Below are 144,179 nucleotides of genomic sequence, written 5' to 3' on the forward strand. Positions count from 1 at the left end.
GACGTATTCAAGGTATTTGGGTACGTATGTTACAAGAGAATCAATAGCTTCTCATGTTTACAGCTCAAGGATTTCATCAATGCAAATCTCCATGTGTAGCTCTTCTGCGTATGGCACTTTGTAATCTTTCTCCTTTCATACTTCTGCTCTTATAGTATTCCTCTCTAAAAATAGCTTACCGTGTCAGAGGTAGGTTCATTCATGTTTTTAATAATCAATTAATACATACACTTGTTTCAATTTCATGTCCCCTACTTTGCTGTATTGGAAAAGGGTGAGGTGTTAAATTATGGGATTTTTATCTATGTTGCGTTTTTGCTCAAGAACTACTTTAGTTTTATTCAATTTTGGCAATGGCAAAACAGTTCGTTTAAAAACAGAGTCACACGCAAGTTAAAAAAAAAAAAAAAGGTAAAAGAATGGAAAGCGTTATAGGGTCAACGGAACAAAATTGGACATACCTTTCCCTATAAGGCCCGTATTTTCGCCAACAAATCAATTGCTGTTAATTAAATGTTCATTTATTATCCAGTGCTGTTGCTTTTACAAAATAGCCAACCACTGAAATGGAGCTAAACAAAAAGAGATTGATTTCCATCGGTAAGAATTCAGCTTAACACAAATTTTACCTGTCGCTTGTGACGTAACCAGAAATATATTCTGTGGCAGTAAAAAAACTTGTACAGGTTCTTCGAACTTTTCGAATCGACCCTGCTTGAAGATAAAAAGGGGAAATCTGGAATCTATCTAGTAAATTATTTTCATCAATGGCACTTGTAGGTCCGATGGCCGACAAGATCGGTGCTTCAAACGCTCCACTTAACTCTCTGCCATCTAGTACCCGGCAAACGTGGCTGAACAGACGCTCGCCAGGGTCTCATTGCCCAGGTTTTGGTTACCAATGCTCGAGGTTATTAAAACGTTTAGCTATACATTTATAAAACGATGAAATAAGAGATCGCATCATAAGGTAATGGAGGGGATTATTGAAACGTACGTTGATTACCCAATGTCTGGAATTCAACATGCTCTTGCTTTTGATTGCGTCAGCGTGCAACGGGATGTTTTTTTTTCCCACCACATTAAAGTACCGCCAAAAGGCGTAGCTAAGAGGAGCCTGATTCCCAGCCAAAAAGGGATTCGTTATTTAGTCGCAATCATGAAATAAGAATGGAAAAAAACCCTATAGGATGAACTGATCATGCAGCCGAAATACAGCCACGTTGTGCGCCATTCGTGTTTATTTCCTGGATATTTCTGATTGATTAGCTGTTTACTTTTCCTTTTCTCCCCCGAATAAAATTGCAAATAACGCAATGTCGTTATGTACAGGGTTGTTCTACCATACAATTTCTAAGAAATGGCAAGGTTTATTTCACGCCAGATATTAATTGCATTGGCGCAGAATAAACATAAAGTCGCATCCAATTAGGAAGCAAAATTTGCATGAAGTTACCATAGATTACAGCTCTACATATTCTTTGATTATTTTCTTGTTTCTAAGAAAATAGCGCTTTCTTTTCTTTGTGCCCCAAGTCCGCATAAGATTTTTGCGCAATTTTAACCGGCTACTATCGAATCGGAATAATCGATTGGCGTTCCTATATGATGATCGAAGTTGTTCCGTTCTATAGTTTCGTTTCTTCTTCTTATTATTATTGTTTTTATTGTATTTTTTTTTAAATCAGAGATTTTGTTTTTTAAATCCCAGACTTTCCTCAAAGCGTACTTCATGGTAATATTTTTGTTTCCCATCCAATTGGCAAGTAAACACAAACAAAGGGGAAGGAAGTTTAGTTTACAATAACAATCTTGTTGGCTTTTTCTTGCGAGACACAGACCTAAACTTGCGGGTAAAGAAGGGTTGACTAAGCACGCCACAAAAACATGATACAGCGTGTTGAACGAACCAGTATGAAAGAGCGATTCAATACCTTAATTCTGTGCAACAAACCCGCTGTTATAGTCTGCAGCTTATATCTGGCTTTTTAGCCTAGCGCCCACTCACCGTGAAAATGAAACTATATTAAGAGATGACACTTACGGTGATTTGGAACTGCTTAGCTTTGACTCTTACAAGATCTAATGTATGCTTAATACATACCTTTTCTAAATCTATCGGTAATCAGCCGTAGGCAGTTAAGAATGGCTGCCAGCGGCAAACGTTTGGTGATGCGACGAATTCGATATAGAACTATTATGAAATACCTTCATTCCCATTGTATCCTTTTCTCCGTTTTGTCTGAAAGGTCTTCGATTTTCCTGTTGTGTTATACGTTATAGTTTCAATTGAAATTCATGAGCCAAGTAATTTACTTGGATAAATTTTCAAATATTCAAAGTGCATTTTTCTATTGTTCTTTTCAAATCATTCCTTAAAACTTACAAAAAAATAACATTTGTATAGGACTAGTGGTGAATAACCTTATTCCTGGATAAGGCGGCCATAATAAATTGGCGCCTTCTTCAGTTAAAGTTTCAAGCGTTTCTCGCATTGATTTTTTTCTTTTCTACAGGGACTGAAAAATAAAGTTTGAACGGATATAAGGCTACAGAGTGTATAGGCAATGCTATTCGGAGAAACTTTCAACCTTTGCTTGCTGGAAGTTGCAGAGCATGTATGGTTTTCTGAGACGTACAGTAACCTTATTATATATATTATAATACCGTCAAACGAACTGAAAACAAACCAAGAAAAATTAAAAAAAAAACTCATCGTAGCAGTAATGTCCCACAAGTGATCTCTATGTAACAGTCAATGTTGTCGAAGGGCTAACGAGAACGATCTGTTCTTTTCATATTGATTGCCTAGTTTTCATTCGCAACAGCCAACCAATAGGAAAAATATGAAGCGAAGCACAGCCGTCAGATCCAATAGCATTATGGTTCTCTGTCGTGGGTTCGGTATATATACACTGAAAGACATGGGTACCGGTAAATAATGCTAAAATATTTTCGTATAAACTGTACATTGCATAGACTTTGAAATAAACGCGAACACAGTGGCCCTTTTTCTTGCTAACTGTATAATCCTGATGCTTCTCCTACTGTAGGTAGACAGAGATTCGGTTTCTGACTTGCCTGTGTATAGTATTCGCGCGTTGTGTTGCAAAGCTGTAAGCCCTCAAAGATGTATTGGCATTTTTATGGCCGTCTAAACTCTTTGATCTCTGTAAAGGATTTCACCTCCAAAGAGTACTTTCCGCTTTCAGTTGAAACCACCCCGAAAATGTGAGACTGAGACACAGTCAAAAGCCCTTCAACTATTCACAATTTTCAGAGCGTATTACAACGATTCGTTGTACTTAACTGTTTTTTGTTTTTCCTCTTGATTTTGAAAGAAAAACAAAAATCTTAAGAGATCATAGCAAACTGCTAGGACAATAAGTTGCAGGCGATAGTGGTCATGCACGAGGGGAGGAGAAACAACAAACAACTTCAAAGCTTTGCTTACTGTAGTGCAAGTAGTAAGCGGCAACTCGCACTCGCTTTGTGATATATACACCTCCGATGAGCAAGATAGTCCACGTTTCGTTAGGACGAATGCTAAAAATGCTCGCGTGCTTGTGTGCGACGATTGACGGAATTCTAGCTTCGTCTCACCTACCCTAGCTCCCTGATCAATATCTTATTATACTCGCAAGTCCAGATCGTCTGCGGTTTGCATACGTGATTCGGTATTTTGTTGCCCGCCTACGATCTATTCTGTGTGCCCACACTGGGCTGCTGTTTCTAGTTAAGGGCACCACCACCTTGGCAAGAAGTTTCTTCTCAGTGGCTCAAAATGGTTAAACTATATGGTGAGCAAAAAAGAGAGAGAGAGAGAGAGAGAGAAAAAAAAAAAAAAAAAAAAAAACAAGGAAAAGAAAGAAAAGACGTGATGCAAAATGGCCCTGATCCAGACGTAAGACGTTAGGATGTGGCACGTGAGTTTATGGTACACCAACCTTATCGGATGTGCTGTACACGTTACAACCCATCAAACGTTTATTCTTTCTGTTTTGCTAGTGTCCCGGGAATAAAACTGAGAAGCCACATTATTTGCATACACGCCTTAGCACTTTAGGTTTGTTTCGCATCTGGGGGCCACTTTCTCGCTGCAGGTTTACGCATAGTCGGATGCAATTCCATCAGCGGGCGCAGGCGGTCGGCCACTGTTAGTTGTTTAGCCCATCAAAGTGTGTATACCACGGATCACGACTTTTTCTAAAAATTTTCTTCCCCTCCCCCCTCCCTTTTTAAAAAAAACACACCGTGTTGCTCCAAACTGTTTTTAATACTAACTTGCCACAACCAGTCCCCGAGACTTGAATGTTTGGGGATATCACTGGGAAACTTGAATTCCTCACAGATTACAAGGAGACGGTGTCCGGTGCAAACCTATATAGAGTGGTTAGCTCCAGCCTCTAAACATTGTTTTTCTTTAAAGTATTATAAATGTAGCCTAATTGATTGTCTTTTAAACGTTAAATGGAAAAACTGGCAAAAGAATAGCCAGCTCAAATTTTCCTGAAACTGGCGTATATACTGTATGTACTTTGATCAGAGTTTAGCTGCTGCCAGATAATAATGCAGCTCCTTACGTCATGCTAATAGAAAAGCAGATTAAATATTATTTTTGTCTTTTTGTCGAATGCCTATGAAAGTAAAACACGCGAACAAAAAAGGATCTGCAATGGACAAACGCTGATGCAATAAAGGTTATAAGCAGCTGATAGCGAAAAAAAAAAAGCTACAACCGGTCAGCCCGCTTTATGTATATATTACGCACTCGCATAACCAGGGCAGACTACCATAGCCAATGGACAATAATGCGGGACACACACGGCCGAATAGCGAAATAAAGAAGGTTAGGCGTTCAGTTCTGTTAGATAGAGAGATACATAAAAAAAAAAAAAGTCAAGTCCCGGGAGATAGCAGAATGATACGCTCTCGCCGTTGTACATCCAGCAAGTAGTAACGAAGAGTCGCTATATAGCGAACGGACTTAACGCTAGCGCAGCAACAAAAGAACTCTTCTTCTCTCTCTCTCTTCCACTATCTATCTCTCTTTCTCTTTTGAGAATAGTTAATCAAATTCCACGACTTGTAACCTATACTCTGTATGGCTGGCCTCGACGCAGAGATTTTGAGGATGATCGCCCGAAACTTTTCTCTGCCAACCTAAACTTGTTAATTGGATAGGGGTCCTATAGGCAGGCCTTTCACGTAGACTTGCCCGTCGCGGTATAAAGGGCCAGCGAATATGGCGTGATGGTTGGGCTGATGGAAATATGCGAGTCAAAGCAAAAGAAGGAGAGCATAAGAGAAGGAGGGACAATGACGAGAAAGGAAAAACCTATTCACTTTATAGTTGGTAACGTTATCTGCACTCATCATCCAGCCACACGTTACACGGATCAAAACCTGGATGGGCGACGCGGGTTTTTGCCATTCTATTTTTTTTTTTTTTTTTTTGGGGGGGGGGGGTCTTTACTCGTCGAACCATTATACCTCCGCCCACCCGTCTCTGACACACTTTGCAGCAGAGAAACAAACTTGGAAATATAAATATTGGAAGCCGGTGATGGTAAAAAAAAAAAAAAAGGAAAAAAAATTCAGAGTAGGACCGGGGAGACGCCGCGGTGTGCGATGCGGTGCCGCCTTCATATCAGCTGCCTTTCGGTTCATTGAACGCTAAAGTTTCCTATACAGCATCCCTCTTCGTCTTTTTCTCATTCGGGGCGTTCACTCCGGTTCGGAATGAATCTCCGAGAGTGATGTTTTCCCCATGGTGCGATCATGCGTCACTGCCTTTATATTTTCCTATATTTGCTATGTACTATACATACTATATATTTTTTCTCTTCTTCTTCTTTTTGGTTCTTGTCTCGGTCTTCTTATTCCTCTTTTCCTTTTCAGTCTTCTTCTTCTTCGTCTTCTAGTTTGTTTTTTTCCGTCGTTTCTTTTTAGCTCTTAGTTTTACCTTAACCCAACAGACGGGCCCACAGCACACGAGATATACCAAGCGAATATGACGATAACATTTCGACTACCTCTGGGACTCCTTAATGACGGCGCAGGGTTGAAGCATAGACCTACGCTTTCCCTTTACGCTCGCAAATTGCTATGTGCCATATCTTACGTCATACCAGCAGCAAGGCTTCTTTTTCCTTTCTTTAAAGCTCTCGGAATTTCGTGCACCTATTTAAGATTATTACACCAAGTTCGCCGTCATTGAGAGGATGCCCTACATTGCGTGTACGAGTCAATTCTCTTTACTTGGCAGAGATTTATGTTGACAAAGTTCTTAAACCGACCGCGGGCCAATCACTGCTGTTAGCAACACGAGAAATCTCTACTGGTAAAAGGCTGAAAAGAGAATCCAAATCATAATTCAGTGTTCATTGTTATGTGGCATTTAACGCGCTGCCTATTAACGACGAATCCAAAAATGAACAGAAAAACTTTAGAGGCTATTATTAGCTTGCTAATTCGCAGACACAAAAGCAAGTGCATTCTCATTACTCAAGGAGCACATTTCATTTCTTCAAACACCGTAAGACGTATATGCAGCGGTATACCAAAAAAGAAGTCAAACTTTTTAAGACAAAGAGACGGTGAATTGCATGTATGCGTCTGTCTAACATACTTTACCCCGTCTCCATTTCTCACACATTGGGACCCCATGAGAGCGTAACCCATTGCGCAATTCCATTTTCTTCTACGTCGACGACATCCTTACAACCGTGCAGGAATAGTCGCAAAACTACGGAGGAAAAACAGCTGATGCTTGCAAACAAAAATAGGAGGAAAGCTTTGAACGTCAAACCGCCTTCCATTCAGCTTTTTCCCTCAAAACGTCTAAATATGGCCTACGATGGCGCAAGCAACGTATTTAACATCATTGTTTCGAAGACGCCTCCTCCCTCTCGTTCCCACTCAATTCAAAGTGAAAAGTTTGTTTACCGTTTCTCGTCGTTTTCCTTTTTGGTAGATCGAGTAATAAAAAGAGCCCACGAAACAAGACATAAAATAATGATTGCCTTCAGGAATTCTGGCGCTGTAGGCGCAGCTCTCGTTCACCGGTGTTTAGATGTGACGGCCCGGCAAATCATTTGAAAATACACTGAAGAAAGGAAACAACGAGGGAATAAAGAATATGACAAAAATAATCAAAAGACAACACACGATCTGATCCGCCCTCACCTGAAAGCGTTCCTAATTGAAATTTCACGAAATTGGGGAAGCATGTCTCAACGGCCAATTCATGTAAACTCGTAGTATGCATATTGCTTGATCATAAATGTCTCGTGTAACCCGTCCTTTTTCTTCTCCCATATAAACTTCAGAATTGGCCGGCTGCTTTTTCATTTGCGTTTTCCATTTCGAGTCGAGACGTCGTAATTGAAACATCCATATAGCTATATACTGAAGGCCACTGCAATTTATTGTAATCGTCGTATTATGTAGTCAAGATAGTGCAAGACTTGCGGAAGAGCGCCTACGCCACTGAACATTGCCCAACGATAGGAGCCTTATCTACATCCTCTACCGTATTTTCCAATATTAAACACACACACACAAAAAAAAAAGAGAAAAAAAAAAAAAGAAAAAGAAAAAGAAGGAGAAAACCAGCAAATCGATATCGTTGCTGGGGACCCCTTCGGTAGCCGTTTACCGTTGTTGCATCAACTGAGTTCCGTAGTTTGACCTTCAAACGCCATCAATCAAGTGGACAATCGTCGTTCGGTGAATGGTAAACTTGGTACTTTTTATTAGTTGGTCTTGTTTTGTCGGTCTGTTATTCTTTGCTTCCTCATATTACATTGCCTGTTAGGCTTGCTTGTTTCCCAATACCAAGTACCAAGTACCAACTAGCGTTTCCACTTGGGTAACGATCTCCAAAAGTCAGCGCTTACATCTCTGCTACAAGTGACACAGTCCGAATGACGGTGCACAACTTTGCCAGTTGCGCTAATCGAATTCGCCGGTTTTGAATGAATGCGTTTCGTCCATCTGCCACTGTGTTCTGTTCTCTGCTAGCCGAAAGCTACGCACTTCTTTCTTTTGTGTGTGCGTGTGTGCCCTGCTTGTACGATTAGAGTTTTCATACTTTTCACGGATCACGGCATTCACGTTGTTAATTGTTCTCCTTCATGAACTAGCAGTCAACGACCAATGTGTGGCGTAAACATGACATTCGTGTCGTGTCGTTCATCACTTTTTCGTCCAGCTGATGACAATGTTATTGAAAATTGGATTTGGGATGAGCTGGAATTTCAATGACTTCCAACTGCAAGAACCTCCTCCCCTTCCCACTATGAGGAATCTTGATTCAATACTTGACTTTATTAACAAAGAACACGATATGTGCCAGCCTATAATTTGGCGGGATGTAACTCGTAAGCTTATTTGTCGAACGACGAGATGGGATATAAAAAGAAAAATGTTTAATAAGGCTTGTACAAAAAAATAGAAATAAAAAAAAAATGAATAAAAACCAAAATTGAACAAATACTTTCGAGATTACAAATTCCTCTAGCCCTTTCTACAGGTTCTAGCAACAAAAAACAAGCGGGAAAAAAAAAACAGCCGTAGAGAAGAGGATATTGCTGCACGCATGTTCGAAATGTCGGGAACGTTTACTTAAACTTTTTACCTTCTAAAATTTTTGGATTGTTTGGCTTTTTAAGTGATATCGTTTGTTTGATCTCGACTAAAGTGAAATTGTTTTCATCTGAATTGCGCTACTTGTGCGTTTACATCCATTGGGCGTTTTTACGGGTATATACACAGTTAACTTACCTTTAAACTGAATTTGCATACACGTTGGTGGCGTATATTTTTCATCCAGAAAGGAAACAGGCAGGTGAGTAGAGACAAAAAAAAAAAAACAAAAAAACAAAAACAAAAAACAAAAAAAAAGAAAAGAAAATTATCGATCTGACATGGAACCGGTGATCGGCGTTACAGAGAGCACGGAAATCATTTGGATTGGTTATCAACTAAAAACAAAAAAGCCCAATCAACAATGTAGTTTTGAAACGAAACACATTCGCTGGTATCATGTAAAATTATGCATGTATCTTATATATAATATATATATATATATATACTGTATATATACTTGTATTGTAAACTATATGTAATGTAATATACCCGTAGAAAAAGTGAAAGGTAGTATTGATTTGTTGTTGTTTTCTACTTTCATTGACAATGAATCATAGAGAGAGGGTAACCGCGGAATGCATTCACTAACAATTATGTGTAGCTACATGATCCAAAACATTTATACGATTGGGACGAATTGCACGGAAATCGTTCGTACACAACGAGGACATGGGCACGGTGACTGATCGTTCACGGTAGCTGCGGGATGTCCATACAGATATGGTTTCAACGTACTGTAATTAATGCACTGAACATACCCAAAGCATTGTGACATGTATAATTGTTCGCATTTTTTTTTTTTTTTATGCGTGTTTTTTGTTGTTTAGATACGTAGTAGATATTTACATTCAAATGATAAACGATTTGGTTCGGGAGCCCAATTGCTGCTGGCCTGCTGCCTAGTGAAAGGGTTCAAAATGTCGTCTCTTACTCGGATCTAAAGTCAGTGAAAGGCACCTATCGTACAGAATAATATTTTTCTAACGAAGCGGTAGATATGATGATAGTCTCAGAAGGGATGATATAAAGTATAACGGTCAATAGAGCATCTCTCATCTCGCCTCAAGTTGCCTCTCGACTTTGTTTCGTCATCTTTTTGTTTATACCATCTTCATAACTTTTGGTTTGTTTCAGGTTTCAGGAACCTGGGGATCTAGATATATATATATTTTTTTCTTTTTCGCTCGTGTGAGTTATGTGAGATGTTAAACTGGACGAAAACAAAAAAAAAGCTTTCATGGGTAAATGCTGAATTCTGAACTAAAGTTGACCGCTGGCTATGAGTGACGGTGGGATCACCGACAACTAAAGAACAATGTTTTCTGGAGGGGTGGCGGTGAAGGACCATTGAATATGACGCAGGTAAATACGGTATTTACAGAAAGACTAAGCATTCTTCGGTGTAAGGTGTAAGGGACAAAATCACTCGACTAGCGCGGATGACTGTTTCGCTAAACAATGACGGGTTTGTGTGTGCGGAAAGAACTTTAAACTGCGAGTTCCAGCAGATCGTATCGCCGTTGAATTGACGACAGAAATAGCGCAAAATACCAGGAATTCTTGATTGCATTCAAAGTGACGCATCACAACATAGGACGCATCACGGCATCACAATCATCCTGATAATTTGTCTTTGGAAAAGGAAATTCGTCTGGAATATATGTGGGATTCTTTAGGCTTGCGCGGTTTGAACAAGGGGAAAACGAACAATAATTCAGAATTGACACAACAGGAACAACATTGTTGATATTCATTCAGGCAGAGAATAAGGAAATGTCAGATCAATTGGATATGAAGACAAACAGTCATCATTGCAGAAAACCCATACAAGTAGCGTTGGAGAGAGGATGCATCAATTACGTCACGTCATTTCTATTGATTCCGGTAAATACACGGCGCAACACGTGCGCTCCTTGGCGGACTAATTTCACTTCCCTGCATTTTCAACTCTTGCTTCTTGTTTTCTTTGTTTGTTTTCTTTTTTCTTCTTCAGTTCTACACCCACTGTTTTTTTATAAATCAACTGCTTTTATCATGAGTGATGCCCGTGACACGGGCAAGACGAGGACGTGGGCGATGACGAAGAAGGAGATCCAAGAAAATGCAGCGTATCGCTTATCTTCCTCCGCGGGGACGCAGATAACGAAGAGCGCAACGTCAACGATGGCTGAACTTCAACAGAAGGATTGGTTCCTACGGAATCATCAATTAAATAAGTTTACAGCAGGCTGAGGCCAATAAGTCGATCATTCAAACAGTAAATTTAAATTATTTTTGGTGTGGCAACGAAAATCGCAAAAAGAAAATGGTCCTTCAAAAAGAGTTATTAATAAAGAATTGTCTGGTAGAAGTTAACATCCCAGTTGCCAGGAAACGTACTTTAAAAGTGTTTAAACTTTATCTTGATTTGATAGAGACGATGATTTTGAAATGTACCTGGAAAGCTTCGGCAAGGGCTAGTGAAAGAGAGCGATGATTTGCGTTGGCGGATCGGCATTGGACTAGTTGCTGCTGCGATGGCCGCTGCAGCTGGATTATTTGTCGCTATCAAACTGCGTCGCTTCGGGCTGCGGAACAGTTGACTACGGGAAGTAAGGGCCGAGCTTGATTCACCGCCAGCTCCAGCGGTCGCCAGCGCTCCGCTAAGCAACGCTGACTTGTCCCCTATCCAATGTGAAACAAGACAAATCCGTAAATCAGCACGTTGCATTACTTGTATTTTGAGCACGATCAGTGTGAGAACGACATGTCTATCCTAACTAAGGTTTTATAGCGCAATGCTACACACAAACGTGTAAATACGCTGCAACGTGGTCAGTGAATACAACTACAGTATTTGCCAACCTTGTCGGACCTGTAATGCAGGTTTCTATTCAGAGTTTTAGTTTACACTTGCTGGCATGGGTAGACGTTTTCGGGATTGTAGACATACTAAACAAGTTCGCCAAAACTTTTTTTTTTTAACTAATAAACTGTTACGAGACTCTTACTTGACCTAAAAATTTATTGACTAATATAAATAATTTGCTTTAAAAACTTATCAGAGAACAAGTTTCGTCAGAACAATTCTAGCAATGCCCGAATGATAGAAAACCTTGTTTATTGTGTATGAGTAAGTCGACTTGACTTCACGCACCCATTGCAAGGTTGTTGTTGTTGTGCAATTTAATTTTAAAACGACATTTTGAAAGTAAAGTTTGGAAAACATCGGACAACGATGACATTTCCGTCCGACCCTTTGTGTGGGCCTGACGGAAATAAGTTTGGGTGTTAGTTAGTTTGAGTGGGTGGTGATGGATGTAATAAGTGATGTACGCCAAGGAAAAGCTGCAAGAGTTAATCTTCTCCCTCTATTTCAGAAAGCCTTGCCAAAAAGCAAGTTATTTGCTGGAATCATATTATTGGCTCTGCGAACTAGACGCTACGGTTTGCAATCGACGACATGATATGATTTTGTTGTTTTTCAAGAGTTCAACATGTGGACAACGTGAGAGATGAATTTCTAGTAGGACATCTATGTTACAAGACGTTCGAGCGCGCATTGAGAGCTGACGAACATTATGCATGGCGCAGAATTTTTTTAAAAAGGGAATTGTTTATCAAAAGAAGACTTAACCTGAAAGACAGAGGACTTTTCTTGAGTTAATGAGTTAACTGTAAATTAGTATTAAGTTTTTGACCTCCAACTTGAAAGATTTATGTAGGGATTGAATTTCAATCAACTTGCCATAGGGATCAAATTCGATAAGAACAGCTCGATAAGAACGGCCTACCCTGATGACGAAATTCGGACGTATCGCAAGAACCCTGTTGATGGTGAAGCATACTCATGCTGGACAGACGACTGCAAGGCGATTGGCAACTTAGATCGCAAGAACAATCCATGGCAAGTAAACCACTTTCCAGGTTATCAACGTCTGAGTGACTGTTCAACTTCTTGCGGCGCCTGAACCTTGTTCTACCCGATCCGCTCTGGAATGCATCTGCAAAACAAAGGCGCAGTTATCATCAATGAGTCGAAAATTTAATTAGATTTATAAAAGAAAACATTATAAAATATTGATAGACAGAATGACAAACTCTTCAAAACCCTTATTTTTAAATTGTTTTTTTCTTCTCTATCTCATACAGATGCTCGCCGCCTCTAGGGTTTTGTCTGGTTTGTACGAAACGTTTCAGCATCCCACCCGTTATTGTATAGATAACGTAGCTTTTACATGTTATCACTTGCTTTGTGGTTTTTAAAATCAGGATATACAGCTGAAAATCAACAGGTAGGAAGAGAATGAAACAGGTGCAAAATTAAGGAGAACCAGACAAACTTAACGACTGCGTTTATGTAAGCCCACTGTATTTCTTATCTAATGCTTATCATGTTTAAAATAAGATTTTCTCTTTAGAATAAAAAAAAAAAAGATGTGTGATTGATATTGCTCATCTGCAGGGTTAAAGACGGTTTGTTTTTCAAAACATCCACAGTACCTGTGAAAGGACTTGTGATGAGGCTTTTGGGTCGGCACGTAACCGTCATGACGTCCTTGCACATCTTGTGAGCGGTGAGGCCGCATTCTTTGCATTTGTAGCCTTGACGCAATGGTCCCCATAACTGTAACACAAGAAAATACAGCACGTCACAGCAAAGTAATTAAGACTGATAGCAAGCCACTAGCGTGATTACCAATCCGTTACAATGAGCACAAGTACATGGTCTGAAGGAATTCGTTTCTTGAAAATCGTGTCGGGATTGGCGGTCAACGTCAGTCATCCCATTAGGCTGATGTTGTTGCTGCTGGGGCGGTTCTTCAGTTGTTCCCACGCAAGAAGCAATCGGATTCCCAGATGGAGGCGAACGCTGGATGAGTTTGAGCAGCTCATGTTTGGGTTGGCCAAAAACTGCGTCAACCATTTCGTTCATTCGTTCTTCGAGCGTTTTTTTCCGTTCCGCAGCGCCCAAACCGCCACCCAAGCCGTCCTGTTCGTTATCGCTACCAGTTGAACTCAGTCTTTGTGGCAGCGACTCAGCTGGTAGCGACAGTGACAACGAAATCGTGTGTGGTGAAGAAAGTGACGATGACCGTGATGCATCGTGCTGAAAACAAACAAATCAATACAAAAAATAGAGCTGATAACGAACACGGGCTCTTTTAGAGGATCGGGGCCGTTTTGCATGTATAGACACTTACTGGAACCAGATTGACGGCCGTGTTGGGTGTCAAAGATGTTTGTGTTGGATTTGCTTGTCCTGTCGTAGGCCAGTCGCCCAGGAGCGATGGCCGGGTAGGAGAAGACTGAGGCTGGTACATAATGAATAGTGCAAATGATAGCAATTCTTGGTTTGGTTCAAATTATGTAATGCAACACTTACCGACAACGAATCTCTGGGCTCCCTTGCCAATGACAATTCATAAATTTCATCCTCGGTATAGGCTAATTCCAGAGAAACCTGTCAATTGTGACCCAAGCGATTATGCTGATTTCGACGATTCAATCATAATTGACAAGGGTGTTACCCTTAAGGTGTTGACGAGATCTACATTGGCTCCCGTAGGGGGCGTAGCATTCTGCAATTCCTGGAGCTCTTGAAAAATGAGCGATAGTTGGGCCATTTTACGAAAGTTTATGAGGCCGCCTTCCAGTGAATCCGAGAGGGCAACATGGAGAGAGATCAGGTCCTTCATATGCACGCCTCTGCCGAAACGTGTAACAAATAATGAAGATTGAAAAAAATAAAATGAATAAATAAACGAGTGAATGATTATTTTGCGCTCCATCAACGACATTTCATCGTAGCAGTCGTGTCTACGAGAATGTTAAAGTATGTACGACATATAATTATTTAGGTCATCATTATTACAAAATGGGTATCTTGAAGCCTTTGCATTCTTGAAGTGCTCGTCTGTAATTAGAGAAGTTGGACGAAGAAGAAAGAAACTCGGTTAGTTCAGCGAGCGATCGTTGCGAGTCGGCTGGAACGCGAGACGATGTCCGACTTAGACGCGCTAAGGAGCTATGACTCAGTCCACCAACGACAGCCATCAGCGAGTTGAAGTTTCGAAGCTCCTTCAGTTTCTACATCAATAATGTGATACAATAGATAAACGTAAGCGGCATTGTCATGTCTCTCTTTCTTTTCCCTTACCTTGGTGACGTCAATGAGTTTAACAACGACTTCGGCTCGTTGCTGAGGTGTGCTCCGACTCAAGACCATACATTGAACCCATTGAGTGAGGCCATTGAACAAGTTGACCGACCGTTCTAAACGAGGGTTATCGCTTAGTGAACCCGTAACGGCGTACTGCTTGTAATCCTGAAACTGTTTCATTAAGTTGAAAGACAAATGAGTTTTTCCCCGTCGCGTTACACAAAATCCGTCCCCAACAGTATAGTAGCTGAAACAACAGAGTATTAGTCTACTAAAAGATATACTTAATGCTTCATTCTTATTCAACGAAGGTGTTCCCTTTCGAATATCTTAGTTTTGGTTATTGATATCTATTGAGATGGTCATGTCATTGTATCCCGTATGAGTTTCTTTGAAGTTTAGATGCCCACCACCGCACCCGCTTAACCCAATTGCGAATAAGGAAATGACGGCCAACCGTTTCCATCGACCCCCGCGGTAGTGTTGTTTTTCTTCCGTCTCAATTGAACAACAAAGGAAACAATTTCGGACTGGTCGATCACAGCGGATATAGAGGTGTGACCTCCAAGGAAAGGAAGGGATTTCCGCGTTTAAAGGTTCACGCCTCTACGCCCGTTAGTATTATACAGTGCATCGCACTGCACATGGACGTAGGCAGGCAAGGCGGAACCAACATATTGCGTCGCAAGCATAATTGCGACCCCCCTATATAATCACCGAGTCCTTGAAATGTTTTCGACTTGCAGCGCATCCCGTTTAATGGCCTAAGAGAAATTTAGTCTACAACTCAAAACTAGCCCAAGAATAGACTGTACTCACACTAATTCGCCTCATGATGCGATGCTCTAGATAGGTCAAATGTTTAGCTAGTTCAGAAGGCTCCAGATGGTTGAAGACTAGCGATACTTTGCGGCAATGTTTGACGCTGGGATCGCGAACGGAGATGTTGCGGATCCAGTCGTACGAAGGTAGGCAACCGAGATCAATCAGTGGGGCCAATTCAGCGCAATGAAACCGATCATCGGTGGTCAACCATCGCTGCCAATCCTTGACGAGAGACGACAGTTTGGCGTCCAGATCAAAATGAACAGGGAACTGTCGGATCCAAAAGCGAACAGCGTAGCAAACGGAACGCCGGAACTTGTAGATCTGACACAACGCCTGCTGGTCGTGCTTGCACTGGCTAAGCGCTGAACACTGATCACTCGACCGCGGGATGTCCATTTGATTTTTCTCCGACGAACTGGATTTGTCACTTAATTGGTTGGACATGTCGACGCCGTCGGCTGCCATGGCACTTAGCTTGCTATAATGATAGCTGAAATAGTTATCGTCATCGGCGCCAATGCACGCCGGCCGCGGGATTAGGACCGAATTAGAACGGCCGTTGGCTGCCCGCATCAGAGACGGACTTCTCAGGCCTAAATTCCCATTGTAATCGTCCTGTCAAAACATTGGATCGACAAAAGAGAGAAAATAAAGACTTCCATTTGCTCGATCAAGTCTCAAACGATTACCTGTTTTCGCGACAGTATAACGCTCGACGGACGAGAAGACGGGCCAGTTTCCTGGCTCCCGTTCGCGTCCGTTCTGGCACTCTGTTGAACTGTGGCGAGCAGACTCTGATAGTCCGCGTGATAGGACGGCTTTCCTGATTCAAATAAGCGCCATAAGTCGTTGGCCAGTGATTCGGATGTGGTGAACCACTTATGCATCAGGAAGAAGATGTTAGGATAGTTAGCGGCAGATTCCAGTACACCACCGTCGTCGTCTACTTTGTTCAATTAGTGATTAATGTCGTAATTTATGAGGGAGCAGTAGTCACGTATCAGGCCTTACCAAAACACGTAATGCAGAGTTCGATGAGGGACGGCAATGAAGCTGATCGGATCCTTAATGAAAGTCCAAACAGGGATGGTAAACTGGGCGACGTGCTGGAACGGTCCTCGGCATCCACGAGTATTCCGCTACTTCCTCCGACGCCAGCGAGACCGGAGCTGCTGTTTTCTGTGGAGGGCGTCGATGATACGGTGACTCCAGATGACATCTTAGACGTGTTACATTCTGAATTTTGTGTAAAAAGAGAAAGAATGAATTTAAAGGACAAAATGACCCAAGTTGAACTGTTTTCGGTACAAGTCTGTTTTAGCAGACACAAACAGGTGGCTTCTGCCTGGAAAAAAGAAACAAAGAATTCAATTGGATGATTAAAAAGGGGGGGGGGACTGAATTTTGCCAACGTCGTGCGTAACGGGGAAATGCTGATAAAATAACTGGGCCACACATTCGAGTGAAACCGTATCTGAGACATTTGAAACAGATACCTGACCACGCAGACCGTGACCATCACCCGAGCCGCTCAGAATCGTTTTAGAATTTCAAAACTGCTTAGAAATGTTTGCGGAAGTTAGATTTTAAATGATTACGCCAGGTAATACCTACGACGCGTTTGACGCAAAGGAAACGCGTTTAGCCGGACAGCAAATTACGTGCTTGATGCAGACAACGGCTTGCTGTAGCCCGTACAGTGTACTACTTCCTAATCTCACGTTGACTTGAATGCGCTTTTATGGGTTAGCCCTGCTTTTCCTTGTGCGTTTGAATGTTATTTGAATGTTGATGTATTTACTGTATACCTGTAGAACACCAACTGTTCTTTGTCCAGCCGCCCCACTGACGAAGGAATGGTAGTAACGGACGACGCAAGATGGTCAGCGATTTCTCTTGATGCTCCCGATTGACAACTGAGAACGCACTCGTTTTACTAATCAAGCGATTAACAAAGGCTAGCTTGTTAGGCCGCCGGTTGTTTCGATAAAAACCCATTAGCTGGAATTTTGTGTGATTTATTATCAGATATTTTTTTACAACGAAAATAATAAACTCGATTCGAATAACCCGGCCAATAAAAGGACAGGCCGAACACTACTACTTCTATAGTAAGTGACACTATGACAATGTTTTTTACACGGAGACACCGAAGATGTCTAGTCGCGTACGTCAGAACAGCGACTACTACCGTCGTAAGCGACCTCGTCGATCAAGTAACTCTCAAGGGCTTATGATCAAACAGAAAGGCTGCAGTATGACAAATCGGGCAGAATTGTGAATACGATCGGCATGAATAAATAATGTGCTATAGAAATCGAAAAGGACTAAAACAAAAAAACAAACAAACAAAGAGGGCAGGAGGTAGCCGCTCAAATGGAAGGCGGAGCCTGCCGGCCATGCGTGTGAGACAGAAAGCCTCACTGGGAAACATTTGATGTCCTACTACGCACGTTGACGAGGTTGCATGCAACACGTGTAATTCTGTTGGATGTAGTCCTACAATCCGACGTCTGCGCGACAAAAGGAACAGCTCGTAAACGCAATGGCATACGTTTGACCAGCATTTCTACCGCTCAGACATTTGGATCTTTCGACGAACTTGATAGTGGATATAGAAGCCATTACATTTGAAGCACTGCCCTATCGCAGTGACGAGGCAAATGCTTTTTGGAAAAAATCTCCAGTTATTGCTTTTGGTCGTTTCTCTTTGAAACGTAAACATTCCAGAGAGTTTCACAGCTTCAAGCGATTTACCAGGATGGACGGCAACTGATTCTAAAGCCGTACAGTCAGTCGAGAATCCGGTTGCATCTCAAAACAATCTGTGAATCTTGAACTACAATGATGTATCTCAGGCTAAATGAATGGATCTAAGAAAACTGGGATTTCGGGGCAGAGGCAAAACAATGGTTCTTTAGTGAAAATTCGAACCTGACTGTCAAATTTGGCATTCGTCACACTCTGTGCTTGGGTTGCCAACCCACCGGAAAACAAAACCAACAACCAAACATGCACTGACCTGATTTCCATAATATATACTGTATAATGACTTATTTAAACATTTTCCCCGACAACAGTGCATAGCATCTTACCGTGTAATGAGAGACTTTCCCCGATGTAGTTAACGCAACTTTTACACGCTTCCCACCTTTGCTGAGTGGAACAAATCCCCCGAGGCTGTGATATACAGCATATTTTAAATTGCTTATACATCCTTAACAATCATTTGTCTCACCTGTGATTTTATATCGTTTCTGATCGTCAGGAAAAATCATTTGAGATTACTTACGAGAAATTTCGGGACAATCTTGTCCCCCGTCGCTGCTGCCCGACATTTGAATCAGTTACCATCCCCCCGCCCCTTCTGTTTTTCCGTTATTTTATGTCGTAGTATACTCAAGTGGTCAAAAACATGAAGTGACAGATACCAGGGATAAATGTCAAGGATTGCGAGATCTTTGTCGTGTTCCTGATTCGGTTATAAAAGAAATGTAATCCCACATCAGATTATTCTGAATAGGAGTGAAAATGAAACACGTGAGACCCGTGCATCGATGCCGACTAGTTTTGAGCACTAGACGTCCTCGAAGGAAATGACGCAACAGTATAGTAACAACCAAAAAAAGAGATAAAGGACTGACCTGTGACAAGGCTGGATGCGTAGCTACTCTGATTTTCCATGGCGTCTTCAAGAAGATGCGGGGACATTCCAATCGGTGGGACGCCAATCCCAACGACCATAATAGGGGGAATCCAATGACAATGGAATCTCAAAACGACGTTGATCCTCTTTGCGTCCTTGGACGGTACCGTGGTGGATTTCAAATGCTGATGGTTTAAATGTTGTATCCTTCTAGATTCATTTGTTCAATAGGCGCAACAAACACGATGACAGCAACGGCGGTTACGGGCGAATCAAGATCCTGTTTACGCTCTTATCCGCACCCTTCCTAGTTTCACAGCAAAAAGACAATTTCAGTACCTACAGAAAGTGTAAGTGTCAACAGGAGCCAGAAATAACAACATGTTTTTCAACTACCAAACCAGTTCACCAGCACTTTACACGGATTACATTTTGATTCCAGATACGCTTATCAGCAGCAATCGCGATACTTAAAGCCAACTACGGAGGTGATCTCGCCCTCCCCCCTTTTTTTTTTAAATCGATGTTCGTTGCTGCGCCCATATATAATATATATAGTACAGTTAAAGCAACCTTACAAGTCATTAAAAGGAAGGTAACAACAACACGGGAAAAGAGAAATTAGCCGGGTGCGTATTTTAGAACTCTCATCGCGTCACTAGAGAAATAACAACGGTGCTGGTCTAGGGCCTCTGTTATTGTGCCACGTGTATCATACACTAGTTGTTCTTCTGTTTTCTTTTTTGATAGGCAGAAACGCGGAGTGCATAGACTTTCGTAAAGCGTGTTGATATCTAATATTTTTTATTTATTTTTTTTAATTTTTTTATTTTTCGGTTGTTATCAATAGCCGAGGAAAGCAGGGAATGGATAAAAATGCAGAGAGTGGCGCATGCTGTTAGTGTCGACGAGGACGCCTGTGCGTGTGTGGTACGTCCGTGCGTCATAGGGTATTTTTTCTTTCTTCATGGGGACAGGAAAGAGATTGGGGAAATAGAGGTGGACATTTGACTCGCCCATGTAAACCACCTTATCACAATTGTGTGGCCTGAGCTTTTTGCTTTACTGGATCAACGCCATCACCATTAGTTTTTGGCAACACGCAGTAAACAAAGCTTTATTGACCTTACCCTTTTCGTACCCTTTTCCCCGTGCAACCCAATGTGCACTGCAATATAGGCTGCGCATAAGTACGTAGCAGTCACACGAGCACATCGAGTTTCAACATTACGAAATGAGAAGTTTGAAATTTTGCTTCGAATTTCGATCAGTTTGAACATGCCGATGTTAAAAGTTCATTGGCGTGATGTATGTCCTCATTACCATTACATTGCTCATTTAAAGGGAACGTGAGAAGGTTGCTGGCATAAGTAAATTAGTAAGATTAATCATCACTTAAAAAAAAAAACTACCAAAAACAAATGTTACCTTCTACATGGAAAAATCGAAAAACAAAACAAACAAAGAAAAAAAAAAAAAGAGGGGGAGCATCTATTAAAATTTTGGGCGTTTGTCGACTTACACTTTAAAAGCCGAATTTGGGGAATTCAAACAATTTTTTTTTCCAAAGATTTTACCAAGAATAAAAAAAATCAACAACCCTTCGTTGAATTTGTTTCTTTTTAAACTGCTGTTACAAAGGTAAAGCAGCTCTTTTCACTCTGCTTTTGAAATTGGGTTCTTTCTGTCAAGATTGATACATGTGCGCTTATTCTACGCTTGCTTCCGAATCGAGGACACCGTGATAGTTGATCACACAAGAAAGTTGTTTAGGTTTTTTCTTTGGCGTGGATGGCGGTAAGCTTTGTCTTATGTCTTCTTATGGTAAGGACTTCCACGTAACCAAGTCTAATTATTTAGGTTAAATGATTTTTCGGCGGGATGCAGCAACATCCGATGATCAAATGCCGATCGATCGAAGTTTCCGAAATGGTAAATCTTGTCAAATGTTACATTATCGGACATGATAGCTACATGGACCGCGGTGGAATTCCTGCCGTTATCTGATGTTCATGCGTCATTTATAAATAGTTATGGGGGAAAACAGCGGATCCTGTCGATGCCAGATAGAGTGGGGCTGCGGAATGGAAAACCAAATGTCGTCACGCACAAGAGAAAGGAGGCTAGTTCTCGAAACAGCACGCCCCATGCCGTGAGTAGGCCAGCAATAGCATCGTCAAATCATTGATTATTTAATGCCACTGGATGTATCGAACACAAACCAACTCACATCAAAAAGCTCTATTGATATACAGAGACTAACATGTCAACTACAAGGTCAAAAAATGGCGGCCGACTTTAACATAACAACAAATGCTTTCGTAGTTCACTATCGCGTTTTCTCTTTTTCTTCCTTTTTTCTTGCAGAACAGTTTCAAAATTCTTGGACATTAATTTAATGTTAAAAATTTTCTTCTGGAACAGACAGCTGTCAATTCTTGGTCATGTTCATTTTTATAGCATGCACATATTTTACGCAAGCGTCGCATTAAGGTGTGATTTTGTACAGCTAACCAACAGACAAGCAGTGCGAAAAGGGCCTCGAGAAGGCAGGAGAAGAGGGAATTATAAGTGCAAAACCGCTTGGCCAAGACCACGTCTAGCAGCCGAGTCCCCCTCTATCACTGCCATGTGTATGTAGGTGGCCCCACCTATTGATTTTCGTTCGTAACATACACACACACACGCGCGCGCTCTGTCTTGGTGTCTCTCTTTCCTACTTTCCTACTCTTTTTCTTCTTTGCTCTCTCTCTCTCTCTCTCTCTCTCTCTCTCTCTCTCTCTCTCTCTCTCTCTCTCTCTTCTCCTTGTCTTCTTACTTATCCCTTTTCCTCTGCGTCCGAGAACCAACCCCACCAAACTTCCGCACAACCCCACCAAGCATAATGTGATAGTCTATCGTCGTCGGGGAACTCTATTCCTGTTCTCGCACCCTGGTCGACCCAAAACACTAGTTTAGCGTCAGATTTATAAATGTAGCAGATGGCACCTGTACAGTGTTCAACCACCATCCGAATCATAAATCGTACTTATTGTTCCTGTACAATTCGAAAATAGATCTGAAATTTTGCGCAGAAATCTACAACATGTTAGGGTTTCACATGATCAGACGACACATTTTTGAAGAGAAGAGACAAAGGAACTAAGGTAGTAAGGAGCCCCAGTCTCTCAGTTCTATGATGTTTTTATTGACATGATGGACCACCGGACACAGGTTAATGGACGCACTGCACGAACGCGAACCAAAATGCGTATCGATCGAAGAACATGAAGAAAAGAAATTATTGAGTTGCTGTCTAATGTTGGTGGAATCAGCTCCGAGAATACCCTCCTATGTACGAGATCACAGTAAAGTACACAACACTTGGTGAATTCTAAAAGACTTAAAAAACAATGGGAAAAAAGAAAAGAAAGGGATTTGCGTTTTTTCCTCACCTTTCGATTCGAACGTCAGACTGAGTTTGTCGAGGCAGACGGCCGAGACAACGTGCACTGATCGACACATATGGTAAGCACATTAGCAGCAGGGCTACGATGAACGCGACGAAGTTGCTGTGCCACAAAAACTCATCAGCAAGACAAAGACGACGAACAAAGAGAAAAATCGACAACGAGAAAAAAACAAACATCGAAACTCGCTGGAGACGGAGAATCGCTCACACCACAATAACTACGGCCGCATGTAGTTGAAATTATAAAAATATTGTAGTGAAACTAACGCTAGGGAAGTGGACGACAACTACAGCGACTTGCAAGTAAAAGGGCGTCCTGTCGTCGCCGTTTCGGGCTCAGTCTTAGACATGTTGCTATAGAAACAGAGAATAACCGGGAAAATACATGGAGCTACAGCCTGCGGCTGCCGCGCATGCTCTTTAGCTTCTATAAGGATTTTTAATTCGTGAATGACGCCATTGCCCGGTTGAATTACGAGAGACAGATAAATATAGATCTAAAAAAAAAGAACAAAATAACGAAAACAAACGAAAAGGATAAACAAAACAAAGCACAAAACAAAACAAGTTATGTGGGAATCGGGATGCATTATACTTTGCTGTTTGTCAAGAAGCATAACACATGCAGCGCACCTGTCCAGCGTCCCGATACCGCGCAGGTTTTCGGCCAAGACTTGTCCTAAACCGAAAACAAAGAACGGAATTATTGGTCGCATACTAGTTTGATACGCCATACACATACGCATATTCTAGCAAATGAATTACGGGTCTGAAACGAGGAGAATGAAATTCAACCAACCCGTTCCCTAAAAATGTAAACGAAAATTTATTTCTAGATAACGTAACGTTTGAAGGAACTGTTCACTTGCAACTCAATCGGCAATTTCAGTAGCATTAAGCAACAGATTAAACTGCATTCACAGTGACACTTGTTACGTCCTTTTATGACTCTCGTTCTTGTTCTTATTCATCGGGATTTTTCATATTTGGATTGCGTATGTTTATTGTCGTTAACATCACGACAATGACATTTCAGCATGAAGGGCGCACCAGTGTGGGCGCTGCTTGAAGAGACAGGAAAGTTTGTTTGGAGTTTCGTAGAGGCTGAGGCCATCTGTAGTCTAGTTGATCGACAACGAAACCGTCAAATAAGTACAAAATAGGGAGAATCTATTCAATTGCCAGGCCTATTGGTATCTTGCTAAATTTTATGAGTGACCTTGACGATTGGTTTGAAAAATGAGCACATGTTTATAATTCCAATGGCTCATTTCTTCTTTTACCATCAGAGAACCTTCCTGATGCAGCGTTGGTTCACACTAGCTACATCATTTAAGTTAAACTTTTCTCTGCTTTTGGAAATACTAATAATAATACTCTAGGGGATGGATCAACGTAACCCTCAAATGGCATATGTACTCTATGTCATCCTTATAATGAAAAAAAAAACTGATAAAACTGGTTAATGCCAACAATTCTTATCTCTTTCCTCTTTTAAGTCTCTTCATCGTTATAACGATATTTACTTCTCCATCGTGAATTTTCTAATACGCTGTTTCACTCGGGATGTTTTTTAATCAGTCCTATCCCTAATATTAAATTGTTTTTCCGTTAAAGATCGAAAGGATTTTAGTAAAATCCTTTTACAATCGTATAAACCTATTTCGTTGAATGTTGTCGAAATTCCTGATGTCGTAAGTTATAATTGCCAGTATAATTCGTGATATGTTGTAACACTATCTTCATCAAATTTCCACCAACGCTATAGTGAAACATTTATGAAATTCATATGGCAAGCCAAATGTACCGGCCGAATCGAATGATGATCCACGCGTGAATATAACGATAATTTTCGACTTGATGATATAGTTTTGGACTTGATGATATCTCTGTCGCCTAAGGGGTGTCTGCAGCTCACAGATTACTAATTAGTAATTTTACTAATTAACACGTGTTTAACTAAAATAATTATCATAACATAAAACATAAGTCCCACATTCACAAATTTAGGTTCAATGAATAGCTCTTGATGAGAGCTATCCATTTCTGTAAAATTTATGGCGTAATTCGCATAAACAAAAAAATTTTAGAAAAAAAGTGTCATCGCAATGGTTTATATTATAAGCGTTTACTCTAAAATATTTTTTTGTGAATAAAAAAAGTAATTTTTGAAAATATAAGTCCGACCATGCCCACCGAGGGGGAAACCTGCAACTGCAAGTTGCATTTTATGTTATAATAATTATTTTAGTTTCAGACATGACTGTGAGGATGGGAAATACAAAGGTATGAAGAACAAATACCGGCATAAACTGGCAAAAAAAAGGCAAAAAATATTCAAATGAAAACAAATGTTAATTAGTAAAATTTTGTTGTTGCAAGCAAGTAGTTTTTGGAAATATAAGTACGATAATACCCACAAGTTGCAGGTTTCCCCCGCCCAGCGGTGGTGTTCTGGCGTAGAGCTAGCAGGATTCCTATCTGTGAACTGCAGACACCCCTTAAGCGACAGAGATATCATCAAGTCCAAAACTATATCATCAAGTCGAAAATATCATTATGGTCACGCGCGGATCATCATTTGATTTGGTCGGTACATTTGGCTTGCCATAAATTCAAGCATTATGCGTACACGTTGAACAAGAAAAACGAAGTTTTATGGTTTTCATCTATTTTGAAAGATACAAACATAGAAATTGGTCGTAACTGATGGAAGGAAAAAAGTATTGAGTAGCAAAATGTCAATAATGAGATTTCGTGAGATTTCCACTGCAACCAAAGGGTTCCAGTAGGCTACGTACGTATATAAAGGCAAGCGATAAATTAAAGGTTCTATAAAAAAAAGCTCAGTTTCCCTTATAAGCGTTGCCGTGCTTTAAACCTATCGTTGCTACTCTTTGCTGTACTTGGCCGAGAAAGTTGAAGTGATTCGCTAGCCATATAACAGTCCAAACTTTCTTCTGTTTTCGGACTATTTCGGAATGCGGTCTTTTTCCTAACCCCGCCAGAAGATCTGCTGTTTGTGGGATTGAACGACATGTTTAATGTGGTGGCAGATGTTCTGTCAGGATACACTTGAAGTCCACTCGGATGAATCTCTTTCTTATCCTTTAATAATGTAAACTGTAGTTATCAAGAATACTTAATTTTCTTTCGAGGATGAAATTGCTGATACCATTGCTTGCCTCTCAAACAAAGGAGGCATTTGCCAAACACGAGTCAGCATCTCTTCTTTATCCATGTAGTACTGCAGGAGCCTCTCCCTTTCCACTACCTCTTTATAGCAGCGCCTATGTGCTATGTCTTCCAGGGCCTGATCACCGCCACGGACATTTGTCCAAGCAGGATCAAGACGAATGGCACGCAGACGAGATCTCCGCTCACGTTCTCGCTCTTGTTGTTGCCAGCTATTCGCTAACTGTTCTTCACATTTTTTCCTGAAAAAAAAAAAAAAAAAAAGAGAAAGAAAGATTTTTTTTATTTTTTTTATTTGTGTTTTTTGTAGAGAACTATTTTGGTGATTAGTACTAACTTTGTCAATCTTCGCCGAAGAACTGAAGCCTTATTTTCGCCACTGGCCGGTTGCAAAGGTGAATTGAAGGATTGGAGGGCATCAAACTTAACGCAGGATCTTTGCTGTTTATCAGGTGAACGTAATCTAGCTGAAGATGGCACTAGTTTATTGCGAGGTGTCTGACGAGTGGAAAACGACGAACGCTTCTCGTCACAGTTAGCTGCTTCGGATCCCAATGAAAACTGCAGCCAAAAGAGAAAGTTAGAGAAACTTGATACTTTTTGCACATTCGGCTATCCAACTTTTTCTGTCGACAGGAGATTATCGGTAGAGAAAATAAATGGCCGAGCTGTTGTGGTCAGATTTTGTTTCTTCCTAAAATCAAGCTCACGAGCCAGCATTTCATGGGATTTTTTATAATCAGGTATTATCTTTTTGATGCTGCGGCCGCTGTTACAACTGTTCGCTTTCCATTTCGCCAGGTCGTCTGAGCCGTAACCAGTCGAATACTGACCAGAATTCTCCGAACTACGACTGCGACCGGCAGATAGACAACGGGGTAAAGTCGCGCTTTGTAACAAGGCCAGCGAACGTGCCTCACGTTTCAACGATCTGCGTGAATAATGTCGTTGTGAGATGAATATTAAAAAAAAAAAAACCCAGTGAAAATAATTGTGAAATATTTTGTGATAAAGCTCGGTGGTAACATGACCTGTATGAACCTTCATCGTCCTTTTTTTCTCCGAACAATTGTTTCAAAAATTGCTTTTTTTGATTCAGCAAATCTAGAGCATCAAGGGAATCCTCGGCAGAGGAAGAGTGAAATCCAAGGTTAGTTTTCGTAAGAGCATTGGGTTTCCATTTTTGCATCCTTAGGTCGGGATTAGACTGCCACGGCCGCTGCTGGACGGTGTAAATCTGGAAATCGCGTGGGTCTGATGACGAGACGCGGGACATTGATGAACTTCGATCGTGGTGATAACTGTTTCGGTTAGTTGTAGGGGCAAGTCTAGTAACAGACAACTTTGGTTAACTGACAAAAACGCAGCAACTGCATTGCTATTTAGCCTACAAAATGCAATCATAGAGCCAAAACGAACCAAATAAAGCCTGAATAAGCAAATGTTTCCGACCATTCAAATTCGCAGTTATTCATCGGTTCTAGGGTAAAAGCGTGCAATTTGTTTTTTTAACACAAAATGTCAACAATGTAAAGCAAAATGCATTGAAAATCGTCAGTTGCTTAATCGTTAGTCAACATGTTTTTGCTTACGTGTATAGATAACGTTTTGTCCATTCCAACCTGGACGGGTCTTTGAACGTGGTTAAACGAGATTTCCTAGTATTGGCTTCTTTCAGACAAGACTTGCGACTGTTAGCAGACGAGATGGCTCTTTCCCTTATAAGGACGTCACGTGCCATCGTTGACGCTGCATTTTTGTTGACGAAAAGTGGTGGATAACCCATCGAACTGTCGCTGGACATGTGGGGCTGCATAGAGGTGCTGCTGCTGCGAGTAGTCAAGGTTGATGAAACCTGTACTTCCACTGATTGGCTTGTTTCAGCGGTTTCCAGACTATCGTCCTGAAAACGAGAACTCTGGTGTCGAATTGGGGGTGAGTGTACGGTAGGTCGAGTTGAGTATCGTGCTTGCATGGAATCGAAAGAAGTTGTGGGCGACGAAGTGGCATTGACGTTCACTGAACCCGACGTAGTGGCCAAAGTCGATGTTCCACTCATCTCCATCGAGCCAGGGGTGAAAACACTATCGGTGGTTCCAGACGAAACGTTTGCTTCCACAGAGTCAACTTTTCGCCTTCCCGGCCTGTACGGAGGGATAGCAGGGCATGGTCGAAGATACTCCCGCAAAGTATACGCCGAGTTCTTACAGTGGCGGACGGTTGGTGGTTCTTCCGCGCTTGAAGCCATTAGTGCTGCGCTACTAGCCGAGTAAATGCTGCCTGCAAATTGTGGGAAGACATTTTCATTGAGCCAAGCTTCTCTCAACGCTTTTGATTCAAGTTTGGAATATTTTCTAGAGTCATTCCTCATGGAAGACGGACGGCGTCGGACAGGACTGGAACTCAGGGGCTTACGATACCGGTTCTCGGTAGAAAGCTGGTGATCGAGCACGGCCGTATCATCCCAGCTCCGGCGCTGATTGAAACGAACGCTTGGCCTTCCATTGACTGGTTCAACCATGGTTGGCGGAGCTTTGATGGGGAAAAACGTGACTTGGTCTGATTTCGAGGTTTTTAGGAAAGACGACCACGTATTCTTGTACGTTAAATCGGCTACTTTATCAGTTCGTTTTCTGCTGCTGGATCGGTTTCGTGGAAGAAACTGGGCATTTGATTCAGGTTCGATGCGGTTACGTCGACCAGTATTTCTTGCACTGCCGTGTCGATGTTGCTGTTGTGGCGACTTGGGCACGCACCAGACACTCCCCATAGGCCGTCGAAGAAGCCAATCGGGGACGGCTGGAAATTCATACGAATCGGGGAAACTAGAGAAGAAATGGCTTAGTTTTTGGGGTATGAGCCTACGATTTCTTGATTGACTTCCACCTGGGCGATAGCTCATTTTCTCACTGTACACAGCATTAACGAAATAACCAGCCACTGCATCACTCACTGAAAAATCCTGCAAGCATAAAGTAACTAGAACCACGGCAAATCAATGCGTCGATAATTTGTGCAAAAACATGCAATCAGACAGTATCAAGTAGACCGCTCGGGGTGGCGTCATTTAGGAAGTAAACGTACAACCGCCACCTTGTTTAGCTGTTGCCATGAAGATATGACAAACGTGTTACGGGAAATAGCAGTTGGATTCGACTTTCGGTTTCTCAGTGGAAACAGCGACGTTTCGATTTAGGCTTCGCTGTAGCGACGGATTCGCTACGTGGCTGTTTGGTCGTTGATACTAAATATATAAACATTGGTTGGCTCTTTTCCTCCTCTTAGAATACGCCTGCGCACAAATTCGGTCTACTTACAGTACCCACCCAAATTATTGTGCACTTTGTCGTTTTTCGTCCCTTTTTACATGGCCTCTTATGGCACTACGTCCCCCCCTTTTTTTAACTTTACGGATCAGGCGTAAAAGATGCGAAAATAAAAAAAAATCAGCATACTCATCGATGAGTTTGCTATTATTTGATGTGTAGCGCATCTATGAGCGTATTATATCCTGAACGGTATATGTGCGTTCAGGTGTACAAAATTTCCCCCTTTTCCCAGTTTCGCGCCGCCATTACTTTTGTTAGTGTACCCCCCAAAAATGTCCCTTTTTTCTTTCGTGCATATCTTTGAAACAAAAATGTCGCACGAACTTGTAATTTTTTCCCCCGTTACAATAATAAGCTCAAGTTTATTCTTGTGTAATCAAATTATTTTTTACCCGACTTTTATTCCCTGAATTTTGTTGCTTTCTACGACCCAAATTTTGTTTTTCCTTTCCATAGAAAACTTATTATAGTAGAAGGACTATAGCTGTATTTTTCGACCACTGGTGGCGCATGTTGCATGTCCCACAGGCTACTAATACTCCTGCAGCTAGTCATTTCAGTCTCATAGAAGAAATGTAGAAGTATTAGTAGCCTGGTTGGGCTACCTATAACAGTTGGAACCCAACTGTTATAGGTAATAGATGGCGGTCAAACGCTGGTTTGAACCCCAGTGTTTGATTCGCAAAAGACAACACACAGTAAGATTGTGCAGCGAATTACGATGATCAGTTTTTATCAATTTGAAAGCACTTAATTCCCGTTCAGCTATCACATTGCTATACGGCATTGAAAAAAGAAATTCAATACAAATGCTGAGGTTGGGGAATCTTGGCTTCCCATCAATTTTTCAACTTGGTCTCCGCGAGACGGTTTCGAAGGGTCGAGACCGTCACCGCTACATCCCAGTGGGACTATCCCGGCCCTCTGATTGGCTCTCTTAACCCTTATACCCTTCCATGTATTTCTGCTTTCCGCTCCCACATTTTCCTGATACACACAGCGTGGTTTTCCGTGGGAGTGGAGTTCGCGCTTTGATTTGTTTGTTTCTTTCTTTCTTTCTCTGTGTATTTATATTATTTACATTTATTGTTTGCTGTTTGTTAAGTTTTACAAATACAACATTTTTACTTATATCAATTGTTCTTTCATTTTATATAATAGACTGAATTAAGTACCGGTGTGTTTTCTTAAATTAGTGTAAATTGGGCCACAGGCACTTGGGCTGGCGGTTCCAAAACCCGATCAGGTAATGATCGGGAAAACCATAATTCTAAAAATTTTAAAAATGATAGGAATGGATATATCTTTATAAGATCTGTCCATTATTGCAAAAATGATGCTTTTAAAAATACTTATTGGAAGAGTTACCCGATTTGCCGTTTTTCAGGTAGGTCGGTACGGTTTACGGGTATCCGGCTACCCCCCCCCCCCAAATAATAGACCAGTTTCGGATGCTGCGTTGCAAAATAAAAAAAAATCCAAGGGGGGTTTTGATTGCAGGGGGAGATAGGAAAAAAAGGGGGTTTTTGATTTATTTACCCTAGTAATACTTTTCCAATTCAGAAAATGTTCTAGAATACTACACTTTAAGACATTCTGCGTCTTCTCCAGTCTTTATAAATAATTAATCACCCCTAGTTTATCCATGAAAATTAATTCAAATAAAAGGCTAGGGATGCTGTTTAGTATTTTTTGCGTTTCTAGTGTCAAGAAAATATGTAAACATGGGTGATTCAAATGTTAGCAATCTAATACCTCAAACAATAAATCTATTTAAACTGTCCGACTACGCCAATGGACTTGTGCAGATAGAAAAGGGTATCTACTTAGAAAAATTGGTAAAAGTAAACATCGATTGTCCATACCTATTCCCAGACCAAATGTGGAAGACATCGATCAAATTGTTAGAAACGTTTAGAAACAGTTTAAATAGATTTATTGTTTGAGGTATCGATTAGCGGATACCCGCTTAACCGCACCGACCTACCTGAAAAATGGCAAATCGGTTTACTCTTCCAATAAGTAATTTTTAAGCAATATTTTTTCAGAAATGGATAGATCTTATCAAGATATGTCCATTCCTATAATTGTTAAAACTTTTGGATTTATAGTTTTCCCGATTCTCCCAAAATCGGGTTTTGAAACCGTTTTTCTCCGGCCCGCACCAACCCAGTTGCCCATGGGTGATAATTCACAATAAATCTAATTGAAACATACCGATGTTTAATTCATTCTTGTTTTATAAATTGAAAAGCCATTTAATAAAGGTATAAGTAGTGTATTAGAATAAATTACAAACAATAAAAGTAAACATAAATAGTATAAATAAACACACGAAAAATAAACAAATGAAGGCGACAGCTCGACGAAAAACTCCACATACGCCCCACACACACCACAAGCAGAAGGGGTGGAGGGGCTTTAGGGTGAGGAGAAGGAGAGTGCCAATCAGAGGGCCGGAATAGTCCCACTGGAATGTAGCGGTGACGGTCTCGTGGAGACCAAGTTGCAATTTTTAATGACAACACTCTATTCCAATATGTTTCAGCGTACAGAACTCTAACCTCGTCTTCAGTTTTACAATTTAACAACATTGGCTCCAAATGTGAGTGACTCCGCCACTCTCTATCGGCATGACTACCATTCAATTCATTTTCTAAATTGGGATACTGTTTAAACAGAGCAATCAAAGAGTCGGAATTTCTTTTTCTTGCATTGACTGGGTGGACTAACTTAACAATTTCAAAAAAAGGATCATTTAAGTTGTACCGGTTTTGAAATTCTAAAATCGCTTGAATATAAAAACAACGACAATGTTTGATTACAAATTGTTGGTTGTCCTGCGAAAGTTTTTTTATTGATTCTGTAGCCGCCATCCCTAGATAAACTTTTTGTAGAGGAACGTATTGAGTGGATAAGTATGGATAAATTTTTGCAGGGCAGCTTTCCACAACATACTTAAAATTCATGAAATTTTGGGCGAAATCTTTGATCAGACAGGAGACTCTTTCTTGCAACAAATGTAGCTTCGGGGAGGCCGATTGAAAGAGGGTGTTGAATTCATTAAAACAGTTTAAGGCGTATGACGTAAATTCTAAAAAAGGAACCGTCATTTCGTTGTTTAACATTGTGTGGATCAAGGTATTTGCTGCAGTTGGATCCTCCGCTGATTCTGCCTGAAAATATAAAATTAAGGCTTCTCTTTGCTCCAAAATCCGATTAACGCAGGCTTCTTCTGAGAGCAAATTTGTCTGGCCTGGCGAAAGAATGGTGTGTTCAGCTGCATGGGCAAACTCTTGAAATTTGGAAAACTCTCTTCTACTGGCAGAACTTCTACTAAAATGGTTGTAAATGCCACGTAAAACATCTTCCATTTCCTTTGGAAGACGGTTACATCAGTGCCGGATTAAGATTTTTTGCGCCCTTGGGCTTTTGACTAATTTGCGCCCATTTATTTTTAAAAATGAAGAAACAATATTTTTGCTTTCCAAGTTTGTATTGACAAGAAACAGGCTAGCTCTTTCCACAAATTACACATTTTGACAGTTACTTTGATATGCAACACTTGTTTTAAACTTGCACTTTTCGAATTTTTTCTTTTACAAACTGCTCTACGACATCGTCACAAGAGAGACATTTTATAAATTCGTTTTCAATCGACATAAGAGAGAGAAAGTAAAGTCTTTTTTGGCCCATAGTTGTCCTTTTTTTGTTTTTTATCAACTTAAGCTTCGAAAAAGATCTCTCCCCCGATACCCATATAGCACATTTCTGCCGTCGGATGTCCGAATCATGGCCGAACACCCGTTAGATATCTATGTACTCAATGGGTAGTTCCAGGGATGTCCGTCGGCTAGTCACCTTGGAAGTGCAATGGATGTGCGAAAATTATATTCTACGGACCTCCTTCCAACAGCCAAAAAGATTTTCAATTGTTTCATTTAAGGATCGGCCTCGAGCCAATCGGGGCGCTTTTTTGCAAATCGGGTTTCTCATTTCGGGCCATCGAGGCGTGGCTCAGGGTGGAAAATTCTTCTCCCCGAATTCAATTGGGGTTTGCAATCAATTGGATTGCAATCAATCGATTCATCAATGCAAAAAACATTATCGATTGACCCGATATATCCGATAACAACCCCGATAATAGCTCGTTCTACCCGCTTGCCCCGATTTTTACTCTGAAACCGAAAGAACGGCATTTTTTTTTATTGCTTCGGGGCAACGGGTTAACCTCAAATTTTTCCCCGCATCGCCCCGGTTGAAAAAGTGTCACCTCATTTCAACCCCGAATGCACTTTATCGGTGCGGGGCGGTTAACTCGATTAGAACTAATTGGGGCCGATCACTAAGTTTCATTATTAATTGTCAAAATTTCTTGAGAGGGGGAAAACTTAACCGTGTTCAAATTTTTCCCTTGAACGTAGTTTTATTTGAAGTCCAGCATTTAAAACGAAAAATTTAAAAAATAAAGGAGTAATTATCTATTTGCCGGATGGTTTATTTTTAAATTTATTACAGCAAATGAATAAAATATATGAAAGTCGTGAGTTTGTTTGCACAAGCTTTCCGTTTAGCTTACGGGAACCAAGCCATTGACAATTAACTCACAGAAAATAAATATTATTTGGCATCTAATAATATTAAAAGCAAGTATACTTATGATAGGATTATAATTTCAAATAATAAAAAGCTACTTTAAACTTAATAAATCATGCTGAAGTTTAAAATTCAAAAAATATTTAGCATAAATTGTTTAATTTCAATTTATACACCTCTGGTTTAACCTAAGTTCAAAATCATCTTGACTTCTTAAAAATCCTGTATGTGATTTGTTATCGAAAAAGCTCAAGTGTTTTACAACAATTCGATTGTATTGTTCGAAAATAATACATAAATTATCTATAGATTTGCACAGTGGAATAATATTCGACTGTGATGCGGGAGACCCGAGTTCGAATCCTGGTACAGCCTAATATATTTTCAAGATTAGATATCCAATACATGTCATATTTATAGCCAAATGAAAGCCCGTTCGGATATCCTTAGAATGTCCGACGGCGCTGTTGAGGGCGGTCAAAACCAAAAAAAAATACATCCATAGGACATCCAAATCGGATATCGGGCTGTCCGGAGGATATCAAAAAGATGTACTCATCATCCGACCCCGACATCTGTCGGACATCCGACGGACTGCCTTGTGTTATGCTACACTTACCATTAGAGATAGATAAATGCGAAGGGCAATTTCTACATTTGGGAAAGTAAACTGCACTTTCTGTGTGAATAGAGTTTGATACATCATATTCACAGTAAATGACTTTTCGAAATCTGGGCTTTCTTGCCATTATGACAGTCTCGCATAATAGCATGTCGTCAATTAAAGATTTGGCTTGATGCCTTGTATCAGGCGTTTGTTGTAAATCCTTCAACAATTCTTCAAGCGCATCTTGAATTTCGGTATAGCCAAACGAAAGAGCTTTGACAGTATCAGCTCGTGCAGACCATCTAGTGTCCGAAAGGCGCTTGACAACTACCTTTTTTGGGCCAATGTTTTTTATTAGCACTGACCAACGATGAGTTGATCCAGAAAAAAAAAGAAAAAAATTGTTGGACAGTTTCGAAAAAGCGAGAGGCCTCAAGACAGCTTTCAGCTGGACAAACCCCAGCAAGGTTTAGTGAATGGGCAGTACAGGGAATGTAAAAAGCAAGGGGATTTTTTCAATTATTTTAGTTTGCACGCCATTGTACCTTCCTGACATATTCGCAGCATTATCGTACGATTGCCCTCGTGCATTTTTAATGTCAATTTTTTGGTCTTCGAAAAATTTAAAAATAATGTTTGCCAGATATTCACCAGTATGGCTTTCAGTAGGAATAAAGGACAAAAAACGTTCCGTAGCTTCGTGAGACTTTACTGAAAAATATCTCATAATCATGGAGAGCTGGTCAACGTGTGTCAAGTCTGGTGTAGAATCAATAGACACAGAAAAAAATCTTGCTTCTTGGATATCAGAAATAATTAGGGAAAGCACTTTCACACCCATAATTGTAATTAACTCTTCGTAGATGGTCGAAGATAAATAAGAAGATCGGCTCTTTCCTTTGTTGCCATATTCTTTTAAATGGTTACAAATGAACGGATCAAACTGACTCATCAATTCAAGAATACAAAGAAAGTGGCCGTTTTTTGTCGATCCTATTAGTTCGTTATCTCCACGAAGTGGAAGGCCTGTTTCACACAGAAATTTGATGATAGCAACAACACGCAATAACAATGATTTCCAGTCTGAGCCTTCTGTGCTTCTCACTTCCTCTATATGCTGATCAATTTTTCCAAAAAGACGCCTCCTTAAGGCCAAAGTAGTTGCGTTTGTTTTATGACTTTTGCTATCTTTGTGCTTTCGAAGTGAAAAATCACCATGCTTCCAGTCTTTAAATCCCACACAAGGATCTCCAAATGTTGTTGACGATGGTAATGAAAAAAGGATGCAAGGAAAACAAAATATTTTTCCCGTTGCCGGGGAGTAAAGAATCCAATCCCGCAAAACTTTAAACTGATTGATGTTTTTCTGATCCGTTTGAAGTAGGGGAGACTGCAGTATGCCGGGACACCGGGTCAAGAGGGACAGTAGGGGGAAAAATAGTAGATTTAATAAAATTAAAAATTTTTTTAGTATGTTATTTAGATACATACAATCTACTTTGGCATGAAATTTGGTTGAGTTTTGTTAATAACTGATATAGTTATTGACAATTGTTTTGTCAATAACTGTATCAGTTATTAACAAAACTAAAAAAACGGTTTTTTTTTAGTTAATTTTGTCTCCGCCATTTAATGTTTCTAGAAAAAAATAATCGCAAATGGCATGTAAATTTAATATGGAAATGAAGGTTAATCATTTTTTTTATTGTTAAAAACAAAAATTATAATTTTCGATCAATAGACCATTTTCACTTTGCGAAAAGCAGTATTCATGTAGTCCGGCAACCCTGCAAGCCGCCATTTGTAGTCTTACTTAGCCTTGTTTAGGTGGATTTAACATAGGCTAATGACTTTGAGGACTGATTTCTCCCATTAATTTTGCTACCAGGAGCAAAATTATGTGGCACGTTGTACGTCAGTATATTGCCAACATTTCAAGTGCCAAATTTTCAAGAATTCGCAACAACTAGTACTTGAAATCGTCGTTACAGTGAAGGGCTATCAACATTTGAAACAATAACAAACAGTCAACAGCAAATGGTAACTTTAAAAAATGTGTAATTTTCTTATAAAACTTATATTTCTTGGTATAATTAGGAATGTAAATGTCTTCTGAGGATGCAGAAGATCTTTTACATGATTCAGTTATTGAATTATTTGACTTATCTGATTATTCTTCAACTTTGCCAAACGATGCTAAAGAAAGATATGTTGCTAAGCTTAATGAAGTACAGTGTGTGAACTAATTCTCTTCTACAAACCCAGTAAAAGATTTTTGGGAGGGGGAATTAGTTTTAAAGTTATTAGATTTTATATACAGCCCATATTTCCTGAAATTTTCTCATAGCCGTATCCGTATAGAAAATTTCAGGAAATATGGGCTGTATATAGAACTCATTTTTCGTGTGGTTTTTCATCATTTTACAAGTTAGGGAAATAAAATTTGGCATGCATGTAGACCAATTAGTATTACACATAGCTCATTTTTTAAATTTTCGATTTTTTTGTATTTAATTAGACTAAATTACAATACAAAAATACACATATTTTATAATTGAAATTAATCATACTAAATATTAAAATTTCGAGGGTGGGTTTTAGGAGAACATGGCCAAGATTAATATTTTTAAAGCTCATGTAGAAAACAAAACTTTGCAATTTGTTTTAGGTTAAAATGCTATTCCGACCAGACTATGATACAATTGCTTCAGTTGAATTTGAAGCTCCCAAACACGAATGGAAATCGATGCCAACAACATTATGATTACCTAAATGATTTTCGACACGATCAAAGTGAATGTTTTCATGTAAAACAGGAGAATCAGTAAGAAAATTAGATAAAGGACTTGATACATTCGATTCGATTTTGACTTCATCATTGACATCCAATAAAACTGAAGCTGAGGCAGAGCCGTTTGAATTTCAATTCGAATCAGCTTTTTTTCCAAATCCAAATTTGCTAAGTTTGGGTATTGAGTTTAATAGTTGTTTCTCTTTTACATCTTTAGTTGCCTTAGCCTTACGATTTGCTGCCCCACATGGGCGACTTGAATTTTTCAAGCCATTATCTGAATTTGACATAATTGTTTTCGAAACTTAGTACGAGTGTACGACTTAGAAGTCTATTAGCAAATTAGCTTCTTCTCAACCGACGACTCAAGAAAAACTGAGCCGCATGAGTCGCATGTAATTTCCTTTCCCACGAGTACCAGAATTCTCAAGGGACGCGCAGAATTGCCAGAAGGCCTCCAGGGGCCCATCTTTGACCTCCTTCTTTCAAAATGAGAGAATTCAAAGATAAAAAACTATTTAAAAAATTTTTTTTTTCGAAAACTAGTTTTTTTGTGCAGTTTTCAACAAAATTTACGCACTCCCAGTCCTTGCGCCCCTGAGCTTTAGCCCCGGTAAGCCCTATGGTTAATCCGGCACTGGTTTACATGCGTAAGAAGAACACAAATGTGCTGAGTGACATGAACAAGGAACTGTCAATAGGTTGGGCATCAATTCTTTCAATAGAGTAGATACTGAATGATTTTTGCAATACATCACACTGCAAGTGTCGGCTGAGAAGCCAACGACCCTATAAAAAATTTGCGTTAAATAAGGACAGACAAAAAAATAGAATCAGACTACCTTTCAAATGGTACAGAGGATTTTGTCAAAAGATCGACTACCACTCGAGTGAGGCCGTTTGCTGAGGCGTCTTGGCATTGAACGAAATCCAGAATGTCGACAATCAGCTTCTGCTTTGATGCATCCCGATATTGAATCATATCTGCTATTTGAGTTTATGTAGTTACATCAGTAGTTTCGTCAATTATAATGGAAAAGAAAAATTTCTTCAGCTGCTGAATTAATTCATTTTCAAGATGAGCTCCAATACCTAAATACATTCAATTATTAGTACATTTTGTTAAGCTGTTTTTATTCAAACGCATTATACTCAATCACTAATATCAATAATAACAAAATTAATTGCTCACCAAATCTTATGAGGCTACTGGGTTTCTGCTTCGCCAATTTAAGCTTACGTAGACACTCATCATGAGGAAAACCGCATCGAAGTAGAGGTATGAGTTGGTCAATCACAGAAAGAGGCAAATTTTTTTCTGCAAGGAAGATGCACAGACAAGTAGTGAGCACAACAACATTGTTTTCTTGAGGAAAGTTGTTACATGCTTCAGAAATTTGTTTTCTTTGAGCCTCAATTAACGAAGTGAAATGGGCGCTTCTTTCATGTTTCGAGGTCATTTTGTGTCGCTTGAGTTCTGATAGACCAGTCCCAGCATTAAAAAATTCACCACATGGTGTGCAGTACGCAACAGCTTCTTTGGTACCCGTAACCCTCTTTTCAAAACATCCAACACATTCAGGATCACGTAATCATTGGTCCCGAAACCTTTGTTTGCATGGCTTATTCTGTTTTGTTTTTCTCTGCAATTTCTGCTGGTGAAATTTTCCTCCTTTATTGTGAGCACCATCTTTTGAAGTTGAGGACCTGGACTTCCTTTTGCTGTTTTTACTTGGCTCTTCATTAGAGGCATTGGCTGTGTCAAAGATCTCAACATCAGAATCCCAGGATTGAGCCATTGGGTCAGTTACGCATTCTGAGACTGTATTACTTTCAGCCAGTGATTTCTCAATTCCAGGTTGAAGTGTTGGGATTTCTGCTGGTTCAGTTCTTGCAGATTTTGAAGCCGAGTCACTTGCAGTTAGTGATGTCTCAATATCAAGTTCTATTTCAACTGTTTGGTTTTTTGTACTAGCAGAAAGCTTTGAAATTGATGAATGTGATGAGGCACTTGTCTTTCTTGTCATCCAGTTAAGTAGAGAGTTGCTAATTTTTTACCTAGTTTTGCAATTTAAAACAATTGACTGAGTTGAGACTAGACACCCATCAAGATGTACAGTTGAGTGTTGATCATTTTTTTACCTAGTTTTGTAATTTAAATAAGCTTGACTGACTTTAGACAAGACATACATCAAGTTAAACACGTGAAAACAACTTAAACAAGGTTCACTGGCTCAGTGACGAGTCAAAAGTTTGAGAATCACACGAGGAAGAGGATACGCCACACACAGCAAAAGAGAAAATATCAAATATCAGACAGAGAGAGCAGATCAGCATTAGTAGAATTCAATAGACACGACACACGAGTGCGTAGCCTAGCGGTCGGCATAGGCAAGCCAAATATAAACTGCCATCGTCTGTAGCCGTGCTGAAGCGGACTTTTCAAAAATTGAAACGAATATTTAAAAAACCTTAAAAAAACCATGGGTATATCGGAAAACGTCAAAAAGTTTTTAAACCCTAACTTTGCAAAAATTGGGTACCAAAACCCTAAAACAGTGTAAAAACCCTGAAAGTGGAAACACTGGTTGGAAGGCATATGTCCATATCAAAATTTTGTCAAAAAACTAAATTTTTCGGCGTAAATGTTGTTTTACGGTAGGGTTCTTCTATTTGAACTATTTCTCTTAGAATTATAACTGCGCCCGTATGAGAATTTCAATAAATTAAGTGTGAGTATTGCGGAATTTTAATTTTTTACATATTTTAATATATTTTATATTTTTCATTTTTTACATTTTTTGGATATTGTTGTATTTTGTTGTATTTTTTTCATTTTTTGCTTAAAAATATTGGGGTGTACGAATATTTTTTCGAGTTGACAATTCCCCGATTTTACCCCGTTTACCGAGTTTACCCGAGTTCTACCATTGTATATAGAAATAAGACCGTTTAAATCTCGTTTTGTGCACTTTTTAATTTTGAAGTTTTGTAAAATAAGAACAAAATGGTAGTGCAAAAATTTAAGCGTTCCTTAAAATCAAACTGATAAATTTTTTTTTGTTTGTTTTTAGAATCAAGGATGTAAAAAATAAAGCTATAGAATACTAGAATTGGCAATCAACAAGATCCAAGATTTCCCGCTAGGTTCGCTAGTCTAGAAGGCCGATCGTCTAAAGGGGTGATAGTAAAAAAACCCTTTTTCATAATTTTCTTTTTAAATTGCCAGCCCATGTGCTAGAAAAGTGAATGCATTCAAATTGATTTTAATTCCCTATTTTTAGGGACCAAAATCGTGAAGATAGTGCAATTAGGTAAAAGGCATTTTAACGCGGCAGTTCCGGCAGCAGATTTTTTATCTCTCTGTTGAAGAGGAGTTTTGCTGGCGAGAAACCAGTCACTGTGAAATGGGTGGCCCGGTAGCTGAGGAGTAGTTGATCTAGGCCATCCTTCCTGTTGCGTCCTTCTACTGTTGTGGTTTGAACCATTTTGTTTATGGGCTGCATGATGCGTTCTACTTCTCCATTTTCCGGATTCCGGACGGGGGTGACTTTATGTCGATGAATGCCCATCCTCTTAATTTAAGTTGCAAACTCTATTCCGTTGAATGGTGGTCCATTGTCTGCCCAAATGACATCCGGGATCCCATGTTAAGCAAATGAGCAAATATCCGGTCTAGACATGTCACCGTGCCTCTAGCTGATGTAGAGTTTACATAATGTACTCTCCGATAGCGGAGTAATCATCAATGACGACAAACAATTTTTCATTTGTCGGGAGAGTATGTAAATCCATGTTGAGGTGACTCCATGGGTCTGATGGAATCGGTGACTTTACCACCGGTTCTTTTTTGTGCGATTTCGTGTTAGCTTGGCACGGGAGGCCACTTTGAATTATTTGTTCTACCCACCGATTACGGTGTGTCGAGTGATATCACTGCTGCTATTTTGTCAGGGTCAGCCTGTATGCCGTTCCGAAAGAAGATGAATTTGCCAAATTTTAATTTTGGTTTGATGAAAACGGCACTTTGCTATGTTTAGGGTTATGTTTGCAGGATTAATCTTTGATAGCACCGCATTAAGGCGACGATTGTGTTTTTCCGTGCTTTTTACCCATACAAGAATGTCGTCACTGACATTGATGACACCGCCCAAACCCGTGAGTGTTCGAAGAATCGCGTTTTAAAATACTTCCACAGCTGATGTGACACCAAAGAAGGAGTCCTACATGAGTCGAGAAGGTAGTGATAAATCGGCTATTTTTTACAAGCTAAAGTTGATGATATTGTCACGTGGTCAATGACCACGTTATGTGATCCGGTTAGTATTCAATACTACCGGACGTGTGACGTCAAAGTTTCCCCCGTATATAGTCCCCCCGTAGTCGTGTATCGGGTCTCAGTCTTAGTCTTGTTAACCGTGAATACAACGCATTGCTACATGGTGGAAATGCAGAACCTCTGGTAAGTCTCTTTTGTGGTTATGTTTCTGTTCGATTCTGTGCTGCAGAGGCGGTGGCTGTCAGGGAACCCTGAGAGTCGACGACCCAACTGGTCCTAGCACCTTAAATTGTTGGGGTACGGGGTCACGGCTCCGACCGTAGGACAATCGGGGAAGCATAATGAAGGAGAGACGCCGGGGGGAAAACGGTGAACTGGGTTAAGGCGGTGCAGACGGGTACATTGAGGGAACGTGGATAGTAGAAACCGTGAGCCAAAGGGGTCGGTAAGAAACGGGGCAGTGAACCGTGAGCCGAAGAGTTCGGCAAGAAGCGGAGAAGTGACCGTGAGCCGAAGTGTTCGGCAAGAATCGGGGCAGTGAACCGTGAGCCGAAGTGTTCGGCAAGACGCTCGGGGACGGTTCGTGGCCCGGGGTAGTTGGGGGATACCCGAGATCGGGAGTGCATCCCGGGGGCGTGCGAGGACGCGCAGTCGACCGTTGGGGGAAAGCGGAACGGAAGAACGAGGAGAAATAGAGGACGGGGCTAACGAACCCCAACAGGAGCAGCAACCGGCATCCGTTCGGCAGGAGTATCATCTCACATTCAGTGAGGAGGAAACTGAGCGGTGGAAGGACGCTGAAGAGGAAGAAGGATTGGGAGAACACGGAGAAGAGCAGCCGGAGTGGGATTTCACGGATTTGAGAAGATCATCGAATATCAGTAGCAAAATCCGGGGATTCAGAGCAGCTCAACAGCAAGTGGGCAAAAGGCACGCGATGGCCGCGCAGATAAAATTCCAATCCCCACCCACCTTCGGGGGGAAGGACGGGGAAAACGTCTTGCAGTGGATGCATCGATACGAAAGAATCGGGAGATATAATCGATGGGGAGATGACGAACTTCACGACCACGTGGAGCTGTCGCTGTCCGGGGCAGCGCAGAAGTGGTACTCATACAAAGAGGCCGCGGGACAACTAACAGCTGAATGGGTGGATGATGCAGGACCGCCAATTGTACCAGGAGTTAAAACACAGCTGTTGGAGCAATTCAAGCCAGTCAATCAGAATCGATTCAATGAAGCGAAACTAAGAGAACGCAAACAAGGGATCGAGGAATCCACGATCGAATATTTTTACGAAATCCTGGATTCATGCCGCAGAGTAGACCCGAATGTGACCGAAGCTACGAAATTGGCGCACCTATGGAGAGGACTCAAGCCAAGTTTACTAGAGAAACTTTGGAGTTTGAAACCCAGCTCATGTGACGAATTCCTTCAAGAAATTAAGCGGTATCAGGAAATGACTTCCCGAGCAAGACACGAGGAATGGGTGATGGGCGTGGTCGGAAAACAAACACCAACGACGGGAAGTGAGAGAATGGATCGAATAGAAAAATTGCTAGAGGGACTGATGGGAGCCGTTGCATCAAGGAACGCATCAGGGGCAGCCGCACAGCAAGGAGAAAGAGCGGAGAGTCAACAGTATCGGGCGGATAACCAATCGATACTGAAATGGACTTCGGAGGACCTATCTGCAGCAGATGTAAGACGGAGGGATACATCGGGAGAGAGTGTCCAACAAGAAAAACGGTCAGGGAGGCCTAAGGGGTCGGACGCCGGACGAACAGGTCGTGTGCTACGGGTGTGAAGGGATAGGACACATACGTCGCGACTGCCCGAGCTCCCAGCAAGAAGGAGGGGCACCACAACAACAACAGCAACAGCAGGTGCGATTCGCTGGAGAGGTTTAGGAAAGTAATTAGTCTAGTAGGGACACAGCATGTAGACCCGGGGTTGCTAGCATGGCCAATTCTGAAAATCGACATCCAGAGGATGGTAGTACTGGATGTGTTGTGCTGGGGAAAACGGGTGGCTGCCGTGATAGATACAGGGGCGGGAGTGTCCGTGTGTTCCTCCAAATTAGTGAGAGAACTAGGGATAACAGTGACACCATGGCGTGCAAATCGTCTAGTATCAGTTGGCGGCAAGGAAATTCAACCGGGAGGAGCCGCAATGCTGTCAGTATCAGATGGGAGGATGACCGTCGAGGGGGAGGCTTTGGTTCTGGACGGCGACATCGACTTACTTCTGGTTGGAAAAACTTGGAAGGCGGATGAAAATTGGGGCGCTACCGGAGATCTTCATTGGAGACATTGCCATCGGAGCACTGATGGAAGAGATGATGGAGGAAGCACCGAAACTAGTAGTCCAGAAAGGATGCTGGGTCCCACCCCGATCGAGGAAAGTGGTCGCAACTCAACCACTAGATTCGAAAGGGTTTGGCAAATATGCACTGGTGGAACCATCCCAAGCATTGCAGAGGACGAAAAGGGTGTCGACGGGAAAGGTCATGGTTAGCGGCGTGGGAACAATCGGACAGATGGCGATAACCAACTTATCGGACCACAAACAATGGATCGAAGAGGGGACAGTGTTAGGAATAATCGAGCCAGTGACCGAAATCAAGGAGAGAGACACGCCAGTAGCCGTCGCGACAGCAGGGGCAGAGAAGAAAGCGCATCGGGAGCACGAATTTGAAAGCAGGATTGGAGAAGGATTAATGCCGACAGACAGAGTAAAGATCCGAGAAGTGTTAGTGGAATATGGCGACTGTTTTCGTGGCCCGGAGACCAACTAGGACTGTGTACGGCAGAAGAGCAGACAATAGAGGCCGGGGGAAAGGACATCCGTGACGGAGAGGCTGAAACTAGAGAGACTATACCCCTGGACGAGGAGGTGCAAGAAGCTCGAAATGAAAGGATGGACGATCAGGTGCGTCGATCGACACGAGCCTGGATGCCACCGATACGATACGGACAAATGCCGCAGGTGGCAGTGGGGGCTCTTCTCCTTCTGCTAGGACTACTGGGACCGCGGATGGGGGAACTTTTCCCACCTACTCAACTGCGGTTGGTAGACGACTCAGTACTCGACGACTCAGTAGACAACTCGGAGAGGGAAAAACGAGCGGCGGAACATCATACATACCCATTCGAGCTATGGGGTGTTAGAGCAACGTTGTTTATGGCCAGTGTGGCTGTGTTCAGCATCCAGTATTGTCGCGGGAGAAAAGAAGACGTTAATATGGCCGACCTTCGGGAACGCCTACGGATAGTGGAGGAGTTCGTAGAAGAAGAAGCTAAGAAGCGACGTGCGCGGCGGTGGAGTACCATGCATTGTCTCACCGAAATAGACAACCGTATGACAGCACATGAGGAAACTTGCTTGACGACACTGCGTGATCTGGAATCGTCCATTGAGCATCTAGCCTAATGATGATGTTTTTTTTTGGGGGGGGGTCCCCTGTATCATGTAACAATGTTCTTGGTTTTCTTTTGGGAGGGTATGTTATCAATTTAAAACCTAGTAGGACTTTTATACGTCAACGTAGTTTATATCTTTTTTGTTGTTTGGGTTTTTTGTTGTTGTTTTTTTGGTAATGCATTCGGGGACGAATTCAGCTAGAGGGGGGGATGTCACGTGGTCAATGACCACGTAATGTGATCCGGTTAGTATTCAATACTACCGGACGTGTGACGTCAGAGTTTCCCGCGTATATAGTCCCCCCGTAGTCGTGTATCGGGTCTCAGTCTTAGTTTTGTTAACCGTGAATACAACGCATTGCTACAATATCCATAGGCGAGATCCAATGCTGAAAAGATTACCGCTCGACCTAGATCCGATAGTAGGCCTATGTAGGGCTCGGCCTACATAGGCCGAATCGCTAACCTTCACCAATAAAAATGAATCGGGGAAGTTCGGTGCGGAACGGTGCTATAATCGGTGTTGCACCTTTAGCACCACTTCAGCCATAGGGGGTTAGTCTTACCAGTGACCTTGCGTTCTGATATGCCAACGAGAATCAAGTGACTAGGGTCACATTTTGTTCTTGGTGGCCGCAGGGCAACTGCTAATTTAGATCACTATTGATGTCGAAAAATTCGACTCTAACTTGCAGTTTCAATAATTCATTATTATTATTAGAAACAATCAAGATCATTTTACAATACGTTGTGTTGTAAAGAAGAAAAGGGGGGAGAGCCGAGGGATGCGACCGCTCGAAGGGCGTAAAATTCACCTTCTGTCGAACCAAGAGAAGGGAAGGACTCGTGAAAAAAAGGGGTTAAGAAAACAGCGTTGTGACGCGGAGGAAATTAAACGTCGAAAGAAATAATATTTCTTACATACTCCCGGTCCGGAAGCTTCTCACTCTTCCGCCGTGATCTGGATCAGTTAATTCGCTGCTATGGCCGCTTTGCGTTTGGGTCGTGGTTTGAAATCAGCAACTTTACCCTACTAGCACGCCGCATCCATATAATGTCCATGGAACGTCCGACCGTCCAAACTTGGTCCGTCCGGTTTCAGTCAGCAGTGGACATTCAATGGACCGTCTATATAGATCCGGTCAAAAAGCATACACTACCCACACAAAGTTTGGAAACACGACGAGTTTTTCCGCGCTTTTAACACGGCGGCTTACGGGCCTAAGTGTCTGCCTTTTTTACGCGATAACTCACGTTTGAGTTATCGCAAAGCAAATCCAAAAAAATCTTCTTGTTGAGGAAAGAATTTTCTTTCACCATGAATTTTTTGAAATTTTTGTGAATAGAAGTTTAGCCCCAAAGTCATAGGTATAAAGTTTGGAAACATCGGCGCGCTCGCCATATGTTTCCATGCTAAAATGTATGTTACTGAAAAAATTATTAAAAATTCCAATATATGAATTTTTACTTGAAACTTTTACAAACGGTAGACGACATAGTCGTCTACATTTTGACAAAGTTTCAATTTTTTTTTATGAAAGGCTGATTTTTGCCGATTTAAAAAAAAAACGTACGTCGGAACTTCTGTTCCCCCTTTCTTCCCCTTTTGCTTTTCCCTTCCATTCTTCCCCCGGGCTATGATTTCGTCCCCTCGCCACGAAAGATTGATCGGCATTGTTTATTTAAAAAATCGGCAAAATTAGCCTTTCATAAAAAAAAATTGAAACTTTGTCAAAATGTAGACGACTATGTCGTCTACCGTTTGTAAAAGTTTCAAGTAAAAACATATATTGGAATTTTTAATAATTTTTCAGTAACATACACTTTAGCATGGAAACATATGGCGAGCGCGCCATGTTTCCAAATTTTTTACTTTTGACTTTGGGGCTAAACTTCTATTCACAAAAATTTCAAAAATTCATGGTGAAAAATTCTTTCCTCAACAAGAGGATTTTTGATTTGCTTTGCGATAACTCAAACGTGAGTTATCGCGTAAAGGAGACACTTCGGTCCGTAAGCCGCCGTGTTAAAGCGCGGAAACACTCGTCGTGTTTCCAAATTTTGTGTGGGTAGTGTATATCCATCGATTGTCCAACTTCTGATCCCAGAAAAAAGAATCGAACAGACGGTCCATTGGATGTCCGTTTACTGTCGGTTAAAGTGACCATATCCATTTGATATACTCACTTTGACCGACAATAAACGGACATCCTATGGGTCGTCTGTTTTATACGTTTTTCTGGGATCCGAAACTGGACAACCGATAGATATACTCACTTTGACTGACAGAAAACGGACATCCTATGAACTGTCTTTTTTCAACGTTTTTCATGGATCCAAAGCTGGACAACCGTGGGTTATCCAGCTTCATTGTCCAGCACCAACGTAGCAAATGGACAGTTCATAGCATGTCTGCAGAGTTGCCACGAGCGTGCTCGATTTTTAAGGGCGCACACGCTCACGCTTATACTTTTAAGCGGTGCACAACTCAACTCAAAATGAGTTGTGTGGCGCACTGCTTAAAGAAATTGAGGGGCGCACCGCTTATCTTCCCGCTTAAACTTGCCAGCGCCACCAAGCGCATTCCACAGGAAGTCATTGTAGTTTTCTCGGACTTCAAGCGAACTTGTCTTTTTAGTTGTCACTTCACTTACTGATTCAGATACAAGTTTTTACAACTTACAATTCCATTTGAACTGTGAAGTTAAGAAGAAATAACTTCCCGTGTATTTTAGTCTTGATTCAATGCTATGTCAGATGAAATGTCTGACCACGAGCATAGTGGAAGTGATATTGAAAATGTAGAACCAATTGAAAGTGCAAGTGGAAATGTGAGGTAACTTAATAATATTGCTTAAAAGTGCATTTTATATGTACAGATATTTTCTATGTTAACATTTGATTTATGTAATGTATAGTAATAATAGTATCACTGAGAGGAAAGTTGGACTTCTACCAGAGTTTTTTTAGTACATGGGTGAATCAACGAACCAAAAAGCTAGTTTGTACAAATGCCTCTTCAAAGGTTGTAAGCAAAAAACCAATAAAGATGGGACTTCAAAATATCTGAAAATCAAGAATGATTCAAGAGGCAATCGAAAGCGTCATTATCTGGTAAACTATTGTTACTTAAATTATAGCATGCAAATATTATATTGGTTTTTGTTTCACTAGGCACATTATCCCAACAATGAACTCAAACATGAAGAGAAGTGGAAATCGGCTGTTAGAAAGATGACTAGTAAAGATAACATTGGAATTATTCATCGTGCTCCAACTATTCAGCATATTCTCAGACAATCTCATCTGATGATGAGATTGAAAACTACCTCAATTTGTGTGACAGCTTAGATAAATTGAGTTTCTATCGAATTATCCAACAAATGTATAAGTAAGTCGTATAATTGTTGATTTTCATTGACACTATTGTAATGATTCTTATTTGTAATGTTTTTCAGACGTTACAATGTTACACTCCCATCATCGGCATCAGTTGAAAGACTTTTCAGCCAAGGAGGTCTGATTTTCTCTCCAAGACGTTTGAATTTGACTGACATACACTTCGAGATGTTACTGTTCTTAAAAGTGAACAACAAGATTGTCAAAGACTCGTGAGATTGTGATTTAATGGATGACACACTGAAAAAATCAGTAATCACAATTTTTTTTCACTTTTGTCTATTTGTCTTATGATTACCTCTTCTCTTGATTAACTTGACAAATAAAAACAACTGGTCTGAAACTGAACATTCAAGTTCTAAATTTAAACTATATTTCTTATTAATTTACAGTTCATTACAAAGTACAAACCATTTAAATTGTACACTATTCTATTGATTATTGAATGTATGACAGTATGATGCTATTTTTGTTATACTTTTTAAACAGAAAGAAAAAAACCGACAGAACATTTGATTTTGTTTTTAAGTTGACGTTTGGAAACTAGAATGAAAAAGTAGCAAACGTATAAGAAAGTACTAATTTTTACCACTAGGTGTCGCACTGAAATAAGCGGAAAAATAAGCGTAAAAATGTAAGCGCCGCACAACTCAACGACAGTTGAGCGGTGCGCCGCACACGCTTAAAAATTTGAGCGGACGGCAACACTGCATGTCCGTAGCTAACTGAATATGGACGGACCTAGTTTTAATGCCCGAACATTCCATGGATGTCTTATGGATAGCCTTATTTGTTCTAAATATTTACGAGAACGCTATAAAGCATTCTCTACTATCTAGTACAAGCGCGTATTAGTCCATTTAATTTTGATTGTACCCGATAATGAAAATAAGAAATTTTCAAGTTGTCATATCAATATCAGAGTTTATTTAAAAAGACGATGATTTACAAGTGGGCATGTAAAGGAGGATCCGTTAGGAGGTATAGTAATTGAAATCCAAAATGCTTTACACATTACAGAAGTTAGGGGAAAAGATTCTAGGTTAGGATTTATTTTGGATACCAATAGTTCGTCCAACATAGAAGACGGTAATGGGTAGACATGTAGGTTTTCCTTGTTCAAAAATCTTCTCCCAACTAGATAAACCCATTCGTGGTATTTGACGAAATTTTCTATCAAAAAACGTCCTTATTTTCAAGGAAAACACAACTTTTAGATAATGACGTTGACAGCATAGCATTCTTGAAACGCAAGGACTTGTACTGTTCGGCCCCAGCAAACTTAGGTAATAACACTGGGCCTGAATAATGGATTCCCTCAAGTTCTATAGCCCAATATTTGAGGTGACGCTCTGCAGTTTTTTTTGTTTCTTTCGCTCTTTCCATTTCTTCTAATCGCCGTACTATCTGTTGAAGTGGCTTTCCACTTTTTCGCAACAGATTCTTCATTTTTTGAAATTTATTTTCAAAGGAGAAGGCGCTAAATTCGTCCATGTTACCATGTTTCCGAACATCATTCGCCAAATGTATCAAGTTATGGACGTTAAAAGTTACATATTTAGCGCCCTATCCTGCCCCGGAAGGCGTTTCAAAGCGACTCAGCGTAAGTCGCGTAAGCCAAACAAATATTCCTGTTTACTAGAATTTTTATAGCGACATGGAGTAACATCATGTGATTGTATCTAGCGGAACTTAAAAATGGTTTATAAGCAATAGGGCAAATGTAAAGGAAATCTAGTCGCAACTCTGTTGCTTTCCAACGTGGCAACTCATGAAGGGGCCTGGTTGTTCTTGGAAAAACGTTTGAAATGTATTCCCCAATTGCAACTAAATAAGCAGATATACTCTCTATAGTTGTATCAGAAAACCTAACTTTGTCAGACTTTCCCGATAACCAAGTCTTTAAATCCCTTTTTCGGACTCCGATACACACTAAATGCATATAGTCTAACACAACATTTGAAATAAGATCATCAAGTATGTCTTCGATAATTGACTTACCGCCATCCTTGTGATGATGCTTAAGTTGGAGGCGCTTTCTGAAAAAATTCGTCGGTTCTCATAGGTGCATCGAGTTCAGGAAAAGTTACGCGGCCACCAGTTTTCGGTTCAGTATGATGAGTTACGATGTTTCCTACCCATACGCCTCTGGTGGTGCATTTCCTACAACCATAGTATGCGTTGTGGGTGGCAATATTCATCACAAACGTAGTGGCAGGTGCATCACAACATAGGCCACTAACCAACACATCGATTTTTTCTCCAGGAAATTGTAATCCATGAGTCTTCAGTTTTACGATATCTTCACGGAAACGAGACAAAAAATCGTTGACGTTGGCGGGCTTCTTCGCGCCGTGGTATATACATCCTACTAATATATCATCCAAACCTTTATTTTAAAAAATCCGATTAAATTTTGGTGATTGCTTAATAAACCATTATAGTCATTTCGCAAATTATTCAATTGATTATATTGAAAACATAAAAAAACTCACGTAGTAAGTTACTACGTGAGTACTTTGAATAGAATGGGCCAAAAATCACTGGAACTACTTTTTGACAACGGGATGCCGTCAACATTCACCATAATGTAAAAAATATATTCGGGATTTCCTTCCCAGCCGCTGCCGTTGCCTCAAGAACATTCAAAAGAGCAGCTGCCACATCAAAATGCTTGTATTTTCCCGGTGGCATTTCTGTTACTTGAACTTGTCCTCGTGTAGACAACATCAACGTTCTTGAATCTAGTGGTAGAAATGTAAGATTTGCATCACGATGCAGTCTCTTCAGTAAATTGCTAACGTTACTATGGGGGATATTACAATCTACCACCCATTGGATTAAACTTTCTTTGACAGTTAATTCAAATTCGTTTTCCTCTGACGGTCCTCCGCTAGTCATCTCCGAATAAAATTCTTCGTCGTCATATACTGCCCAATCAAATGAATCATTTTCGAATTCCTCAAATGATGACGAATCACTGGCGTAGTCAAAGTAATCATTATCACTTTCCTATGTGTATTCACACTCATCATCAGAGCTGTCTGGCTGATGGTTGGTGTTCGTGTCTTAATCATAAATATTTAAATTACATTCTCATAGTAAAATTTAATCACAGGCTTGTGTATAAAGTAGCCCATGACTGAATTGAAGTAATATCAACAAATTTGCCATTGTCAAATTAACAATTATTGTGATCTTCACAATCTAAAGATGTAGGTAGACCAATCTCATTAACTGACTTGTCAAGTTGTAAGTCTTCATTTGACAACGTGTTAAAAGAAGTAACTGGGACTGGAGGAGCCGGTCTGTTTAAAATGAGGAATGCGTAATTTGCCAGTAGAGTAGCTTTATTGATATGAGTATGTAGATACTTAGATATTACACTACATACTGAGACTCTTTCAATGGTGTTAACTTCATAAAATTATCAAATGCCTTATTCAGTCTTCGGCGTGTTTGACGAGGGCCAACCAGTGCCGGATTAGCCAATGGGCAACTGTGGGCAAATGCCCAGGGCCTGCGCAGCCAAATTTACGAAAACAATTGACCGCCAATTTTTATAAATATGTGAAATTGTAATAAATTTAATGTCGGAAATATAGGAGGTGAAAAAGAAATGTGAAAACATCTTTAACTCGTAAAGCCGTCAGTGACTCAATGTGCCTACAGGGCTTTTTCAAAATTCTGATTCTAACCCTACCTCTTAGTTCTACTTCTAACCCTTTCCCTTTACTCCCCGAGTTGAGACTTGAGTTGAGACCGAGTTGAGACCGTTGACGAGAACCAGTTCGAACTTGAATTTTTAGTACGTCGTCATCAAGTGAATCGCTGTAATTGCCTCAGTTTAAGCGTAACTTTACACGTTCGTGTAACACGTAATGAAGGACCCTCGGTTGACGCGAATTTAACTGGCGATACGAAATTCCGAGTCGAAATCTTCTATCCAATCCTTGATTCACTGAACGAGGGTTTATCTACGCGAAGCATCTCTTACGATCGAATTAACGACCGTTTCTTTTTTTTTACACAATTAAACAACATGAGTAACGCTGATATCAAAAGCAAATGTGAACAGCTCGCAGGATTTTATTGTGGTGACGTAGATCCAACGGATCTTTACGGAGAATGTCTGCAATTTGTCTATTACGTTGAAGACGAAGTGAAAGAAAGACAGAAGAAAGAATCATCTCCTAATGAAAAAGAGCGCAAGAAAACATTGTTTGAGACTCTGTATTCAAGAATCAAATCAAATCGTCTAGAATCATCTTCCCCGAACATCGAGATTGCTCTTCGCATATTTTTGTCCATGATGGTAACCAACTGTAAAGGAGACCGGTCCTTTTCAAAACTCAAGCGGATCAAAAATGAAAGCTGGGCAAGCACTACAGAGGACCGCCTCAATAATTTAACTTTGATGAGCATCGAGTCCGATCTACTTAACGATATTGATTTCAATGATATTATCAGTGATTTTGCTAGTAGAAAATCTCGATCTGTTCCAATTTAATTAGTGATTGCTGTAATGTTCGTAAATTACTTATTTGATAAGTGTATTGAATGTATATGTTCTAAAATAGAATCTTTTCAGCATGTTCTGAATGTCTTGCTTGTTGATATAGAAAATCTCTTGAAAAAAGGTGGAAAAAGGGCCCGCGATATCAATTTTGCCCAGGGCCCGCCAAACTCTAATCCGGCGCTGGGGCCAACGTTATTTTTTCTTTTACGTCCATTATTATTATTGACACCAGATGAAACTGAAGCCTCTTGACTATGTGACATACTCTATTACCTCAATAGAACAAGTAAGGCCTGTAGAATTAGAGATAGTTATTGACATCAATCATTAATAACCACGAGTTTAATCATTTTCAATAACGCAAATAAGCAGTTGAAACCGTCTAATAACTTACTGCGTAAAACAAACTCAATATGAAAGTAACCTTATTTGTAGATGTATTTATCAGAGGTGTGCACGAACAATTTTATTTGTTTTTAAACAAACCAAATTTTTTTTTTTGTTTTTAAACAAACTGAACAATGGGGGGTGATTATTTGTTTTTTTGAACAATTGTTCGAATAATTGGCAAATAATCTCTAACTGGAAATTGTTCGAACAATTGTTTATATTTTAATTTTTTTTTTTACATTTTCGTCCACATGTCCCAATTGGCAACCAAGCAAATTCGTATATAAGATATTTAATTATTGGATTAACTATCAGTGAATTAGTCAATAATGTAAACAACCAAAACAATTTATTCTTTATTCTTTTCCTATTTTTTCCCTACCCTTTATTCTTACATAACATTAATTTTTTATACGCCCCTCTTTTCTATGTAATTTCTTCCTTAGACGTCTTACAGACTGATTTACCCTTCAAACATTTCAACTTGATTTTCTTGCAGTTCGACCTTCCCGAACCCTGTATAAAAACTTTTTGTTCTATAGAAAATAGTAGAACCTTTCACAATTCAGTTCCTAAAGAATTGTTCCCCAATTTTTTGTGCTACTGAAAATATACTTCCTAAGAAACGACAATGAAAAAGTAAGTTAAAATATTAATAGTTTACATATGGTGGCAGCGGAGTCGAACTCGGCTTCCATTTTAAGCTGAATAGCGTGTGTTTTTTGTTTTATTGTTTGTTTAAAATTTTTATGGTAATAAGTGGTACTTATTGCCTTCTCTTCGTTTGTTGGCTTCCTATTTGGTTGAAATTTTTGATAACTTTTCATAGTTATAAAAGAACATGCTTTGTTAGAAATTAGTTCGTTATAAAAGATGAGGACAAATGACGATAGCGGTTTAGAAACCACTTTAGAAAGAAGATCTGTAAGAAAAGGGCCACTAATACAAAGACTTGTTCGATCAGAACGTGAAAGGTTCACTCCTTTAAGATCAGGAGGCGGGTCGACGTCAATTTTGAGAAATAACGAAAATCTAGGTGTCGAACTAGATAGTGATAGCCCACATCAATCCGATATTGATCTTCTTGATTCCAATGAAATTAAAGAATTGAGAAATGATGATCAATGGAACGAAATACTTAATTTGCAAGTATCGTCACAAGACGAAACCGTAGTCGAACCCCTGATAGGCGATGAGACAAGAGAATTGCTATCATATAATCAACTTCTAGAACAGGCTCGGGCAATTACGTACCTTGAAAAAACTGCAGATAGGGTAGAAAACACAGAAGATATCTCTACAGATTTCCAAAACCTAGAACTAATAAATGAAGAGAACCAAGATCGGGCATGGTTTTATCAGCAATACGGAAATACGAGAATAACGGAAATTCCTGTTGACGATCTTATTTTTGAATTGCAGTATTTACTTCGAAATGAAAAAAAAAATAGAGTTAACAAACAAAGAAGTAGGAACAGCCTTAAGAGCATTAATCTTAACCGAGTTCACAATTTTGACACCAATTGAACTCTTTAAGCACTGTGGTCTAAGGTCATACTACGAAAGTACCGATTCAGAGTGCGAATCAGTGCACTCAGGAGAACAACAAAGTAGGTCAGAATCCGACTTAGTGCCCCGATTGGCGGAGATATAGGATCGGTCGAAATAGGCCCCGACGAAATAGTCTCGGCAAATACGACTGGACGAAATAGGACCCTACGAAATAGGCCCACAACATCCAATATCCACAAAATCCAGCTCCACGAGCACCAACAACAACTATGGAATAAATACTTGAATAAAAGAATTGCTTTAAGCAACTGTTATGTAATTAGATACCTGCATCATGTGATGAACAACTGGCTGGATAATCATGGTGAATCTGATTACAGGAAAACAGAAAAGAGACAGGGTTAAACTAGTCTATATTAAATATCAATAACAGTGTTAAAGACTAACCTTGCCGACTTAAGAATCTTTTAAGCGTCCATCGTAAGTGAAAGAGAATGATACAAATCCAAACAGAGCTGGTCTGGCATTAAGCTACAAATTAACTTTAGATCTTCAATTATACAATTGCTAAAGATTTTTGTGGACAGCATTTCTGGTATAATTATAACGAATTTTTACCGATGCAAAATCACAAAGAGGAAAATAACATCCAAGTTGTGTGTGATTAAGATGACGCCATGACCACGCTATTGATGACTCGTCTGCTAAACGAGTGTGCATTTTCAATAATTAAAAATGGATTATATTCATTTCAAAATGGATAGATGTTAGAACACATTAAATAATTTTTTAAAAATGTAAAATAATAAAAAATTTGTGTACAGTGCCGGTCCACTTATACGACCACTTGGTGCAGCGGTCGTATAACCGGATGGTCGGATGACTGGTCGGACGCTATAGTAGTGATTAGCAGGTGACGACTGATTTTAATTTGATATGATGCGATATCGTTTGGCTTGTCTCAGTACAAAAGCGTATGAAATATTTAAAATGTGGGCTCAAATCAAATACGCGGATATACATTTTCTTTTACTTTTCCCATTCTTCACAAGTACAATAGCGATGCGTTCTGATCCACTTACAACAGAACACTGGCTGACGTAATGCACTTTTGTTCAAAAAAGTCCAGCCCTCTCACCTTAATGAAAGTCAATAGTCATTTTAAAAAATAGACCTCGAAAAGGGATTAAAATAATGCAACTGTCGGTACATTTAGCGGCATAAAAGTTTGAACAGGGGCTGTTCGCGCCAAAAAGTCGTGCAAGCAGAAGGGTGGTCGTATAACCGGGTTGGGCGTATGAGTAGGCGGTCGTATAAGTGGACCGGCACTGTATTAAAGTTATTTGATAATTTTCATGTTGAAAATTAAACGCTGGTTAGTGATTAACACATGGTGCCATCTTCATGACGCTATCAAACCACGACATTTTTACGGATAGATGGAAATGTTGGACAACTGGACTTTGGTATTCAAAACTATATAGTAATTTTCGCTTCGTGCTTTAAAAAAATTAAATAATTTACGAAAATGTTTTAAATGACGAGTGTCGTGTAAAGCCCAACCGGTGATTTATTCAATGCAATATTGTCGCGGGTGAAAAGGGAGATAGGTTATCTCTTCGCAGAGATGAGTCATCCGCTCCTTGGACAACGCTGCGATCGTGGTGAAGAAATTATCGGGAGAAGTCCGCTCTAAGAAAGATACGCAGATATGCAGTCCGGAAGGGGAGTAATTCGCGCGACAGTATAAAATGCTGCCCCGAATCTGCGTTAGATGAGTCTCCATCGGGTGAGCTCCCGGAGCTGGGCTCCGTAAGACGAGTTCCCTGGTTTCCCAAGAGGTCTTCAGACGCTTCTTCAACTTTTGGTAATGGTTATCCGTTTTGTTTGGGTTAAACCATTGTTTAGAATTTAAGTCATCACTTGTTGTATTCGTTTGTCCTTGTTCTAATACAACTCGTGTGACAATATGTAGCCGAGTGGTATTACAGTGCTTGATGTAGTTGTGCTATTTAATTTTCAAGATAATTTTTCTGAAATTTCTATTTTGACTTGTCTGGGATTCGAACACAGGTTTTTTCGAATGGCAGTCCGGTTTGATGACCATTAGAACACCCGTTGACATAGAGCAAAAAATATAACATGGGAGCTTATGGTATGGCCCAAGTAAACTCCCTTGCACTGACCCGTCTCCCACGGGTGCGGGCAATTCCCCCGCTCGACCACCCTTCTGGCCGGCTTGCCGGCTTGGGCAGCGCGTCAGCCCCGTAAAACTCAACAGTAATGTTCGTTTCGTGCTTTAAAAACATTAAATTATTTATGAAAATGTTTTAAATACATCCAAAAGAGTTATTTCATCAAATATGTTTCATTTCCTACTTCATCCGAACACTGGCCTTGGCATCGGTAGAGAGGAGATACGCGTTCAATGCTGAGCCGCTAAAGGGGGGAGATGCGTTCAAGGCTGAGCAGAAAAATGGCGAAGCAAGCACGGAAATTTGTTCATTTTTCAAATTAACGATAGTTGTGAAGTGAAAACGACATTTGAAACAAATGAACTTTATAGTTAAGATAAAGGGGAATAGGTTCATGAAAAAATAAAGACGGAAATCGGTTAACTAACATATGAATAACGAGACGGCAATGTGTTAATTTCACTCATCATGGTTTTAGCTACGGCAAAGTATATATAAAGGGTGACGGTACTAACATCTCTCATAGAGATTAGGTTGGAAATTTCATTGAATTTGTTTCAGAGTTCATTTTGGAACTCAGAAAAAAAAGGAGAAATAGGCCCACTTTGACGGAGAAATAGGACCACTTTAAAAAATGTTATGTGGGCCTATTTCGTGGGGTCCTATTTCGTCCGGTCCTATTTTCCGGGCCTATTTCGTCGGGGCCTATTTTGATCGGTCATATTTCTCCGGCTGCCAGTGCCCCAATCTTTATTAACACTCGAAACTGAAGAGGAAACTTCTAAAAACAGCGTAACCATCAAAATTGTAAGAGCGGAAATCCACACGCAAGGTGATCAGATTCCTTCAGATTGTCCTAAATCGACCCCTAGTACCACAACAATCACTTGTCCGTCGGTTAATCATTCACAGTCAAGTATGAATACTCAAACTCCTCAATCACAGTTAGCGTCCACTACGTGTAACTATTTACCGTATCAAGGACTACAAATTCGGAAAGTCTCCTTAAGTTTAGCGTCGATCGTTGACCAGTAAAAAAATCATGCAAAACAAACCGCCAGAAGAAACAAACCAAGACGTGTCCATTAAAATAAACATAAAAGAATTGAGCCGTTTGATGGAATCCGGAATGGATTATGAGGATGCTTCTAAAGCAGCTAATTGTATTGTGCAACACGTTCTAACAAATACTAAACGTTGCATTAATTCCTCTCAGAAAATGAAGCATAATGGACAGCCTGTTTTGACAACTAGCTCTCAGCCTTCATATCTTACCTCAACCCCTTTACATACACAACCACTTGCGTTAAGTGGACAAAGTGTAAAAATCTCAAGCATGTACAAGAAGCAAAGTAATAACGTAACAACTCCAAAGTATTCAGTTACCAGCTCAATTCCTAAAATGAATCCCTTAGTAATGTGTCCGTCAAAAGTAAACAGCATAGGAAACACAAACAATTTTATTTCTAACGCCATCAATAAAAATAAAAAGTTACAATAAAGCCAAGCAATGACGTTATTTAGTAACGTCGGAATTTACGTAGACCGTGATCGCTCCGGTCGCTTTGATGACTGGCTTGCACATCTAGAATCAGTACTGGTTTTAGGCGATTTTGAGGAGCCAAGAAAAATTATTGTACTACGATCGAAATTGTATGGTGAAGCGGCTGATGAGTTTGATAACTTTGAACTTGAAAACCCAATTAGCGCGCAAATTTACGACAGAGTAAAGGAGCGTTTAATTAAACTTTTCCACTCTACAGAGACCAGGTCTAAACAAAGCGTTGAATATCATAATATGCAACGGGAACCCAAGAGAATATGAGACGTTATGCGAATCGTATACGCAAGGCCTTCCATTTAGCGTATCCTATAAAATCCACGATAGATAAAGCAACAGCTTTTTCCAGAGAACAAATCATGATGGACAGGTTTCTGGAAGGGCTGTCTTTCGACGTCCAGACCAGAATAAAGTATAAGGAATTTAAAACTTTTGAAAAACTCATAGAAAAAGCTAAAATGACGGCCATGGCAGTAGAAGAAGCCCAAGTTAGATCCAGACTAAATGCTTTTCAGGCCAAATACGTCGAACCTAATAGAGAATTGACTAAAGTAAAGGAGGCTTTAGATCGCCTTAGTACCCATGTGGAATCAAACACTCATCAAAAACATTTAGAAGAAAACATGGAGAAAATGCAAAGGCAATTATCTACCAGAAGAAACGTGAGTTTTTCAAAGCGCTCACCACAGTCAAACCCTCCAATCAATAAAACAGGAAATTTATATTTTTGTTATTTTCACAACGATTGGGGCTATCACTCAATAAGCAATTATAAAGCAAGGGAGAGTCAAGCTAATGATAAATGTTTTCGTTGTAAAGAAATTGGACACCGAGCAAACTTTTGCCCCCAGATAAAAAATTTGAAACCCAGTCCTCCAGAGGGCTATGACGGAAATGGAAAAAAAACTCATTTCGTTTAAAGAAAGGGGAAACTACAAACTACCGATGTAAGCGGTGGAACTAAGAAAAAGCCCTGACATCATATAAATAGTTTTGCAGTAAAATCTACAGTTCCTAGGATATGAATAAAAATAGGAAATTCTGTTGTAAAGGTGCTGTTTGACACTGGAGCCGAGAGAAACGTTATTAGCAGCACATTTTTTCATAAGCTGAACGAAGGAAAGGAATTAATTAATTTCACTAAAGAGGTAGATGTGGATCTTTTCAGCATAAATGACAGGCGCCTCGTCACGGAAGGAATAATCACCGTTAACTTTTTTGTGGCAGAAGAAACGCCACGCCAAGCACTTAGGCAGAAATTCATTGTCGTAAATGAAATTGTTGAAGATTGCGTTCTAGGGCGCGATGCACTTTGGAAACATCAGTTTATCTATAACGGAAGACAACCCGGGTAGGAATTTTATCTAGGTCCAATGTTGTTGCCGATACAGAATCGGCCATTGGTTCAGGATCAGAATCGCACATCGGCCCGGGTCATTTCCAACTTGAGTCGCCAAACCTTGTCCATTTCTGTTATGCCAATATTACACATGTATTTTGGTAGAACACCGGCAAGCAGTGTTGATCCGGGATTAATTTATCAATATTGGCATAACAAAAATGGACAAGGTTTGGCGACTCAAGTTGGAAATTACCCGGGCCGATGTGCGATTTCGATATGCAGCCAATAATGGCGCAAAACAACATTGTATCAATGTTAAAAATTTAACACCTAACCAATGTTATAAATTTATTTTGGTAGAACATTGGCGAGCAGTGTTTATCCGGGATAATTTTATCAGTAGTGGCATAACAGAAATGGACAAGGTTTGGCGACTCAAGTTGGAATTGACCCGGGCCGATGTGCGATTTCGATATGCAGCCAATAATGGCGCAAGACAACATTGGACCAACATTCAACATTCCAAAATCAAAAATTAAATAGTAGCCTAAAACAAAACAATAGCTTTATTCATCGTAACATAAAGTAAACACAGACTTAGCCGGATTTGCCGGATTTGAACCCTAGACCACTGTACAACAACTTCATCTTTCAGACGCTTTATCCACTTAGCTATTTCTATACATATCAAGTAATATGTTTTCCGGAGTAATTCCGGAATTTGGTTAAAAACTTAGAAAAAATTTCCCAGTGAAAACCAAAGTTAGTTTAAATTTAGTACGTGGTTACAGTTTTATTATTTTTACTGATTATAGATACTAATTTACACAACAATCATTTGATTTTCATGTTTAATCGTTAATTTAGACCAAACATTTCAAAAATACAACAAAAAATGTAATTAAGAATAACAAATTTAAAAAGCACACCCGGGTAGGAAACAATACTGACCATTCTGTTTTCTTCATCCGATGTTGATTTTTGGTCGGTTCACATCGTAAATGCGTTATCAGTTACATGAGATTGGTCCATGGTTGGAAAAATATTGGAATGTGGTTTTCCAAAAACCAAATCAATTCCATACTGGGCCATTCTTAGAAAGTTGAGTTTTAACGATGCATGTATCCCGCTACTAAACCAATGTCGATACAATTTCGAACCTTTGCCAAAACCCAAAACCCAAATTTCAACGATTTATATATCCCAATATTTATCCAATGTCAATACAATTTCGAATTTTTGATGCTGTTTGATATCGAAATGCCAATAGTACCCCAAAGTCAGAAATTCAAGTTTAAACGATATATATATCCATATACTAATCCAATGTTGGTACAATTCCAAATTTTAGCTGCTGTTCGATATCAAAATGCCAATAGTACCCCAAAGTCAAAAACCCAAGTTCAAACGATGTATATATCTATCTACTAATCCAATGTTGGTACAATTTCAAAATTTTGCTCTTGTTCGATATTGAAATGCCAATAGTACCCCAAAGTCAGAAACCCAAGTTTAAACGATATATATATCCATGTACAAATCCAATGTTGGTACAATTTCAAATTTTTGCTCTTGTTCGATATCGAAATGCCAATAGTACCCCAAAGTCAGAAACCCAAGTTTAAACGATATTTATATATCCATATACTAATTCAATTTTGGTACAATTTCAAATTTTTGCTCTTGTTCGATATTGATTAGCCAACAGTAAACCAATGTCAGAAATCGATGTTTATCTCCCGATACTAATCTAATGTTGAAACAATTTCGAATTTTTGCTGTTGATCGATATCAATTTGACAATACTAAACCAAAATTAGGAAAAAAAGATTAAATGATCTATATATTCCGATACTAATCCAATGTCGATACAATTTCGAATTTATGTTATTGTTCGATATATACCCGGGCAGGAAACAACATTTGCCAAAACTAATCCGATGTTCGTATAGGCTTGGATTGATGCACAAAAATACAAGCTTTCTATTGGCAAGCCAATGCTCGGCCAATGATGGAATTCTGCACTTATATCAGTTATCGAATGACGAGACTAGGTAACATCGTAGGACCTATGTTAAAAATTCCTCGCTAAAATTAAACCCGGTTCCAAAAACCAGTTCCAAACACAGGGTGTTTACCGTTCCCCGACTTCTACCCCAAAACTATACATATATACATACATACCAATAATATTATCGTTAAACAACAACAAAAATTCGTATCGCATCGACATTTGGTTGGTATCGTGGTATAAAGATCGATTAATCTTGTTTGTCCAATATTGGCTTATAATTGGCTAATCGATATCGATCAAGAGCAAAAAATTGAAATTATACCAACATTGGATTAGTATATGGATATATAAATCGTTTAAACTTCGGTTTCTGACTTTGGGATACTATTGGCATTTCGATATCGAACAAGAGCAAAAATTTGAAATTATACCAACATTGGATTAGTATATGGATATATAAATCGTTTAAACTTCGGTTTCTGACTTTGGGATACTATTGGCATTTCGATATCGAACAAGAGCAAAAATTTGAAATTGTACCAACATTGGATTAGTATATTGATATATAAATCGTTTAAACTTGGGTTTTTGACTTTGAAATACTATTGACTTTTCGATATCGAACAAGAGCAAAAATTTGAAATTGTACCAACATTGGATTTGTATAGGGATATATGAATCGTTTAAACTTCGGTTTCTGACTTTGTGGTACTAGTGGCATTTCGATATCGAACAGCAGCAAAAATTCGAAATTGTACCAGCATTGGATTAGTATATGGATATATATATCGTTTAAACTTGAGTTTCTAACTATGGGGTACTAGTGGCATTTTGATATCAAACAGCAGCAAAAATTTGAAATTGTACCAACATTGGATTAGTATATGGATATATGTATCGTTTAAACTTGGGTTTCTGTTTTTGGGGTACTATTGGCATTTCGATATCGAACAGCAGCAAAAATTCGAAATTGTATTGACATTGGATAAATATTGGGATATATACATCGTTAAAATTTGTGTTTTGGACATTGGGTTATTATTGGCTAGTCGATATCGAACAACAGCAAAGGTTCGAAATTGTATCTACATTGGTTTAGTAGCGGGATACATGCATCGTTAAAAATCAACTTTCTAAGAATGGCCCAGGATGGATTTGAGTTGGTTTTTGAAAAACCACATTCCAATATTTTTCCAACCATGGACCAATCTCATGTAACTTATAACGCATTTACGACGTGAACCGACCTAAAATCAACATCGGATTAAGAATGGTCAGTATTGTTTCCTACCCGGGCAACAGTCAATCTACCGAGTCCCGGAAATTGATCACTTCCAGGAAACAGAAAATCCCTTTGTGATAAGCAAATCTTTGAGAATTCCTCCAAATTCCACTAGTCTCCTAGAGACTAGAGAAGAGGAAACTCACCCTTTCAACCCTCTCAATACTTGTCATTTTGTTAGATGCTGTAATATTCCGTCCGGGCTTAGCCTGGAACCCTACATCTCTACGACACAAAATCGTTCGCTCCGTGTGGTGGATGTTAATGGAACAGATAAAACCATATTTCTACCTCGCCTTACAGTTTTAGGAACCCTTCGTATTTCCAGACCTTCAAGAAAGCCTGTTGAAACAATGGCTTCAATTAGCGTTGCTTCAGATCCAATCAACACAGCAGCCGTTGAGTCGGCTCTTCCAGACGTAGATGAGGAAAACAAAGAGAAATTGCGTAGATTAATAATAAACAGTTTTGCTTTTAAAACAAGTGAGTTAGGCTATACTACTTTAGTAAAACCTGTCATTGACACACAAGGTAAAGGTCCTATTCGTCAAAGGGCATATCGCACGTCTCCAAAACAAAAAGAGATAGCTAAAAATATCATCAAGGAACTGATGCAAAAAAAAAATAATAATTTGTTATTCAATGTCCCCGTGGGCAGCCCCAATAGTATTAGTAAGTAAGAAAACAGGGATGTCCGTTTGTGTGTAGATTAAAAAAAATAAAATGCAATTACAAAAAAAAAATTCTTTCCCTTTACCTCATATTGACGACGTTTTAGATTTACTGGTGGGACAGAGATATTTTTCCACATTAGATCTTGCCTCCAGATATCGGCAAATTGAGCTCGAAGAGGAATCCAAAGAAAAAACAGCCTTCATAGTCGATGAAAATTTGTACGAATGGGATCGTTTGGCGTATGGTTTAACCAACGCCCCGCGAACGTTTCAAAGACTGATGAATTTGGTTTTACGAATAGTTATTGGAAAGATTTGTCTCGTTTATCTTGACGACATAATAATTTTTTCAAGAATAATTGAAGAGCATTTTACCAATCTGAAGACTCTTTTCTCCCTTTTAGAAAACGCGCACCTAAAAATGAAGTTGTCAAAATGTGAATTTTTAGCGCAATCTGTTTCCTATGCTGGGCACGTAATCACGGCTGAAGGAATAAAACCAGACCCTGCTAAAATTGAAACCCATGTGAATTACAAAAGACGTGGTACATTAAAAGAATTACAATCTTTTTTGGGACTAGCCAGTTACTACAGACGATTTGTAAAAAATTTCTCTCCCGTCGCCCACCCCTTGTTATCACAGACTAAAGGAAAACCTACTGATAGTGTAACTTGGAAAACAGATGAAATTGTAGCTTTTGAGAACTTGCGACAATGTTTAATATCAGAACCTATCTTGATATACCCGGATTTTTCGAAGGAATTTCTGATTTACACGGACGCAAGTAAATATGGCTTAGGAGCCGTCCTCTCTCAGATGAAAGACGGAAAGGACCAACATATAGCCTATGCAAGCAGACATCTCAATAAAGGGGAAATAAAGTATTCGACAATAGAAAAAGAGGCCGCAGCAGTATAGTGTTTGGGATAAAACGTTTCTGACATTACTTACAAGATCAACCTTTTTGTTATTGTAAGCAGTCACAGGCCTCTTCAATGATTGCAGACTTTTAAAGACGAAACAGGGCGACAAGGTAGATGGGCGATTTTGTTATCTAATATGAAGTTCAGTGTTCAGTACCGACCAGGTCGACTACATGAGAATGCTGATTTTCTTTCAAGAATACCGATGAATCTAATATCTGCCATTCCTGCAGACAACAACATAATGTGTCAAGAACAGCAGAAAGATTCTCTGTGCAAAGCAATCATTACGTTTTTGGAACAAAATGAACCTTGGAAAAAAGAAGATGGCCCGATACCTTCTTGGGTCTGTGAAATAGATTATTTCTTTGTTGAAAATGGTCTTTTATGTAAACACTACCAACCTACGTCAGTAAAAAGAAAAAACTTTGAACAGTGTCAAGTGGTTGTTCCACTTTCTCTGAGAAAGCAACTTTTACAAGAATACCATGATTCCCCATTGTCAGGACATATGGCAACTAGGCGGACATTCTTTCGTCTAAGGGACAAGTACTATTGGCCTACCATGTTACGGGATGTTAAGGAATATTGCACTTCTTTTGAATCTTGTGCGCTGGGACGTCGAGTGCACAGTACGAAAGCCTATCTCAACCCGTTAGACCTCGCTACAAGACCTTTTGAAGTATTAGGCTTAGATTTTCTAGGTTCAATCAAACCTCATTCACTTCAAGGAAACAATTATATATTAGTAATCACGGATTACTTTTCTAAATGGATAGAAGTCATTCCTCTTACCAACTGTACCGCCCTCAGTACTAGTAAAGCCTTAGTAGAATGAATTATTTTACATCATGGTCCCCCAAAAGCAATAATTACAGATCGAGGCAGTAATTTTACTTCTGAATTATGTTCGGCGCTTTGAAAAGCTTTAAACATTAAACGCATGAAAACAACTGCGTATCATCCTCAGACTAATGGGCAAACAGAGCGATTCAACAAAACTGTTGTTGAAATGATAAGGAAATAGTTGGAGAATGGATTCGAGCGGTGGGAGGATATTTTAGGCCCCGTTGTTTTCGCTTATAATAATTCTGTCCACTCGTCAACACTTGAGACTCCATATTGTCTAAATCACGGTCGTGATCCAGTCATGCCGATTGATCAATTCCTTCGTCCTCTCCCCCCAGTAACAGTTACTCCCTTAGACTATAAAACTCAAATTATGAAACGCTTACACGAAGCCTTTCAGCTTTCCAAATCAATCTTTCCCAAGCTCATGAACAACAAAAAGCCCATTACGATAAACGCGTAAAAGAGTAAAAATTTAACGTAGGAGATAAAGTTTTACTGGATATGCGAACGCCCTTTGGCGGGAATTAGTAAAAAACTCCAATTCCACGTTTTATAGGCCCTTTTCGAATTTTGAAAGTAAGCAACAATAGTACTGTGGAAATAAAACAAGACGTAGGAAAACAAACTCAGCTTGTACATGTGAATCGAATAACCCTCAATTTGAGTCAATGATCTGGAAAGACGAGCCAGGTGTCGACTTTTTAGATGTAAGAATTGAGAACCAGGCCGAAAAATTCGTACAAGAAACCGCAGATGAACTCGAAACTTTCCCTCTACCCCTAGAAACAAACCTTCAATCTGAGTTAGAACAAATTCCTTGTGAAAAAGAAACTCCTACTCAAAATTTGAGGAGACCCCCACCCACAATTCCTCCTACTCCAAATTTAATGATTAGTTCACCAACAATTTCGTTACCTTCCAACCCGATTCCAGAGACGTCGACCTTACCCATACAACCAGAGCGTCGCCTCGGTTTACGTCCTCGGAATCTTTTAAAACCAGTTGTCAAATTCTGAAATTGTATTGCTGTTATTTTTTTTGTAAATCACGTTCGAATCACTTCAACTATCTTTAGGCCGTGTTCAAATTCTAATTATTGTGTATTAACGGATTTCTTTACCCTTTAGTAATAGTAAAAAAATAATTATTAATAAAATAAATAAGTAAAAAAAAAATAAATAAAAAACTTTGTATTAGTAATCTTAATAATTCATAGAATGGATCCCTGAAATTGATTTTGAAATTACTTTTCTCATAGATTATGCTTTCTACCTCTTCTCATCATACCATTTTTTGTCGCCTCCATGCTCTTAACATCACTATTTGTAATTGTACGGCTTCTCAGACAAAAGGGTTCATAAAATTCACGAGCGAAGACTGTGATAATCAAATAAGCCCCCTTCTCGCTATTCCAGTATATTATGATGTCTATTCTACTCTTCCCCAAATCACCCGTTTTGTTGGCCATTCGTGTACCATGTGGCTGGAAAAGAAAAACATCTATACTGACTTCTGGGGTTGGCAAACTCCAAGCCAATCAAGAGTGTTAATAGAGCAAGTGACTGACGCGTACCCCCATTGTTTTACGAACGCACCTTGGTGTTTTAAGATTAGCTTTTGCGGCTGGAAGCCATGTTGGTTTCGAGATAACCATGGCCGCCAGCCGCAATTTCTCTCTTAAAATAGTAAGGTGCGTTCGTAAAAGAGTAGGGGGTACGCGTCAGTCACTTGCTCTATAGAAGTCAATGCACATGAATGTGAAAAAATGCGAGATTCCCGATTGTGCCATGGCAAAAGCATGGACTACTTAGGAAACAATAAGTGGTCGTTCGAACGTATTCCAAATGTGCAGAGCTGCTTGCTGGCTTGCTGGCTTCAAGTCACAGCTGATCAGCTGATCAACTATAGATTAGAAGAAGTTATTTTAGAAACTGAGTGCGCTAACTGTACGATAAGCTCACCCAACGGATCCGCTTCTCACAACCTAGTGACCATTGTCTGGAAAGAATCGTTAAGAGAAGTTCAACAGTGCAAACTAAGGCTTGTGGAAACAGGTATCGCTCAACGTTACCTGACTAACAACAGTGAAATAGAAAGAATTCATGACGTCGAACAACAACTTGACTTTGTTTACAATACAACTAACAAGAAATATTGTAATTCATCAGAAAAAAGTTACAAACAAGTAATCGGAATGGAAAAAGTTATTTTACGTTTACATTCTTTAACTGACACCAATGCTCATCCGAGTAAACCACTGGAAGAAGACATCGAAAATATTGCTGACATTATCCGTGCTGAAATCAGCGGAGCGGCATATTCTCAATACGCACGAAACTGAACTACCGATGGAATAAATGGAGTTGCTCGAAAAATTTGAGCTCTACAATGTGAAAATCGGGTGCTGGCACACGAAACCGCTTATCGTTACCTTAATTTGCCCACATGTAGCAAATTGATAGCCACTGGTGAATCGATCAGCGTCTATCAATGCTCCCCGAAAAATTCAACAATCACCACTGAAATCACAAGCTGTGGTCCTCAAACCAAACTCGGCGACTACGCTTTAGACACTAAAGGACACAGGGCCTTACAACCCCTGTTACTGGCATAAAAATTTCGTCAACATTAACCGACGAGCACATTTCTACAAAAACAGTTCTTGGCATCCTAATTTTTATTAGGTTATTTCAATTCATTTTCGAAACATTATTATTTCGCTGATTCCTATGAGGCTTGTCGTGAAAAAGAGAATATAGCAACACTACAATCTGATATCAATTCAACATCTGAAACCGAACAAAATATGGGAAAAGTACATAGAAATAAGAAGCCAACAAAACGATTCATGCAAGATACTGATGTACATGATTCCAGCAGTGCTGACAGTAGGGTCGGAATGTACGGGCGCACTCAACCAGGGCTTCTTTATATTCCTGCGGGATTGGCTGAAAATGCTGTTGAACATAGCAGACAAGTTGTTAATGGCTCTACGCATTTAGTTCAACAAAACGCAGATTTGAGTCAATCGTTATCTTTCGATTTTTCCTTAGCTGGGCCGTTAATGGCTCCCGCTGAATGATTTTCAATTGAGAGATCCACTCTTTGTGTTCTACAAAGCCAGCAGTTAAGTGGATTGTTTGATTTTAACTCTCCGTTAGCAGGTCCATCGTTAACGTCTGCAGATGGAAGAGTAAATGTTAATGGTAATCAAGTTATATTGCTCAGCCAACTATGCAGTATTTTCCTGTGAACTCTGCATTGGCAAATCCAATGATGATTTACAACAATTACGACAAGCTAGAATCTCGCCTGGGTTAAATAATCGCAATTTTCCAGCACCGGCAATTAACACCGAAGATATAATCGATATTCTCGATTATTTTTAATATCCGAAATCTTTCATTTGCTCGGCTACATTCTGTTTCATTTATGCCATTTTTATTTTTTTCTTAAATGCCAGGTTCAGAAAACATGGTGAAAAGGTTGGTGAGGGAAGTTTTAAAACAACAAGAAAACATATCAAATGTTATGGAGAAACTTATCGTAATCGAAGGCAAGATGGAAAACCTCTGCCAACCTGCTATAACACCACCAGATAATCCCACACTGTTGCTTGAACCCTTGAAGGAGGAAAAATGGAAGAACAATTACTCGATCAAGATTATTATTTTCAATTAGTAATCAAAGTAAAAGTGAATATAACTAATCAATGTCATATCTCATTCATTTTTTTTTTTTTCTTTTAAAGGTCAGGATGATTCGTAACCTTGGAGGGGCCTCTGTTCGGGACGCATTGAAGCGGGCCTGGTATTCCATTTTTTCGATCAAAGTTATGGCCAATGTCAACTGGGAAGGAAAACCCAAAAAAAGATCACAACAAAAACAGGGACTTCAGGATTCTATCATTACTGCAGCCGTGTTTGGTATGTATTCAAAACAGTTTTAATTGTCAATTTTAATAGTTAACAACAACTTTTACTGTTCTAGCTTGAATTAAAACAGCTGCCCGTAAACCTGACAAGTTCGAAATGGAAAATGAAACAAGAAAGATAATGAGGGGTATACCGGAAAAATACAGAAAAAATTGTGATTCAGAAAAAGAAGATGAAATGGATACAGGGAATGGACCGGTAAATGGTCCGCAACCGGGCGTTCAGTAGTATATTGCTGGTAAGTTTTTAATGTTTTTCATCATCGTTCGAGAAAAGAGAAACCACGGTGTGCGTTTCGGGATGAAGCGCAATTCAATCTGCCAATCTGAGAAATATCTTGTCACTTCTGGGCTGTCATAAAGTTTCTTGAGGATGCGAGCGGCACTCTCGAAGGTTGTCGGAGAGTATCATCCTATGCTGGAAGTGATGAGAAATCAGGTTTTGGCATACCAATATGAAATTAGCTGTAGAGAGGTCTTCCACTAGTTCAAGGTGGATGGCACGTGAAGTTGTGCAAGTGAAGAGGCAGATGTATGCCTTTACTTCTGGCTGACCAGGTAGGAAGTGGATGGGAAACGGGCCGTCGAAATCAATGCCCGTTATGGCAAATGCTCTGTCTCCACGGACGTGAAAACTTGGAAGAGTGGCTGGATTGGGAGCTCTATACGGAGGTCCATTTACCCGGCGGCAATTTGTGCAGACCCGCACGTTGGCTTTTACGTGTTGTAGGATGGAAGTTATCCAAAACCGTTGATGGATGCTGCAGATAGTGGATGAAACACCTGAATGAAAGGCTTAATCATGGTGATGACGGATAATGAGACGCGTGATGTCCGTATTCTTTGGAAAGAGAATGGGATTTCGAGCGTCTGTCGATAAATCAGCATTTTGTAGACGTCCCCAGCAGCGTATGAGTGAATCTTGATCCAAGTCGACGTCTAATTGTGAGACTAACGCTGAGCGACGCCCTTTTTGGTCACCACGAAGATACTCAAATTCGTCGGCCAAGAAACGGAACTGAAAGGAGGTTCATTGAATCTCGGCCTGCTTGAGCTCCTTTGTGGTTAGGAAACTTTGAATCCAATCATCCTTTCTTTGACCAAAGTTATGAAGCTGGCGGAAAAAACACGCTTTCGTTCTCTTAAACTTGCTCTAGTTGAAACGGGTGATGTCGATTACTTTAGAAATATCCACTGGGAGAGGAAGTGCGATTGTTGAAACCTCGGCAAGATGAAATATTCGTACAGAAGAGAGACTGGAAACGTTCCACTGCGGCCAGCTGTTACGAAAAAGCAACCACGATGGTCCACAGATCCAAATGGAGGAAGCTTGGAGTTGGTGTAGTGTAACACCTCGAGTCACCAGGTCCACGGGGTTTGACACAGTAGGACAGTAATGCCAACTGGCAGAGTAGAGACGGTTGAAGTCCAGAATGGATGAAACACGGTTGGTTAAGAAGAGGTTTTTGATTCTGTCACTCTTCGAGAGCCAGTACGAAAGGATTTGACTGTCTGACCACATGGTGATCGACAGAGAGTTCCCAAGAGATTTGAAGGCGTTGACGATTGAGATCGTGAATGACGAGACGACGAGTGCCGATTACTGCTGCCATGAGTTCTAGTTGGGGAAGGGTTAATTGGGGCCCGATATCTTTTAGTGGTGCAACTCTTACTTTTGACACGACGAACGGGCTGTGTTCACCTTCAAGTTTCCATATCTCGTGTATGAGAATCTTTGCTGATATAGAAAGAGGTGAAATAAATCCGAGTGGATCGTAGATGGAAGAGATTCCCCTTAGTAGATCACGCTTCGTAGCAGTAGGAGAGCAGAATGGCAAGAGAGAAAGAAAAGGGGGGAGAGCCGAGGGATGCTACCACTCGAGGGGCGTAAAATTCACCTTCTGCCGAACCAAGAGAAGGGAAGGGCTCGGGGAAAGAAGTGGTTAATAAAGCAGCGTTGTGACGCGGAGGAAAATAAACGTGAGAGGAAATAATATTTCCTACAATTTATTAATAATCGGGGATGGCACCGAGTACCGAAATCACCGCACCGATAAAGATCATCCCCGCACCGAATCGACTAAAAAGTTCCCCGATTGGTGCAGTGCCGAGCGCTAGGATTATGTCCTCGAGTGTCGGCGTAGTGTGGCGTTCCCTTTGAATGCCTTTGTTTGCTTCCGTCATGTCTACACAAATCCTTAAGCCGTCGTGTGATTTCTTGGTGACCACGGTTGGTTATAACCGCGGCGTTAGGCCATCTACCGGCTCAGTGATGTCCATTTCAATCAGATAATGCAATTCTTTTTCAACAGGTTCACGAAGGTAAAACTGTACCAAAATTCACTGAACTGAGACGTATTCAAAAGTCTTAGAAACACGCTGTAAGGGCTCAATAATCTCAGATACAAGGCACAGCGTTGCCAGGTATTTAAACATGGTTGTGGGATAGTACAGGTATGTACAATGTAATTATATATACTAGGGAAACCTAATCCTGTAGATGAAACAGATCTTGATTTGGTGCCTAGCGTTAAGGCTGGCATGCCACGCATAACTGGAACTGCTATAAGAGACATCAGGAGACATAGTAGAAGGTTGCCTATAGATAAATCAATTTCACTATTGAGTATCAATACACGTAACAGAGGTAACTATGGATCACTTTTTTTGCATTCATGTACAGTATCCCCCAGAAAAAAGAGGCACCCCCCAGTCGCAAAAACATTTATTTTATAAATCGACTGCTAGATGGCATTACGTTTTTAAGGGATAAAAACATAAGAAAACACGTAATTCTTTTTTGTGTTTTATTTTGACGGGAAGATTCCGGACAGTTGCTGGCGACAATTGTTCCAGAAATTTTCCTTTGCAACGAAAAAACGCAATCCGACGATTTTCAAACTGTCGGAAAAAGCCAACAAAGTCAAAATTCTAACCCTTTCTTCAACACCTCTTTTTCACTCACATCTTATTTTTTCATTTTCGCTCGCAATGAAAAAGTATTCAAAAAATTGCGATTCTAAAAATTAAACATTTTTTCAATTTTTAATATTAAATCAATCTAATAAAAAACAGAGTTCATAAAATAATTTTCAACATTATTTATTAAACTATGTAATGCTAAAAAACCCCTTGCCCGCCCTGCCTCGGTTGAAAAAACGGCACCTAAATCCAGTCCAGAATGCCCTACGGGGCGGTTAACTCAATTAGAGCTAATCGGGGCCGATCGTCGAATCAAAGTTTCATTTTAAATTGTCAAAATAAATTTTGTTTCAAAAAAACGTCTTCAAATTTTGCCCTTGAACTTATTTTTATTTTGAGTCTAGCAAGTATTACGAAAGATATTTAAAAATAAATAGGTGGTTATCTATTTGCCTGGATGGTTAAAAATCTATTTTATTACAAAGAATGAATAAAATATATGAATAAGTAGTGAGTTTGTTTGCACAGGCTTGCCGTTTAGCTTACGGGAACCAAAGTGTTCGAAATTAACTCCCGAGGAGAATTTTCCGTAGCGAAACGCGATTTGAATACGTTTTTTATAGAAACGCTTGGTTGAGAAGCATACCACGGAATGCATCTTTTTTGAATTGTAGAAGACCTTGTTTGTGTTTTTTTCTTCATTACTGGATGCATTTTTGCAAACGCAACTGAAATTAGTTTCAAAATGCGTTTTTATGTATTTATTTTGCATTTGAATTGAATTTAATCACGTATCAAATTTTACCTTATACAAACAACTTTTACTCATCTATTTTCTTGTTATATCTCTTCTCCACACATCTTTTTTTTAAAATAAATTTTCGGACACATGTCGAGCTAATCACCGAATATAAAAAACCCTAACTTTCAGTAAAATAAACACTGACCTAACGGTTGAGGTGGAATCTCCCATGATTCAAAACTTTTGTGGTCGTCTTCCGTGGTTGCTGCCATGCAATTTGAAATTTTTCGGATTTCGTATGTTGCTTCGTCGTAGGAGACTAGTTGGGAAAAGAAAGAGGTGTAAAATATTACCAAAAATCAAATAATTAAAATATTACTTGGTCTGCATTCAGGCACGACATCCGTCTTTTTTATCATTCTTTTTTTGAAGCACACCAACGTCCAGTCCCATGGATACATGCCGTTAATATGAAAATCTGGTCTTGGATACAGGAAACTCCCGAAGTCGGTGTCTACCCAATGTTCTGGTACCATATGCACGAGTTCCACTTGTTCTCCGCAAAGACTTATTTGATTAGTCGAAACTAGATGGAAAGACAAACTGGCGGATACTGAACCATACGGAACGCCAATTATTGGATAGTTGCCTTGAAATTTCTGTTCATTAAACCGCATGCTTGTCTAAAGAATATAACAACTTATCAGTCGTAAAGCACGAATATACCAGCACCAAATTTGACAAAAGAACAATGTAAGAAAAATTACTTACTTCGTTCACTACTTTTGGAACTCAGGAACTCGTACCGTCGTAGTTCGCCATAGTGATCAGCAGCACGTCAATCACTAAATGAAAAAGCCTCTGTCAGCTCTGCAAGATGGCTATGGGCAACTACCCACATCCATTTCTTTATTGAGCACACTTCAATAATCAATGATTATTGTAATCAAATTCGCTTTATAGCCACTAGAATCGCAGACAACTATACACCTCATTTTACCACGATGAAAAACAAAGGATTTCTCTTGTCTAAATATTTTACATACCTCTAAGGCCGTTAATTCAAACTTGATAGGCTCCTGTTCCTTGGCAGCACTGGGTGAACTAAGCCTGAAGGCCTGCCCATTTTGCCGCTCTTTCCCGCATGCAGAACGATGCCGTTGTCTTATGATGGGCCACCTGAAGTACTTTGGTCAAAGTGGCAGGTTCATCCGTCAAGTAATGACGCTTCTCCCACAAAAGCTAAATACCAAAGGAATTTTATTAGTAATCGATACACACAATGCAAACGCGTATATTACAGTACCTCGCGTTGATAGAGATCCATTTTGGCAAAGGATCAACTTTGGATGATATCCATGAGCGAACGTTGGGTGTTGTCATCCAAGGCGCTGAAATTACGCAACTCACCACTTGGAATGACGGTAGGTTCAACAAGCGGAAAATGAATATCAGCGTCATCCAAATCAGTCATTTCAATACTGAGCAAAGGAGTCGAATGACCACGAGGATGGCGCCCGGCCGTGGGCACATATCCTGAACGCTTGTCCGAAGCTGGCGGCCATAAAGGAAGCAGTCGACTACCTAGAGTAATAATAACATCTGTAGAAAATTAGAAACTAGACTAATTAATTTAGACTAAAAGCAGTCGCACCTTGAACGAGGGTACAATTAGGATCGCCGTAAGTAAAAAAATTCTGTGCTGTCCATCCAAGTTCGACGCGTTCAGCTTCTGATCCACTTCCTGGATCACCTTCCGCCACTTTTCTTCGACCGTAGACAGTAAGAACAAGGCGTGATTCACGCAGGAGAGTACAAATGGCCACGGTACTGGAGGTGATCACTTCATCAAAGACGATACGGTTCGGAAAGAAAGTGGCTGACCTGGAACTTGCAGTGCCAAACACCACCTGACCATGGCCCAAAAAATTAATTACATACTTTTCGGAAAACAATGGAATAAATAGTTAATAATTTTACCTTTGACGGACTACAGCAGACCTTTGGTTGTGTGTTGCTAGAGTTTACCAAGAGTCGATCAATTTCTCCGTGAATAATGTCGATGAAAACGGAGACTGTCGCGTGAGTGAGTGCATCTCCCGGCTCTCTAGACAGCAGATCGTCAACTTTGATATCATCTTCTGCAGTCCTAAGCAAAGGCCTGGATACTTCGTCTACATTAAGCAGACACAACAAGATATCCTTTTCCAGTTTGATACAGTGGCGGACGTACTCGTAGTCGCAAAGGCACGAATTGGGTAATAAAATTCGGCCATGCCCCAGACCTTGGGCGCATATTCTTCCGACTTGGGCTGAGTGGTGGCACCCAATTCACAAACGACGTGGCTTATAACGTGATCTACTCGACTGCTAATGCCACATGTGAAATTGGTGACGACGTGGTCCATAGAGAAATGTACTGCCAATTTCACTGATATGGACTCGGTGCAACTTGACTCCAGTATCGGACTAATCTAGTAAATAGATTTCAAAAATGTAATAATAATGATGGTTCAGTTATTATGAAAGGTATATTTTCTTACCACGTAACCTGTGTTGGTATTCAATGTGAATACACTGTTATACAATGAGTTTTTACTTTTATTCTTGCTGGTGTTGGTTTCTTGCTGTTGTTGAGCTTGGGTGTTGAAAGTACAACTGGTGAGGTTAAAGAACTTGTTGGTATTGGTTGTGAAAGGGGGTTTCCCATAGCAGTTTTGCGTCAAACCATACACACAGGAATTTAAAAGAGGGTTTGGGTCAGATGTGGTGCCCGCCAAGGAAAAGAAGGCGGTAATTTCCAGGTTTCTAGGCTCGCGTGAAAACTACCTTTGCGCATTTTTCTGCTGCGAATTTGAACTTCCACCTTTTTCCCCATCGGCGGACCTGATCCAGGAAAGGTTGTAATGTGATTTTCTCATCCTCCAGTTGGTTTTTTTGCAAGCATAGGGTTACATCATCGGCGTAGAGAAGGGTTTTGACATCTGGGGTAGACGGGAGGAAGTCAATGAGCATAACGTTAAACAGGATAGGGATAAGGACTGCCCCTTGGGGTACTCTGTTTTCTACTGGCGTTAATGAGGATACAACGCTGCTGACTATTACACACACGGGCTACGTCCCATTAAGAACACTTGCACCCAGCCAAGGAAATGCCCTGCGATTCCCAGATTCACCATTTTATACATGAGACCTTGGATCCACACGGAGTCTTAGGCTTTACTGATATCTAGGAAGGTAGCGACAGTACTTTTTTTTTTGGTTGAACCCTGCCTTTATATAGCTGTCGAGTTGGTCGATGCGGTCCGTCGTGCTGCATCCTCTTCTGAAGCCTGCCTGGGCTATGTTTATGAGGCCTTTAGATTCGAGGAACCAGTGTAGCCGGTTGGCTAGGATTCTTTCAAACACTTTTCCCAGGCAGGAAGTTAGTGAGACTGGTCGGTACGAGTTGGAGTCCTCGGCTGGCTTATTTGGTTTTAAAAGCGGTATAACCACCGCACTCTTCCATATTTCAGGGACGTACCCACTGGTAAACAACCTGTTGAAGAGATGTAGCAGAAAAGACGTATTGGCGGCGGATAGGTTCTTGAGAGAAAAGTTTTGGATCAAGTTGAGACCTACTGTCTTAAGATTTTGGGGTGGAATTTTCTAGTTCTTCAAATGTGATGGCATGGTTGAGAGGATTGGGTGTTTGTGAGTTCAGGTTGTTGGCGATCAGGGTTTTCTAGAAAACTGTTTTTTACGATGTCCCTGGGGTAGGCACCACTGAAAATGCTAAGGAAGAGTTCCGCCTTTTCTTGTGAGGTGTTGTGTATGTTGTGGTTCGTTCTGATTGAGTAGCCTTCAACGGCAGGTATGGATTCTTTCCTCACCATGTTCTTCACGAAAGACCACATTTTTGGTTGGTCATTGTGGCCAAGGCTGGTTACGAACGTTGCCCAGGCCAGTTTTTTCGCCGAGATGATGGTCTTTCTCTTTTTTTGCCTCCGCTTTTTTCCACTCTGTTTGCTTATTAGGACATAGGGGGATTCCTTTCACACTCTGAAGGCCCTCAACGATTCTTTTACCAGCTTTTGACATGTAGCGTTCCACCAGGGACGTGCAGGATCTTGTTCTATGTATGGTTGTCAGGACGGATTTGTCTTTTTGAAACATAGGGCGTTGCCGAACTCAATGGCTTCTGTGAAGGTTACTGTGGCCACTTGTGGGTCGTTAATGAAGTAGAAATCTCGATTGTAAAGGTGGTTTTCTATCTGTTGGTTCCATAGCAGCCACTTGTTTTCATCCAGGACCCAACTCTCTGGGTGACATATTTGTCGTTCAGGGTGGCGTTCAGCTTGATGATCCCAGGGAGATGGTCGCTGCCCATGTAGGGACCCGTGTTGATTGTCGCGGATGTAGAGAGCGAAGAGGAGGAGAGAGTCAGTTTATCGTCGTTGACTTTCCGGATGCCGGATCTATCTGAGTGTTTAAATTCGGTGGTGTGATGAGGCTGGCGTTAGGGTCGTTAATTAAAGCTTCAAAAATAGACTTGCCAGCCTTGTTTTCGACGCCATTGGGTTCCCAGAGACTGTGATGGCCATTTAGGTCCCCACCTACTAGAAATTTGTTGTCTCTTTTTAGTAGAAGCTCTATGTCGCCCTTCTCCCAGTCGCCTTTGGGGATATATACAGAAATAAAGTTAATGTGCTTCTTGTTGGGTTGGTGCATAAGATGCTGACACCGATTGTTTCAACGGTGTCCGGCGTGGTTATGGATATGGCGTAAACTGAAGGGATTTTCGGATGAGAATGGCCACTCCTCCCCCCAACCTATTAGGGCGATCCTTTCTGAGGATGTAGTGAGACTTAAACTTGGGGGCGAAATCACTGTTCCAGTGAGTTTCGCTTAATAAAACGACTTCTGGATTTAGAATGGATACTTGTTGGCGGAATTCTTCCAGTTAAGCTTTAGACAGGCCTCTTGCGTTCTCTTGTATGCATTTTAAATTGTTGGACGAGATGTTAGTCATAGTGACTGGATGCGTGGCCCATGTCTTCATGTATCATTCCATGGCGAAATAGGGGTTCTTAGCATGTACAGTACCCACGCCAGGTATTGGATCACCTCGGTCCAAAAAAGGCGTTTTAACCCGCGCGAGATAGGCCTAACGGTGTCTCGCGCGTGAATTTTTTTTACATACTAAGATTGCTCGTACGAGGTTAATTTTTTTTTATCAGAAAGATAAAGAACTAGTCTTTATCTTTCTGATTTTTAATTTGTAAAAAGTATAGTTGTTGTATGGGAAAAAGGATCATTTTGAAATATTGGATCACCCCCGACATGTGCTGCATTCGTTGTCCCTACCCGCGGCTATGCCGTCGGGAAACTTGATTGTAATTTGGGTACCTTTTTCACCATTTGACCCTCTCCCATATCCGACGGCATAGCCGCGGGTAGGGACAACGAATGCAACACATGTCGGGGGTGATCCAATATTTCAAAATGATCCTTTTTCCCATACAACAACTATACTTTTTACAAATTAAAAATCAGAAAGATAAAGACTAGTTCTTTATCTTTCTGATAAAAAAAAATTAACCTCGTACGAGCAATCTTAGTATGTAAAAAAAATTCACGCGCGAGACACCGTTAGGCCTATCTCACGCGGGTTAAAACGCCTTTTTTGGACCGAGGTGATCCAATACCTGGCGTGGGTACTGTAGTTGGAAAGGCGTAATAGTGGTGAGCGCTCGGTTTCAGTTGGCTGCATGACTTTGGGGCTTGATTGTATTAGGCCCTGTTGTTTGGGTGTGTTTAACATGAGATGTGTGGAGATGTTAGAGAGCATTAGTTCCAGGTTGTCAAACCTTGTCGTTTGATAGCAAGCGCTTTTCTTCTTATTTTTCCTGCAAGACATAAAAACGTACGCTTAAGTGGTCGATTTTATTCTTTGTTTCTGACAGGTCCATCGTTAGGCTTCCAATATTTTTATTAATTTTGGGGATAATGGACTCTTTATGGAGTCTCATTTCCTCTTTTAGCGCTAGTATCTGAGCCTGCAGTGAGCTTATCTCCGGTGGCGGTTGGTGTTCTTGGTTGTTGGGCCGGGTGCTTCTCTTGGCGGAGGCGCTAACCAGGCTGGTGACTCTTGAGCTGGCTTCTGACACCGTGATACCTTCCAGGTACGTCATTTTAAGCACTTTCTTCATTTCAATGTATGCTGGGCACTCGTTACAGCTGGATTCGTGCGTAGGGCTTGCGCAATTGACACATCTTAACAAGCAGTCTTGCTCCTGGGGGTGTGTTTTGCCACATTTTTTTACAGATGTCAAAGGTGGTGCCACATCGGGCTGCGGTATGGCCCAGGTAACATTTGATACATCTAATAGATTTGGAACTGAGATTTGTACCTGGTAGCTCATCGAAGTTACTTTTACTCTCTCGGGTAGGGATGAAGAGAAGGCGAGGAGGATTGTCTCCGAAGGATCATTTGGCCTCCCACGTATAGGCAAACGTTTGACTTGAATACGTGTTGGTCCACTAAGCCCTTCTGTATTTCCTCTACCGAGATGCTGGTTGGGACTCCAAATATGACACCTACTTTGTTAGCAGTGGAGCTTAGGGGAAGGGAGCAAGAAACCGGTCTTCCTTCTAGAGATTTCATGTTAAGAAGGCAAGATTGTTAACCTTCGTCGAATGCATATATAGCTAGGTCACCACCCATTAGGACTGTTGAGTCCCTTGGTTCTCCTGCTGCACGGAATATGTCCTCTTGCAGTCTTTTACGTTGAGCTATGGAAATATTTTTGAAGTTGGAATTCCCGTCAGTCAGCTTGACGATTACGGGGGGAAGTTGGGTCACGTTGTTACACGCCTTTTTGTGGGGTGGGCTACAATAGAGCGTGGGGATGGTGCGATCCATTGTTGTATTGTCACGCATTATATTCAATTGAATGAAATCAAAATTTATTTAACGTTCTGTTTGTGGATTTACTACTGGAATACTAGATATGTTACACCTGTTAACAAAAAGGTTATTTAAGGAAAACTTAACCACAAAACCCTGGCTGAATCCCATAGAACAGCTATGGGAACTATTAGACTCCATGATCAAACGAATCCCAAGAACAGCAGCGACCAATTTTTACTCCTAAACATTGCCTGTCATTATATTTTTACTGAAAGCCTTACTCTGAATATTAATAGCATGGAAAGGCGGTGTCAGGCCGTAACTGAAGTCAAAGGAGGCCACACCGACTATGGATGGAGGCATTGCCAAAATAATCTATGTTATTATTTCAACTTAATGTTGTATTACATTCTTGTGTATTGCCTAGTCCATAGATTTTCATATTTATAATAAAAAATCACAAAGAGTATTATTTCAATGGTGTTCAGCCACCATCGACAAATATTTGTACCTTGATGGCACCAAAATTGACTATAAGATTGTAGTTTAATTTATGCAGATTAGATTGTTAACATTGACACCCTAGTCTATGGTGGAATTAACGCAAACCATATTTTAGTGTAAAAATCCAGGACACCTCGCATTTAAAAAATCCGTTCGTTAAATCAATAGTTTGAAATGTAGAAAATATATGGTCGGCATGCCGATCAACAAATCTTAACGATAATAAAATTTAAAAAAAATGTTTTAGATAGCCTGCTTTTTTATAAATGACGGCAAAAAATGTTTTTATTGTATCTTAAATTTCCTTTATTTACCCGTCTGCGTAACTCACCCACTTCTGTATGGGTTTGATGGACAAAATGCCTCTGCTTTGACACAGTCCCATCGTATACCTGTTAATCAGTTAATTCTAAACGAAAAAATACTGTTTGTGGCCAGAAGAGTATCTTTAATATAATCTTATAATTAAAAATTTTGCCATGTTGATGGTAAAATTACATCTTTTAACAAAAAGATGATTAAGGAAAACTTAACAATAAAACCCAGCCTGGATCTCCTAGAACAGCTATGGGAACTATTAGACTCCATGATCAAACGAATCCCAAGAACATCAACGACCTATTTATACATAGTCCTAAACATTGCCTGGCATTATATTTCTACTAAAATTCTTACTAACAATATTAATAGCATGCAAAGGCGGTGTCAGGCCGTAACTGAAGTCAAAGGCAACTTGATCTCGGTCGCTGGGGTGAATCCTACCGTCTTTCATGGGTACACAAAAAGGTGGTAGGGTTCGCTCCGGTGACACTAGGGGGTCTTATTTACATCGTGAAGCAGCGCATCTTTCCTCCTCTACACAAAACCCCCGAGCCATTTTATCTTTGTTTTGTATTTGTTATTATTTTTGTTTATTGTTTATTTTTCTGTCTGTTTCGTTTCCGAAACACAATAGACCTCTTGCAGAATGCGGATAGCAGGATTCCTGTAGTCCGGAAATGATGCTATCCGCCATATTGGGAAAACCACACCCTTGTTAAACAGGATCTCTTATGGGATTATTTTTTATAGTTGAATAATTTCTAACTTGGTTAATGATAGGAATAGTACACAAGGTGATGAACTGTACTATTCAGGTAACATTTATAATTCAAAATTTTTATCCTAAGTGTAATGGAACTAATTTTCATTTCAGGTTTTGTAGAGTTCGTCTGCTGTTGGCCACAAAAAAAAAATCACTGGTGATTTCCCTTACCAATGTTGATTTTCTTGTTAGCACCATAAACCACAGCAGACGAACTCAACAAATCCATAAATTAACATTTTTCCAAAACACTTACGGTCGTGTCGAGTGAGTTGTCATCCGATAGAGGGCCTGATACATCGAGAGTGTGAAGCATGAAAGACCACATTACTACATGCTGTCAGAAGCTAATCTGATGAATATCAGTGTCATCATGGCAGATTTTGTCCTCCGACCTCCAGGAACATTTAATTTTGACGACAGTGATTAGGCGACGCAGTGGGACTCGTGGAAGAATCAATTTAATTGGTTTTTAAAAGCAACTAAGAAATACAAAGAGGATGAAGATGTACAGTATGTTCCAAAAAAATCCGACTACCCCCCTTTAAAAAAAGTGCCACCTACTAGCGTGTGGTCAAATTACATGGAGTTTTTGGCCGAATATTGGGGTCGGATTAAGTGCGGGTGGACAACAGTAAAAATTGCCATGGAAACGAGACATGCAAGTTGCCCTACCCTCCCGCTATTAGTTTCATAATTTTTGTCTTTTGAAATTTATCTAAGAGCGGGAGGGTAGGGCAACTTGCCGTTAGGCATAGCCAACTATTTTTGCAAACTACTAAATTTTTTTTTCAACTACGCTACGAGACACAGACTTAGGGATGGGAAGTCTCGTCGCTATGGTAACCAGACATTTGTTGTAAGGGATATTCAGAACCAAAAAATAAATAATTAATTTAATAACTTTTTTTGTATATTTCATTAAAAATATTTACAAAGACAACATTTTGTAAATTTCATTTTTAATATTTTGTCCAAAAACCATTGGCCTCTACGACTAAATTTAACCGCTTTGGCATCGAATTAGACAGAATCTGCCAATAGTTTGGTCACTGATTTTAACGGATCCAGTTATCGCGGGCGTGATTGAAGACGTCGTCTGCGGTCCTGGCATGGCGCCAGTAAAAATCTTTAACAATGTCGCCCCACACATTTTCGATGGGGTTCATGTCCGCACCCTTGGAATGCCACGGCAGTAAGTCAATTTGAGGGTGCTCACTAAACCATTGAGCGATGATGCGGGCTGTGTGTATGGGAGACTTATCCTGCACAAAATGAACTTGTTGTTCGCCATAATGTTGGCAAACCCATGGAAGAAGTTCCTCTTCCAAAATTTCTATATATTTTTCTTTAACAAATCGGCCATTAATTTTTATAAATGGCCCGGCTCCAGCGACGGACGAAAAACAAGCCCAAACGGGAACGGTTTTTCTGCCGCTGGTGTCATACACTTAAACATGTTCGCGATTGAACCTCGTTCCATTTGGTCTATAGGCATAACACGGTCACACTCGTCAGACCTAATAACAACAACATTATTATCAAAACTATTATAAATTATTAGGATTGAAAACGTCCGGCTGCCATGCCATTTGAGTGGGGGGGGGCGGGGTTGCCTGATCACCCCGTTTACCCACCCGCTCAAATGCCAGCTGGACGTTTTCCTATCCTTTTCCAGGTAATTTTTTCATCAACGCGAAATGCAAAATGGGTGTTTTATAAATAAAACGGGATAAGTTAGTTAAAACAAATGTCTTAAATAGATAGATAAAGTGTATTTCTCTACCCGAAAGTTTTTTCATCACTGAAAATAACATTGCCTCACCATTCTGCAGGGTAATTGCGGTATTGAAGAGCAAATTGAAGCCGGTTCTCCGCATGTCTTTCAGTTAATGAAAACTTTCTGGCAGCGCGTCTCAGATGAAGATTTATCTCCTTCATTCCGTGTCCCTATTCAATTCCCAATTCTATGTGGAAAAACGGATTAGATTGCTGCCCAATTGTTCCCAAAATTTCTCCCCCAGACATATTCATCTATTTGGTCGAAACCAAAAGTTATCAAAACCACTTGGAGGCCCTTGGTGCATACAAGGGCATTTCTTTTGAATCGGAACAGCCGGGTTGGAAGCTATACTTTTAAAAAGTATCGGTATCCCGATACCGGTCTAGCGACCCAAAAATCCTGTCAGGACTGATTAAAAGCCGCAAAGCCGCAAATCCATTCTGTCTCTATTCAAGTAACTATCCTTATGCCGCTCCCTACAAAGGTTTTGCAGGGCAGGATTTGTTTGGTCAAAAATCTCATCTCATCCTGGGTCTTGAAGAGTAGTAGAAACTACCTGAAATTTGAAAATAATTTACTTCAAAGAACAGGAACAGGTAATAGAAAAATGAATCAGACTTACGTTTTTTAGACAACAAAGTTATGTATCACATCACAATATAACTGTTACCTGAAAACAGACAAAGATAAAATCAATAAATTTAATATAACCATCAACATGGCACAATTTATAATCATAAGATAATTAAAGATACCCTTCTGGCCAAAAACGTTATTGTTTTAATTTAGAATTAACTGATTAACAGGTATACGATGGGACTGTGTCAAAGCAGAGGCATTTCCCAAACAGCACACTGACGTCTTTTAAACGATACTTATTTATCCTAGTGGCCCTACTAGGATTTCTTTATTCTGTCCTGAAATCCTACAATGACGACTTAAAGACGTATTTAGAAGGTGTTGATGATCGGTAAAAACTGCTATAATACACGGATTTGTATGGTCACCAAAGATCTCATTTGGGCATTCACTGGGACGACTTTTTGCTCTACCAAAATCGACGCTAAAAATATTACTCTGCCATCAGATGAGAACACGAGTCTCCCGCATGACAGACGAGAATTCTACCACATATACATACATACATGCTAACTAACATTACAGTGAAATACTTTTACCTTCAATCATTAAGAAATAAATATTTTTATAAAATTTAGCATTTAAAAAATCGAGACTTTGCGCTCTTTGATCAAAATACCAGAAAAGAAACATAATTGTTATGAGTTTCGATCATTGGACTCCCGCATCATAGACTGAGCTTCTTCTTCTTAACCAATCACTACGTATTGAAAAAAGCAATTCTATATTATTATTTGAGATGGTTTACGTAATTCTTACAAAGTTGAACCCCAACACTACACTGTGAATTGTGGCAACGTTGCTTTTAAAGAAATGGATTGGAATAAGACGTCTTTTGAGGGAGGTGATTTATTTTTAAAAAGAGACGTCGTTTAAGCGTGTCCTTATAACGTCCTTTGGCGGTCCAGTACTCCACGTCCTAGTAAGAAACATTTAGGATGAGTTACTGCATTAAATTGTTATGTGGGTATGTCCACCTGCTGTTATGTCTGGGTGCGTGCCGTTTGGCCACGCCAATGTATTTCTCGAAGATGAGCCACACAAGATACGATGATCTGGTTTACACAAAGGTGCAAGAGAGACTGCCGTACTGCTCCCAAGCCCCGCAGCGCCACCACCGTCAAGCGGGGTAGACAGGGACATAACAACTCCCTTCCAAGCGGCGACAGATATACGGATGGAGCCGCTTGACACAAAACAACAATACAAACATTTTCAGGGTTCGGAAGGGAACAGACACGGTACTGCAGCGGGGGGCACACACGCGCAATGACAAATGATCCGTTTGACACAAAAAAATACAAGATTTCAGATAACGTATACACGTATTGATAAGTAATACATGAACGACGCGGTAATGCGAAAGCGCCTTAAACGGCAAATCGTACATTCGGTTTGCGGATTCGCAGGCTTCGTCGGGGAATGGATCGCGCCGGTGGAACCGCTTGTTGACGAGCCGTGTCTGGATCAGGGGCTGGATCGTCGCCGAAGTCGCCGTCGTTGTCCGTCTTGTTAGCGGTGCCGGATGGTGGCGGGGCTGGTTCGTTGTCAGTAATCAGTGGCCGCAGATGTCGTCGATTCCGCCATAGCACACTCCCGCTGGTGAATTCGACTCGATATGAACGATACTTGCCCACGACGACGCCTTCCTTGTCCCATAATAGAGTTGACGTGTCTTGAACACGAACCCGGGATCCGATGAGAAGTGGTGATAGTGGACGAGCCCGCTCGTCATATATCCATTTCACGGCTCCGTCGAGCTCCAGCTGCCGATCGCGGGCTACCATGATCTCCCGCCATCTGGGATCAAACGAGGATTTGTGAGCAGGGAGGATGGATCGGAGTTGACGGCCGAAGACCATTTCAGCGGGGGACATCCCGTTTTCTCTTGGCGTGTTCCTGAATTCGAGTAGGCCTTGGAGGAATTCGTCGGAGTTGAGGTCCCCGGCAGGGGCAATTTTCTCCACCAAGCGTTTTATGGCGTCCACCGCGGTCTCGGCATGGCCATTGCTTTGGGCGTAGTACGGTGACGAATTCTGCCATTCCACGCCCCAATTCCGTAGCGCGTTCTGAAAAGCGTTCGCTGCGAACTGTGGGCCGCCGTCGCTCCTGAATCGAGTGGGGACGCTTAGGTCGACCAAATTTCTGGTTACTGCCTGAATTAATTCGCGTGCAGTCGGGGCGTGATGCCAACGGTGGATGACCGGCCATCCCGATAGACGGTCGGTATAAACCAGCACGTGCAGGCGGCCAGATTCAAACAGGTCCGCCGTTACTTCCTCGAAGACGCGCTCCGGTAGGACGTCGCGGAGGAGGGGCTCCCGTTGTTGAGACGGGAGCCGTTCTTGGCAGGCCTGGCAGCGCTCGATCATCGATATTATATCGTTGTTTAGGCCGGGCCAGTAGATCGTTTGACGAGCTCGTCTTTTCATTCTCATGATCCCCTGGTGGGCGACGTGAAGTTTCGCGAGGATGTCGCGGCGGGAGCGTTGGGGTATGACGATGCGCTTTCCGAAAAGCACCAGGCCGTCGTCCACAGATAATTCCTGCCGGATCGTCCAGTATTGCCGCACGGATGGGGAGGTCCTGTCGCGACGAGCGGAGAATCCGGATTCGACGGCGGCTATGAGTTCCCAATACGCTGCGTCGGCTGCTGCTACCTCGCGTAGGCTGTCGATCACCATGTCCCTGCGTACGGACGGTGAATCGAGCGACGGTTCTGATTGATCGTCATCGTCCGAGCTTGTGGCGGTGATGGCTGCTACCCGCCTCAACGTCATGGTCCGAGCAAATGCTTGAACGTCATCATTGGCCGCCTCATCCTCTAGTCCAGAGTCGTTCACTGAAGCGCGTGACAATGCGTCCGGAATCGCGTGATCCCGCCCCTTCCTCCACACGGTTGTGAAGACGAAAGGCGTCAGCCGCTCCTTTAGGCGTTGCAATTTCGGATTTTCGACCGCGTCCAAGGTGTAACGGTCCAAAATTGTTACTAGCGCCTGGTGGTCGATCATCAGGGTGAACGTTGGGAGCCCCAGCAAATATAATTTGCATTTTCGCATGGCCCACTCCACAGCTGCGAGTTCCAGCTCCACTATCGCGTACCTGGTCTCGGTGTCGGTGCACCATCGCGAATTGGCGTCGACAAGCTTCCATACTTCGTTGTGGCGTTGCAGGAGGGCATACCCCATCCCATTTTTTCGGGAAGCGTCCACCTGGAGCGCTGTGTCGAGTTCCGGGTTGAAGTGGGCCAGTATCGGCGGCGCCGTTACCGCCACTTTGACCTCAACGAAGGCACTTTCTTGGTCCGGTGTCCACACATAAGGATTTCGGGAACTTAGCAATGGCCGTAATGGGCCCTTGGCGGCCGCCACGTCCGTGGAAAATCCAGCTAATTGATCTACGAGCCCCATGAATGAGCGGAGCTCCGTTATATTGGCCGGTCGGGGAAAATCCGAAATAGCCTTAAGTTTGTCCGGGGCTACGGCAAAACCGCAGCGCTGTATCTGCAACCCGACCCCCTCCACGGATCGTCGCGATCGAATTTGTTTTCATTCAAGGTGATGCCGGCGTTTTGTGCGGCGGTCAGGACTGCGCGTACCCCCGCCACATGGGCCGAAAAGGAGGAGTCGTAGCGAAGGATGTCGTCGACCACCCGAACTACCTGGGCCACTTGAACGAAAGCAGCGTCCGCGTGGAGATTGTACTCGTCGCTCGAACTGCATAGACCCATGGAAGCCCGAAGAAACTTGTAACGGCCCCAAGGGGTCATGAAGATCGTCAGATGTTGGCTATCGGGGTGGAGCGGGATCTGGAAATATCCATTGGCGGCGTCGAAGGTACTGAAGAACTGGGCGTCGCCGGCTATTTCCGCGACAGCATTGCGAGGCGGATAAGTGGGTCGGTGGACATGTTGGTTGAGCTTCGTATGATCCACACATATGCGGATGGAATTATCCTGCTTCCTGGCCACCACTAAAGGTGCCACCCACTCGGATGGTTCCGTGACCAGTTCGATGATGCCTTTGTCCTGCAATTCGTCCAGCTGCTGCTTCACTTTTGGTCGGTCGGCGAATGCAATGGGTCGGGCGCCGTTAACATAATACGGAACGGCGTCGTCTTTCAGGCTGATGACCATTTCTGGTCCGTCCATGCATCGCAACCCCGTAGATTGGTCGAATACCTTAGCGAATTCCGCCACAAGTTCCTTTCTCACGCTCTCTGTCAGCTCGTCCGACGGGTCGTCCGGATTTTCTGTCGGAACGATCATGGGCGTCTCACTGCAGGCTCCGCTATCTGGCACTGACTTGAACTGAGTACGACGAATTGGCATTGGATAGTTCTCGGGTAAAATACCGAGGGTGATGCAGTCATACCAGGAGATAAGCAGGCCGGATATTTCCGGGCAAATGACGATTGTTATTTCGGTGGTGACGTCGCCGTAACTAGCCATCGCAACCACCTGGCCGACGACAAGAAGGGGAGATGAGCGATCCGCCATGACCAGATCGTAGGATGAAGAAGTTAAGTCCCCCTCCGTCATACCGAGCTGAGAGAGGGTGTTCAACCCGCCGACTGAAATCTCAGCGCCGACGTCGGGTATCGCGTCATCGATGGTCGTAAGCGTACACCCCTCCCTGGGTGTCCAGGATCCGTAATGAGACGGTAGGGGCGCGGCGCCCTCGTCGGCTGGCGTTTACAGACCCGACGAGAATCCGGCCGATTCTACCCTTGTGTCGGGCTCCTGGTAAACTGGCGGCGTTACCAGCCGTACCGTTGTCGCCATTGGAAGCGTCTCCACCACCATTTGAACTGGCATTTTCCCGCGGTTTAGGGCAGCATGGTGAAAAATGATTGGTGCCACCGCAATTATGGCACAATTTTCCCACTGCTGGGCACGTCTCATTTGGTCGATGGGCGTTCCGCCCGCACGATCCACAGGGCGTCGGCGATGTTGGCAAATTACTGCGCTGGCCTTGGTGGACGTGATGAACCGCCGATTGGTTGCTCAGAGATTTCTCGTTAATTCTCGCCGCTTCCTCGCTCCTGCACACGTTGATTGCTTGCTGGGCCGACGGAAATGGAGAGAGGGCCAGCAATTTTCTCTTCGTTTCTGTATCTCGAATACCTGCCATGATCCGCGTGGCGATGCGGGCGTCCGCACAAGTTCCACATAGGTCGGCCGTGTCTGCCAGACGTCGGAACCGGATATAAAAGTCTTCGAACGATTCGGATGTCGCCTGATGGCACTCATCGAAGGCTACCCGATCCAGCGCAATGTTTCTCTTGGCCCGGATGTAGTCTGCGATTAGATCTAAAATTTCGTCGGGCGTAAGAGGTGGGGTAGGTGGGATATTCAGTGCCACCTCGACCACTTGTTGCATGGAAGGATCGAGTGCCATGCGGAATGCCGCTGTCTGTTCGTTTGGAGGATATTATGACAGCTGGTTCAGTTGGCGAAAGTCATTCCACCGATTCCGCCATGTCCGCAGCTGCGGAAGTTGAACGTCACCGTTGAGTTTTTCCAGTCCCGACGGGTCGATGCGACGTCGAGCAGGAGGCAGTGCGGGCTGAGTCAGCCCAGCTGGTCCGAGACCCCCGCCACCACCGCCACCACCGCCACCACCGCCACCACCAGCGCTACCGCCACCCCCGGCGCCACCACCGCCGCCACCGCCGCCGCCTGCTCCACCGACGCCCCCACCGGCCGCTGCTGCGGCCGTGATCAGGGCCTGAAGTTGGGTCGCAATATTGTTCAGTTGAAGTTCCACGGCGTCAATACGATTGCCAACGGTTGTAGCGGTTGTGGCAGCTGCGTTTACGGCTGACAATGCGTCCGCTGCTGTTGGTGTCGCCATTTTGTACCGTGAACGTAGGCGATAAGAAATGGGGTCAGCGTCGGTCATATAAACATAACACTTTGACCGAAGAGTTACGCTAGTCGGTGACTGTATGGTTCGGACCGAGGCACAGAGTCGCCACACGGATCTCGAAGCTAGACAAGGGACCACTTCGCCCGGGCTGAACGCCGAAATGGCAATACGGTGGCCCGACGCGATGAAATGGTCGCTGTTAGAGCCTCAATTGGGCAGACAACGATTGTTACACTCGTTCACCGGTATTCACTTGTCAGAGGTTCCGTCTGGAAGATGAGAGGGGCTATATGATACCCCGCAAAACAAAATGGCGGCATCCATAGACCGCATGGAAAGTGAGAAAAATGGCGTCCTCCACACACGGCGTGGGGAATAGGGGCACAAAAATGGATGGCACTCGAAGACTCGTTAAGCATTCAGTTAGTTAATGAGGGCTTTAAGAACTGTAGGTTAGAGATAGCAACTGCGCCATGTTATGTCTGGGTGCGTGCCGTTTGGCCACGCCACTGTATTTCTCGAAGATGAGCCACACAAGATACGATGATCTGGTTTACACAAAGGTGCAAGAGAGTTTGCCGTACTGCTCCCAAGCCCCGCAGCGCCACCACCGTAGAGCGGGGTAGACGGGGACATAACACCTGCATCATACAGAAGCGGGTGAGTTACGCAGACGGGTAAATGAAGGAAATTTTAGATACAATAAAAACATTTTTTGCCGTCATTTATAAATCTAAAACATTATTTTTTAAATTTTATTATCGTTAAGATTTGTTGATCGGCATTTCAATCATACATATTTCTACACTTCAAACTATTGATTTAACGGATGGATTTTTTTTATGCGAGGGTATCTGGATTTTAACACTAAAATATGGTTTGCGTTCTGCATAAATTAAACTACAATCTTATAGTCGATGGTGGTGCCATCGAGGTACAAACATATTTATCAGTGGTGGCTAAACACAATGAAAATACACTCTAGTTGATTTTTATTATGAATATTAAGATCCATGGACTAGGCAATACACAAGAAGGTAATAGAAAATGAAAATGACATAATTACATGGATTATTTTGGCAATGCCTCCATCAATAGTGGGTGTGGTCTCCTTTGACTTCAGTTATGGCATGACACCGCCTTTGCATGCTATTAATATTCTTAGTAAGGGATTCAGTGGAAATATAATGCCAGGCAATGTTTAGGACCGTGTATAAATAGGTCGTTGATGTTCTTGGGATTCGTTTGATAATGGAGTCTAATAGTTCCAATAGCTGTTCTATGGGATCCAGCCTGGGTTTTTTGGTTAAGTTTTAATTAAATAACCTTTTTATTAAGAGATGCAATATATTTAGGACTCCAATAAAAAAAACAATCATAGTAAAAACAAATTTATATCATTAAGTTGAATCTAAATTTTAAATTTTTTTCTTCGATAGGTTTTTCTCCACCGTTTTGGCTTATCCGTCCAGCCATGCGTTTTAATGATGACATGGACAATAGCTACATAAATACTACTTATAGTTTACACAAACAACAATAATGAATGTCGTTAAGAAATTAGATAATCTATTCTATTTACATTTGCAAACTTTACTTCAACATCATCTATTTCGATTAGCACTGTCCTTTCTTCTTTTTCGTCTTTTGCTGGACCCAAAAACCAGTCAGGACGACTGTTATAAAAAGCCGCAAAGGCGAAAATTCATCCACTCTTTATACAAGTAAGTATCCTAAAGCCGCTCCCGATAAAGGTTTTGCAGGGCCGGATTGCTTGAGCAACAAATCTCATCTCATCCTGAGTCTTGAAGAGTAGTAGAAACTATCTGAAATAAAAAAAAATAGTCAACTTCAAAGAACAGGAACAGGTAATAGAAACATGATTATACTTGGAAATTACAGGAGTGATCGCGAAGCGATCACGAAGGGTAGTTTAAATTGTATAAGGAAGAATGAGAGAGACCCTAAGGGTGTAGACTCATTAGTTTTAGCCTTTTAAAGATTTTGAAGGCCACCTTGCCCTCTTCCCCCGTACAACGCACTTTTTATCTCAGACTTATTTTTCTTTATGAAAACATCGCAAGACGGGTTACAACATATAATCAAACATTGCAACAAAATGGAACATAAACAGATGGGCATAAAAAACTGGCCGGCATTGCCAGAAAAAGCCGCTTCTTATGAACAAAGGTAAAGTTTGGCAAATGGTGACTTCATGAAACAGGGGAACAAAAATTGATTGAAGATATTATTCTTCATTCCGTTTGTCTGGCTCCTCGACCCCTCTTCGACTGTCTCTCCGGTTGGATCCTGGACTTGGCGACAAATAAGCAACATTTAGGAAAAAATATGTGAGGGTTTGAATGAGACGGGAGGATTGTGGGATAGGTTAGAAGACCCCTAGGATCTCTCTCATTCTTCCTCATACAATTTAAATTACCCTTCGTGATCTACCCTAAGGGTGATTTTAAAGATTTCGCGTCGTTTAAGACTGATGTTGCAAATGTTGCGTCGACTCCTCGATTGCAATATCGACTAAATGTCGTTTGGCTGGCCCAATGGCTGGCCTGTAATATAACATCTAACGGAAGTACTCGCGCGACGGCCAACGAGGATGCCGTACTTCGAGTCGAATGAGCGCTAAATATTGTCGCGGGTGAAAAGGGGTAAACATTATCTCCTAACACAGATGATTCACCCGCTCGTTGGACTATGTTGCGAGCGTGGGAATGATTCATCTTAAGTTTATCTGTACTAAAGAAGATACGGAGACATGCGCTCCGGAAAAGGGCGTATATTGTATTTCGGTATAAATACCAGCGTAAAATTCAGTTAAAGTGTAGTTCCCTGGAGTCTTCAGACGCTCTCCGAGTTTGGTATGGTCATCCCTTATTGTTATTAGTTAAAAGTGAATAATTGTCTAGAATTGAAGTCATCACTTGTTGTATTCGTGTATTCTTGTCCTAATACAACTCGTGTGACAATTGGTGGAGATACAGTCCGTTACCCGTGAGTAACGAATTCGTGCTTTAAGTGGCAATTGTTAAGAACGCAGCTCGTTACCAGTAAGTGACGAAGTCGTGCTGCAGTTGTGGTTAGCTGATGCCGACGAAGAAAAACCCACGACTACCCAGTTGTCCAAGAGACCCCAGCCGACGATTACACCCACTTCAAGAACTGTCAAGCGCTCCCGAAGAGGCTTTACTCACCCCAGACTCATCATTGGAGAGTGGAACTTCCGTTGTTGGTGAAGCCCAAACTCTTGAAGGTACCATTTCAAGAGAGCCCCTAATTGAAGAAGCTGACAGCCAGGGCGAATCAACCGAGGCTGAAGATTTAAACTCGGATCCAGAAACCGAGGTCGTGTTGAGAGCTGCAAATCCAGTTGTTCCATTAGGCGGACAACAAGTTATAGTGCCAACAGGGCATATTATACAGCAGCAAAGACAAGCTATGACAGCTGTCAGGAAATTCATCATCCCGCCTATATTTCGAGGTGGTCCGGATGAAGATGCGCGCCAATGGATGGAGCGTTATGAGACGATTTCTTCCCACAATGGATGGGGCGATGCTGAAAAACGTAATAATTTCAGCATGTACTTGGATGACACTGCAAGAAACTGGTTCCTGTGCGCAAGAGTCCCGAACGACTGGAACGACGTTGCGGCTCAACCTGCAGCAGGAGGAAACCCTGCCACGCCTGCAGTTACCGGTCTTCGTTCGATGTTTTTAAAAGAGTTTCAACCTGATAACTACGGTCTTTTTCAAGAGACAAGGCTAAGGAGCAGAACACAAGGAATGGATGAACCAGCCGTTAGGTACTATTACGAAATCCTCAACCTTTGCAGAATGGTCGATCCAAATATGACGGAAGCACACCGATTGGAACATCTTTTTCGAGGACTTCGACCGGCTCTTCTTAGAAAAATCTATCCGATGAAACCGAAAACATGTGAAGAATTTTTGACACTGGCAAAATCATATACAGAAGCATCGCTCATGTCCGAAGCAAGAGGATGGAAAGACGCAGCAATGGAATCACAGAGACCCCCTGAGCAGTCACCGAACCTTTCCGTCGTCTATCCAGACCAGCAGGCAGAATTTATGAAATCAATGCGCGAATTAATCCAAGAAACCTGTGAGAAATTAATGGCAAAGGAGAAAAACGAGCAAGGAAAAGCAAAAGTATCCTTTAACCCTAAGGGACGTACCATTGATGGTAAACCGAACTGCTTCCATTGCAAGAAGTCCGGACATATCGCCCGGCACTGTTTTAAAAATCCGGAATCTCCAAATTACAAAGCTCCGAAACTGGATGGAGCATCGGCAGCGACGCCAACGGCGAACGCAGCAGTTAACCTGGCGACTCAAGATCCTAACGAGCAGGAAGAAAAGCACCTATTAAATTTCGATGGAACAAACTTGATTAAAGAACCTGTGTTTTGTGGTGAGGTAAAGGCAACGACAGTAATTGACACTGGTGCTGCTGTGACAGTGATCTCTCCCGATTTATTGAAGAAAACACAATTCATTCAGCAGCCATGGGATGGTTCTGGAATTATCCTCGCAAATGGATCACGAGTAATGCCCCTTGGAGCAGCCGAAATTCTCGTGACGCACAAAAACAGATCTGTGAAAGGAAAAGCAATAGTTATGGCAATGTCAGGAATGGAACTGTTAATGGGAAATGATTTCCTCGCACAATTTGGATCGATACGGATTAATTACCAGGCAGAGAAACCTCTTCTCACCATGGGTGATTTTCCGCTTGCGGCTATCTCTCTTCCAGCCGAGGAAGAATCAGAAGCCACCGTGTTAGTGTCTAATGAACGTCAGGAAATTCCTGCGTATTCAATTAAACCAGTTCCAGCAAAAGTGTCGAGCAAAATGGAAGGTGCTTGTGTCTTGAAACCTTCGAATTCGCTTATGGCCACAACAAGTCTGTCTACGGGACACGCCATCGTGCAGAACGACCTGGAAAATATTCCCGTAGCAAACCTGTCCCCCCAATCAGTATGGCTGGAAAAAGGTGTAACTCTGGGTACATTAGAAGAATTCCAAGAGGGGGAAAACGCCGAAGAATCTAATGAAGCTTTAGGAGAAGTGAGTCAAAAAGAAGAAAAATTATTGGATAATTTGAAAAGCAAAATCGGAAAAAACCTGGATAAAAATCAGAAAAGTGAGGTGTTGAAAATCCTTAGAAATTCCATGAGTTGTTTTGCCTTTGATGAAGATGATTTGGGACACTGTACGTTGGTGGAGCATGACATTAACACTGGAGTTAACCCTCCAATTCACCAGCTCCCTTATAAGAGTGCCTGGAAAGAACGAGCAGTGATCCAAACACAGGTGGAGGGAATGCTACGTCAGGGAATAATTGAACACTCGGACAGCCCTTGGTCTTCGCCTGTAGTCCTAGTAAAGAAGAAAGATGGAACTTGGCGTTTTTGTGTGGATTACCGCAAACTAAATGCGGTTACCGTAAAAGATTCCTATCCACTGCCTCGGATAGCTGATACATTGAGCCGCCTGGAGGGCGCTACAATTTTCTCCAGCATGGATCTTCAAGCCGGATATCATCAGGTTCCGGTTACCAGCAGGGATAGACCGAAGACAGCGTTCATAACGGCGGATGGATTGTATCAGTTCCGCGCTCTTCCATTTGGATTGACCAATGCCCCGGGCACCTTTCAGCGGGCAATGGATATTATTTTGGCTGGACTTCGATGGACGACGTGTTTGGTGTACCTAGATGACGTCATCGTCTACTCAGCAACGTTTGAACAACATTTGGAACGACTTCAATCAGTGATGGATTGCCTTGCGAAAGCCAATCTGAAACTGAAATGGTCAAAATGTTCATTTGCCGAGAATAACCTAAAAGTATTAGGACACGTCGTTACCCAGGAAGGTGTTGGCCCGGACCCTGAAAAATTAAAGGCAGTGGAAAAGTTCCCATGCTCGGCAGACGGTCACTCGATAGCAAACAAAATCAAACGAGTGCAAAGTTTTCTAGGATTGTGCTCCTATTATCGACGTCACATCCAAAATTTTGCAGCCATTGCACGCCCGCTCACCTCGCTAACAAAGAAAGACATTCCATTCATTTGGGGAGTAGATCAAGTTAAAAGTTTCAACGCTCTAAAAATTGCACTTACATCGGCTCCAGTGCTCGCTCATCCAAATTACGATTTGCCAATGGAAATTCTACCAGATGCCTGTGGTTTTGGAATAGGAGGTGTGTTAGCCCAACACATCGATGGAGTCGAAAGACCAGTGGCATACGCAAGCCGATTGCTATCTAAATCAGAAACGAATTATTCAATCACGGAAAAAGAGTGTCTTGCATTAGTGTGGTGTCTTACCAAGTTCAGATGTTTTGTGTGAGGCTGCCAAGTGAAAGTGATCACTGATCATCAAGCATTGTGTTGGCTAATGAGCAAACGGGACCTCGCTGGACGTCTAGCACGTTGGAGTCTTTCACTGCAGGAGTACGATATAACTATCGTATATCGTAGTGGAAAGGTTCACGACAACGCCGACTGCCTATCAAGAAACCCACTTCAGCAGGTGGAAGAAATGGAAGATGACCGTTGCTTTATCGTTGCAGCTGTCGGATCAGAGGCATCGGACATCCTTTCTCTCGAAGACAATGATTCAGTCGTCAGCAAACAGAGAGTTCATCGTGAGTGGAACGAAAAAATCTTGAATCTCCAGGAAGGCAAGAAAAGAGTGAAAAACTTTGTGCTGTGCAACAGAAAACTTTACAAAGAAACGTTTAAGGGTGGAAAAAATTACAGAAGATTATGTGTACCCGCGGATTTTCGCGAAAAAATTTTGCAAGCTTTTCACGATGACATTGTTTCCGGCCATTTAGGCATCAAACGAACTCTCCAGAAAATTGGGAATAGATTCTTTTGGCCCAAAATGAATCTTGACATAACCCGCTACGTTCAGAGTTGCGTGAGCTGTCAAGGAAGAAAAGGAGTTCCAGACCGACCTCCAGGATTCCTGCAATGCATAAAAGTAGAAAGACCTTTTGAGAAATTGGGTATGGATCTGCTAGGTCCATTCCCTTTGTCTCATAAGGGTAACAAAATGATAATTGTTGCAGTGGATTACCTTACTAAGTGGGTCGAATTAAAGGCTATGCCAACCGGCAAAGCAGATGACGTCGCTGAATTCTTCGTTAACCAAATTTTCCTACGCCATGGAGCTCCAGAACAAATCATCACCGACCGAGGAAAATGCTTCGTGGCTGAATTAACCCAAGCGGTGGTCAAGAAGTTACACACCAACCACAAGACGACATCCAGTTATCATCCTCAAGCGAATGGGGCTGTGGAAAGAATGAATCATACGTTAGCAGCGATGATTTCTATGTATGTTAGTACAGACCAGCGTGATTGGGACGAGACCCTGCAGTACGTGTGCTTCGCGTACAACACAGCTAGGCAGGAATCCACCGGATACTCCCCATTCTTTCTCCTATAAGGACGCGAGCCGAAATTGCCAATCGACTTGGAGCTGGGTGCTGATGCAAATCCATTACTGACCGAAGATGACGCCACTTTAGACTACGCTGATCGCCTATTGGTTGAATTATCAACAGCAAGAGAAATAGTGAAAATTAGAATGGAAGAAGAAAAAATAAACAGAAAGAAAGGTATGACTCACTTCACCGGGAGTTATCCTTCCGAGCAGGAGATTTAGTGCTAGTCTACAAGCCATTCAGAAAAGTGGGAAAATCCGAAAAACTTCTCCATCGATGGTTAGGACCTTTTAAAGTGTTAAGGAAAACCACACCGGTGAATTATGAAGTAATATCAGCAACGGGACGAGGAAAAACGGATATTGTGCACGTCATCCGTATGAAGCCATTTTTCGAAATTCCCATAGAGTGGCAACGACCACAAGAGATGCCTCCCAGCAATTCAGAGGAAAACGCTGGAAAAGAACAAAAAGATAAAGAAGCCGAATCACAAGATGTACCTGTTGTGGCCAATCCCCAAACAGTAGCAGACAACGAGGGAACACTCCCCGCACATGGAGAAGGAACTCCCCGCACAAGGAAGAACTTGACTTAGACCATTTTGAGTACTTCTTCCAGCTAGATGACACCTTTGAGGCAATGTACCAGATCCTACAATGGTTACACCAACTCGCTGACAGCCTCAATATTGGATTCAGCCTATTAGCAAATGGACATTTAGCACCACAAATCATCGCTCCAGCAAGATTCAATGCAGTTATAAAAAATGTTAACAGACAGTTACCTAGAGGATGGTCCATTTCCAGCGATGAGTTTTGGGTCGCTTATCGAGAAGCGACAGCCACAGCTGCCTCCGAAAACCCTTGCAGGCTGTAGGATCTCCGGAGAGTTTCCAAGCGGCCAGCTTGAGCGCACCTGATTGGAGCAATGGGTATGGTGTGTCGTGTACCGACGTTACGAGGCTCTTCGATGGTAACATTAGGCGAGTCGATGGAACATTACGAATATGCGCGTCCTCCACCTGAACCGTAAAAATTTTTGATGGGAATGAAAGATCGCAACTGTAAAGTAGGCATCCTGCAGGTCTACTTTGACCATCCAATCGCCTTCCCTGATTAAAAAACGGACCGAGTCGAGTTTCTCCATTTTAAAATGCTGATATTTAATGAAACGGTTGAGCGGTTTCAAATTAACAGTGTTTGGAACGTCATTGGTTGACGTAACGTCAAATTTCACGTTTGCCGTGACGATTGACGTGTGACAAATTTCTGAATGACGTTTGTCGGCGACGTTTGACGTTGTTAGTTGGCACTTGGCAACGTCGACCTAAAACAAGACGAATTTTCTGTTGCGTTATATTTTGTTATTATCATTGATAAAGAATGGCTAGTGTTCAACTAATTAAAACTCAGTGGTTTGAGACTGGGGTTTTTAATTTTTTAAGCTAACCTCTGAAGTCATAGAGAAATTTACAATTGATTCAAAGGCAAGTGAAATAGTTCGTAGAGATGAAAAACGTAAGCTAGGAGAAGAGTGGATGCATGGAACGTTCAAGTTCTGCAAATACAACTCAAAGGTCCAATACAAAAACACGTCCAACTGGGTCCGACATTTACTAGTAAGCTTTTGTCTTTCTACCATCCATAACAATTGACAACCTACCTATATGTTAATTCTTATAGCAACATCCAGTGGAGCATCAAAAATATAAAATTTTGATGAGTGAATCCAGTTCTAAGGAAAAAAAAAGGCCAAGATCCCCCGATTCCTCATTTCTTCCAGAATCTAGCACCCAGAATCAGAGTATAAGGTCCAAACAGGAAAGTATTGTCGTTGCCTTAAATCCCGACAACATTGCAAAAAAGAGAGATGTGTTGGAAGAAGGGAAAAAATTACCACAAGAAGTTCAAGATAAGATTAACATTCGGACATTTGAACTGATTGTTGCTGAAGTCTTGCCACTTTCTATCATTGAGAGCGTATATTTCCGTAATTATTCTAAGGAGATCGACTCACGGGTCAATGTGTTGTGTATGAAATCTTTAAAATTACTTATTGCAAAAGAATTCGTAAAGTTTAAGTCCCATATCAAAAACGAATTCCAAATGGCAATGCATGTCTGTTTGACAGCTGACGTTTGGGGTGCAAAGAGACACAGTTTTATGGGTGTTACAGCCCACTGGCTTAAGATGCTTCCTGATGGAACTATTATTCGGATGTCAGCTGCGATTTCTTGCCTTAGGTTCCCAGGTGATTACATATTTTTATGTGAAGAAAATAAGAAACTCATTTTTCTCATTTTATTCTACAGGGTCGCATACTCACGACAAAGTAGCAGAATATATTAAGCAAGTCATGGATGAATACGGTTTGCCGGCATACAAAGTGAGTCATGTTGTAACGGACAACGGATCGAATTTCGTTAAAACATTCAAACAGTTTTCCGTAAGTAAAGTTTTGTCTAAGTCCTTTTACCTGAAACATTTGTTTATTTCGAATATGAACTTTGTAGGCCGAAATGAAGAAATCTCTCGTCGAGTTTGCTGAAGCTAAGCTAGCCGAACATGTTGCCAACGAGGCTCAACAATTTGAATTTGAGGACGAAGTTGCTGCAACTTCTGGTTTGCTGGATGAGCTGGACTCTGAAGAGTTAGAAGACCCTTCAGTGATTGATGAAGCAGCATCTCTAGCGACCAGTGCTTACGATCTGTTACAGCAAAACTACGAGGACTCATTTGCAAGGATCTCTCTGCCAGGCCATATGAGGTTTTATTGATTTTAAAAATTGGCAAAATATTCTTTACATCTGTAAAAGCTATGTTTCATTAGGTGCGCATCCCATACTTTGGATTTAATAGCTAAAACTGACACCGATCTGTCTAAATTCGATGCAAAAGAATTTCCAAAGAAAAGGATATTGCGTCAAGCTTGGGGAAATTGGAGGTTTTCGGTATAAATTATGCACAAATCATAAAGAAAATAGTTCATTGAAATTTGAAATAATATTTCCTTTTTTAGGCGTTTCTCTTCCCACACCCTGTGCAACCCGATGGAATACGTACTACGACTGCATCGCAGCATTCCTGAAAAATCATAAGAGCATCAAAACAGTCAACGGACTTCTGCAATCCATCGGCCTTACATCAATGTTTTCTAAAGAAGACATTGATTATCTTCAGGAGTATGCTGTGCTAATGAAGCCAATTGCGAGTGCACTGGACATACTTCAAGGAGAAAATAAATGCTTCCACGGGATAGGAATGGTACTGCCTCTTCTAACAAGGATTAAGAAGCAGCTTCGTGAGAGGTTTTTTGCCAATCTCGGACCAATGCGTGACAGAATTATACAGAAAATTGATGAAAGGTGATTAATTTAGATATTTCAAATGTGAGATTTCAATCAAAACAATTTACATTTCCCAGAATTGAGAAGGTGTTTGATGATGAATGCTACTTGATTGCAGCCGCAACTCATCCCTTCTTTAAATGTAAGTGGATGAGTGGAGAAGCAGCAAAAAGTACGAAATTGAAACTGAAAATAACTATCGGTCTAAATTTCCTCCCCTGCTTTTTCTTAATGCAGAAAAACGAGCACACGAAGCCGTCGGAGTCGTCCGTGATCTCAGTTATCGCTTGTTTAGATAAAAGTTTGTTAACTTGTTTGTCACAAATGGCCGTTATCTCTTCTGACATAGTAATTTCAGACGGGAGAAATTTTTGAACAGGCTCGGCAGTAAACTCTAGAAGCAAACCTTCGCTAACTGTCTTAAGTACCTAAAGATCGTCCGTAACCGACGTCCAATGGGAACCAAAATTCTTCAGTCTGGACGCGACGCCCATCGGGGCAGTAGTTCCCCCATAAATACTGGAATAAAACTTACTAGCTGGTTTACTGACTGATTTGGAGCGGGGTTTAGAGTCATCTTTGCGAGAGGCCAAAGGATCAGGATTTAAATAAACATACCTTCGGCCCCCTTGCAGCCACGCATTGTGGCGTTGACTTCTGCTTCTGCCGCTCCTTCTGCACCGGCTACCTCTTCCGCCTCGGCTGACTTGAATGCCGTCGAAACGCGGGGTCTGGTGAAACGATGCGACCGTCTGCTCTGGGGGGAAACGGAACCGCCTCGGATTCTGAGCTTTGGGTGCAATAGCGGCTGCAGCTGCTGCCGCTACTCTAGCTGCTTGAGCCAGAGTATTGTCCTGACTAGCGTCCGTTAACATTGCCTGCAGATATTTTTCTGTGAAGAGAAAGGAACGCGCCTCCTTTCCGCTTTCAAACGTATCCGGATCACGCAACAAATATTCCGATGCGGGTTCGGCAAGCGCTATTGCGGCGCTGCGACGCTTTCGTGTGATATGAAAAAAAGTGCGGCCCCATTGCTGTATTGCGGCCTGTACTGATGTTTTCGCTGCGTCACTGCCTGGCAAAGAACTTAAACGAGAATAGAGATCAATCAGTGGCGGTGCGATGTCCATTATTTTTAGTTGTGTTTTAGACTCTTAGCTAAAGCTAAGCTAAATAGTCTTCCGTCACATTACTTGTTTTAAGGAGGCCTTTGTCGGGTTTCAACTGCGCCCACCGGCCGATCCATCCGTCCAGTTTAGGTGGTTTGATCGCAAATTCTGTGTCCACGTACTCAAGCGGAAATTCTTTCGATATTGCCTTGAAGGCCTCAGTCGAAATACCGTTTGTCACCCAGCATGAAATCTCATCGGAGATGGCTTTCGAGACGGCCAGTGGCTGAGCGACCGAACTGCCTTGCAGACTTAGACTTCCTACAAGTAATGTCGGAATTATGTCGTCGGCCGATTCCGCAGCTTCTACTACTTCACCTTCTTCTTGTCTTGAAATAACTGATGCGCGCGCTGGGTGCCTATCCTCTGGTTCGTGTGTAATCGACCGTCGTTCGTGTGGGTTTTTTGGACTCCGGCATTCGGTCGAAGAGTGCTCACCTAAACTAAACTTTCGTTCGTTGGGGCTTGCGTATTCTATCGATATTTTTTCGCACAAACCCGCCTAATCTGGGCGCTCTTTATTTTAACTCTTAAAACGATAAGAGAATCCTTCGTCGTCGTAGCAAAGCCCATCGTATCTATACAGATAAAAACTGTCCTCGCCGCAACGGTACTCACGTGCCTCGCCCTGGTCGTCGCGCATTGCGGTATGCAAGGATCGCCTGTGATCGTTCGCTTCGTCAAAATGTCTTTCCCGATCGCCACGGCCGTCACGTTAAAAAAATTGGTCGAACCGGTCGTAAGAGCGGTTGTTGTGGAAATCTGCGTTAAATTCCGAAGCAAAACCTTCGTGCTCGGAATATCCACGATCTCTGTTAGCCCACTGCAGCACGTAACGTGGCGAAGCAATCGGCGATCTGTCTCTCCCGTGGAGTCTAGGATGTCTACGACGTGATTCGATTCGAAATTGACGCTCACAGACTTTCTCTCGATCGACGTCCGGCTGCTCGATGCTACCGGCACGTGCATCGAAAACCCGACAGTCAAAAAATCACTCGGCGGTTGTCGGTTTCTACTGGTCCTTGACATTATGTCTGAGCGTTTTTTCCTATGTGAAAGAAAAAATGAGTCTGAAAATGAACTTTTAAACGTTGTACGGGGGAAGAGGGCAAGGTGGCCTTCAAAATCTTTAAAAGGCTAAAATACATGATTCTACACTCTTAGGTAGAGCGGAATGGGTTCCGCTATACAATTACGCTTTTGTAGACAACTGGGTAATGTACCACATCACTCGAAGCGGTCAACAAAATTTTGTAAAAGAAACGCCAGGTCTGGTGTTGCAGGCACAGCAGCGACTATTGCAAGCGTCGAAGCCACAACAGGGATAGAAACACCAATGGCCATCGTAGTAACGTAGGGCATCACCTAAACGTTTGGTGGGGTTGACGGGACCGGTATACTCGGCGCCGGGGGTGTTAATCCCAGTTTCTCCAGCTCTCGCAAACGTATTAAAAATCCGCGAAATCTGTGGGCAACAGGCTAGTAAGCATCGCGACGTGGACTGGGTTGGCGATACCTCGTTAAAGTAATTTAATAACGTCGGCCTCTGGCAACGCAACTGGGCAACGAAGGCATATCCGTCGCTTATCCAGAGCGTATTCCAGGCAGGATTCCCCTTTCATCTGCCCTCTTGTTTCCACTAACAAAATCCGCTCCAAAAAGAAAGGGTACGCATAAAGTTGTTAACCAAAACTGCCGACCAAAGTGGCCATGTAGCTGTAGCATACCCTGACTGTACATGCCATTGCGATGCAGTATTGTTGAGGCGTGTCATTGCTACTAAAAGGCAGTCCTCCTCCGTCCGTCTCTCTAATCCAGCCACTCGGTGGACGTGGTCGACCTAACTTTGGGGATCTTCGTGAACTCCGCCAAAGAAAGCGTGGTATAGAGCTGACGGCGACTGTAGACGGACGGACCATCTAAGGGCCCGGTAACGCTGCCAAGAGAGCTTAAATGGCCTGATGGTTTCGCTGCTGTTGGTTATTAATGACGTCTACCAAGTGCGCGATTTGGTTTTGGTGGGCTGCACCATCAGCTACTACCTGCCCATCGCTACGATAAATTCCTCGTTTCCTGCCATCTATGCCTTGGTAGACGCTTTGGAAGGGATGATGACAAATTCAGGCTTAAATTTTCTAGCGTCGTTAGGTAGACAACGTGGACTTGGACGAAATATTCGAGGTCTAACTGGTGGATCTGATTGTTGGGTACGGCTTCTTAGACGATACTGTGGCTCGAAACCATAAAAAGGTTCTCTAATTTCTGAGTCTAAATCCGACATGCATGCCCAACCACCTGCCCAAACACACAACAACAAAAACTAACGCGACTATCAGCCAGTCAAATGGAAAAAGGGGAAACAAATAAATAAATGAGGAATATCAAGAACACGGATAGTACGCATATGCATAAGCCAATAAACGTAAAACGACAAAAAAAAAATGCAAAGGTGAAAGCTAAGTTGAAACAAAAAAAACTATTACTAAGCCGCAAAAAAAAATTAGTACAAAAAGTAAATTAGGGTGCAAAGAAAAGAAAAAAAGGTTAGCGTGCACAAAGGAAAAGAAAAGAACCCCCGGGGAAAAAATGGAAAATAAGTGACAAGAAACAAATCACTCTTGGCTTTATGCCCCTACAAACACAAAAAGACAAAAAAAATTTATATTCCACGGCGTGACACCTGGTGCGCGAGTAGGGTACTGCAACACGAAGCCAATATAGCGGTGTTCAAGTCAAACACGTGAGCTATCCAATATGGCGGCGCCCAAACACACGCCAATATGAACAATGGTGGCCACAAATTCAGTCGACACACGGCAATAAAAGTAAACTAGATAGAATTGATGCTAGAAAACACAATTAAGAAAGGGAGGAATGAATACCGCACCCACTGAAACAAAGAAAAGGGGGGAAATCTAAATTAAAGTTATTAAAACTTATTTTTTAACGTGAAGGAGTTGGTTTTCAATAAGACGCTGCAGCCACAGCAGACCAACTTGGTTACAAATGAGATTTCCGCATTTCTAGAGAACGCGCATCCCTGGATGTTTTACTGCGCTATTAGTTGCTATGCGGATTAGATGATATGCAAAAGCAGAGTAAATGGGAGAGAGTAAAATTTGGACATAATTGTAAAGGGATAATGGGTTGATTCATTCTTCCCATTACCGAAAAATTAAATTAAAAGCGGTTTTAATAAATAACTGAGACGGCTGATGTACAGTGCAAATGTATTCGCTGCCATATCTTACTATACAATTATAAAATAAATAAGGTGTGACATACCAATTGGAAACGGTTGAATATTATGAGAGGGAATACCCCATTCGCCGAGTTAAGTTAAACAGAACTGTTAGGTCACAGAGCTCGAAAAGAACCGAGATGGAACCGGAAAGTAAACTAATAAGGAACTGTATGGTGAGAGGAAAGTCATGGTTTTTTTATACGGAAAAGATGCAGCCATGACCCGAATAAGAAAAAAAATAGGAAAAGATGGCTCCGTGCCAAAGCCACCCACGACTCGAGTTGACAGTTCTGTTAGAATCAGTTCTACCGACCAGAGTGTTGGCAGAGTAATGGAAATAAAAAGTAAAAAATGTCAGGAAATCGGAAGTTTCAAATAACCTACCGAGTTCGAACATTTTTACTTAGCTACTAACATTTAATCGGCCAAAACTCATCAAAAGAAATGTAAAGAATTGGTCAGCTGATTCGAAAACTGTACGTTTATTAATTATAGTGTAGCGCAAATGTACTTTCTCGCTCAGCCCCGAATGCTGAGTGGCCTAAATGTGCAATGGTCAATGGACTTTGCCACTCTGGCCGGATGGCAGAGGCCTTAAAAGCCCGTCTATGGCTGGCCAGAGGAGCAGTCCAGTGTAGTGATTCTGTGTAGCTGTAGTGTTGTTGGTGCTGTTTAGTGCTGTCGTGTACTGCTTTGTATCGTGTAACCTACCTACGAGTAATACACCCAGGGAATCTGTTACAATAGTAAATAAAGTGGAGGTGATTTCGAAATGGAAATTTTTGAACTAAATTTGTATTACTATGGGGCACATTTTTGTAGAAGATTTCGTATTTTTACCTGTAGTAATGTAGTCTTTACTGCTTCGCACTCTGAATGAGACGGGTGTATTGGTCAGGCCCTGTATCGGATGACGACTCACTGTCAGCTGACTATACAACATCTTCCTTTTTTTAATAACTAACAAAGAGAGAAATAGACATGATATTGTTGCTACGGCACTAACACCAGGAACAGGAAATAACGAAACACAAAAAAGAGTTACACTCAGTGAACCATTGAGGAAACCCATCAATCATCGCGAAAGTGAAATAATCCAAGGATAATTTTGACGTAGAATGACGATAAGGATAAGGAATTATTCGATAAGGAATTATTCTGGAACAAAACATGATCACTGTTGACAATATCTACTAGCTGTACCGCTAACGATTGATACCACATCGGCGTTTAGAACGTGTCACTCGTGCATCACGGGAACACACCAAATGCGACCTGGCCGGACTTTCCTGAGATTGAAAACTCCCCTTGTTTCCGCGGATTGAGAGCGCCTTGAGGAGTGTCGAACACGGTAGGGTATCTGGCGGTGAGAGACTGACTCTAATCCGTGGAAGGCCTCCATGAAATCGTCGAACGTATCCGCATTTTTCACTGATTCAGGCTGCTCCACAGGAGAGTTAAGGGTAACTGGTCGAGGAGTGGCGGGGTCTGCGACTCCTGAGATCCAATCATCAACGAATACTCTCGACGCTCTGGTTACTCTAGAATATGGGAAAGGCCGGGGACAATCACTGTTGTGAGACTTCGCATCTGGTGCCGTTGGAAGTTGTCGCAGGGCTGCTGTGTTCACATTGATCGCCTGCCGATTTCTACTGAATAGCCGCTTACAATTTGTTATCACAAGGTTTGAGTTTGGCTCAGGACACACAGACTTCACTACACCTTCAATACACTTTTTGAAAAACTTGATTTTCCTGACGGCGTTGAACTAGTACTTTCACAGCCTTCTCATCGATATTTTGAGACTCTAGAGCTCGCTTAGTAAACAATAATCCACCACGAAGATTTCGTTGTTGAAGGAGTACTGCCGGAGTGGGCAATTCGTTTCCGACTGGAGTCGAGCGGAGCACTGGTAATATATCAAGAAGGGTTTTTTTTTCGCCCTATGATTTGATGAAAGACTCCTTGACCGTCTATACTGTCCTTTCAGCTAGACCGTTTGATTTGGGATACTCGGGGCTAGACGTGGTTAAACAAATTTTATAATGGGTGCAAAAACGACGGAACTCCGATGAATCAAACTGTCTGCCGTTGTCCGATACAAATTGTTCAGGAAATCCAAAATCAACAAAAAAGCTCCTACACCACTTATGCACTAGTAATCCCACGCAACTGAACAACACATGGCCACTTACTATAGTAGTCAACCGCCAGGAGATAGTGAACACCCGCTATTTCATATAAATCCACTGCCACTTTCCGAAAGGCCTAATCAGGAATCGGCACTGGAAAACAGTGGTGCCTGTGCTCTTGACATACACCACAAGATTCGACCATGTTTTTTTTTCGTCCACATAGTTAGGCCAATAGACCGTCATTTTCGCCTTTGATGCTCTTGGAAATTCCGAGATGACCTTCATGGATCTGTCGCAAAACGTTTGATTGCAGAACAGTTGGAACAACGACTTGCCCTCCCTTAAGCAGAAGATCGCCGCACTCACTCAAATCGCAACGATGACTCCAAAAGGGTCTGCCCGCAGGATTTCAATTTCTCGTGTGTTCTGGCCAACCTTTTCGAACCAATTGCTTGACCATGGCCAAAGTTGAATCTGCTGCCGTTGCGGATGCAAACTTGTCGTGAGACGTAGGGGCCACCGTCAGTGATGCCACACTCGTCGCTCAGCTGGGCGGAGTCTTCAACATATTGTCGTTTCTCTGGCGCTCGGCTGAGAGCGTCCACCACATAAAGATCTTTACCGGGTTTGTAAACTATTTCAAAGTAATAAATCTGCATCAAGAGTCGCATCCGCTGAATGCTGGGACTGCACGATACTATATGCTTTTGCAGAATACTGAATAATGGTTTATGATCCAATTCAATCAGTAGCGTCTGTCCGTAGACGTATTGATGGAAATGTTGGATACCGAATTGTACAGCCAAAAGTTCCTTCTCGATCTGCGCATATCTCTGCTGAGTATCAGTCAAGGTTCTGGACGCAAATTCTAAGGGTTGGCCCAATTGCATAAGAACTGCACTAACACCTATCGGCGAGGCGTCGACAGACAAAACCATCGGAAGAGCTGAGTTGCACAGTCGGAGAACAGGCAAGCTAGACACTGCTGCTTTAATACTGTCAAATACTTTGGCAGTATTGTTGTCTCACTGTCATTCAGTTTTTGATTTTAGAAATGCCCGCAAGGGAGCCAATTTCTCGGATAGGGTATCACAATACTTGGCAAAATAATTGACCATTCACAGGAATCTCTGAAGATCTTATTTATTCTCAGGCTGTTTGAATGACGTAATCACCACCACCTTCTCTGGATCCGGTTTGCTTACTTTGTTCCCAATGACGTGACCGATATACTTAAATTCTGGTTGAAGAAATTTACACTTGTCCATGTTGAGTTTTAAATTAACTGCTGCACAACGTTCAAATAGAGACTCTAGTCTAGAATTATGCTCTTCAAGGGTCTCCCCCCCCCCCCACAAAAAAAAGTCATCGAAGTAGACTTCTAGTTCCGGAAAGTCACAAAATAATTTGATCATCATTTACTGATATGCCTCGGGAATAGACGCTAAGCCAAAAGGCAATCTCAAAAAACGAAACCTTCCAAATGGGGGGGCCATGGTGGTGAGAAACGTCGAATCTTCCGTCAACTGAACCTGGAGAAATCCGGAAGTCGCATCTAACGTTGAGAAGTACTGAGCTCTTCCAATCCCCGAGAATATCTCCTGGGCTGACGGAACTTGAAAATGTTGGCACTTTACTGCCTTGTTTAGATCATAAGGGTCAAAACATATTCTAATGTCCCCATTCGATTTTCACGCCACTACCATCGGGCTCACTTTTTCAATTAATTTAAGGTCCTCCATTTCACTGAGTTTTGCTAGCACAGAAGATCGGATTTTACAGGGTATCCGTTGAGCCGGGCGAACTACTGGAACAGCTCCTTGCTTGATTTGAATGTGATGCTTCGTTGGAAGTTTACCGATTCCTTTTAACACTGTTGCATACTTTGAGCAGAACGTCAATTAAAGCGTTACTTAAACTTGTCGAAGTACGCTTCAATTCGCGAGGAAATTCCACAGAGTTAACTAACCACACCACGTTCAGTTGCTTGCAGGATGGCAGTCCTAGAATTCGGACATCTACTTCATCAGCAATTACACATGGCATTTGTAACTGATGCCCATTATACACAACATTTAGTCGTTGTTTCCCGAGAACTTTAATTGGCTGACGATTGTACGCCGTCACACGAGGACCTGGGTGCAACCATTTTATCTTTACAATTGAGTCCTAGAGTTGTTTTGGCAACACATTACACTGAACCCCTGTGTCCACTTTGAATTTTACTGGGACTTCTTCTACATGTAAAAATATGAACCATGAGTCTTCCAGATCTGGGACACTAATGGATAATATGATTACTTTTCCAAGTATTACCTCCGTATCAGTTTGTAGAGACGAGCAGTTCTTGTTTTGATGATTCAGCTGCTGTTGATTGTTCAACTTCCAATGTGGTCTATCGGAGCGTTTCGAAGTCCTTCGCTGAGACTGCTGATAAGATGACTGTTCACACACTTTTGCGAAGTTAATGTTTAAACCACGTTTAGCGCACGACTTGCCATACGCAGGACATTTTCCCCTAGCATTTTGATTTCAGGTGAATCATTGGCTTTGTTCCTTGTAGTTGTGTGATAGTTTAGAGCTTGGCAAGCCTTTGCTGGTGCCCAGCAAATTTACGTGCAACTGTGCCTGAGTTGCTTCCATTCCCATCTGAATTTGACCGGCTAATTTTCTTGCTGAATCACGTGCTCGGCAAATGTCTACGGTTGTCTTCAAGTAAAGTGTCGATTTGCACAACAATTGCTCTCGAGTGTCGTTGTCAAGTATACCATTCACTAACTGGTCCCTCAGTGAGGAGTCTTGTTGTGTGTCATAGTTGCAGGATGCTATCAACCCTTTATGATCCAACAAAAATATGTCAAATGGCTCGTCGAGAGCTTGTCTGCGCGATATAAACTTGAACGTTTCAAACGTTTCACTTTTTTGTGGACAAAAATGGTTGTCAAATTGTGCGAGCACCGGGTTGATTTTTAGTTTATCTCCTTGATCAGCAAAAACAAATGAATCGAAAATTTGTGCACCTTCCAGTCCCAGACACGTGATGAGGACGCTCACTTGTACAGTATGTTCCAAAGAAATCCAACTACCCCCCTTAAAAAAAATGCTACCTACTAGCGTGTGGTCAAATTACATGGAGTTTTTGGCCGAATATTGGGATCGGATAAAATGCGGTAGGACAACAGTAAAAATTGCCATGGAAACGAGACATGCAAGTTGCCCTACCCTCCCGCTCTTAGTTTCATAATTTTTGTCGTTTGAAATTTATCTAAGAGCAGGAGGGTAGGGCAACTTGCCGCATAGCCAACAATTTTTGCAAACTACTGCAAATTTTCTTTCAACTACGCTACGAGACACAGACTTAGGGATGGAAAGTATCGTATCTATGGTAACTTATTTAATGAATAGTTGCATGCGCGCCGTTTTTTCTAATCTTTGTTCTTATGCTACTAATTGATATAAAAGCGGAGTAAACGAAACACAAACTTTTTCAGCGAAACTTTTAAATTTATTCATATTTCGCACAATAGCAAAATACAGTCATAGCAGACAGAATCGGCCGTCGAATGCTGGGTTGCGCGATAAAATCAAATGCGAAAAAAGATGTCGAACAGCCCTATAGCACCCTTAAGTCCACTTTTGATGAATTGGATCCTCAAAACGCATCATTGGATATATTTTATGCCTCTGTCATGATAGAAAAAAAATTCCGAAAAGGATGCTGTGATTTATATCAAGTGATCAAATATGTTCTGATCTTAAGCAACGGAAACGCAACTGTGGCATCAGGATTCTCTATCAACGAAAACCTTTTAGTAGGAAACATGAAGGAATCGTCTCTTATTAATCCGAGGATTGTTTACGATGCAATCAAATCGCATGGAGGGGTTCAAAATGTACCTATCACTGACGATATGATCACTGAATCAAAGTTCGCCCGTCAACGCTACAGAACTGCCCTTGAGGAGAACAAGAAAAAAAAGAGAGGAGAGCGCGACTGTTGAAGAGCAGATGAAGAGAAACGTTGTGAATGAATTAAAGGAACTTAAGAAGGTAAGCGAGGCTTAAGTAAGCGAGGCTAGTTGGCGAGCAACAAGAAGAATTAGCAGTTTTGAACTCCGAACAGCGGTAATTAGAAACACGTCTGACGCACTTATGAACAACTCCACTCATTCTTTTAAAACTAAGTCAGACCTTTTTTTAACAATTTAATCCGCTTTAATTTATAATGATTATAACTGTGTCTCGTTAACTAAGTAAATTGATTCTGTTTTAGTCATCAAGAAATAATATGTGTTGTTACAACCAAGCTATTCTGAAATAAAGAGGGGTTTATTGCAGAAAACATAACAAAAGATGGTCACGGATTATTTTTTTTCATGGAAAATCTGGGAAAAGTCAGGGGGAAAATTATATCTTGCAGCGCGGGAACCATGAGTAGGGTGTCCACGTGACTAGTCAACCTCCGATACTCGATACACAGGTACACCAACAGTGACACGGGGAACAGGCATCCGATCAACCATTCCAAAGAATAACGCTTGGCCCGCTCTTCTTCCCATTGGCGTCGTAGGCGTTCAACCACTTTCAGATTTGAGCTCTTCCCCTCTAGGTCTATACGCGTAGGTTTCCTCCATGATGAGGTTCTTTGTCACTGTTTGCAATTGCTCCAATTCTGAGGCTAATAAGCCGCTCAGCAACCCTGCAGGTTCCTCGTCGATGACACTCGTTACGTTCTCTGGCAGCATCTGTCGGAAGCTCGCTTGCAGAACCCATTCATCCGAGGTGTCCGAACACAACCTTGGAATTTTTATGACCCCCGCTGCTGGTAGCACTTGCTAAAGGCCAATTCCGCCGATCCTTTTTCCAGGCACTGGAGAACTACGGTTACGTTGTCTTTACCAGCTTCCTCAAATGTATAACAGGTCAATGCCGGTCCACTTCTTACTTTCTAGGCGACAGTTCCTCTGGATTCCTTCCTGCTCCTGCAGAAAGACCGCTTCTGTGCAGCTCTTCATCCTTCCTTTTTGGGCAATCGGCTTTAAAAGTAGGCACAGACTGTCCATGTAGGGAGCGCATTTCCGGGCATTGTTCACGTTGAACTCGACGAACAGCTGCCGATCTGGTGATACCCCAAAGTATGAAGCCAATCCCGCGTATGAATGGGATACCGACTCCTCTTTGCTGGTGGCTACCGGCATAGGAAACACACTGTAAATCTGCAAGGCATAATTAAACTCAAATACCGGCAGATGAATTATAAATTTTAATTAGAAGACTAATTAAAATACGATACTTTAACGGTGTAGATCACTTTGTATTTAGCTCCTCCCAAGAATACTGAAGCGATAGCAGTGCCATCGCCAATATACGGGAGAATACCCTCTAAGTCCACCGATCTCTTTTAGTTCCTGCTCAGTAAAGACATCAAAGTGTCTGCCGCGTCTATCGAATCTAGTGCTTCAGTTCTACGTCAACGTGCTCTTTTTTCTTCGGCGAATCCTCCGGCACGTGAAAATTCGCCTTTTTATTCCTGGGTTTCTATACCGGATCCCGACCCTTTATCTAATCTGCCTAACGATTGCAACAGCCCACAGCAACAGCGCGATCGTAATCAACGCCCACGTGGTGATCGGAGAGTCTCTCGCTCTCGATCTCGTTCCCGCTCGAGGCGCTCATGAACTCGTTCGCTTTCTATCGTTCGATCACGTAGTCGTTCACCAAACACTGTTGCTTCTGATGGTAAATATTTTAATATTTCTCGTGCTTAATCTCTTCAGGTTCGTAAATGCTTATTGCAAGGCTTACCTGCCAACTAGGCCGAGGCTTTACGCCTTAATTTCAAGCCAGACTTTGATGTTACATTCGATTTATTGGGCCCTAAACTTGATGAGTTCATTGAATGTCAGTTGTTGAGAAGCAAGAATTTGCCCAAATTGAAAGACTATCAGGGTAGAGTATTGGTGTTAGGAGTATAATGAGCAATCTAACGTTGCCGTTCGCAAGCGCCGCCTGGCCTCCTGGTACGGTTGCCTGCCATTTTCCCCTCGTATGCTGGTGTCAGTTCCCAGCCTTGGGGCAAGGTTTGTCGAACCGAATTCAGCGCTTTAGCCAGCACATTTGGAGGACAAAGGGGTGGTGACAGTCTACCTATAGATGCATCTGCTAAGCCGGTTTGCCAGCCGTGCAGGGCGTCAGCCGTCAAATCCAGCACCCTATTTGCCTTCTCCACTGACCTCATTATTTTCTGTAGGAGGAGTAATTCTCTGGCAAGGTGGGTCCAGCTGTCATTGAAGACTTTCCTCAGCTGCGCCTGCTCTCGGCGCATCTGACCCACCGCTGCCATAAGAGCGCTGATTTCGGACTCATGGTCCGCACGCCTGCTCCTGGAGAAGGTGCAACACCTCCTTTCTTGTCAAATTACTCGAGCTTAGAGTACACTGATTCCAGGTCCTTTATCGTAGCGGTCCCGAAGAGCAAGTTAAGCAGCTTGCCACCTCCGTCGAACAGCCCGCCCTTCCCCCTGGTTCCGTCGCCTTTCAGAGCTTTTTTTAACTCCCGAAATTCCTGCCTCCGGCGCTCGCTCCTATCTTAATTTCCGCCAAGTAACGTGCCGGACTTAAAATAGGGAAATTCTTCATGATTGCTTTGTCAAATGCACACGCCATATCGTCTTCCCAAGCGGTGATAAGTTTAATTATTTGTTCAGCTCGCTTAGTGGGCACGTCATAGATGACTACCCATTCCGAGTCTCCCAGGGCCAAAGTCCCTTCGGGATGAAACACCGCTCCTTCGGTCGCGACGTACTTCCGTCTCATTTCATTTGCTTGAACCATTTGGCCTACAACACAGACCACTGTGAAGAACATCATATTCTTCATCCAACCGGGTGCCCATTTCTTCCTGGTCAGATGACCCGCCGGTGATTCCGCCGCTGCTGGGATCGCGGAATCCTTTCCGTCTTGTAGGCCTTCGTCCATTTCGGCAATCGGCTTCAATGGCCGGTACCTCATTCTCCCTTTTTCTTTCCTGGCTGATGACTTCACCGGTGCTGCAGCAGTGCTGGTGTCGGGTGTCACCCCAGTGTCGGCTACAGGCGTCTCACCCGTGTCTGTTTCGGCACACGCCATACCCGCTTCAGTTTTTGCACGATCTTCTTCCGAGCCGTTGTCGGCACGTGCGATATCCAAGTCAGCATACTCTGGCTTCTCATCCTCTTCGTCGCTATCGGAATCCTCATCCGATTCCACAACAAACTTCTTCATTTGCGACACTTGCACCACAAGAGTTTTTTTCCACTTGGTTTCCGAAGTTCGTAGTTCAACTCAGTGACTGCCTGATGAGATTGTGGGGCCCCACGTCTTGATGCAGTAATTTCTACGCGAGCCCCCTCTTCCGCTGCGGGCGAAAAATTAACACTAGGTCTCCGGGTTCGTACACTTGTGCGGCACTGACTCTGTAATCGTACTGCGTCTTCTGACATTGCTGTACCATGGCCAGCTGGTCCTTTAGACCTTCTCTAAGCTCCATCATCACCTTCATTAGGTCTTCCATACCGACGAGCTTCATCTGGCTTGGCCCCGTCGCCTCCAGCAGATTCACTGGAATCGCTTCTCTTCCATACACCATCATGAAAGGTGTGTGGTTGGTACTCTCTTGCCGTGCGGTGTTGTAGGCAAATATCACAAATCCGAGGAATTCATCCCAGTGTTCGTGGCTCTCATCCACGTGCATCGCTAACATGTTGCCAGCGTCTTGTTCTGTCTTTCCACAGGGCCGTTCGCCTGTTGATGGTAGGGCACCGTCATGCGATGTGTCAGTCACAACATAGCCAACACTTCACGGGTGACTTCAGCCGTAAAACACTTCCCCTGGTCCAAGGTCAACTCCCGTGGAAATCCATGTCGTACTACGCTCGAAGGGTTCCCCCACCTGCGTTATCTCCATCAACCCCTTTTCTTCCCTTGGTCCGGTTTCCGGGTCTGGCAACTCTTGCAGCTTTAGACATAACGCGTAACCGCCCTGTCTATTTTAGGCCAATAAAATCTCTGCCTAGCTCTCTTCAGAGTCTTTGCTTGCCTTGGGTATCCAGCCGTGGGTTCATCATGAAACCACGACAATGCCTCCTTCCGCCGTTCCGGTGGCACACAAAACCGATAAAATTCTTGCCCGAAGCTGATTGGTCTCTGGTACAGCAAGCTCTCCTTCAGAATGAAGTTTCCGTACTGGGTGGAGCAATTCTTGATCATTCCTTGCTTGATCCACCACCACTGCTTCATCCGGTCTTAACCATCCGCCCAAGACCACATATCAAAGCCTATGGCCATGACTGGGATGACCACGCCTGCTCTTCCTCACCCCTTTCTTGTATAGGGTAACGCGATAGGGCTTCTGCGTCCTCCTGCAAGCTGGCTTTCTTGTAGCGGATGGAAATGTCGTACTCTTGCAACGACAAACTCCATCTCTCCAGCCAGCTGCTTAGCTTCTGCTTGGTCATCATTCTCCCCAACGAAAAACCCCTTTAACTTCCATTACCGTAAGCGGGTACGCCACCAGGGTGAAGTTCGGAACAAACTTGTGGTAAAATGAGCTAAACCGTACAAAGGTCTTCACCCACTTCCTCCTCACCTTTTCGTTGGCATTAATGTTCGGCCCCGGGAACATTTCTATGGCCTTACAGTACTACGGGTCAGGTTTGATTCTGGATTTGCTAACCACGTGACCCGGCATCCACACACGCTCGTTCTCGAAGGCACATTTTTCCATCTTCAGCTTTTAATTAGCATTTCGGAAGTACAACAAGACTTTTCCCAGTCTCTTCAAATGCTCTTTGGCATCTTTTCTAAAGATGACCACGTCATCTATGTAGACCAGGCAATCGGTCTACTTCAATCCTGCCAACACCATATCCATTAGCGGTTGGAATGTGCTCAGAGCTGAGCATAGCCCAAACGGCATCCACCGGAACTGGTACAGGCCATCCGGTGTAACGAATGCTGTCTTCGGCTTATCAGCTTCCGCAACTGGCACTTGCCAATACCCGCTCTGAAGGTCTACATCACTAAACAGAGCCGCTCCCTCAAATTTGGACAGTGCATCTTCTCTGCGCGGGAGTGGGTAAACATCTTTCATTGTCACTTCATTCAGCCGCCTGTAGTCAATACAGAATCGCCAAATCCGGTCCTTTTTCTTCAACCGGACGATTGGCGATGACCACGGGCTATGGGAAGGCTCTTTAACCCCCTGCTTAAGGACCTTGTTGACCTCATCCTTAATCAATCCCGTTCCCTCCATGCACGTCTCCTTGGAAGTTGTTTAATCGGTGCCGCCCCTCCCGTTGGGATAGCATGTTAAAGCACAGTTCACTGGCCCAAACAATCACCGCTGTCAGCAAACACATCCTGGAACTCTATCAGTAGCTCAATTAGGTCGTTTTGACCTTGCGCCGCTAAGGTCGACGCCACACATTGATCGAATGCCACTGGCTCCTACGGTTTTCCTGACCGGCCGCTCACTTCCCTAGCTGCATTCCTCCCCTCACCATCTTCCAGAGAGAGATTGCTGGTCTGGTCGATGCGCACCATGAGACCGTTAGATGTTCCCTCTACGATCAAATGATCCGCATGATCGACGTTCATCACGTGAACCACTGTATCCGTCTTAGAGCAGTTTATCAGCGCGTGACCCACCGACAGTCCACTATTCTGCAGCAATTTCTTCAACGGAGTAACATAATCGTGTCATCTCCTCCCGACTTAGGGATTGACACTTTTACTGGCACCGCACTTCTTTTCGTACCGTCACCCACACCATCGCTGTCACTTTCCTCACTGCTTCAATCCCACTGCTCGCTTCCATATGGATGGCACTGATTTCCACTATTGGCGGATCGCTTAAAAAAATTTTCAGCTCTCCAAACAGCTTCAGTAGATTTCTCCCCATGATAAATTCTGGTCCAAACGTCTTCAGAACCAAGGCTTCACCCTCCAAGGACACGTGTTTATTAGTGGCAGTTAAGAAAACCTTTCCCATGGGGTCATCCATTGTCCATCAGTGGTCACGACCATCGGTCCTTCCCACGGGACTATTTTCAACTACAATTTACTCGCCAATGATGGCAAAATAACTGAAATTTTTTCTCCCGTGTCAACCAAGGCATTGACTGGACGTCCACTAATCCAAATTTCTTCGGTCGGCTGACGATCGCAATTGGTAATTTCCGTAGTCTGGTCTCCAACAATCACAGCGCAGGCCGCCTTAGGCTCCTCCCCCTCGGAATTCTTAGGTTTCGCCACCATCGCCTTATTTTCTTTCTGGCAGCTTCTCGCAATGTGTCCTTCTTCATTGCAATTAAAACAGCGAATCAGATTTTTCGTTTTCTGCTTCTTGTTCCATTCGCTTTTCCCCCTTCTTTCTCCTTCCTCTTCGAAGGATCTCCTGCACGGGCTAGCTCGTCCCTCAGTTCTTGAATCTGGCACTGTAGGTCTTGCATCTCGTCAAGGCCTACTGCCCCGACTGCAGGCTTCTCGCGCTCTCTATGCGCATCCTCGTACCCTTCTCGTAGGCTGTTTTTACGGCATCTGCGTGGAGTCTCGTCTCCTCCAGACATTCCTCACACGATTTGTTTCCTAACACGTAAAGCCTATTGTAAAGGGCTGGGCTCAGCCCCCTGAAAAGGTGATCTATGAGCACCTCTTCAACCATGTCTGGCTTAACAATACGACACATATCCATAACATCATGGTACGTTTCTCCATACCATTCCGAGATGTCTTCCTCCATCCCTTGGACCCGCATGCGTAGCTTCCTTTCTGTCTGCCGCTTCGGGTTTACTGCCACTATTTGCTTCAGGAACAGCGTCTTGAGCCCACGCACCTCTCTGTAGTGCGCTAGCTCGTCGTCCATCTCGGCTACTTGGACCGTCTGGTCCTCCCAGCGCTCCGTTCGAGCGTTTCCCGCCGCAAGGGCTACAATCCATTTGTAGGCAGAACCCTCGAGCGACACATCAATAGCCCTTGCAAGATCGTTATTGGATCAACGATTATGGCGACCAATCCTTTCGATTCGGTCTATCTACTCAATTGTGTGTTCCCCTGGCGGGCCCCGAAACTTTTCCGGCTCCTTCTAGTGGATCATTGGGCGTTCCCCTGTGTCTTCCAAAAACGGGTCCCATCCCAGTCCAGGATCCTCCAGAGACTGTCGGCTTGGCGATCAACCGACACTGAAACCGCCACGGAGGATCCTAGTAGCTCTGTGCGTCCTCGAATTCTTCGCCCTGTGGCACGGAATCAGACTGGAATTGTGACGGATCTGGAACCTCCCGCGGTAGGGACACTTCAATGGCAAACCACGTACATTTCTGTCCCAAAGTGAGGTCACTCACTTCTCCCGAAGGGCCTCTTGAACGTCACTTTGACCGAGTTGAAGCTGTGTTTTCTCCCTGCAATCCTGTTGAAGATTGTGCTAGAGGTGTGTCCGCCATCAAACCTGAGTAATAGGTCTGAATCTCCTTAAAATGTTTACCTGGTCAGTGAAAAACGCAGGAGCATCTCCACCATGTAACAGATTCACTGGATTAAGGAATGTATTTCAGCTGAACAGTTCTTTACATTTCTTTTGATAAGTTTGGCAGATTCATGGTAGCTGCTCGAAACCCGGGAAAGACTGAACTATCCCGTCAATTGTTGTAAAAATAAGTAACGGAACTTAGAACATTGCGATAATAAATTATGCTGCCGTGGAGTTAAAATTGAGAAGACCCCATTATATCTGTACCATAGAGGTGGACGAGAACATTGAGTTACCCAATGTTTCTGAAGGTCCTGAAGAAGTTTGCGCCACATTTCTTTCTGAAGACCGCGTTAGTAAGCTCGTTTCCCGAGTAAAGATAGGGGAGGGACTAGATCCTCCGGAACGAGAAATGCTTCTCCAGCTGCTTGAGCGTCGGCAAATGTGCTTCCCGTCGTCTAAGAGGTACATTGGCCACACAAACGAAGTTGTGCATTAAATTAAAACGGGTCAATCCGTCAAGTCTACGCAATACAAGGTTTCGGCATTTTAACGCCAGATTATTGCCGACAATCCTTAAGTGGAAGAAATGCTTAAAGAAGGCGTTATCAAAGAGTCTTTTACCCCTTAGAGCTCGCCAGTGGTTTTAGTCCGCAAAGTGAAGTCGGGAGATTTTCATTTCTGCGTTGATTTTCGACGTTTAAATGCGGTAACGAAATGCGATGTTTATCCGTTGCCGAGAATTCATGATGTTCTTGATAGACTAGCAGGCTTTTTTTTTAACGCCTGGACTTAGCCAGTGGGTAGTACCAGTAGCGGCAGAGGACCGGGAGAAGACAGCTTCTGTCACTCCCGATGGCCTCTATCAATTTTCCCGTTTGTCCTTTGCCCTGAATAATGCCTCAGCAACATTTCAGCTCCTGATGGGTCGACTTTTAGCCGGCTTCAAGTGGCACATGTGCCTAGTTTCTCTAGACGATGTTTTTGTTTTCTGGCGAACCTTTGAGGAACATCTGGCACGGCTAGAGTTTGTACTAACAGCTCTAGAACGAGCAAACCTGACCCTCAACATTGAAAAATGCCTTTTAATTGGCATTTCAAGGCATGGTGACACCCATCTAGGGCATGTATTTAACGGTGAAAGCTTTTGCCCCGAAAACGATTAGGTCCGCGCTTTGACAGCTAGGCCAGTCACTAATTTGAAGTCGTTGCGAGGATTTCTTGGAGTTGCGTCGTATTATCGGCATTTTGTCCTAGATTTTGCATCTCTGGCTCATCCTTTGCATAGTCTCCTCAAAAAGAGTGCTATTTGAAAATAAACGGAGCGTTACGAAATAGCAAAGATCAGTATTATTTAGCGTCTTACGACCGCTCCTGACCAATCAGACCGACGCAAGCCAGACCGGCCTTGGGGCCGTGCCGATCCAAAATGCTGGTGAAGGCCACCGACCTGTGACTTTCATTAGAAGGAGGTTGTCGGACACGGAGACACGGTATCATGCCAATGAGTTAGAGTGTTTAGCAGTGGTATGGGCGCTCAAAAAACTTTGTACATATGTATATGGGCGTCATTTTGTGATAAAGACGGATAGCTCTGCCGTCAAGTTGATGATTGGAAAGAAGGAGCTGAAGGGGAAGTTCATTCGTTGGGTGCTAGATTTGCAAGAATTTACATAAACGATCGAACATGTAAAAGGGATTGACACCAAGTAGCCGATGCTCTGTCCCGAAATCAAAGCTATTGCCGAACACAGTGATCCTAGACAGACGGTTCTCTGTGCATCGCTGTAATTATGCCACATGAGGACTTTGCAACGAGTGAGCTCGCCTTTCTGCAACAGCAGCACGGCCAGCTTCAACCCATTTTTATCTCCTTAAATTCTGGAACTCCTAATAAACTTGCTGATAAGTTTGTTATCTGTAATGGAATTTTATATAGAAAAAATAAGAACTCTGGTAGAAAAAATTTACTTGTAGATCCCTCATTCTACATCGAAAAACCATTTATGCTTGCCATGACTCTCCTCCATCTGGGCTTCAAGGTGTAGAAAGAACATTTTGTAAAATTAAGAGTACATTTTTGGTGGCCACGGCTGGGCAGGAGTGTTGACATTTTTGTATTATTTAAGTCCTGTGTGATCTGTCTTAAACACAAGCACCCAATCGGTCAGTTGGCAGGCAGGCTCCAAACCATTGAGCCACCATCTTCTCCTTTCGAACTCGTCAGCATCGAACATCTTAGTCCTTTTAAAACTATGTCATCCGGGCATAGACACGTTGTGGTCTTAATTGACTATCTGATGAAATGGATCGCAGTTGCTGCCATTTCCGACACGTCAAGTAAGTTCGTGGTGACATTTTTGGAAACAAACATCATCTTTCGTTACCAAACGCCACAGCGAATCATTACTGACAAAGGGTAGGCCTTCACTTCAAAGTTTTTTGCCGGATGGATAACGCACTTGAACGTTAAACATGTTTGTCAACCCCGGAACATCCGCAGTCCAACGGATTGGTCGAAAGACTAAATCGCACCCTTACTATTGCTCTCTGTGCCTTCTTTAAAGAGAAGCATGATGACTGGGACTCTCAACTGGAAGACGCAGCGTATGCAATAAATACTTCTCGATAAGCTACTACCGAAGTTACACCGTTTGAACTTGTTAATGGTCGCGTGCCAGTTCTCCCAGTCGAAAACCTCTTTCCTTGGCCCATAAAAGACCGACTAAAATCGCATGCACAGTTTTTAACTCGCGTCTATGAAATGAGAAACGGTGCGCGCTTGAAAATTATTGAGAAGCAGCGCGGGGTAAAAGAACGTGTCAATCGCAGAAGGAAGGCTGAAATCGAATTTTGCCCTGGTGATCACGTCCTGGTTCGGCGACACCTCCACAAGGCAAACCGGACGAAGAAGCTCCTGCCGAAAATTGTAGGGCCATTTCAGGTGGTAGGGAAACTTTCGCCATCGACTTATCTGGTGGAGGATCTGCCGACGGTGAATTGGAAAAATTCATTTCAGCGTTTCAACGCTCACGTCTGCCAGATCAGTCGCTTTCATGGCCGCTCGGATACCGAGTTGGACGATTCGGAAGACGCCGCAGTTGATAAATCACCATCTTGACCCAGCGACCAAACTTCCTCCTACTCGAAGGAGGAGCCTAGGGAAGTTACTCGCCCACCCACGACCAGAGCCGGGCGACGAACGAGACGGCCGGTGTGAATGGATGACTACCACCCCTGACCGAACACACTCTTATTTCGCTATCCGTTGGTTGTGATCTTTTCTTTTCTTTGGTTGTTGTTGTTTGCACCATTTCGTGGTTAGTCTTTATCCTTTGCTTTCTTTTGTTTAGTTGCGTTTTTTTTTTCTTTTTCTCTGGAACTTCGAGTCAGGAAGTGCCGAATGTTGAATTTGCCCCATGTCACTAATATATGTAAGTAGAAGAGTATTTGATAGAGGTGACCAAGTGCAACGATAGCATCACCAACAATAACGAAATTTTAAACTTCAATCACGCTCATTTCCGATTAAAAAACGCAACCATCAGCCAGGCTTCGGGATTTAATAATCCCAATCCCTTTAATGTTATCAGTTTTAAAGTGACGTGCAACTAAATTTTTTATGTGGGGGTTCAACACAATTAAATTTCGATAAAATAACAGGCAGAGGAGGACGAGAAGAAAGCTTGCACTTTTCTTCTTCCACTTGTCGCTTTACAAATTGTTGGAGAGGCTTCTCATTTTTAATCAAATATTATTTCATCTTGCCATAACAATTTTCAAATCGATAGGCGCTAAAATTTTCAAGAAACACATCAGAGGCAATATAAAACAAAGAATGAACATTATATGAAACAAAATATTGGTCGTAAAGGACGGTGGATTGCTTTATGAAAAGGGAGAGAAGGGAATTGGCACAATCGAGATATAAATGGCCGGATCGTTTCCAGAAATCTATCAATCTATTCAACGACAACAGATGTTGGAAATATACATCAGTATCCCCAACAGCAGACGACCCGGATTGGGCGCCGGTCGCGTATTCCGAACCGTTTTTCTGTGTACGATTTGGGTGGCCCTCGATAGGGGGCCACCACTTTAAATTTATTATATGTATAAAACCACCCTAGGCCTACTGGTCATTGCTATGTACTGGTAAGGAACATTCAGTAACGCAATACACCCCGCACAGTTCACATCTAAGCAAGTGCTCCCGTGTTTTTTTTCTTCTCTTTATTTCATCTTTAATAAGGTAAGATAAGCACACGGGCTGACCTAAACTTCACATGGTCTTTCAAACCAGTTACCTTATTTTAAGTTTAACCTATAAATTAAGTTTTTCTTGTCTGTTAAACTGTGGGGGAGTCGTTGCTCACCCCTTTATTGTAGAGAACCACGCGCGTAGCGTTAGGACCAATATTTTTATTTTATTTTTTCCACATCTCTTTCTTAGAATTCACTGGTTTCAAGAATTAGGGATTGTAAATTTAGAAAGTTTCCCACTCCTTAAATTGTTTTTTTAACTTTTTCTAAAAACCCAGTCTTTGTCCATCAAGGTGGGAACCCACCTTAATAGACAGATTTAAATTTTCATTTTGAGGCTCTTCCGGGAGAGATTCTCCACTTATTATTTTTTTTACTTTTTCCTCTTACACCTTTTGATTTTTTTTCCTCTCTCGGACTTGCCTTAAAGTGGTTATAATTTCCATTTTGTGTGTGCGTGTGTCCCCCCTCTCATCACATGGTCGGTGGCAGCCATCTCTTTTTTGCCTTTTTCTCTTCTTGTCAACTTAAATCGACGGAGTCTTCTCGCCGCTTTAAGCGGCCATATTGCTTTTCTTTTTTTTTCTCTTCTGCTACTTTAATATTCCCAGTCCTTTCCTTGAAGTTTCATTCTCCCAAAAACATTTTCATCGACATTTTCATAGCATCTTCCCACCCAATTCTGAGAATAACGGCCTTATAAAAACATGCATTGTGAAAAAGTATGGTTCGGTCAAACCTTTTGGACGTGGACGGAGACGCGGACGTCCTCACTTGCTTGACGAACCAACTAGCTACCCTATACAGTGCCGGTCCAGTTATAGAACCGGCCTGTGCGCGGTTCTATAACTGAATGGTTCTATAACCAAGCACCCGATCTTAGTGCCACCTATCGTCGGTTCTTTCATCCCTCAAACTTTGACGGTCTTAGAATGTAAGGGCACATAGCAGAGTGGTAATGCTGTTCGCTATGGATCTAGAGTCCCGTGTTCGAACCGCTGCTATGACTAACTTAAAAAGATTTTTAATATATGTGTAATATAGTCTATGGCTATGAATGGTGAGATACTAGTGTATCTTTATTGGTGGGGGACCATCCACAGAGGAAGTGGTTTGATGAACTAGAAGAACTGTTGTCATACCAGAAGGAAAAAGAAATTAGAGTTACTAAATTAGAAGGACTTGAATGGAACAAGGTGCTAGAAGATAAGAATGAATAGTGGAAGCTATTGTATTCTATTGTATTTGGTATGAATAACTTTACCGCCTATTATTATTGTAATTGGTATGAATAACTTTAACGGCTATTATTATTAGTTGGGTCATTGAACCGATGTACAACATTGCCTAAAAAGATAAACCCATTACAGTAATAATTTTTTGCATGTTTTAAAAGGCAAAACCCATTCATTCCCGCCATAGAAAATCGATATAGTTCATAATACGGCCAACGGTGGCGCTGAAACACGGCAAAGAAAAATCGGTTCGATAACCGAGCCGGTTCCATAGCTAGGCGGTTCTATAACTGGACCGGCACTGTACCTACAACTCTGCTGGGGGGAGAAAGAAAGGGGAAAAAAGGATAAATTGATAAATTGGATTTTCAAATTGAAATTCATTGGGTTAAATTTAAATGAAAAAATTTGAAAATGTTGTGTATTGTAGAACTAGCATAGTTCTGTTTTTTCCATCTTTTCCCGTAGTTTTATTACAAATAGTTCACTAATAATAGGTCGTAAAAGTAGCCACATTTCCATAAGGCTCTCTCGCGTGTTCCGATACTTAGGGCTCGGATTAAAAACACCCCTTCCCAACATTGAAAAAATCTTTAAAAAAATCACCTAATAGCTGACCCCTATAACTCCCTACAAAAAAAAATTGGTCGCTTTCCGACGAATGCGCTGTATTTAGGAGCGCCGAGAAAATCGCCTTTTCCCATAAGGTTCTCTCGCGCGTTCCGATACTTTAGGTAGCCACTGTACATAAAAAACAATCCATGAAAACTTGTTTACTATTTTTCTTTACTTGACGGACAATTGTAATAATTAAACTCCAATAACATCTAAAAAAAAATTTTTCTTACATACTTAGAGATTGCCTCAACCAATTTCTATTATTAATTGTCTATTTTCCCGTAGGCTGGCGCCTCATCGATTCAAAACAACTAATCTTCTTTTTTTCAAATTATTGGAATTTCTCATTCAGACTGAACGCATACGCCATCTAGCGGTCAAAATAACAAACCTTTTTTTCAAAAATCTAAATATTTTCTCTCCAAAAGAGAACATGCTACCTGGTGGTCAAAAGACACAAACTTTACTTTTCCTTTCCAGAATTCCAAATTTCCATTTTCTTATCAAAATTGCATATCCATGCCATCTACCGATCAGAACAATTATCTATGGTAATTCTTTTTAAATTTTTTACAATTTCTTCTTCCCAATGCTTGCAATCTTCCCTTGATAATCAACTCCCTTACTATTCCTACCGTCCACATAAGGCATTTGGTGTTGTATCATGAATGATGATAACTTCTCCTACCCGGATCTTGCGACCGTGTCCTCCCTTGCATTGGAACTTGTCGATCTGGAGCCTTCAAATCTTGCCAAAAGGTCGTGGATTGCTTGATCGGATCTTAAGGCTGTTAGATTATTGGAAACGCATCTAAATGTCTAGGCGTTGTCCGAGTACAAAATAGACACGCTACCACTTCTAAAGGAGAATCTTCTAAATGCTAGGAGGAAATCACGCGTAAACATAGTTTTCGTTGACTCCAAATGGACGGCCATAGTCACAGCACAAGTTAAAAGGCAAGCATATCTCTTCTGCTGTTTGATTGTGCCTTTCCATTTGACTGAGGATTCACTCAGTTGGAAATTTTCTTCGTTTTCCTCCGTTAGTTCCATGGTTGGATATTATGCAAGGGGCTCCACGGTTAGGTGCTCTGCCATGGACTCCAAATCCGAACCATCCATTGACGGTGGATCCGTGGAGGCTGTGAAATCCACTTGTTTGCGATTCTTACGTGATGTTGGGTATTTGTAGTACAATGGCCCTGTGATTTCGAAGATATTCGCTTGTTTCAGGCGATTTGGCGTTTGAGGTGCAGCTACTTCTCTGAATGGTGGTGAAGATAGCCGTTGGCATTTGACGCAGGCATGCCTAACTAATTTGGTGTGTTGGTGTCCTTTGATAATCTAGAAAAGTTTCTTTATATCCGAAAGGGTAGTTTTAACTCCAGCGTGCTTCAGCGAGACATACTGGTCTTTGGTGAATTATTTGACGACTGGATGGCAAGCGGACAATAACATGGCAGGTTCAATGTCCCTGTCTCTGAGTGCTAACTCAACCCTTCCTGTTACTCTAACCAATCTGTCTCTTGCATCCCACACGGGTCGGAGTGCAACAATTTTCTCTTTGTGGTGTGGTTGCCACCCTTCGTGTAGGTCTTGAAACGTCTTTGGATAAGCTTCTCTTTGGAGCTGCCTTTAGATAAGTAGCTCCACCTTTGTCAGTTCCTCTACGGTTAGATAACGATATAATAGGAAAGGTACACTCTCGGCTATCCCCAAGACCGGCGGGTGTTCAGTAAAGGGTCCCAAGATTCCCCGCCAGGTTCGCTAGTATAGAAGGCCCATCGCCTCTCGGGGGTATAGTAAAAATTGGGGTTTTTCGTTCGTTATCTATAAAATTACCAATCAATGTGTCCTGAAATTTATTTCATTTAAGCTTAATTTAATTCCCTATCCTTAAATACCTAATTCATCTAGATTAGGCAATTATTTATATGTTATATTTATGATTGAAATTCAAAATTTTTTGAAATTTGCGCTTTTCGCAACATTGCCTATTTCATTATATTAAACATATTTGTCTTCTCTCTAGTGCAGAATTCATTATAAATAGAATTCGTCAATATTTATTAAATATATCCATTTTTAACAAAGGTGTAAAAGTTGCTGCACTAGAGAGAAGACAAACGTGTTTAATATAATGAAATTGGCAATGTTGCGAAAGGCATATGGAGGAAATTTTGGGTTTCTCTCCCAACTGGGCCGCTAGAAGCGAGCTCAACAGCTCCAAGCTTGGTAAGGTGACTTTTTTCTTTGAGAGGGGCGCCACTTTCGTTTTCCTAGCAGGAAAGTGGATGCGGGGTTCACCGTTTTTAGTTTGGAGCCTTGCGTAAGACGGTCATAGCTGATATCCATGTTCTTTTTCTTTTCGGGTTCCCAAAGCTTTTGATAGAGGGTCATTCCATCCAAATACAACCAATTTTTTCGCGACCATCTTTGAAAAATCTTATTTTTTATAGAGTTTTTTTCAAGACATAAGAAAGGGTCTGGCAAATTTTCAACTTCGTCCTTGAAGCCGGAAGCAAAATATAAAGGTGCAAACTTCCCCCTTTTTAGATTTCCGGGTGGCCGTTTTTTCACTAAATCGCTTATAACTCACCCGTTTGAGCTAGACTAAATGTTAAAAAATTAAATTAAATAGATTTATTATCTTGAAAACTGTTTAGTTGCGATCGTCATTTGAATTTGAAAAAAATCACTCATTGACATTTAAAGATTTTCTTTTTAACGGTAATTGCGGCTGTATACCACCTTAGCCTGGAGTATAGATTACGCCACACATAGATCCTTATTTTCTTAATAAACGTCAAAAGTCCCATCGTGTTACCATGTTCCGTTATTTTATTATGATTTTTTTAAGTAGAAAATTTTTGCCCATCGAGGCTGTGAGCATTGCCACACCGAGGTTGTGCGCTTGCCGCTCTCCTCCACGTGCCAACCGTGGGGGGAGTGGCAGCGGCAAATCTTTCTTGTTAACCGTTAACAAACTTCTAAAAGACATGAGACCGATAGCTTGTTTGTTGTTATCCAACTCCATTTTCCAATACAAATTTTGAAGAATGAAGCAGTAAAATAAATTCCAGTAGTCAGTCATTCGAAAGCTCTAGAACTGTGATGTTGTCACTACTGCTAATATGGCTAGTGTTATACCGAAATGTTGTGTTCAGGAATTTGTTCCAAATTTTGCGTGCCATCAAATTTGTTACATTAAAGAAAAAAAACTCATATTACTTGACAATTTGTCTGAGTATGATCAGCGAATAATTAAACTGCGTGTTTGTGTGATATAAAAACAATCTGTGCTCATAGTTTTTATATTTATCATACTTCGTATGAAAAAAGACAAATTGTTTGTAGTAATCCCATTTCCAAACACAAGAAGAAAATCAAAGGGCGATATAAAATATCATTACATTTAAGGGATTCTCTTAAGTGCGTGTTTCTGTTACCTCTGATTCCAGGAAAAAAAACTTTGTTCGAGGTGTTTAAACGAAAAAAAACATGCGTTAGAGTATAGTAAAGCATCTGTTTCGCCCGATGCTGATATTGAGAACAATCCACCGTGTGACGATCCGGAAATGCCGGACGAGGTTTGAAAAGCTGTCGGCAACATATCTGCGTCCGATCTTTCGTTTAATAAAACGTTTACCCCCACAAAAATTATGCAGGCACTGGAGGCCGTATCTGTGATTAATCCAGTCCCAAAAATGAAATTTTCTAAAGAACAAAGACTGGCAGTTTTCGATAAAGTGATTCATTCCGTTAGACAAATTATTTTGAACGAATCCGTCGCCTGTTCGTCTTTGACACTAGATGATTATTTTAGTTTATTGGGGGAAGTGTGCAATAAAATCACGACATCAAACGACCGAAAAGAACGTTATTCGCTCTTAACCTTAGCACCGCAAAGCTGGTCCAACAATCAAGTTGCCAATTACTTCGGCGTTAGTATTCACGCAACCAAAAAAATCATTTCAACTCAAGCGCTAGAGCGGAATATTACCGAAATTCAAAGAATCAAACGTGTGCGGAAAAATATGACAGAAGAGGACAATCGACGGATTGTTGATTTCTACAATAAAGTAGACAACTTCCCGGAATTAAAAACGTGAAAAGTGTTAAGCAAGGGAATAAAAAAGTAAAAATCCTGAAACGTTTACTTCTACTTAACTTGAACGAACTTTACGCAGAATGTAAAAAACAGTCTTCTGTCCTCGGATATAAACGTTTGGATCTTCACGTCAAAAAGGCCGGCTAATGTCGTGACTGTTGGTTCCAGCGGAACTCTTTCTGTTTGTGTATGCGTGTATCAGCAAAACGTCAAGCCCATGTTATCAGCTCTTCATATAAATGACAAGCGCCACTGCTTCATGGATAAAATTGTGTGCTCTGTTTATAACAAGATGATTTATACAGTAATAATATTAACAAAAATAATAATGATATTAATAATACTAAAAACTTGTTAGGAATGCATGATGAACCGCTGCGCGTCCTGCCCAGGAGAAGGATCTCTACACGATTTTCTTAATGAATTGACCGCGGAGAAAGACGAGGAAATTACCTTCAAAAAATGAACGCAGACGGACGGAACGAAATTGGAGACAATAACAGAAGACAAGGAGGAATTCATTGAATCGCTAGTAAAACTGATCAGTAACCTAATGAAGCATCACTACGTCGCCCGCTGTCAAAGCGCAAATTTTTCACGCTGTAAAAGTGAGGTAGAGTCCGATTCATGTGTCTTAGTCAGTGATTTTTCTGAGAATTTTGCGTTCGTTGTACAAGATGCCGTACAAGGGTACTATTGGATGACTGATCATGAAACATTGTTACTTACGCAGTCCTTACATACTGGCAGGTACTGATTTTCTTGAAAGAGTAAGAGATTGCTTTAAGCCAACCCCAAACCTTACTGCACCAATTTCCCTCCTTGAGATTAAAGCTGCTTTTATGGCGATGAAATCAAACCAGTCTCCTGGCACCGATGGCATTACTTACGAGTTTTACGTAGAATTTTGGGACGTGATCACACCCCATTTCTTGGAAATGTTCAATCATATCCTTCAAAGGGAAACTCTGACGTCATCGCAGGGCCTAGCGGCGATCAGGCTAATTCCCAAGTCTTCAGGGCTTTGTGGAATTTTCAATTTTCAGCCAATGTTTCTTCTAAATTGCGAATAGAAAGTCATGGCATCTGTTTTAGCGAGACGATTGAGGCAGATACTGTCATCTACCATAGGGCCTCATAAAAAAGGTGGGGTACCAGGTAGATTGATTTTTGATAATTTAATGCTTTATAGAGATGTCATTCAATTCGTTGATGACCGTGGATGCCAAGACTTTTCCAACTTTGCGATTCGGGGTATGGGCGCTGCCATTGTTGGAGTTTACTTTGAAAAGGCCTACGATCTGGTTAACAGGGAAGTCCTCTGGAGGATTCTGGATGTCATGGGCTGTCACACCACTTTCGTCCGTTGGCTACAGACTATGTATTCTTTAACAGGAATGTCAATTCTCAACGGATCGGAGGTGGCTAGGGTGCTTTCTGATATTCAATCCATTCGCCAGGGATGCCCCCTATCTGTCCATCTCTTTATTCTATATATTGAGCCGTTACTGTTGCGTTTATCTCGAGTTCTCCAGGGCATATCATTATTTAATGAAAAACTCACTGTCAGAGCCTACGTTGATGACGTCACCATTTTCATTTCTTGTGACGAAGATTTTACCAGGGCAGGAGAGGTCCTTGACTTGTTCTGCCAGTGGACAAAGGCAAGGATGAATAAGGAGAAAACAAAAGCCTGGGACTCGGGACTTGAAGCTCTAAGATGACTTGACCTCTTAAAGGGCTTGTGTCGGCAACAACATTGTCCCTATTAGGAATTAAATTCTCCCACTCCATAGTTGAGACAGCTGATAGGGTTTGGAATGATGCATTTGGCTCTCTAAATGGTATTCTGCGAGAGAATACCTGTTGACCTTTCAATCTATACCAGAGGGTTATTTTCATCAAGTCGAAGGCTTTCTCCGGAACTGTGTATATTGCCCAAGTCTTACCATGTAAACAAAATATGGCTGACCAGATTTTAAATGCTATCATGAAATTTCTATGGATTGGAAATGTTGAAAGGCCGACAAAAACTGTAATTTATCGTCCTGTTAGTCAAGGGGCACTGGGAATGGTCAACACACATCTTTTTTACCGTTCCCTTTTCTTGTGTCCTATATATAAAGTCCTGACAGGCCCCAATAGTCCAGAAAGCTCTCTACTTCGTTATTGGATGTCCTTTCCTCTTCGAATCGTACTACCTCTCTACAAGAACAACACCGTACCCGTTGAAGTCATGAAGAGACCCACTTACCTTCAGGAACCCCTGCAACAAATAAAACAACTATTTGCCTCTTCGATCCTGGTGCAAGGGAGTCCAATGGTGCACAGGAAAACATACAACCATTGGATCCTGGAGGTGACCACTTTGGGGAAGCTCGAGATCCTAAGGCCTAACCTGGATTGGCCACGTATCTGGAAGGAGACTGAAGCCCTGCCAAGCAGCATCAGACAAACCATGTTCCTTTTCAACCAGCGACTTCTACCTACCAGGACCAGATGCCATCGGTTAGATCCTTCCAAAGATGCGACATGTCCAATCTGCCATCAGCACCCAGAAACCGATGAGCATCTGACATTCCAATGTCCTGAATGCCACATCGTTTGGAGCTGGTTGGAAGGAACCATAGGTCAAATGGGCTGCAAGTCTTCCAAAGAAGATCTGATTCATGGCCATTTTGGGCCAATAGGTAATCTCCGGCAAACATTTACTCTTCTGGATGCATACATCTTCAAATGCGTTATTTCGCATTTGTTTGTTTTCGTTCATCAACGAATTGACGGGACCGACATTGCCAAATTTATATTTTTGTCTCCCTTACATCGTCTGCATCCAAGGAAAATTATTATTTGTATAGTTTTTTTTTGTTTTGTAAAATGTTAGAGTGCAATGAAAATTAATAGATAATAAAAGAGGATTTTACACACAAAAAAACATTATAACACAACGTTTAATACTCATTTGAGACGCAAACATAATTTTTTTAAATTTTCTTTGTGAAAATTTTAAGTCGCTCATTATGTCTTAAACTTAAATTACCCTAGCCAAAATGGATGCGGTTAGATTCCCTGAAGTGTCTTTTATATATTGCACAAAATTCATCTAATTCGTTATTGCATTCTAATTTTTTACATAAGCTCCCGTGTTTCTAATTCCGGATAGAAGACTGCAACAGATGACACAAAATCAGATGCTTGTATTTTTTTTTGAGCGATATCTTTGATAGCGGTACGGTGTTGAATGCATAATAACAAGTTCGATGGTTCAATACTCATCGAGACACAAACGTTATTTTTTTACCCCTTTTTGCGTATTTTTGTTAAATTTTTAAGTCACTCAGTATGTCTTAAAATTATATTATCCTAACTAATATTTATAGGGCACATTCCCTGAAATTGCCTTTACAAGACAGTTCAATTTGTTGCCTATGTTTGATGAATAATGCTCATGTAATTCATAATTGCATTTTCATTTTTTGTACATATGCTCCCGTGTTGCTAATTCCGTACAGTAGACTGATACAGAAGACACAAAATCTGATGCCTTTTATTTTTGTTAAAATATGTCTCTTATAACCTAATGGAAAGCTGTTGGGCTGCCAATAATAAGGTCGATGTTTCTAAACTGAAGAAGGGTATAATTTTTTTAGCAATTTATGGTTTTTTAGCGAATTTTTGAATAAATTATTAAGGCACTCTTTATGTGTTAAACTTATATTATCCTAACTAATGTTCGTATCATTAGATTATCTTGAATGTCCTTCACAAATTGACTGAATGATTTACTATGTTTGATGAAAAATCTTCATCAAATTTATCATTGTATTCTCTCTTTTTTTTACATTAGCTCCCGTGTTGCTAATTCCGGACAGCAAACTTTCAGATATCTGTAATACCTTATCGGAAAGGTGCTGTGATGCCAACGAAAAGATACAGTACCCACCCCAGGTATTGGATCACCTCGGTCCAAAAAAGGCGTTTTAACCCGCGCGAGATAGGCCTAACGGTGTCTCGCACGGGATTTTTTTTTAATACTAAGATTGCTCGTACGAGGTTATTTTTTTTTAAATCAGAAAGATAAAGAACTAGTCTTTATCTGTCTGATTTTTAATTTGTAAAAAGTATAGTTGTTATATGGGAAAAAGGATCATTTTGAAATATTGGAACACCCCCGACATGTGCTGCATTCGTTGTCCCTAGCCGCGGCTGTGCCGCCGGGTATGGGAGAGGGTGGAGGGGTGAGAAAAGGACCCCCTAAATTTAACGACAATTTCCTCTTTTAAGTGCCACTAGAGGCGCTTGATTAGTCTTTTTCTGCCACCATCACAAGCAGACTATTCTTTGCTGTTTTGTTGTTTGTTTTTTTCGATTCGCTCTCATTTCAAGCTTTGTGAATAATAGTAGTTTGGATTATTCATCCTGGAGTACGTTTAACGTTTGCATATGAAAGAAATTATATTAATTTATGTATCTTTATGATAGCTGTTATGTATCTTTATGAATGAACTGATTGATTTTGACATCACAAGAACGGTTACTGATACAAGTGTTAGCCAAAACCCATAATTTTTACGAGTGTAAAGTAAATAATTGATTTGGATATAAGTAGGGCACTAATAACCCTTATAATTTGATGGTACTGTAGGTGGTTCAAAACTCGCAGAGGATGTAAGAATTATATTTCAAACTATCCGTTTTTTGCGTGTATTTGGAAAAATTTTTTAGTCGCTTAATATGTCTTAAATTTATATTATCCTTACTAAAATTTATATGGTTGGATTCCCTAAAATGGCCTTTACAAGGCAGTTGAATTTTTTCACCTTGTTTGGTGAAAAATCTTCATCTAATTCATGATTGTATTCTCTCTTTTTTTACATAAGCTCCCACGTTGCTAATTCCGGACAGCAGACGACATATAACATGACATGCTATGCATTTTCAATTTGTGACGTCTGTAATAGCTTAGTGGCTAGACACTGTGCTGCTAACTATGAGGTCAATAGTTCAATACTGATTGTGAGAATAAGAATTTTATTTTTTTAATATTTTTCGCCTTTTTGAACAAATTTTCAAGTCGCTTTATGTGTCTAATATTTACATTATCCCTACCAATATTTATACAATTCGATTCCGTTAAGTGTACTTTATAAGACTGTTAAAATCATTATTTTTACTTTTTTTTTCGTTTTTTTTTACGTACGTGGTTTGCTGTCCGGAATTAGCAACATGGGAGTTTATGTAAAAAAAAAGAAATGTAATCACGAATTAGATGAATACTTTTCATCGAATAAAGCTACGAATTCAACAGTCCTGTAAAAAACATTTCAAAGAATCTAAACATATAAATAATGATAAGGATAAAATAAGTTTAAGAGACATTAAGTGAATTAAAATTTTTTTCAAAATGACCATTAAATATTGAATTGCAAGAAAATTGTGTTATATCCTCTACCAGTATTGAAACATAGTGATAAATTCACAGATTAGTAAATAACGTTTCGGGTAATCTAACCATATAATTATTAGTTAGGATAATTTAAGTTTAAGACGTATTAAGTGACTTAAACATTTTACCAAATATACGCAAACAAAAAGGGAATTAGAAATCATTCTTTATTATGTCCTACATGAGTATTGACCAACGAACCTATCGTTGGCAGAGCAACACCTTTCCGCTACGCTATTACAGATTGTTAACAATCAAAATTAATAGCAATTTATTTTGTGTAGTCTGCTGCAGTCTGCTGTCTGGAATTAGCATCGTGGGAGCATATGCACAAAAAAAGGAAACTCAATTACAGAAATGTAAGGGATTTCAATAAAATCCCTCTTACACCTGGGCAAAGCGGTAAAACAAAAGTTAAATAGTTAAATCTATTAGTATTTTGTAAAAATTTCTACAAAAATATATGTGTCCGAATAAGAGAAAACGTTTTCGAAAGGATTAGTCGTTTCCTAGTTAAAAGGCCATAGTAAAATTAGGTATTGTCTTCTAAAAAACATAAACCCTATTGGCTTTAAGATTATTTAATTGTTTATGAATCAATGAAAATTCATTTTAAAAACGAGTTTTATGTATGAGTTCAGACTAGATCCAGAGTCATTAATGAATTATTCTGTGAATAGGGTCGTTGCACCAAAAATAAATACTGTAAAAAAAATTATGGGTATACTCAGTTTTTCATGCTGAGTCGCGTGGTATTTTTTTTTTGTAGCTTCTTAGTAATTTAAATTATTATTTAAAGTTAAGATAAACCCCTCCCCTTTCAAAACGGACCTTCCACCACGTTTGGTGGGTGGTCCTTCATTTGTGATCAAAGTGCAGACGAATTTCGTCCGAAATCACAAATTTGGTAGGCTCTCCTTCCTATATGTGTTTACCTTAGCTATTTCTATTTTTTTAAATTAAATGTTCAAGTTTCGAAATGAAGAACGTTTTCTGTCTTGTACCTGGATGCAACAACTTGCCCAGGAATAACCCAAGTGCCAAATTTGTATCCTTCCCTAGGAATGAAAATAAAAAGAAGGTATGGTTTAAGGCTCTTGGTATTGACAGTTCTAAATTTTCAGTTAAAAGAAGGCTTCATGTGTGTGATCAACTTTCCAGCTGAAACAGGTTTTAATTAAAATTGTCATGCACATCAAAATACTGGAATACTACCTCAAAATGTTGATCACTTCAGACGAAATTCGTCTGCACTTTGATCACAAATGAAGGACCGCCCACCAAACATGGTGGAAGGTCCGTTTTGAAAGGGGAGGGGCTTATCTCAACTTTAAATAATAATTTAAATTACTTAGAAGCTACTAAAAAAAAAAATACTATGCGACTCAGCATGAAAAACTGAGTATACCCATAATTTTTTTTACAGTATTTATTTTTGGTGCAACGACCCTATTGCCTGAAAAGGACACAAAAAAGCATTAAAACATTAAAAACAAACCTCAAGCAAAACGACTAGATTTTATTTAGTATTTTGTAGGGTATTACAAGGATTTATAAGTTGTTTTTTAGTTGAATAACTCATTTTCCCTTTTACTTTTAAATTTTCCCATTAGATTTTGTATTAAATCTTCTTTGCCACTGCAATAAAGGCATGGAAAAAAATGTATTTTTGTGTCCGGAATTAGAAAGAACCTGCCTTGTGTCCGAATTCGCGTTTTTACCCTAGTTCATTGGTGTACTAATTCTGACTACAATTAGCATTCTAAATTCCATCATTCTTCCGGCTGACCGGAATTTTTCTTGTCGCATGGTTTGGTTTAATCCGATGGCAAGGTCTACGTTTCCCAGAGAAGGCCACCGTCTATAAAATAATAATTTATTCAATTAGTTTTTCACAGTCCAGACGAAAGCCAATTTTATCAATTTGTCTAATGAACCGAATTTCCATCTTCATTAATTGGATTCGTCGATATTTCCTTCAGCTGAAGTAAAGCGCTGCAAATCTCGTGTTGATCCGCTTCCCGATTTCTTCCTTGTCGTCTGTGAAAAGCATCCATGTGGATTAGGACAGCAGGTATATAGTGATTGCCACCAGGTTTTCCAGATTTCAATAATTTCCAAAGAGTCTTGGCTCGGTCTGAAAGATTCGATTTACCTATTGAACTCCTAACTTTTTGATGCGCATAACAAAAAAAGCTGATTCTGTCATTTGATAAAACAGTCGTAAATATGTAGATGATGTCCGAAAGACCACCCATGAAAAAAAAATCTTTTCCTAAACGGAATGGCAAAAGTTTGCTGAAGATGGTTAAGACAGCCCCAGCACTAATCGATGCAACTCCACCGATGATAATGAGCGGTGTAAAAAGGGATGACAAGACCACCTGTCTCGTAGACATTTGGCGATTCTTCATATATATGACATGGTCCAATCCTATCAAACGAAGAAGTTACAATTCGCTTTCGAATGTGTTGGCTTTTACATTGCGGATGTCATTGTCGATAAAGTCTAGTGCTACCTCTTGATTTATCATCCAATTGGTTTCGTAAATTGCTTGCCGGCTTCTCAAAAAATCCAAACTACACTCGCGCTCATGGTCTTTTTTGGTGATTTCTTTCACTTTTGTTTCGAGAATACGTTCATCCATTTCCTTCAAAAGACACCGTCACTGATGACTAGGGTGTCCCATATTTGGGCTTTTTTTTATTTTTTGAATTTTTTTTTTATCGGGGTGTGTTTTTTGAAGAAAAACGTCGTAGTGCTATTGATTTAAAAAAAAATAAGTCTAGGGGTCCCCGTAGGCGAAAAACCGCCAAAAAGTGCCAAAAACTACGATTTTTGGTACTAAAAAATTAAAAATAAATACTTAGGTTTCATATTTCACTGCGTTCTTCAAAACAACAATAGATGACCACCTTACTTATGACTTCATAGAAAAAAAAAATTAAATATCAACTTGTAAGGGTACCCGTGAGTGAAATTCAATGTCTTTTTATTTTTTTCGGTGTTTTGATACAATCGGTGATAAATCAAATGAAATTCAACCTAACTGTTCTTTTCTCCCATTTAAAGATACTTGTTGACGATGGTTTTCTACAACTTGAAGTAAAAACTGTTGTTGTTCTTCATTATGGACAACATTTCTGAAGTCGGTAATCAGCTTAACTCCGCGCTCCGCGCTGTCATTTACTACTTCCATTCCATTGATGATGTCTCGAAGAAATCTGTAGTCTTCAAATTTTCCCCGGTGTGATGATTCAAATTGCATCCACTCTATTTCTTTGCTTGTGCAACGTGTAGAAGATGAAAAATGAGCCATGATCGCTGGCCGATGAGGTCAATCAAGGTAGAAATAGTATTCTCAAACTGTGGCATTTTCGGCTTGGCTGAAACAAATGATGTAGGACGTGGAATCTTTTTCAGTTTGTTTATCATCATTGTTCGCCAGAAATGAAAATTTCTTCCATCAAAAATTGCTAAAATAACAAGTTCCTCCGTTAAATACCAAAGGTGTTTTTTGCAAGACGATTCATGACGACGGAATATTGTTTCATTCAAGGTTGTCCTAATCATTATCGTGGTAAGAAAACCTTGGGTGCTGCTACTAATGTAACACATCCAAAAATATTAAGATTATTTTATGTACATTATTTTATTAACATTATTTCATTTTTACGGTACAATGTTGTGATAAAAGTTGTAAATATGCGATATGTCAAACAGTCAAAATAAAGAAAGTCAATTTAATGATAAAATTCATAACATATTGATTAATTTAATGAATAACATAAAATTTCTGGGTTTTGTTACTTTATTCGTACAACATAAATATCATTATTTACACATCGCGCCTAAATTATCCTAAATTCCAAACGACACAAGAATACAGCGATTCACGATTCACTATAAATCGTCACAAAATAAGCGAGAAAGGGTGTCTATAAAACCAATTTTTTAAGGCACCGTTCAATAAACCAATCTTTTTGACATTTTCAATACATGGTCAAGAAGTCACGAACAAAATTACACAGGAAAAAGTAAAAATTTAGCACAAATAGTCAATTTTTAAAATTAAGGTGTGTGAAGACTCTAATCAGTAGGGATAAAGGAAAATTCACCAAAAAGTCTCCTTTAAACCGTTCGCAGCGCCGCAGCGGGAGTCACGAGCATTATCCTGATGGCTGTATAGGAGAAAGTGGTCTTTCTAATATTAGTCTGTGGTTGTAAGGTAACAAGTTAAGTTTCATTTTGTTATAAAGTTCTTTAGAGAAGTAACGTAAACTGATATAGATGGCAAAAAGGTGACTCGTCCCATTGGAACCTTAAGTTACACCTTAACAACATTGAGGATTCTGACCACAGATTGGGTGTTCCTGTATGCTTTTCAGGTAAGTTTGACAAACATTTAGCCTAAGTAACATTTCATTCTAAATGTTGTTGGTGTTCGTATAAAAAAAATATTTGTAAAACTGTCTTAATATTTCTAATATTCCACTTCCACACAGACGATAAAGATTTCCTTCGGCAGAAGAAACTGGAATTAAACAAACTTACTGTGGATAATTTACAGCCCAAAGAAAAGGTAGCTATCCGCAGTCGTCGGCAACTGATTTATCCCGCTCAGCCAGACCAGAGCTCTAAGCGTAATCATCTTGAACAGGTAAAGAAATTTTTATAAAAGTAAATTCCAATTCATTATGAACTGTTTCATTTAGGAAAATGAAGATCTCAAATTGAAAATTCGGGAGCTGGAAGAACAGCTAAAAGACAGTACAAATAGCACAATGGAAGATTGTAAAACTAAAATCTCTACTTTGGAAGAGGAGCTTGATCAAATGGCGCTCCAGCTAGCAGACCGGGAATGCGAAGCAATTGAGCTTCGCGAAAAGCTGGAGTCCTTAGAAAAAAGAAAGCAGTCTGACGATACAATGAATCAACTAGCATCAAGTAAGTGTTGCAGCCTTTTATTTTTTTCACAGGAACAAGTTTTATACATGCTCATCTTTATTCCTGAATATAGGGTTCCAGGAAAATATGGAAAAGCTTCAGGCAATCGTGGATCAGCATCAAACTAATTTTTCAAGTACCCCATCTCGGATGTCTGCTTCGGCAAGTAGCAGCCCGCGCGGATGTAATCCGGATGAAGTGATGGTAAATGATAACAGATTGATGTAGGAAGTGATAACCTTAAAAATGATTGTATTTTACAGGTTCCTTTTCACGGCAACATTTCAATTACTCGTGCCTCAATGCGAAGAATTTTGATTGCTGCGAGACTTGGAAAAACTGAAAAGGACTTAAATAACACAGTTACCACAATATTGGATGCTTTTTATTCTCCTGCCGAGCTTGCTGAATATTCGCGGACAGGTAAAGTTTGCTTAACAAAGCCTGGAACACTGCCAAAAAAGAAATTTCCTGAGGATATATTGAATGCCATATCAGGTAAAATAGATGTTTTTTTGTTTTTTTTTGTGTTTTCAACCGAGTTTTCTATGAAATAGGTTTCATTACAAGCCGTTGGTCGACGTGGCATGAAGGCGCAGTTGTCGAGGAAGCTACCGTTCATGCTGCCGTCGGCCATGGCCTACTTGGATGCCACACGAACACCCGCAAAAGAAAACTGAGGCATCCTGACTTAAATGTGGATGACATTCTCAACGAAGAATTGACTAGGGCCAACGACAGCTTGGGTATGTAATAAAGGCTATGTGCAGTAAAGTCCGTTCGTATTTTAATCCAGATGATCGTTTTACCTGATGAGGTTAATTTAAACTTGTGTTTTCTTTACGTTTTATTCCGCGTTGCGTGATTTGCATATTCATTTCTTTTAGAGTCAAAACCAGTTTTCTTTAACTTGTATGTGTGGTTTGTATACTTATGTACAATGTCTTTCGCGATTCGATCGCAATTTAACGCGGTTGTAATTTGATTTCAATAAAAAAATTAGAAATCAATCTTTTCTTGTATTTCATTTTTTTATTGACCAACCAAAACAAAAAATTCATAAAAATAAAAAAAAAAATAAAAAAATGGTTGCCATGCAGTGTCAATTTCCATACCTTATGTTAACGTAACATTTTTCTAAGAAGGTATTACCTACGTAATTGACTCCTTGCTACTACCTTTCAAATCCTCCAGTGGGTTTCGGTGCAAAATCAACTTAGCGAATTGCAAGCTATGGCAAGCTAACCAGGTCCACTCGCCAAGCTAGTAGTTAGCTAAGGGCAAGCTTTTTTTCCGTACGGGTTGATTGGTCGCACGCGCGACGCCAATCAAGCCATTAAACAAACACCTTCCGATTGGCTGCACGCGCGACATAGCGAAACGTCAACAGCATCACGCCACTTTGACGAGATGCGAGGTTTCATGGTGAACCCAAAATCTAAGAAAGATCAGACAACTAGCAGCTCGCTAAACGTTCAGTTTCCTTCAACAACACTAGTTCGACACCTAGCTTGCCTTAGTGTTTTCTCTTACAAGTGTTTCTCCGCCTACCTGTTTCCTTAAGTGCCTATCTGAGTTGTATTTCCAATCGTCTTCCTATTCGTCTTTAAATTCGCCCGTATCACTCGCGCTACTACGGTAAGATCAATTTACGTTGTCTCCATTTACACTTTGTTTCCCTTTAGTTTCTCGTATTCTTATGCGTGTAGTCTCCCTTATATTTTATGGCCTAGTCTAGTAATACACTGTCGTCACTGTGGGTAAACGCCTCCGAGTTCCGTGTTAATATATATTGGTCTTAATCCGTAAAGTCATTTACCCGAGAGGGAGGATGCTTTACTATAATACTATAATGGTGGCAGCGGTTTTTGGAACTCAACCACAATCAATGATGATGTTGTTACTGGTGGGGGATAAAATCTATTTTACCCGACCAAATATACTGTATTATTACTATACTTTTACTGAATTCAGAGAACCAAGTATACTGAACTGATCTGTATCTACTTGTAAACTGAATAAATGCTCTGCTAGAATTCCAATGTTGCCAAAGGTAGGAATGCAATGTTGCCGTTATTAATTGGTAATATCTATTAAATACGTATTAAAGTATATAGATATTGCAAAATATTTATATGAACATAAAGTCATTCAGAGGGAGGATGCTTTACAGGACTGCCAGATTCTGGTTGTCACGAAGTCGGAAGTTGTCTTCTGTTGGTTTACGAAGTTGCTGTACGGTGCATTCAAAGTCGTACAAAAATACGGCTAACAATTTCAAACCATCTTCAGTTTCATTAACATTAATTTTCTTATTCCATTTTTTTTCGATGTTCTCTTTCGGCCGCAAATTCCGTTCATGATTAAGGTAGCTGAAGATATATATGATTCTTTCGTCCAGCTTTTCGATTTTTTTCTTTGATTCCGATTTAGTTTGATCTGACAGTTGTTTTCAGGTGTCCGGGTTGAAGTTTTCTGAGTTGTCCTCCAGGAATCTTTCAACCATTCTTCGATTTTCTTTATTTTCTTGGCTAAGTGTTCGGACATTGCTGGTAATTTTTGAATACGCTCGAATCGCAGGTTGCACTGCCTTTGATGACAGGTGCTGGTTTAGTGCATCGTACCTTCTCTTGATTAAATTGCAGGTAAACTAGATCATCAAAATGTGCCTCATTACTTTGAATTTCTTCCATCAATTGGTCGATATTTGGAGACTGATTTTCTTCCAACGAATCAGACAAAAACGCCTTGCAGAGAGATGTTTTCATTTGCTTTTAAAATGCTCATTTATCTTTGTAAAATGACGGACGAGGCTCTGACGAATGACGGCATTTTTCTTCGTGGCTTCCGTCGATGAAAGAGAACTATCTTTTTGCTGCTCAGATGTTGAGACTATTGTTGCATAACGTTGATTTTCTGAGCAACCATGAAGTCTGGCATACGATGTAACTTTATTTTTTTTAACTCCTCTTTCTTGGTGTAGTATCGAATTTCTAATCTTTGGTAACTTTTAAAACCAAAGTAATTTCCTTGTTGGTTCTGGTCTCCATTGTGGATGAAACCAACATCACCGTTCGCTTGCCCAGATCTGCCGTCTGAACCCGATGCCTTGTAGACAAGGCCTACCTTTGTTTAAATTGTATTGGAATTTCCAGTATAATGGAAGTGGGAGATGATTTTCAAACTCTAATGAAGTCTAAAAAGTAATTTGAGAAGATAAGGTACGTTTTACTTTTCGGATACACTAGTTTGTTTCTCTTTTTAACATGGTTAACCTATTCACTCAAGAGCATGTACAACGTTATTATACATCGCTGCGAATTCTCATTGTTTATAATTGTGAAGGGAAGTTTCCGAACTCTTATGCGAAATGAATATCCATACAGGTATACTGAAGAGAAAACTATTATCACCCATGCAAATCTGTCTATTGGGTCCCACTAAAAAATCTGCGTCGTAAATCTTTTGCAAATCACAAAATTTTTTCATAAAGCTTCAGTAATCTTTTATGTCATTCTTTTGTTGCATTATAGGTCGGTGAAAACGTTGCCGATTAGACCACTCTTTTGAAGATTTTTACTGGAAATTGAATCTCACGTCTAAAAATTGTAAATGACCCTTTATTCGTAACCACTTGTTGATAAACGTTTTTTTCAAATATTTGTTTACCCTTTACTTTACTGATGTTACTGTTTTTGAGTGATGATGCGATGAGTTTTTTATTGCCATATAGACAATAAAAAAGACTTTATGTGACCCAATTTCCAGTTTATCGTGACTTAACGTTCATTTTTACGAGAAAACAAGCGGAAAGGACAAATTTGGTGACATGGCAACAAAACAGATTATAGTCTATGCAGATGTAACGAAGGCCTACAAATACATTTAATTATGACACCCACATTCTTATAATATTATGTTTACTCTCCCTTGGTATATGATTATGTCTACATTTTACTCTCTTGCATTTACTCTTCTTTTGCATATTACTCGATTATTGTAATCCGCATAGTAACCATTTGTCATAGACATCTTAGCGTTGACCCAATTGAACACCTGCTGTCTGACTCACACGTGCGACGCATTATCACGCCACTAAACAAACTTCCGTGATTGGTTACACGTGCGACGCATTATCACGCCATTAAATAAACATCCGTTTGATTGGTCGCACGCGCGACGCCAATCAAGCCATTAAACAAACACCTTCTGATTGGCTGCGCTCGCGACATAGCGACACGTCAACAGCATCACGCCACTTTGACGAGATGCGAGGTTTCATGGTGAACTCAAAATCTAAGAAAGATCAGACAGCTAGCAGCTCGCTAAATGTCCAGTTGCCTTCAACAACACTAGTTCGACATCTAACTTGCCCTAGTGTTTTCTCTACAAGTGTTTCTCTGACTACCTGTTTCCGTAAGTGCCTATCTGAATTGTACCTCCAATCGTCTCCATTTTCGTGTATGTTTTCTCCGTGTTCCGCTTTCGCTACCACAAGCCACTTCGTATCGTTTTACCAACGTGCGCTTCCGTAACGCTCGCGCTACTACGGTGAGCTTAATTTACGTTGTCTCCACTTACACTTTGTTTCCCTTTAGTTTCTCGTATTCTTATGCGTGTAGGCTCCCTTATATTTTTATGGCCTAGTCTAGTAATACACTGTCATCATTGTGGGTAAACGTCTCCGAGTTCAGT

At 41.3% G+C, this 144,179-nt stretch overlaps 5 protein-coding genes, 1 long non-coding RNA gene and 6 pseudogenes across 8 annotated transcripts; 4 read left to right on the forward strand and 8 right to left on the reverse strand.

Moving 5' to 3' along the window:
* The first annotated feature begins 7,610 nt into the window (after nt 1-7,610).
* Nucleotides 7,611-8,499, forward strand: LOC116918395. Its single transcript, XR_004391522.2, has 2 exons — nt 7,611-7,738; nt 8,148-8,499. It is a non-coding gene; the product is annotated as an uncharacterized LOC116918395 (long non-coding RNA).
* Nucleotides 8,500-8,807: 308 nt separating this feature from the next.
* On the reverse strand, nt 8,808-23,141 carry LOC116918161. 3 transcript variants are annotated; one of them, XM_045169265.1, is made up of 15 exons: nt 22,703-23,141; nt 19,267-19,571; nt 16,634-16,858; nt 16,312-16,565; nt 15,614-16,237; nt 14,792-14,965; nt 14,507-14,721; nt 14,163-14,340; nt 14,018-14,095; nt 13,836-13,946; nt 13,331-13,741; nt 13,135-13,258; nt 12,426-12,635; nt 11,089-11,316; nt 8,808-10,845 (listed from the first exon to the last, which is right to left on the reverse strand). In XM_045169265.1, exons 2-15 carry the CDS (start codon nt 19,364-19,366, stop codon nt 10,685-10,687), a joined length of 3,093 nt encoding a protein of 1,030 aa, XP_045025200.1. In that variant the 5' UTR covers nt 19,367-19,571; nt 22,703-23,141; the 3' UTR covers nt 8,808-10,684. The 3 variants fall into 3 exon arrangements, with proteins under 3 accessions (XP_045025200.1, XP_032779921.1, XP_045025204.1); XM_032924030.2 differs by having other exon boundaries at nt 19,267-19,575; XM_045169269.1 differs by having other exon boundaries at nt 19,267-19,607.
* A 2,216-nt stretch (nt 23,142-25,357) lies between these two features.
* On the reverse strand, nt 25,358-29,207 carry LOC116918456. The gene is made up of 6 exons (XM_032924207.2): nt 27,507-29,207; nt 26,946-27,242; nt 26,536-26,845; nt 26,252-26,475; nt 25,895-26,156; nt 25,358-25,827 (listed from the first exon to the last, which is right to left on the reverse strand). Exons 1-6 carry the CDS (start codon nt 28,814-28,816, stop codon nt 25,576-25,578), a joined length of 2,655 nt encoding a protein of 884 aa, XP_032780098.2. The 5' UTR covers nt 28,817-29,207; the 3' UTR covers nt 25,358-25,575.
* Nucleotides 29,208-49,262: 20,055 nt separating this feature from the next.
* Nucleotides 49,263-51,477, reverse strand: LOC116928394 (annotated as a pseudogene).
* Nucleotides 51,478-52,379: 902 nt separating this feature from the next.
* LOC116928845 lies at nt 52,380-52,847 on the forward strand. Its single transcript, XM_032935978.2, has one exon. It carries the CDS (start codon nt 52,380-52,382, stop codon nt 52,845-52,847), a length of 468 nt encoding a protein of 155 aa, XP_032791869.1.
* Nucleotides 52,848-58,463: 5,616 nt separating this feature from the next.
* Nucleotides 58,464-59,413, forward strand: LOC116928475 (annotated as a pseudogene).
* A 13,917-nt stretch (nt 59,414-73,330) lies between these two features.
* LOC123469342 lies at nt 73,331-74,022 on the reverse strand (annotated as a pseudogene).
* A 282-nt stretch (nt 74,023-74,304) lies between these two features.
* Nucleotides 74,305-76,215, reverse strand: LOC116928643 (annotated as a pseudogene).
* A 1,407-nt stretch (nt 76,216-77,622) lies between these two features.
* LOC116928721 lies at nt 77,623-78,211 on the reverse strand (annotated as a pseudogene).
* A 7,261-nt stretch (nt 78,212-85,472) lies between these two features.
* On the reverse strand, nt 85,473-85,964 carry LOC116928889. Its single transcript, XM_032936055.2, has one exon. It carries the CDS (start codon nt 85,962-85,964, stop codon nt 85,473-85,475), a length of 492 nt encoding a protein of 163 aa, XP_032791946.2.
* Nucleotides 85,965-89,534: 3,570 nt separating this feature from the next.
* Nucleotides 89,535-89,957, reverse strand: LOC116928803 (keratin, type II cytoskeletal 1-like). Its single transcript, XM_032935955.2, has one exon. It carries the CDS (start codon nt 89,955-89,957, stop codon nt 89,535-89,537), a length of 423 nt encoding a protein of 140 aa, XP_032791846.2.
* Nucleotides 89,958-98,846: 8,889 nt separating this feature from the next.
* On the forward strand, nt 98,847-100,240 carry LOC123469468 (annotated as a pseudogene).
* Nucleotides 100,241-144,179: the final 43,939 nt, after the last annotated feature.

The sequence above is a fragment of the Daphnia magna genome, linkage group LG1, assembly GCF_020631705.1.
Source record: "Daphnia magna isolate NIES linkage group LG1, ASM2063170v1.1, whole genome shotgun sequence".
NCBI classification, from domain to species: Eukaryota; Metazoa; Arthropoda; class Branchiopoda; order Diplostraca; family Daphniidae; genus Daphnia; species Daphnia magna.

Excerpts from the sequence above, each read along its gene's own strand:
- LOC116918161 (XM_045169265.1), bottom strand. The coding sequence starts at position 19,366 with ATGGTCGTTGGGATTGGCGTCCCACCGATTGGAATGTCCCCGCATCTT. Across the intron at positions 14,722-14,791 it reads AACTCATTGACGTCACCAAG|AAACTGAAGGAGCTTCGAAA; the intron begins GTAAGGGAAAAG and ends TTATTGATGTAG. Across the intron at positions 11,317-12,425 it reads GTCCGAATTTCGTCATCAGG|GGGACAAGTCAGCGTTGCTT; the intron begins GTAGGCCGTTCT and ends CACATTGGATAG.
- LOC116918456 (XM_032924207.2), bottom strand. The coding sequence starts at position 28,816 with ATGAGCTATCGCCCAGGTGGAAGTCAATCAAGAAATCGTAGGCTCATA. Across the intron at positions 27,243-27,506 it reads ACAAAACGTTATCTATACAC|ACTTGCCCCTACAACTAACC; the intron begins GTAAGCAAAAAC and ends GTCTGTTACTAG. Across the intron at positions 26,157-26,251 it reads CTTCGGCGAAGATTGACAAA|GAAAAAATGTGAAGAACAGT; the intron begins GTTAGTACTAAT and ends TTTTTTTTTCAG.
- LOC116928845 (XM_032935978.2), top strand. The coding sequence starts at position 52,380 with ATGAGTAACGCTGATATCAAAAGCAAATGTGAACAGCTCGCAGGATTT.
- LOC116928889 (XM_032936055.2), bottom strand. The coding sequence starts at position 85,964 with ATGGTCTTCGGCCGTCAACTCCGATCCATCCTCCCTGCTCACAAATCC.
- LOC116928803 (XM_032935955.2), bottom strand. The coding sequence starts at position 89,957 with ATGGCGACACCAACAGCAGCGGACGCATTGTCAGCCGTAAACGCAGCT.